Source organism: Euphorbia lathyris, chromosome 2 (genome assembly GCF_963576675.1).
Source record: "Euphorbia lathyris chromosome 2, ddEupLath1.1, whole genome shotgun sequence".
Lineage (NCBI taxonomy): Eukaryota > Viridiplantae > Streptophyta > Magnoliopsida > Malpighiales > Euphorbiaceae > Euphorbia > Euphorbia lathyris.
In genome coordinates, this window is record NC_088911.1 from 3,810,251 (window position 1) to 3,954,429 (window position 144,179).

Consider the following 144,179-nt stretch of genomic DNA (forward strand, 5'->3'; position numbering starts at 1 on the left):
AAATTATTATTAAAGGCGAAGGTAATTGTCACAAGATACAATAAGTCAAGTTCGGCAACTGTATCAAAGAGTACAAACATGGAAAGATAAAAGGAGATACAAAAATCCCTTTCAGGGAACCTGTTTACTCTGCAGCCGGCGACTTGATCTTAAGGACGGACCTTGATAATTCCTCGGTAGAAAGCTTTGAAGGAGCTTCAATGGAGGTTGAGGAAGATGGAGAAGATGAAGAGGAATTACAAGGGGAAAGCTAAAATAATTTACAAAAACGAAAGATGTCTAATTACAATGGAAAAATCCTATTTATAGACGCGTCTCGGGCCTCGTTTTGACCTATTTTCGTGTCCTAGTTGGTGTAGGAAGACGTGGGGCCGAACGTGGCTTCGTGGGGGCGGAATTGGTCTTTTTGACCAATTCCCGCAGGGCTGCTCGCCGAGCAGGGAAGGCTGCTCGGCGAGCAGGGCTGCTCACGCCGAGCAGACCTCTAGCGGCCTGCTCGGCGAGCAAAAATGGCCCGTGGGACCCTGCTCGCCGAGCATTTTCGCCCGAAGCGTGCTCGATTCAAGCTTGATGAATTCTATGCCCTTTTTCGCCCGAACTTACACCTGCACACGCATAAAAACTCCAGAAAACATTAGTCCAAAAGCCAAATTGATCCGTCAATCGCTTATTTTGAGCAAACGCTTCGTTTGGTGCGACTTTTGACGGACCAATTAGCTTCAAAAGATAACGGAATTCTAATATGCATGCTATTTCGGCCGTATTTGCCTCAATTGATCACAAAACGAGCCTAAACGACGAAAAGTAAATAGAACGTTTCCAATTCCTAACTAACTCACACAAAAGCATTTAAATGCGAGAATTGCTCGCTTATTAACCAAATAACTCTAAAACCCGTCCTAAAACCGTACCCAAAGATAGGGGTTTTTGACCCCTATCAGTTACTCTCGCGAAACCACAACCGCTTAATGATGAAGTCTGCACGAACGGTCATCCATTAGCATGTATGCATGATTTTATATGCATGATTCGTGGTGTGTGCGTTTATTTATTTACGGATATATAAGATAATAAGAACAAACATCAGTCTAATTACACGTATCACAACATCTCTCTTCCACCCTTATTCCTCCAGACACTCGATGGTCCAAGTCTCTTTCCTAGGATTTTGGTTCGGGGCTCACATGGCGATCCAGGGGACGCGTGATGCCGTCGATTATCGCGGAAAAGTAAATCATCCATCAGACAATACAGTTCGTTTTGACGTATCAACGTTCAGTGACTAAGATATTGACCAAGTTGGATTGTCCTTTCGGAATAACTCGTCTTTTGTCATTTTGCGAAACGCATTAGTTTGGGTTTTGAATCCCTTTGAGCGCATCTCGATTTTTAGACGTGGTACGAGTTATTCTTTTGGTTCAATCGTTCGTTATTGACAACGACTCGTTCCCTTTTATTTGCGTGGGTTCGAGTCTCGATTTTTGGATTTTTGGATCTATCGAGAGACGCAACCACATGTTTGTTTAGTGATGAAATCACTTTTCGGATTTTTTTCTTAGGGAACGGACTCATTGCGTAACGTGTTTGTTTCTAGCATACAGAATCCGTTTGCTCGTTTTGGCTACGTGAAAAAGACGGCGAGTCTTATTCGAGCGCACGATAATCCTTCGGCTATTAACAACTCTTTATTTCTTCCAATTTACGGGATATATCACCCTAGCGTGGTTATAGAAAGTCAACGTTTCGTTGAATCACATGCTTATTCGAAGCAGGGATATTACCGTTCTTTTTCATTGAGGCACGAGTCAAGCAAACACGCAGATCGGGCCATACTTCTTGTAGTTTTGGTAACAGTTGAAATGATCGAGCCATTAGTCAAACCCACAGTCTCGTCCATATGGCGCAATTATGCGGTTTTAGCTTAATTCGGCTTTATGATTTTAAACGGCGTATATACCGGCTCGAGGCACGTATTTAACGGCATTGGTTCATTTTCTTTAACTACTCTCGGGATTGACATATATCGTAGATACGGAATGATTTTGGTCGTTTTTATTTTTCTTTTTCTTTTATTTTCTTAGTCACTTTTGCGGATACGTCCATTTCTCTTTAGAACAACGCAAGGCATAACGTAAGAGCTCGTCTTTTATTCGGAAGGGACGGGCCACGTTTGCGAAACTCTTTACGTTACAACGGGGTCATTCGAAACAGAAATGTTCTTTGTTTTCGTTTTGTCATAATCTCGTTTTATCCCAACCTATTTAAAGAATGTGAATAACGGCTACTGTTAATATAGTCCTTTGAATCGATATATAACTATCCTTAATACCAAACCAATTCGTATTAATACGTGCTTACATCATAACGTATTTCCTGAACATGTGCCTTCTTCGGGACATGGAAAGGGACCAGGCGGGTCGCACAAGTTCATTCATACGAGATGATTAAGTCGTCTTTAGTTCAAATCGTTTCGACGTTTTGGGGTAGTTTGTATATCGGTTTAAGAGTATATATTAACGTATCGTTTCATTTTCTTTACATATTTTAGGATTAGACACGTATCATGGCAATTTGAAAACACGAACTGATTCATTTATCACATCAAAAATAGTAACGGGTAATCCTATGGCAACTTCTAAGGCTACTATATGCTGACACGGCTGATCGCGGGACCTCACAGGACCGCATAAATTCGCCCCTAACGAATGGATGGGGACCCTTTGGCGCCTTACTGTAAGGGGGAACTTACGCTAGCCTCTTTCGAGCGACGAATGGACTCTCGCTAGAGGTTTCGCTGAAATTACCCAAAAGGTTTGCAATAATGCTTATGAATGCATACGAAAAGAAATAATACGATCCGTCCCCGTTAAGGGCTTAATACACGCCTTCCAGAATCAAATTTCTCGCTTCCCCAGTAGAGTCGCCACTTGTTAGACAAGGTGCCGAACGGCCTCGCCCGGGCGGACCGGGGGGTGGACACCTCATGGCGACATAAGCGGTGATTGGCGCCGAAAGCAAACAATCGTGGAATCAAGCTGCTCGGCAGGACCAGAGCTCGGAGTATGGAAGATTCGCCACCCACGAATGGGAAAATGAACACCGATCCCTTGCGGGAGACCGGTGAGGGTTCGGGAAACTTAGGTATGAGCCGAGAAGGCTAGCTCCTTTCCGGAGAAAGGCTACTAGGCACCCCGACATCGCCCGGTTATGAACCACCGGCCTCCTACTCAGCGTGTTAGGCGATAACGGACTAATCGCATATTTCTTTAAGTTTAAAATTCATTTGAAACCTTTTCTTTCTCGCTTTGAAAACCGTTTTGAGCATGTCATTGAAAGCCACTTTAGTAAAGAATCACCCATTTTGCATGAATTTAAAGTATATAGGAGAGAGAGGGGGAGAAGAATTTGATTTATTCACAGTGCGATTTTATGCTTTAGACTATACACTAACTCTAAGCTAATCTCAATTCCCCAAAAACAAGTTTATTTACATGGTTCGTACCTTAATCGCCGTTGGAACGATTTAGGTACGTTTCAAAACCCCGTTAATTTACATGACATCGACTCGAATCGCCATTGGAACGACTCGAGCGTTTGAAAACGTTTGAACAAGAAGTCTTAATCGAAAACGTGATTAAGCATACAAGTTCATTTATTTTTGTACAAATCCATTTGAATAAGAAAACGATTCAAAACTCTATTATTTACAACAACACGATTTTAATTACAAGGTTCGCTTAATCCGTCGTTGGAACGAATTAAGGTTTCAACACGTGATATTTTGGAAATAGTTTAAAAATGACAAGAAAACGTTATTTACACTTTAGGAATATCTAGAAAAGCTTTAATTTAAACAAACAAATTAAACTCTCTTTTTGTGGTTTATTTTCCCCTTTTTCACTCAATTATCCTTTATGTAAATAAAATGACAACAAGTAATGAATTAAATCTCAAATTCACTCACATCAAATACATTTGAAAGAGTATATATATAAGTAGGAAAATAGAATAAATATACATAGATATACATATGTACAAAAAGTGAGTAATAATACCCACTAAAATAAAATAGGGAAAATAATACACATTAATAAGTAAAAAATAGTGATGAAAATACCACTAGGTATAATATGTTTTTATTCTAACTAAAAACATGTAAAGGAAATGAATAAGGTTCATAAACAAGAAAATAGAATTTAACCCCCAAAATGGTTTATGATGAATATGTATAGAAAATAACCCCTAATAACCCCAAAATAACAAATATGTATAGTTTAAATGAATTAAATGGCAAAATCTATATATATATATACATATAACTTTATTAAACCAAATTAAATGAAAACAATATACAAACACATTGAGTAATATATATACAAAATATTTAAAAATAGCTTGAAAGTAAATATTACATAACTATACCTATATATATAAAGGACCTAATGTCTAAAAGTTGAGAAAGGATGACCAAAACAACATTTTTTACATTCCAACAGCTTTACCGATGGAAAATCCGTCGGTAAACAGCCTTTAGTGACGGAAAACAGGAAATTACAGACTTAGTCCAACAGTTTCCAGATTTATTCCAAAGCTTTAGATTAGATCTATTCTATCGTTTTGGGTCCCCGAACTACCAAAATTGGATCATAGTCTATAACGGAGATCCCTAAAACGACGTTTTATTTTTAAAACATTATTTAGAAATATTTTCAAAAACTTATAATTACAACGTTTTTTTTATTCCCGAACTACCTTTGAATCGGATCACGGTTCGTATTGGGATATTAAAACGAGGTTTTATTTCAAAACAAAACCGTACGTTTATTTAACACGTGACGAAAATTAAATAAATACGGAATAATAAATAAAACGTGATAAATAAAAGACTAAATAAATAAAAAACTATAACATAAAAAATAAATAAAGAAAAATAAATAAAATAAAACGAGTCTAGTCCTCGGATAATACCTTAAGATCGGTATCTGACAGTCGAAGTCGTTTGATTCCACGAGTTATGATTTTCCGGCGTTTTTTCTGTTTTCGATAAAATATTCAACTTTGGAAAATTTGGATTTTTTTTGGGAAAAAAATATTTTCTCCAAAAAACTAACTTTCTCTCTCTAAAAATGTCTAGAGTGAGAAAGCTCCAAAAATCCTCCCCCTTTTAAATGCATGGGGATCCGTGCCTTATATAGGCACGGATCCCGGAGACTTTGGGCGACGCCCGATTAAGATTGGGCGTCGCCCAACGGACGTTGGGCGTCCGCCCAACGGTCGTCGGGCGCTCGCCCCACCTACGCTGGGCGTTTGCCCCACGTCGTTGGGCGCTCACCCAACGGCCGTCGGGCGCGGACGTCAAGCGTGCGCCCCGCGCCGCCGGGCGCGCGTCCAACTGTCGTCGAACGTGCGTCGGCTACCGCTAGGCGTTCGCACCACATCGCTGAGCACTCGCGAGCCGTCCACTCGACGACCGCGACTCCCACTAATTTCTTCCCTTTTTATTATATATTTTTGTTTTAAAACTTCCGGAACCAACCGCTTCGACCGTCTTGTTATAGGTTTTCGTCATAGGTCCTCCGACTCGGTGTCTACAGTTGCCCCTACTTTTCTATTTTGACAGTGATGTGTGTGCTTTGAAAACGTTTTTTTGCTAACGCAACACATGCAATGTAAATATATTAAAGTAAAAGACACGTAAAGAGTAGGAGGAAGAATACCTGATCTCTGCGCTGCGCGCTCCAGCATCGTCTTCGATCCTCTCCGTCCTTGCCTTTGAATCGGCTGCTGGCGGATGTTCTTCTTAAGGACCCTAGCCTAAATTGACTGTGGGTAAAAAGCTCTTTCTAGCGACCCTAGTCTATAAATCGATCACGGGTAAAAATGGCTCAAAACAACCCTAGTCCACGACCGCGGGTAAAATGGCTCAAAAGCGACCCTGGTCTACGACCGCGGGTAAAATGGCTCAACGGCAACCCTGGTCCACGACCGTGGGTAAAAGGGCTCAAAAGCCACCCTGGTCCACGACCGCGGGTAAGATGGCTCAAAAGCAACCCTGGTCCACGACCGCGGGTAAAATGGCTCAAAAGCAACCCTGGTCCACGACCGCGGGTAAAATGGCTCAAAAGCAACCCCGGTCCACGACCGCAGGTAAAATGGCTCAAAAGCAACCCCGGTCCACGACCGCGGGTAAAATGGCTCAAAAGCAACCCTGGTCCACGACCGCGGGTAAGATGGCTCAATAGCAAAAGGTTCTTTCTAACAATTCTGAATTCTAAAGCGCTGTCGTATGTATCTTTACTGGAGCTATCGTCTCGGGTATTTGAATTGCTTGATAAGAGCGTCCTTATCTTTTCGTCTGGAATGATTTAGACTAATAATTATTTTTCTGTTGACTGTTGTCTGTATTTTGACTGGCACCACTGTTCTGTAAAATTTGACTGTCATCTGGAGTCATATCTTGATGTTATCGGTCACCGCCTGGCAGAAACGTAGGCTGAAACGGACTACAGATCGGAGGTTTGTGCACCTGGTAATTAATTATTTACTTTTTACCTTTATGTCACATCGTACCTTTTTCGCTATTTACGGGAATGCCATTCCCTTTTCTTATATAAGGTGGTGGGGTTTCATTCCAACCCCACACCTTCTCTCTCTTCTCTCTCTCTCTAACTTCTAATTTGGAGCATTCCCGTGATGGATTTGGATAAATACGATGGCACGAAAGGCATGGATGTGGGTTTTGAGAACCTGACTACAGTGGCCCCTTTTCAGGATCTTGCTTCACATCTGAGCCGGACACACTCTAACCAGGTAAGTACTCTCCTATTCTCTCGTCCTTTGACTAGACTTCTAGGCTTTAGTAGCCCTACTTTGAACATGATTTGCATGCCAACCTCTAAGTCATTTAGAAGACTTTTAGCTAGAAAACACGAATTTCTACGCCCATAAGCAACGTTTTATTTATCTTTTGAAAGAATGTGAATTATATGCATGTGAATAGTAAAAACACGAACAATGCATATCAACAGTAGAAACGTGAATAGCACATGAATAGTGAAAACGTGAATAGTGCATGTGAATAGTAAAAACATGAATAGTGCACGTGAATAGTAAAAACATGAATAGTAAAAACGTGAATAGTGCATGTGAATAGTAGAAAAGCCTAAACGACCAAATTAAATGTTAAAATTGGATCAATCTCTTTGCCAACACGCGGGAGAGTGGAACACCAAATAATGAACTAGTCAAATCTTATACAAACGACCCTAAGAACAAAATTTCACCAAATGACGGTCCTAATTGACAAAGGGTCTCTAGGTTAGACTTAAGCATGACCGAAAGAACAACTAGGTTAACAAACCTTTATTAGACACAAGCCTAGGAGCGAGATTTAAACTTACCCGTTCTGTTCCTTCCAGGTCATTGGTATTTCCGGGACCACTGAGGAGATTCATGTCTGGTATGCCATGCTGAGCCCGGTGGCTAAAGCCCGGGTTCGAGAGTTGGGCTTTGAGCCTTTTATCCTGGCGTTGCCTCACGCCAACAGAGTGTGTGATCGATTCGGCCTTCGCGCCTTATGTGAGAGATGGGTAGACTCGACCCACACCTTCCACCTTTCGTTTGGGGAGATGACGATCTCGCCCCGTGACTTCTCCCTGCTGACCGGGTTGCGGGGGAGCGGTATCCCGGTTCCCCTCTTCTTTGACATGGTGCGTCCCTGGGTCGACCGCGACGAGTTAGCTGCTCTGATTGGACCAGGAGTCTATACGGGGGTCAAGTCCACCCCGGCGAAGTTTATTACCACATCCGGACTATTGAGTCGCAGGGACTCCTATGGGCTAGACGACACGGATCGGGCCGTCCGCAGCTTTCTTCTATATGCCTTGGGCGAGACGATCTTCCGCACCAAGAGCGGGATGATACACGCGGGTCTTATCCAGGCCTTCCGTGATTTGGACGCGGTGTCGTCTTATGATTGGGCAGGAGCCGACTTGGCTTTTCTGTACAAGTTTTTAGATCTGACTTGCTGGAAGCGCAAGGACTTCGGTGGTTACACCTTTGCTCTCTTGGTACGTCTTTCATCCTTAACTTGTTTCTTTATTCTTTTCACGATTTCTGTTAGTAACCTTCGTTCCTGCGAGCAGGTTTGGGCCTATGAGAGGCGGATTCTTCCATGCACGCGTCGGCGCAGGCTGCGGGTGGTTAGGCCTCCACTTATGGCTCGGTGGAGTGATTTTGATCTGGGCGCCGAGGAGGGGCGGACAGTGGCGCGATTCCTAGCGTGGATCGACTCGCGGACTTTGGGGCAGGTGAACATCTTCTGACTACGCTAGATCTTTGTTTGATCAGACCTGACTTTTCTTTTTTGTTTTCAGATTCGATTCGGATGGGATGACCTCGACTTTGGTCCTGACTACACGTATGTTACCCACATCCAGGGGCAGCGGTGTGTACTTACAGGCCCCTGCGTGCGGGCATGGTACTTGGGCGATCGGGGCATTACCGGGGTTAGCTCCTCGCACTGGACACCTGGCGAGATTCCAGTGTCTATGTTTGCAGTGAGGACCATGCCTCTGTCGGATATTCGTCGCGACCTGACCCGCCAGTTTGCCCCTCGAGACGTGTGGGACCACGCAGGGGGTCGTGCTCACTATTTATCGACCTTGTTGACCCCGGTGGACGCTCCCAAGATTGGAATTGAAGCATTCGGGACAATGTAAGCACGCATGTTATTGAGTCTTTCGTCTCAAGGCATTTCAAAGTACAAAATTTCCTTTCCCAAACCTAAACTAATATATGAGATATATTATTTTAAATAAGTACTTGGGTTAATTATTGCTTAGTTACGCCCGAGATAAGGGTGGTCTTGATCGTAACTTTATACGTATTTTATTGCTTTGTGTTTGCTTAAGAGGTACCGACCATGCCATGGGTGGACGCAATCGTTACTTTAAACTTATACACGCTTATTATTATTATTATTTTTTTTTGAACGTTCCTTCCATACCTTGATTGTGATAAGGGTGGTCGCAACCGTGGCCAAAAGTAAACGGTACTTAATTATTCTTTCCTTTCATACCTCGATTGTGATAAGGTTGGTCTCAATCGTGGCCAAAAGTTAAGAATTCAACTAATTGATTGATTAATATGAATTATAAAATTGTAACTTGGGAAAAAGAAAAATAGCACATTCATCCTATATTGACTTAAAATTCAACATGTATTATGGCTAAAGTTTCCTTAAAAACTTCAATTGGTGTTAATGTAAGACGAAATCAAACCGAGCTAAAATTGTTAGTTCAATTTAATGCCTATAAACCTAATTGAAAACTTAAAATAAGATTTATTGTATCATGAATTTCATGATATAAAAATAGAGATTGAATAAAGAATTTTTTATTTAAAATACATTCACTCGAGACAATTTTTACTTAAAATCGTATCGGAGATTCGTGAAATTTTTTGAAAAATATTACCCGTATAGAAATATAATTTCTAACGATAATGATAACCTAAAAATAATCATATTAACTTATGATTAATTTTTAAAAATATATGAAAATGTGAAGTTAATAAAAATAGCGTTTTAAACAAGTTTATGTTGCAAAATACGTTGCATTTGTTTGCATTTGTTATAAATGATTCGTTGCATTTGTTATTTGTGCTAGAAAAATGAAAATGATGTACATCTCCTCCCACACTTAAATTGGACCATGTCCTCATTGGTGCAAAAGCGAGATATCAAGAATAAAAGAACAAAAATTTAAGCATACGAAATAAAGATAGGAATGGTGCAAATGAAAAATTCAACATAAAATTAAAAATTGAAAATTGTACCAAACATATGAAAATGAAAATTGTACCAAATTATAACAAGATAATAAAATTAAAGAAAACAACCTAAGCTTGAGGTGGGGAATCGGGAGGTGTAGGTGACGTCTCCACATTGCGGCGTCGGAAAAAGGAAAGCATCCGATGCCGAGTCGATCGATGTTCACGCCTCAAAAGGTTGAGGTTGTCATTCATCACCATATTGTTTTCAACCAAATCATCAATTCTTAAATTCATTTGACGATTGTTGGAATTGATTTGGTTCAAAATCCTCCGCAAATCTACCGGATCATCCGCTGCTTGAGGTGCTTGGGGTTGTGCTTGAGCCGGTGGTTCATCCTCCTCGCCCTCCGCCTCTCCGCCGCCTTCGGTACCTACAAATTGAGAACTTGAAGCGCCACCACCCATAGTGCCACGAAGATGGGCAATTCAGGTAGCATATGAAATAAAGACGGGAGGTCCTTGTGGAAGCAATAAATGAGCTCGCTCAAGAGCCGAGATGTCCAAAAGCGGAACATACCCACGGTAGGTGGACATGTCATAATCGGCCAACTCACCCCGTGCTCCCAACACAATAGCGGTGATAAAATTACAAAGAGGGATCTGAATGGTACTAGCCCTCGAAGCACGGAACAAATTATCGAACAACATACCAATGCTATCAATCCTCAAGCCTTTAAGCAAACTATCCAAAACATACAAATCCCGAACCTGAACCTTAGAACTCTCAACACGACCAAACAAGGAGAAACTCAAATACTTATGAAAGAAGAACACACAATTGTCCTTAATCAACTTGCTTGAAGTGTTTTTTGAATTAAAATAGTCTTGGTCCGAAAGAGTTTGCCAAACCGCATCATTATCAAAATCCTTAGGCTTATCATAAAAATCAGAAGTAGGGAAACCAAACATATTGCCCATTGCTTCATAGTCAATGGTGTAAGGGATACCATTATTCCTAAAAGAAATTGAAGTTTTCTTCTTGTTCATGGTCAAAGTGACCAAAAATTCCACTACATATTCATTAATACGCGGGAAACGCATATTAACGAATTCTTGCCAACCCAAAGCTTCAATAAAGGCATCAATTCGAGTAGAGAAATTTAATGCTCTTAGCGAATGGAAGTCTAAGAAGTGCATATCCACAAATTGGCGGTCGGCTTGAGAAAAATGTTTGAAACGAGCGGCTTCTTCCTTCGAATAGATGTCAAAATAAGCTCCGCATTGAACCCGAAGGCGATTAGCTTCCGTAACAGCGGGCTTGTTACCAACACGCTTAGTTCTAACCATGGTGATGGTGTTTTGTGTTTTTAGGGTGTGAGAAGAAGAAGAAGAAGAAGAAGAAGAAGAAGAAGAAGAAGAAGAAGAATTTGAGAGAAAAAGTAAAGCTTGAAGATGAGGTTGGGGTTTTGAATTGGAAGTGATTGAAAGAGAAAAGAGGATAGAAATTGGAGTGAATAAATTGGGAAGAGTAAAAGTAGATTTTTGGGGAAGAGTTTAGAGTAAGGGATTGGGTAAAAATAGAGGTGATGTGAGGTTTGTGTAAGAGGTAGGTTTATATAGGGTTGTATAGGTAGGTGAATAGGTAGAATAGGAATAGGAATAGGCAAAATTTGGTGGCAAAATCGGATTGCAAAGGGCAATTTATACGCGTGTCGCGACCGCGAATGGCAAAGCCGCGGCCGCGGCACGCGATGTTCAGGCAATTTTCGCCCTGAAATTCTGCCAAAGTTGCTGCTCATACCGAGAATTAATAAATTCTCGGTAGAGAATTGGTAAAAATGGCCTATTTTGGTGCCTTTTGACATGGTTTGTGCAATTTTGTTGAGGAAATGGTTCCTGAACTTAATATTTAGTGTTCCTGCACTTAAAACTTAAATAAATGTCATTAATTCCAAAGAAAACCAAAGGTTGAAACTTAATAAATTGAATTAAAGTATAATAAATTGATTATGAAGAATTAATGAAACTTAAATGTTCATTTATGCATATAAGTTAAGAGAACCATATTAAATGAATAATAAGTGCATGGTAAAACATATTTAATACATGAATTGAATTGATTAAATGAAAACCTAATGCATTAAAAAGAAATTGAGTTATAAATAAAATGTAGATATACGTGTGGAAAAATAGAAAACCATATTAGTTCAAGTGAATCCTTTTTATCTTAATTTGAGTAAGAAAAATTAGAAATTACTCATATGAAATATGCTAAGTATAGATAATGGATCAAATGGATAAAAATTAAGAATTGAATGAAATAAGATCTTTATTATTTTAACATATGTACAAGTAATGAAAACAAACTAATAATTAATACAAAACAAAATATATACAAAAAATAAAATAAAAAACATAAACTATTCTACATATTCATCCCTATCTAACGGGATATTTCTAGCCTTAATACGATCAATTTGAAACTGCACGAAAGTTTCACGTTCCGGTGCAGACAAAAATTGAGGCCCTGCTCGAAAGACACGTTTCACAAGTCCTTCGTGCTCGAGAAATTCATAGTCAATTATCGGGAAGAATTCATCATCACTCCAGGGGATATCAATAGTACCCTTTGAACCAAGAATTATTCCACAGATTATATTGCCGAACCCAATCTTCTTATCTTTGGATCGAGAAGCGGCGACAAGACCTTCCATCAGAATTTTGGAAGAATCCACTGCATTTCCCTGGAATATATCTCCAATACAAATCTGTGTCACGGACCACACTACTGAATGTGCGCCCGAATAAACTGTGACACATAAATTTGTGTAAATACAGCATGAAGTTGGAGCGAAAAGAGTGATTATAGGCGAGTTTTGAATTGAATCACCAGAATCCAGTGAGCATTCTCCAAATGTCTGAGGATGTCATGTCTCGTCCAGGATGACGTTTGATTGTATCCCTCGGGGGAAAACCAAACCAAGCATGCAACTCAGGATAGCCGAAAGTGAAGATTTCGCCTTCTCGACGAAAACTGAGACGTACTCGTCGTTTATTAGTAAAACGCACGGTACAGAAGAATTCGAGTATCCAGTCGCCTATTATTGGAAATCGCATTTGGGCGAATTTTGTCCACCCTAGGCGCTCCATATAGCGGCTCATGTCATCACTAATGCCTAATTGGCTATTAAGAAATTCATCCATATACAACATTCCGGTGAAGAATTTGTAACGGTGATTCCAATAACGCCTACCTTCATCGTGACTGAAGATAGGAAAAGGCGCCCCATATCGCTTGGATAAGTCTGGGCGTTTGTTGATTGAGGCAGTATTGTGCCTAGATGGTTTGTTCTTGGTAGGCATGGTACAAAGTTTGTGTTACTTTAGTAAAGAACGGTGTTTGCGAAGAAAATCAGAGTTCTGACAAAGATGAAAAGAATTGTAACAGAACTTGAATCCTCTAGGATTAATTTATAAGAGTTTAAATGAAAAGAGGTATCGTTTTATTATGAAAAGGTATAAATTGCACCTTTCGGAAATGAAGAAACTTAATGTTTCGTTTGCCAAGAGGTTCGTCGAAAGGGTTAGAGTGTTGCAGACCTGATAGTGCAGGAAACACGCGTGTCGCGACCGCGAATGGTAAAGCCGCGGTCGCGACACGCTGATTTCCTTGCGGAAATCAGGCGTCTAAGCTACCTCCCGATTCACGGTAGAGAATTTAAAATTCTCGGTATGAACAGAGAAATCCTAACCTATTTGGACTGTTCTAAAAAAGAGGATTCTCGGTAGGGAATTCTAAATTCGCGGCAGAGAATTGCCTGAAACTTCAAATTCATCTTAATTTCCTAAAAATTAAATCTAAAATCATGAAATAGAAATATTTTATGCATTTAAATCATAACATAAAGTCATCTAATCATAAAAATGGCATTTTGAAAAAATAAAATAAAATAAAATAAAATATAACAAAATAAAATAAAATAAATGAACAAAAATATAAAAACAATAAAACAAAATAAACTGTGTAAGAAAAACTGAGTAATTTATACGTCAGACAATCTTGTTACGAACTCAATTCCTAGTTGGGAAATATTTTCGTAATAGATTTTACATCGATTACCATTAACTTTGAATCGAACTCCGGTAGGACCTTCCAGTTCTAAAGAACCATAATCGAATGTTTTGACGACTAAATATGGTCCTATCCATCTGGACTTAAGTTTTCCTGGAAATAAACGAAGTCGTGAATTAAATAACAGCACTTTATCCCCAACATTAAAGTGTTTAACTTTAATTTTGGCATCGTGCCATTTTTTCACTTTTTCTTTATAAATCTTTGCATTTTCATAAGATAGATGACGTAACTCATCGAACTCATTCAAATTGAGCAAACGTTTCTTACCTGCTTGTCGTAAATCAAAGTTTAGTTCTCTAATAGCCCAATATGCTTTGTGTTCTAATTCGACTGGCAAATGACATGCCTTCCCATACACTAAGCGGTACGGAGTCATTCCTATTGGTGTTTTAAATGCAGTACGGTATGCCCATAGCGCATTATTGAGTTTAGAAGACCAATCTTTTCTAGAAGATGAAACTGTTTTTTCGAGAATCCATTTGAGTTCTCTGTTTGATATCTCCGCCTGACCATTTGACTGAGGATGGTACGGCGTTGATACGCGGTGGCGTACTCCATATTTTTTCATAAGCGTTTCAAAACTCTTGTTTATAAAATGAGTACCGCCATCACTAATGATAACTCTTGGACAACCAAATCTACAGAATATATCGTCAAGAAAATTAACGACAACTTTAGAATCGTTCGTCGGGGTTGCAATTGCTTCAACCCACTTCGAAACATAATCGACGGCAACTAATATGTAAGTTTTTCCATTGGAAGGGGGAAAAGGTCCCATGAAATCTATTCCCCACATATCAAAGACTTCAACTTCTAATATGGTTGTGAGGGGCATCTCATCTTTCCTTCCTAGATTTCCTGTTCTTTGGCACTTATCACAACGAGTAATAAATGAACGGACGTCCTTAAACATCGTAGGCCAAAAGAAACCGCTTTCAAATATTCTAGCAGCTGTCTTGTTAACTCCATTATGTCCTCCATAAGAACTAGAATGGCATTCCGACATTATGGATTCGTATTCATTTTCACCAACGCATCTCCTAATTATCCCGTCACCACAAGTCTTGAACAAAAAGGGATCTTTCCAAAAATATTGTTTAATATCGAAGAAAAATTTCTTCTTTTGTTGGAAATCTAATCCTTCCGGAACAATATTGGCTGCAAGATAATTAGCAATATCTGCATACCATGGTGACATGGCACTTTTTATTTGATAGAGGTGTTCATCAGGGAAATCATCTCGTATACCGGTAGTTTCACCTATAGGACCGTTTTCATCTTCAAGTCTCGATAGATGATCGGCGACAAGGTTTTCAACTCCCTTTTTGTCTTTTATTTCTATATCAAATTCTTGCAACAATAAAACCCATCTAATTAGACGTGGTTTTGCATCCTTCTTAGAAAATAAATATCTTAATGCTGCATGATCAGTATAAATAATAACTTTTGAACCTAATAAATATGACCTAAACTTGTCACATGCAAAAACTACGGCTAACATTTCTTCTCAGTTGTGGTGTAGTTTAGTTGTGCACTAGACAGTGTGTGACTTGCATAGTAAATGACATGAAGTTTCTTATCTTTCCTTTGACCTAAAACACATCTGACAGCTAAATCACTTGCATCACACATAATTTCAAATGGTAGATCCCAATCGGGTTTAGCAATAACAGGTGCACTGACTAAAGCTGTTTTCAATGTTTCGAACGCTTTAACGCATTCTTCATTAAAATCAAAGGTTGAATCTTTCATGAGTAAATTAGTAAGTGGTTTGGAAATTAATTTTTTTTTTAATAAATCTTCTGTAAAAACCAGCATGTCCTAAGAATGATCTTACTCCCTTAACAGTAGTTGGAGGGGGTAATTTCTCTATTACTGAGATTTTTGCTCTATCTACTTCTAATCCTTTTTCAGATATTTTATGACCTAAAACAATTCCTTCGTCAACCATGAAATGACATTTTTCCCAGTTTAATACCAAATTTGTTTCTTCACACCTAGACAAAACTTTATCCAAATTTTCTAGGCACGAATCAAAAGAATCTCCATAAACTGAAAAATCGTCCATAAAAACTTCCATGATATCTTCAATGAAATCATTAAAAATTGCAGTCATACAACGTTGAAATGTTGCAGGTGCGTTACATAGACCAAAGGGCATTCTTCTATATGCAAATGTTCCGTAAGGAATGTGAAATTACAGACTTAGTCCAACAGTTTCCAGATTTATTCCAAAGCTTTAGATTAGATCTATTCTATCGTTTTGGGTCCCCGAACTACCAAAATTGGATCATAGTCTATAACGGAGATCCCTAAAACGACGTTTTATTTTTAAAACATTATTTAGAAATATTTTCAAAAACTTATAATTACAACGTTTTTTTTATTCCCGAACTACCTTTGAATCGGATCACGGTTCGTATTGGGATATTAAAACGAGGTTTTTATTTCAAAACAAAACCGTACGTTTATTTAACACGTGACGAAAATTAAATAAATACGGAATAATAAATAAAACGTGATAAATAAAAGACTAAATAAATAAAAAACTATAACATAAAAAATAAATAAAGAAAAATAAATAAAATAAAACGAGTCTAGTCCTCGGATAATACCTTAAGATCGGTATCTGACAGTCGAAGTCGTTTGATTCCACGAGTTATGATTTTCCGGCGTTTTTTGTGTTTTCGATAAAATATTCAACTTTGGAAATTTTGGATTTTTTTGGGAAAAAAATATTTTTTCCAAAAAATTAACTTTCTCTCTCTAAAAATGTCTAGAGTGAGAAAACTCCAAAAATCCTCCCCCATTTAAATGCATGGGGATCCGTGCCTTATATAGGCACGGATCCCGGAGACTTTGGGCGACGCTCGATTAAGATTGGGCGTCGCCCAATGCAGGTTGGGCGAACGCCCAACCTAGTTGGGCGGACGCCCAACTTATGTTGGGTGAACGCCCAACATTAGTTGGGCGAACGCCCAACCTGGTTGGGCGCACGCCCAACTTTCGTTGGGCGCGCGCCCAACAGGCGTTGGGCGTTCGCCCAACGCGGGTTGGGCTTTCGCCCAACGTCGTTGGGCGTTCGCCCAACGGCCGTCGGGCGCTCGCCCCACCTACGCTGGGCGTTTGCCCCACGTCGTTGGGCGCTCACCCAACGGCCGTCGGGCGCGCGCGCCCAGCGGACGTCAAGCGTGCGCCCCGCGCCGCCGGGCACGCGTCCAACTATCGTCGGCTGCCGCTAGGCGTTCGCACCACGTCGCTGAGCACTCGCGAGTCGTCCACTCGACGACCGCGACTCCCACTAACTTCTTCCCTTTTTATTATATATTTTTGTTTTAAAACTTCCGGAACCAACCGCTTCGACCGTCTTGTTACAGGTTTTCGTCACAGGTCCTCCGACTCGGTGTCTACAGTTGCCCCTACTTTCCTATTTTGACAGTATAAAATAATGATAACATATAAAATTCCCATCATTGCATTGATGGGGATAAGCTCTAATTTCCTAATTTTTGCACTCTAATTTTCCTAATTTGGTCCATCTCCGAACACATATAAATATAAACAAGAAATTGAATTAATACATATTTCTCTAAATTACGTTAGTATTCCTTTAAAAAAAAAGAAAAAATTGCACACAATACGCTTACATTAAAAAAGAAAAAAAAATCCCCACCAGTTCCGGATTTGATTCGAACTCATGACCTCCCTAATCATAAGTAAACTCCCAATCACTAGGCTAAGAGCTTCCTATTTAAAGAATATATTATAATGTTTTGTTAAAAAATTTGCAAAAAATACTCCTAAGGTGCACGTTATTCACGTCTATTAATTTGGTTCTAGTTTGTTATTAAATGACAAAATGACGTATACGTAAAGTGTAGATCGCACGATTTATAATTGAGAAAACAGTTTGATGAATTATTTCTCAAATTAATTAAACTTGTAAATAAATTTGCTCTTTACTGTCAATATGTAAAATTGTATCATTTTAAACGTCAGAGATAAAATTGCTTTTGACTGTCAATGTTAGAAATATCTTTGCAGTTTATTTTTTAAAATGTTAAGTTACTTGTATTTACATTATATCCAATCTTTAAACTCTCTAAGTTTTGACAAAAATAACTGTCCAATCTTTTTATCCATAAATTTTATATAAAATGACAAGTTTACCCTTCTATTACTAATTAATTTTAGGAAAAAGTACAAAAATAAACCATGTGGTTTAAACCATTTTCAAACATAAACTATGTGGTTTAAAAGTTAATAAACAAGTATCTTGTGGTTTATTCTATTAGCAACGGTGTTAAAAAAAATAAAATGATAGCTTACGTCAAAGGGCAAAGATTTATTTTGGTTCTTATATTTATTTATTTTATAAACTAACTCATTATTATCTAATTATCATTAACAAACCCCAAAACAAGAACCAAAATTCAAACTCATCATTTTCTCTTCCTCTCACATCTCTCTTCTTTCTCACATTTCTCACATCTCTATGTTCTTTCTCTCTCTTTCACTCTCACTCTAAATTAGAGGTAACAAAAGTATACACGACCCGATTATACGACACGCAGTTTTAGTGTTTGGGTTTAGCCTAGTAGGTAATGTGTCATTTTTGGGTTGACACGAAACTGACACGTAAATCTTTGGGTTGGGTTAGAGTTGACATGTGAACCCGAAAACGACACGAATATTGAAAATTATTGTTACATTCTCTCGTGTTTTTAAGTCACTTTATTAATAAAGATGGTAAAATTATAATTATTACTTGTAAATATTAATTCGAAGCTCCTAAATTGTTATAAACACATTATATGACCCTCTAACATGATATTAATGAACTTTTCAACGGTTAGTGTTAATATACGTGTAAAATCGACCATCTAACCAACCAATCATATATTCGTCGTGGTTTACAAATTCCACAATTTAAAGAAATTATGATAAAAAGGGAGGGTAAATTACACCCATGGCCACTAAACTTTACTCATTTTCACATTATGGCCACTGAACTTCATTTCTTCCGGGTATGGCCACTGAACTTTGCACTTTTTAACACCGGTGACCACTCAATTTTAACTAACTTCTCAAAATGACCTTTAACGATCGTTAACGACTTCAAAATGAAAATATTAAAAAATTAAAGTTGTTCAGAACGATATTTACCATGAAACCACATTTTTTATTTTCGAAAATCACATTTTTTGGATCTTTCTCTCTCTAAAAATTCACTTTCTCTCTCCTAACCAAACAACACCCAAATGACCTCAAAACGAAAATTTTCAAGAATTAAAGTTCCTTAGAATATCATTAACTCTTTGGATTTTTTATTTTTAGCCGTAAACGGTCGTTTTGAGACGTTAAGTGGCCACCGGTGTTAAAAAGTGTAAAGTTCAGTTGTCATACCAGGAAGAAATGAAGTTCAGTAGCCATAATGTGAAAATGGGTAAAATTCAGTGCCCATGAGTGTAATTTACCCTAAAAAGGGACAAAACATATAATTGTACTTTTTTTTAAAGATATAACATATAATTGTACTTAAAAACATAATCGCGTCCTGAGAAAATATTCTAAATATTCGTTTTTAAAAAATATAGCATTGACGAGATTCATATATAAAGAAAACGGTACAAGCTATTTAATTGATGAGAAATTTAAAGATAAAGACATGGTCCAATTTTGTGTTTCTTCGACTATTTGTTTAAAGTAAATGAAAAAAACTACGATTAATGTTTTCTTATGATTCTTCTTTGGAAGCATCCTCTTCATGGGTGTCCGCATCCTCTCCATACCATTTTTTCAACTCTTCTTCCGAATCTTCTTTTTCAACCTTCATTGCATCAGATCTCAGAAAGTCATATGTTTTTTTGGACGATTATCTGATTGCCTAAAGTCACCGCTATTCGTCCTTGAATGAAGATATGTAAGATCAAAAATATGAGGGAGATGATAGCTCGGGACTCCAATAGGAACGGACTATCCAATAATATATAACAAAAAAACACAAATTAAAATTTTATTTCAATTCAAGGAGGGATCCAATTGACAGTTCAATATAAATTTAGGACCTAACTAATGATTTTAAACGGTTAAAAATCTAATTGACTTTTAAGGTATAAATAAAGTATCTAATTGATGATTTTAGAAAGTTAAAATCCTAATTAATTTTTTAAATATGTTAGGAATCTAATTATATTTTAATCCTTTAAAATTTTATTTTTACAACACTTATTAATTTTCAATATTTTTATGAAACAACTGGTTTTTCCTAATAGAAAAATGAATCGAAACTAAATAATCACGGAGTTTTACTAGATGAAAATAAATAAAGACGTTTAAATATTGGAATACCAAATTGGAACTCACCTGATTAGGAAACACGAAATTGGAAGTCATCTGATCAGGAACCACAAAATTATCCCAATTCGTTGCAATCGAATCCAAACAGTAAGACAAGCTATTCTCAGACATATTTAGCATCAAATTGTTCATAATTTGATCTTGTTTCAAGATTTTCATCTTCTTATCAGCATTTCCAATTTTATAATCCAATCGAGCAGCAACTAATTTTAATTGATCTACTGAAAAATTATTCAGACAAACATCCCAGGACGGATACTTAACTTCACAGATCTTCTTCCTCAAATTTAAAATTTCCTTTCCAACCTTTTTGTTCTTCTCCCAGAAATAATCACAAACAGTATAAGGAGGTCTTAACTTCACAGATTTACTCATCTTGTACTTGTTGATGAGAAATCTGACATGATTTGGATTTTCTGGCCACACTGAATCTACCATGATAGGTTGATCTGTGAATTTCGGTCCATACATTATCAACAAAGCTTCAACATCACATAGAATCGATAACTCATTAACTTTCTTGACTAAGTTTTTCTTTCTCTTCTCTATCAATTTCAATTTGGTACTGTGAACCATCTAGAAATATTCAAAATAAAATAAATTAATCAATTATGAACAGAAAAAGAGTTTCAAAATTATGGAAAAATACATACCTTAGTTGCTGTATGATTTCAATGGAGTTTTATTAATTTTATGGTGTAAATCAAAGTTTTCTGGGCTTAGTTTATATAGGAAAACATATGCAATATATATTCCATAATTACATTCATGGAAATAAGCTCTAATTTCCTAAATTTTCGACTCTAAATTAATTTGGAGAGAAATTAAAAAAACAGAATAGGTAATTAATCAATTATGGTATAGTTCCTATTCCATTTTGCTTGTTCAGACTAGCTATATTTTAAAATGTTTAATTTATTTTCTTAATTTATAATGTTGTCTTTAATTTTTGGCTTAATACATACCCAGCCCTCTAAAGTTATCCATTTTATTAATTTAACCCCCTCAACTTAAGGGACATCCTTTTAACCCCCTAAACTCCAAAAAAACGCTACTTTTAACCCCATATCGTCCGACGTGGCATTGACCTAGTCAACGTTTGTGTCTCAAACACAGGAGGCGCGTGGGAGGATTTTGTTCTTGCCTCCAACGGGAAAAAAAATGCATACAGCCCCCTAAAGTTGTCCATTTTGTTCATTTAACCCCCTCACCTCACGGGACAACCCTTTAACCCCCTAAACTCCAAAAAAATCCTAGTTCCAACTCAAGTACGGGTATTGGAGATAAAGAAGATTTAATTGGTGTCTTTCTAATTTTTAATTGGTGCTTTTTTTGGTCTCAATCCACGTTGGAATTGTAAAAAATGTTTTAACTTTGTATGAATTATGACCACAGTGTATATAGATACAGTGGAAGGCAATACAAAGGAAGAGTTAAAATCTGATTTGACATGAAGTATAGAATACAGTGGAAGAGAAGTGATGAATAAATGATATTTATAGCAATTTTTCAATATTAAGGACTTTCAAAAGAAGAAAGTAGGAAAGAAAAGAGCAAATCAAGTTTATTTCATCATATTAAAAAAAAGTAGTCATTACACAATATAATGCATACAAGAAAGGTAGCTATTACACAAGATAATGCATAGACAATATAAGAACAACAGCAAAAAAGAAAGGTAGCCATTACACAATATAATGCATACAAGAAAGGTAGCCCTTGCTCGCCGAGCACATATGCTCTTGCTCGCCGAGTAGAAGTCCTAATTGAAGTTATACACACGGACAATATTATATCTCGGCAGTCTAAAATATGGGGTTAAAAGTAGCGTTTTTTTGGAGTTTAGGGGGTTAAAGGGTTGTCCCGTGAGGTGAGGGGGTTAAATGAACAAAATGGACAACTTTAGGGGGCTGGGTAATTCGGGATACACACGTGTCACGCGCGTGATACACACGGACAATATTATATCTCGGCAGTCTAAAATATGAGGTTAAAAGTAGCGTTTTTTTGGAGTTTAGGGGGTTAAAAGGATGTCCCTTAAGTTGAGGGGGTTAAATGAATAAAATGGACAACTTTAAGGGGCTGAGTATGTATTAAGCCTTAATTTTTCTGAAGCCACAAAATCTTAAAGATTCTCTTTATACAACAAGGAGAAAAGGAAAGAATATTGAGGTTAAACATCAATTTGGTGCTCTTTAAAAAATTTATTACTGAAATGGTACTGGTTAGGAAATATTTTCTTCAAATGGACTGTTTTTTTATACCTTAATTAAGGTTGTGTTTAGCAAATAGGTGTTAGCTGATTGCTGATTATATTAGTTGTTAGCTTTTTGGTTAGCTAATTTGACTAACTGATTGTGTAAATTTGTTTGGTAAAACTTAGCTGATTGTTAATAGTTGTTTGTGTAAAATGATAAATAAGAACACGGTAAACTCTTTATTTGGGGTTAGAGGGTGGTAAATAGGAGCAAAAATGTCATTCAAAATATATGGAGTAATAAGCTAATTTAGAAAGTTCATAAAATGAGCTTTTTCAAAATTAGTTTTTTTGGATCCAATAAGCTCTTTCAAACATCTCTCTACCAAACACCATTATTAGAGGTTTGACTAGTCAAAACCTATAAAACGGCTCAAATCTCTAATTTTGCCCAAAAAGTTTTTTTTACCAAACAAGGCCTAAGTAAAATTATGAAGAAAAAGCAAATGGACTCTACTGTTTATAGTATCCCTTAATTTGATGCTGCAGAATCCCACGGATTCCTGCAACTATTGAAGCCACTGTCCAACTCTCTTCCCTTGGAAAGGGAGAATAAAATTATTATTCTTTTTGTAAGAATAATAAGAAAATATAAAAGAATTATATTTAATTTTTTTTCTAAGTATAAATACTAATATAAAAAAAAATTATAGTAATAATAATATTTATTAGGATAAGGGTCAAATTTGATCTCGATATTTTTGGTAAAGTACAAATTACACGTATAAAATAGTCTAAATTTAACCTAACATTTACAAGCAATATCAATTTTAGCCTTGTATTATCGAAATTTAAAAAAAAAAACTGGTTTAATTGTTATTTAACTGTCACATCAGACTTTTCAAATATCAATTATGAAGATATTTAAATAAAAAAAATCTATTAAAATACTAATAATTAAGTCTGTCACATATGTATACGAAATTTTTTGAACAAGTTTGACATGAAAACAAATATATATTCGAATTTTTTGAACAAATTTGATTTCACAATTTTTTGTACGCATGCACATGTAAAATTGATTTACTAACTTCACAAAAAAAAAAAAAAAACAGAACCCTTATTTTGAAAGTGTTAAACCACGTGAACTATTTTGTAAATCAGCCAAACACAACTAAAATTTAAAACTAATAGATTATATAATTAAAATTGAATTATAAATTATATCATATTATCTTATTATATTTACGTGTTAATAATATTAATAACAATAATTAAGGATATAAATGGGACAGGTTTAACCTTATCAAAAATTTAACTCTAATGTTTCAAAATTTTGGTAGCTCAAGACTAAAATTAAACTTGTTTGGAAACGTTAGGTTAAATTTGAACTATTTTATATGTTAAATCAAATCTGTACTTCATCGAAAACATTAGAATCAAATTTGACTCTTATCCCAATAAATATTGTTATTACTAGAATTTTTATTTGATATTAGTATTTATACTTAATTGAAAAAAAATCATACGTAATTCTTTTATATCTTTTATTTATTTTTATTAAAAGAAATTCTCAAGTAATAATTGTTTTTAAATAAGGCATTACATCCATTTAGATATCAAACCTAAAAGTTTAAAGTCAATCAAAATCATCAATCAGGTCCTTGAATAAAGCAAAAATCATCAATTGAATTCTCATTTTAGTCCAAAATCAGAAACTGTAACTATTTTATATAAGCTGTAATAATCTTTGTGTTGGTTCAAAATGAGTTTGGGGAAGAGAGTCTGAAACTGTTCAACAGAATGATTTTCGATCAATTGGAGATTTTTGTTTAGAATGTGACTCAATTGTTGATTTTTGGTTAGTTCAGGGATCTGATTGATGATTTTGATAGTTTAAAATCCTAATTGATTTTGAAATCTTAGTTTAGAAAGCTAAATGGATACTATATTCATGCAAATTCTTTTTGAGTTTAATTATACTTTTTGTCTTTCAAGAAATGTTTAACTTTGTGCTTAATTGCTGATTTTTACTCACTTTAGGGAGCTCATTGCTGATTTTACCTTTTTTTTTTTTACTTACTGTTTGATGTTTGCTTTGTTACGGTTTGCTGTTTGCTATGAGAAAAAACTGATTTCCAAAAAATAGGGATTATCTGCTTTTGTAAAAAGCTAATTTTCATCTGTAAAATACAAACATGAGTATGGAAATGAGTAACCAAACACCCTCTTAGTTTAGGGACGTCGCTATTGATTTTGATAGTTTGGGTTTCTAATTGACTTGAGCGTTTGGTCTAGGGACCAAATAAATATTATGCCTAATTTAAATTAATTAAATATATCGAAATGCTTCTCATAAAAATATATATAAACTGGCCCTTGTTCTTAGGTACATTTACAAGCTTGAAAAAATACTATTTTTTTCGCCATAAGCTATATAAATTTAGTTTTTACATATAAACTGGCCCTTCTTCTAGGTACATTTACGAATAATGCTTCCTTATGCTTCTTCCTCTGAAGTATCTCTTCCTCAGTATATGCATCCTCTCCAAGCCATTCTTCTAAGTCTTCCTTTTCAACCACCGTTGCACCAAATCTCAGAAAGTCATGTGTGTTTCTTGGGTGACTATCTGATTATCTCAGAAAGTCATGTGTATTTTTTGGGCAATTATCTGATTGCCACGAGCCACTGATATTCATTGTTGAATGAAGATATGTAGAATCAAGAACATGAGGGAGATGATAGCTTCTAACTCCAATAGGAATAGTCTACCCAATAATATATAATAAAAAAAAACACAAATTAAATTTTTATTTTAATTCAATGAGGGATCCAATTGAGAGTGCAATATAAATTTAGGACCTAATTGATTATTTTAGAAGGTTAAAAATCTAATTGACTTTTAAGGTATAAATTAAACATATAATTGATGATTTTAGAAAGTTAAAATCCTAATTAATTTTTAAAATATATTAGGAATAATCTAATTATATTTTAATCCTTTAAATTTTATTTTAATTTCAGTATTTTATGAAACAACTAGTTTTTCCTAATAGAAAATCGAACCGAAACTAATTTAATCATGGAGCTCTAATAATTAAAAATAAATAAAGACATTTAAACATTAAAATACCAAATTGGAACTCACTTGATTAGGAAACACGAAATTGGAAGTCACATGATTAGGAACCACAAAATTATCCCAATTTGTTGCAATCGAATCCAAACAGTAAGACAAGCTATTCCTAGACATATTTTGCATCAAATTGTTCATAATTTGATCTTGTTTCAAGATTTTCATCTTCTTATCAGCATCTTCAATTTTATAATCCAATCGAGCAGCAACTAATTTTAATTGATCTACTGAAAAATTATTGAGACAACCATCCCAGGACGGATACTTAACTTCACAGATTTTTTTCCTTAGATTTGAAATTTCCTTTCCAAGCGCTCTATTCTTCTCCGAGAAATAATCACCAACAGTATAACGGGGTCTTAGCTTCACAGATCTACTCATCTTGTACTTGTTGATACGAAATCTGACATGATTTGAATTTTCTGGCCACACTGAATCTAACATGATTGGTTGATTTATGAATTTCGGTCCATATGTTATCAACAAAGCTTCAACATCACATAGAATAGACAATTCAGTAACTTTCTTGACCAAGTTTTTCTTTCTTGTCTGATAAGATAGGATTCGAAAACTCTCTTTCTCTATCAATTTCATTTTGTTACTATGATCCATCTACAAAAATTCAAAATAAAGATCGATTAAGTGATTATAAATAGAAGAAGAGTTTCAAAATTATAGAAAAATACATGATCTGCTGTATAATTTCGAAATAGATATCGATTAATTGATTATGAACAGAAGAAGAGTTTTGAAATTATCGTACCTTAGGTGTATGTCTTCAATGGAGTTTTGTTCTTGCTTATGTTGTAAATCAAAGGTTTATAGGGTTTGTTTATAAAGGAAAGCATATGAAATTTCCATAATTGCATTCATGGAAATAAGCTCTAATTATCCTAATTTTTCGGACTTTAATTTTCTTGATTTGGTAGATCTGCTAACAGAGTGAAATTTAAAAGTTTAAAAGTTTGTAAATTGGGCGCCTAAATTAGCTTAGCTTTAAAGTGATAATGTTCCACTACATAGACTTAAGGAGTTAAATAATGTCAATTTAGAAGGGATAAGGTATAAAATTATCCCTAACATTTGTAGCTAGGAGTAATTTTATCCTTAACGTATAAAATGATGCAATTTTATCCATAATGTTGGTAGTGAAAATCAGTTTTACCCCTAACGTAGACAAGTTGAGTCAATTTGAGAAATTATATATCAAACTGTCTTCTCAGCTATGAGTCTTTTATCATATACACTTCATATGTGTGTCATTTTATCACTAATTAGTAAGATCACAAACATATGATTACACGTGAAAAAAATGAAAAAGTATACTGTATTTTATATGAGTTTGACACAAAAAAATCAAATATTTCACCAAATTTAAAAATATGAAATCGTTTTTTTTATAACCAACAGATATGCAATTGATGTAGAATAAAGAATAAAATATCTATAATTGACTCAATTTGTTCATTTTATGGATAAAATTGCACAATTTTAAACATTAATAGTAAAATTGCTCAGGACTATAAAATTTGAGGGTGTTGTTACACCTTATCCTCGTTTAGAATGACTAAAAAGACACTTTATAAATTCAATGGGCAATCAACTTTTTGGAGGAAGTTCAGAAACCCTTAATAATGGAATACTAATGTTTACAAAATTTAATTTTTTAACATCAAAACCATTCAATTTTACATTTTAATTTCTAACCGAAAAAGAACATGTGGATACTAAGTCAGATTTTTTCTTGCTTCAGCAGAGTGGCTGGACCATTTTGAAAATTATCAGCTCAAATCATGTATGCCGGGTTACTCGGATCATCTTCCACTTACTCTTAATCTGGAAAGGGAGAGTAGTAGAAGCAAAGTCAACAGATTCTTCTTTGAGGAAGCGTGGCTCAAGGAGCAGGAGTTTAAGGTATTGGTATCAAGGCACTGGAGAGGGCAGGGTAATAAACCGATGCAAGAGAAACTGAAGGGCTGTGTACAGAAAATGGCAGAATGGGGGAAGGGGTTTAATACGAGGTTCAAAAGTCAGATCAGAAAATGGAGGACCCAAATGGAGAATTTACATGGTAGCAGTAATAGGGAATCTATTGCTTTATATTTCCTTGCCAAGAGAAAACTTAATGACACCCTGGAAGTTGAAGAAAGTTACTAGAGACAGAGGGCTAAGGCTTTTTGGCCGGATGGGGACAGAAACACACAATTCTTTCACGCTAATGTTAAAGCAAGAATACAACAGAATTCTATTGCATCTTTGACTGACGAGTTGGGGGGAGTGGCCGAGGGTCAGGCTGCGATGCTGGGGCTTGCGCATAATTATTTTCAGACCGTCTTTTCTGCTTCGAATGTGATAAGGGGTGAAACGGTTCAGGTAGTTGACACACTCATTGATGCTCCAACTAACGATCTTCTTATTGCTCCATTTGAATTGGAGGAATTCAAACAAGCCCTTTTTTCAATGAGTCCTAATAAATCCCCTGGTCCGGATGGGCTAAACCCTGGCTTCTTTCAAGCATTTTGGGACACATTGGGAGTGGAATTGGGCGCCGCTTGTGCTCAATGGCTTCAGGATGGAGAATTTCCTAATGGGATTAACGACACCACAATTGTCCTTATACCAAAGATTGACAATCCTCAATTGCTTAAGGATTTTCTCTATGCAATGTCATTTATAAGATAATTGTCAAATCCTTAGCTAATCGTCTGAAAAAGATCCTTCCTCAAATTATTGGAGATACTCAATCTGCTTTTGTCCCAGGCAGATCCATAATTGACAATGTTCAGGTGGCCTTTGAGAGTATACATTTCATGAAAAGATTGAATAGAGGGGAGAATGCTCAGGTTGCCCTAAAGATTGATATTAGCAAAGCTTATGATAGAGTTGATTGGGAATTTCTGAAAGAGGTTATGACTCGGATGGGCTTTCACGAAATCTGGATTCGTTGGATGATGTTATGCATTACAATAGTGAAGTATAAAGTTGCAGTGAATGGGGACAATTCTGATTAGATCATCCCAGGAAGGGGTCTAAGACAGGGAGATCCATTGTCACCTTACCTATTTATCCTGTGTGCTGGAGTCTTATCTAAACTAATAAGGAAAGCTGAAAGTGAAGGGCTTATCTCAGGATGTCGGATTTGCAGCAGGGCACCGACAATTACACACCTTTTCTTTGTAGACGACAGCTTCTTATTCTTTGGGGCATCCGTAACTGAGGCTAGAAAGGTGATGGAAATCTTGTCTGAATATGAAGTGGCGTCAGGGCAGGCTATGAATCTGAACAAATCAGGAATTTTTTTCAACTCAAATGCGCAAGAGGGAGTGAGAAACGAGATTAAAACGATTTTGGGGGTGTGTATTCCTCTAGACACGGGACAGTATCTGGGGCTGCCTTCTCTTATTGGACGTTCCAAACGTCGGATTTTCACCTTTCTGGTGGATAGGTTGCGAAAGAAATTTGGTGCGTGGGGCCTTAAATTCCTTTCCCAAGCGGGGAAAGAGGTATTACTAAAGTCTGTGGCTCAGGCCTTGCCAACTTTTTGTATGAGTACGTTCCTTTTATCCTTATCTATCTGTGATGAATTGCAAAAATTAATGAATTCCTTTTGGTGGGGATTGAAACCTGAGGGGAGGAAAAACATTCATTGGTTTGATTAGGGCAAATTATGTATGCCAAAAGATTCAGGTGGGATGGGCTTTAAGGATTTGCATATGTTTAATTTGGCAATGTTAGGTAAGCAGGGTTGGAAATTGCTAAAGTTCCCAAATACTATAGTAAGTAGAATGTTCAAAGCTAAATATTTTCCTAGGAAAGACTTACTTTCGTCTAAATTAGGCAATAATCCTAGTATGGTTTGGAGAATTATATGGGAGGGACTTAGCATACTGAGAAGAGGCATTAGATGGAGGGTGGAGAATGGGAGATCAATTAGAGTTTGGGAGGATGCTTGGGTACCTAATTTAGAGGGCTTTTGCATAAATTCCTTTTTAGTCCTTGGATTGGAAAACTTGACAGTTAAGGTCCTGTTATTGGAGAATGGGAGGGGGTGGGATATGGAGAGATTGATTGGGTGCTTCAGTGAAATAGAAGTGCAAGCCATCAGTGATATTATTTGGCCATACAATGTTGGGGAAGATGTGAGAATCTGGCATTGGTCTAAGGATGGGCACTATAATGTGCACTCAGGCTATCTGGCTGGTATGGGTTTGGGTGATGTTAATAGGGCTCAGGAAGGTTGGAAGAAATTATGGAGGTTGTTGATACCCCCTAAGCTGAAACAGTTTATTTGACGGATTTGTTCGAAATGTATACCAACTAGAGCTCGATTGGCTCAGAGAAGAGTCCCTATTACAACTGAATGCCCTGTTTGTGTGGAGCAGGAGGAGACGGATAACCATTTATTCACTAAGTGTTGTTTTGCAAGTGACATTTGGCGAATCGCAGGCGTTCCTTCTCCGATCGTGGGCAATTCGAATCTGGCAGAATGGCTCTTGCAAGCTTTATGTGGCTCAAACCAGGAGATAATTGTCAGAACATGCTGTGCTTTGAAAGCAATATGGGACCACAGAAACAGAGTTCTTTAGCACATGAGGTGGTGGCTGGCAGATACTAGCTGGGGTACCAGCTTGGAGGCGGTTCATGATTGGACAACATACCAACAACGAGAGCCACCCAGACAACCAGTAGCGGCATCAGGAGTTGAAACAAGGCGTCACCCGGCTTCGAGCAGCAACATTGCATCTGGGGCCCAAGAGAATTCGATCATCAGGTCTATGAGGCAATCGGTTCCGGTTCAGAAATGGAAGCCACCCAACCCAGGTTCTGTTAAATGTAACATCGACGGTGCAATCTTCAAAGAATTAAAGAGCAGCGGCATGGGCGCGGTAATCAGAGACGAAAAGGGTACTTTCTTACTCTGCAGCAGCAGTTTTATTCCAGGTATCAAAGAACCTTGCATTATTGAAGCTCTTGCTATTCGAACAAGTTTGATTTGGCTTGCTAATTTGGGTTATACATCTATTGAGTTCGAGTCTAATGCTAAACTTGTGGTCGATGCTATTCTAGCGGGAAAACAGGATATATCTGAGTTCGGAATGATTATACAGGACTGTCGAATGTTGTTGAGATCCAACCCACATTTTAAATTAGCTTTTATTCCTCGTTTAGCTAACAGTGCAGCTCATCTGGTAGCCAGGCTTACTTGTTCCAATGCTAGCGATTTCTTTTCAACTGTTGTGCCGGAATGGCTTGTGAACACTATTGAAATGGACGCGAGTCCATCATTTATATGATTTCCTATTTTCTGGTAAAAAAAAGTCAGATTTTTTCATGTGGATTAAAATAATAATAACAAATACTTAGTTTGGTGTAACGACTTGGTCGAGTAGGTTGTATTGGGGTAGTAGGCCCGAGAAAGGAACGAGTCTAAAGGATGATGATGTGGGCAGAACTGAACTGAAGCTTAAGAGTGAATGTGCTTATTAGTAAAGTGTGTATTCAATATCATGTAGATATATTTAAAAACCATGAGGTCCAAGGTATTGGATTTCGGCCAAAGCACACAATATTTACATGGTATTGAGTTAGACTGTTACAATTGGTATTAGAGTTAACTCTCCATGTACAATGTATGGTTCGGGACGAACCAGACAGAAGCTGGTAGGCCTGTAACAATCCGATCTAGAGTGGATGTCAATATGTGCAGAAATGAACTGAATCTCACATCGAAAATGGGGAAAGAGTGACTAAAACTTATTAGCAAGAGGCGTATTCAATATATGTAGACGTTTTAAAGTCGTGAGGTCCAAAATATTGAGATTTTGAAGCGGGTTGTTACATTTGGCCTTGCTAAATGTTAGCGTGAGAAATTGAAAATGATAGAGTAAAATTGATTGAATTGAGTTTAATGATATATATTTTATTAAAATATATTATTTTTTAAGTCATGTATTAAATTATAATTTACATGTGTCTACTATCTTTTTTCGGTGATTGTTATTATCAGAATTTGGATAAATTATAGGATAAATTAAATATAAAATTTAATGATTTACATGTTAAGAAATTAAATTTTATGAGATTGGTGTTTTATTTCTTATATTTAGAGGGCTATCCGTGTAATTAACCACAATAATAATAATAATAATACGGATCTGGCTGATTTTTTTTGATGACATAATCAGACAAATGATGGCGGCGCCTCTTCCCTGACCTACATCCATGGCGGCATCGTCTTCTCCGGCTAACGACAACTCGCCGTTTGCCATTGCTCACCTTTTTTATAGGAAATCTTTCGCACAGTACTCAGCTAGTCACTCGACCCCTAGACAAAAAACCTCCTTTGCCGATGCCGTTAGAGGAGGTAGTGGGAACACCTCGATTCCGACTCCATCGCAGCCGCTGATATCCGAGGAGGGGGGCTTCAAGTCTATTTGTATCCCTCAGGATATCTATGAGGAGAGAATTAAGACAGTTCAACACTCGGTTATTGGTTGTGTCACGCTAAATAAAGGAGAACGACCATGGAGGCATGCTGAGCTCAAGCAGAAACTGAATAGAATCTGGAATCGAAACCTCGACTGGCAACTGATATCCCTAGGGAAAGGATTTTATCAAATCATCATGCCAAATGAACATGCCCTGCAATCTATTTGGGGTCTAGGGGCCATTGCTCTGAAACCTGGCATCATTCGATTCTCTCCGTGGACTCCGGGATTCAGACCTGATCTGCACAAGAACACCTCTGCTCAGGTATGGGTTCGTATCTATAACTTGCCTTGGGAATTCTGGGATACCCGAATCATTGCTAGTATAGCAAGGGCGGTGGGAGTCCCAATTCGGTTTGATCAGAATACTGTAAACGGCGAATTTGGTCATTACGCCAGGGTTTTGGTTGATATTGATCTGTCTCCTGAAATTCAATCTGAGCTTCGACTTGACACTAATAATCATAAACCGTGGGTTTATGTTGATTATGAGAACCTTCCGGATGTATGCAGCTCGTGTTCCTCCATTGGTCACACACATGCTCAGTGTCGTCGCAATGGTAATGCTTTAAACCGTCCGAACTCAAAAAACAGTAAGCAGGGGAAATCTAAGGAAGGACTTAAATCTTCCTCGGATGGCTTGGCAAACGAAAAGCAAGCGACGGGTGATTCTCGTGGTACAGAGGTGTCGAATGAAGCTGAAAATAAGATGTCGGATAATCCACTACAGATGGTCCTGCACAATTCCGCTCATAAAGGGAAGGACGTGATGCAAGGGAAAGCTGACGCTAAGGTTTCGATAGAGATTAATGCACTGCAAGCTGGTGGTTCTGAACCAAATTGGACAGAAAACTCAAATGAGGTAAACTTCCTATCTGAATCTACTGAGTGGAATGAACACATGCTTAGATCAAATAATAGAAACAGCAGCTCTGAATTTGTCTACGCTGCTGAAGGAAGTCAATGGATCACCTCCAGAAAAAAATCAAAGGCTAAATCTGTCGACTCCCGTCTAAAGGGAAGGAATCGATTGAATAGCACATATACATGATCTGTTTGTATTGGAACTGTAGAGGGATCCAGAACTCGGGTACCCAAAGGGCGTTAAAGCTCTTATGTAATACCAATCACTCGGATTTTGTCTGTTTATCGAAACCTATGGTGGAATTTGACAGAATTTCTGGTCTTTTTTTGAGATCTCTGGGTCTTCAACTCATTGGCAAGAATGAATGCAATTCTATTTGGGTTTTCTGCAAATTTGGAATCATTAACAGCTGTGACATTCTTAACAACCATGAGCAACACATCACCCTGAGATGCAGACTGGGCTCCCAGAATTTTCAACTTTCCTTTGTCTATGGGAATAACAGGGCTGATAGGCGTCGACTTCTTTGGGACTCAGTTATTGAGATGGGAGATAATGCAAGCAGAGTTGTGATGGGTGACTTTAATGCTGTTAGAGGGGCTCATGAGAAAATTGGCAGACCTCCCTCACTCAGAAGCTGTCGGGAATTCAGAGATTTCATTGGAGCTGCAGGATTGACGGAGGCGGAAAGCACTGGTCTGCAATTTACCTGGTCAAATGGAAGAATGGGTTCTGAACATGTTGAATGTAAGCTAGACAGAGCTCTGGTCAGTGAAGGTTTCTTTGACAGTTGGGACAAAATACTTTGCTCGGTTCTACCTAGGGCTAAATCGGATCATTGTCCAATTCTTCTCTCCTGTTCTAACGGAGCTGCTGCTAGGGGAAGATTTCTATTTTATTCCATGTGGACCACTCATGAATCCCTGCGCAAACTTGTCTCTGATCACTGGTCTTCCTGCACTCTCTCGCTGCCTCCTGCTCAACTGCTCTGCCACAAACTCAAAACTCTTCATCCTAAGATCAAAGCTTGGAATATTGAAGTCTTTGGGGGAGTTGAAAATAACATTGCTGCTGCTTTAAAAAAGTTAGAGGAAGTCCAGGCTATCATCTCTAGTGACGGTCTTAGTGATATTCGTATTGCTCAGGAAGATGAAGCTCAGAGTGATCTTGAGCTGCAACTACTCAGACAAGAGATGCTCCTTAGAGACAAAAGCAGGGAAAAATGGTTAATTGCTGGGGATAGAAACTCTGCCTTCTTCCACCGGTCGGCAAAAATTAAAAAGGTGCACTCCTCGCTTGATAGCCTTCTAATTGACAGCGCTATTGTGAATGACAAAGATGTGATTGTGCAACATGTTGTCAATTACTATGAATCGCTCTTTACTGGCAGCATAAGACAGGTAAACTATGATGCGGTTAATGTTGTCATCCCATGCAATGTAACTGAAGCAGATAATGAGGACCTCACTAGACGTCCCAGTATTTCTGAGATTCATGATGCAGTGTTCAGCATGAATAGAGATAGTTCACCTGGGCCAAATGGTTTTGGAGGGATATTTTACCAACACTACTAGGATATTATGGGTCCCGATGTATGCAAGATGGTGCTCAGCTTCTTTGATACCGGCTACATGCTTCCTGGAATGAACTCGAGCATTATTTCTCTTATTCCGAAGATTGAAGGTGCTAATGAGATTCATCAATTCAGACCAGTCGCAATGGGAAATTTCAATTACAAGATTATCTCTAGAATTTTATCGAGCAGAATTGCGCCGATTGCAGCTAAAATTACATCCGATAATCAGTTTGGATTTATAACTGGCAGAAGCATTCATCAGTGCATCGCTGCGGCTTCTGAGGGAGTCAACTTGCTCAAAAAGAAATGCTTTGGGGGCAACATGACATTGAAAATTGACATCAGGAAGGCCTTTGACACCTTAGACTGGAACTTTTTGTTAGCTGTGCTTGATTCCTTTGGCTTCTCTCTAAGGTTCAGGAACTGGATATTGGAGATTCTTAGATCTTCTAGATTGTCAGTCTCGATTGGAGGTGGTATCAAAGGCTTATTTAGCTGCTCTTGTGGCGTCAGGCAGGGTGACCCTCTCTCCTCCACTCCCTTTGGACTGGCTGAGGATTTCCTGGGTAGATGGATCACCAAACTGTCAGAGGAAGGAAGATTTATCCCTATACGATATACCAAAAATGCGATCTTCCCCTCTGATCTCCTCTATGCTGACGACATGCTGTTATTCTGCAGGGCTTCGCTGAGGAATATGAGATGTATTAAAGAGATATTTGATTTCTATGAAGCAATGTCTGGTCAAGCGATTAATTAACTGGGATAAATCTCAGACGGTATCCCTTCCATTTAATTACCTCGGTGTGCCGCTATTCCAAGGAGCTCCCAGGGCCCGGTATTTACAACCGCTTATTGACAAATATCTCAATCGGTTCAGCCTTTGGAGAGGGCAGTCTCTTTCAATTGCAGGAAGGCTTACACTAATCAAGTCATATTTGACTGGTGCCCTGGTGCACTCATTTATGATATACAAATGGCCCCATGACTTAATTATGAGAATCAACAAGGCTATTCGTAACTTTTTGTGGACTGGGGATAGGGATAAACGAAAGTTTATCACGGTACCATGGAGCAGCTGCTGTATGAATACTGGACATGGTGGTCTTGGTATTAAGGATCTGAAGATGTTTAACTTAGCACTGATTGCTAAGCTCCGTTGGGAGTTAGTGCATGGGCATGGATTCATCATTAACTTGCTTAAAAGCAGATTCATGGAAGCCTCAGGCCTGGCGAAGCGTTTAATTAACAACTCTACAGTCTGGTGCTCATTAAGGGCTATGTATGACACCATCTCGAGAGATACGGTTTGGTGGTTTGGGAAGGGCTCAAGCTTGAATTTTTGGACTGCTCGTTGGATCTCTCCTGCCATCGCGGATCAGCTGAACATCCCGATGAAATTGCAACTTAAAATCTTCAAGCCTCTAAGCAAGTACCGAGATAATGGTAGCTGGATTAATTTAGATTCCCTTCCTGTTCACGTTCAGGAAAATATCAGGCAAGTCGAAAGCTTTGGTGCCGTGGACTGGTGCATTTGGCAACCTTCGAAATCTGGAAATCTCTCGACCAAGGAGGTTTACTGTAATCTGAATCAGGGGGAATCAGTTGACTGGAGTAGGTTGTTGTGGAACTCGTTCATCCCCCCTCGACGAGCTCTCACCTGCTGGTTGTTAATTCATGCTGGACTGGCGGTACAAAGTAAATTACAATCCCGAGGTTTCAATTTGGCGCAATGGTGCGAGCTGTGCAAGGAAAATGAAGAAACATTGGAGCATCTGTTCTTCAACTGCAAAATTTCTGCAACTCTATGGCGGCTTGTCTGTTGTGATAATTCGGTAAGGTGTTCGATTTTCTCCTTAGCGGATTTCTGCAATCAGATCAGAAATGCCCGAATAAGTAAAAGATGCAGAAATCGTTGGCTATTCTCGGCTGATACCTGCGTCTGGCATATATGGTTTATCAGAAACAGAGCAATATTTGAGCAAGACCTCCCTTCAATCCAAATGATTTGCTACAGGCTGCTGAAACTTACTCGGGAATCTGCTGTGTCCGAGGATGCTACTACACGCCCACCGCCTGCTCCTAATATCACAATTGTGCGCTGGATCCCTCCTTTGAGAAACTGGATAAAAATTAACACGGATGGTGCCTCAAACCCCAATGGTCGAGCTGGTGTTGGTGGGATTTTTAGAAACCATCGGGGATTTGTTATTAGTTGCTTTGCGGCTCCTCTGCAGAGTTCGTCGGCTCATATTGCGGAAATGCAGGCCATTATAATGGCGGTCAATGAAGCATCGAGCAGAAACTGGAGGTTGCTATGGATAGAATCGGACTCTAGTTATGCTGTTAATCTCCTCAACAATCTTTCCAGAGATGTCCCTTGGCGAATCAGAAGAGATTGGCAATCCTGTCTGCAAAAGCTCTCAGGTATGTCTTGGAAAGCATCTCACATTTTCAGAGAAGGTAATCAAGCTGCTGATCGGCTAGCAAGCATTGGGCTATTAGCTACTTCGAAGTTGTGGTGGGCATCTGCTCCGCCCCCCTGTCAGAGCTTCGTTTTTGATGATATATTTAATGTAGCTCACGTTCGCTTTAAGTGAACCTTCTTTGTTCTTTATCTCTTTTTCTTTTTCTTTCTCTCCCTATGTATTCTTTCTTCTTTTTATTAATAATACTCGGGTTGCAGGCTGTGCTGGGGGTGCCAGCCTAGTTGGGATATCCGGCCAGCCTGCGCGTCCCAACCTTCAATTAAAAAATAATACGGATCTGGCTGGCCACAAAAGTGAACAGTTTGAATAAACCGACAATTGAAAGAATAGAAATGGTGTTTTGGTCGTTATAGAGAGCACGTAATGTTTATGTTTGGGAACGAAAGACAGCCCCAAGTCGTATCATAAACGAAGCTCGACAGGAATTGGAAAGTTGGCGGAATGCGCAAACTAATCAAAGAGTATCAGTGAGATGTCCAACAGTAGCGAATACATCCTGGCAACGACCACCTGAGAATCAATGGTACTGTAATGTCGATATAGGTCTTCTTACTCAGAAATCATCAGGGGCAATGTGAATATGCAATGCATGGTGCAATTAAGGGGCATTTTGAACCAATTTTAGCTGAGGCTATGGCAATACGTGAAACATTGTCTTGGTTGAAATCAAATCCGCATAGACGAGTTACAATACAAACCGACTGTTTATCAGTTTTAGTAATCACACAACCATCGATGCAATTTTCTTATTTATCTGAAATTATTCATGATTATCTTTCTATTATGCAAGATTTAGATTTTATAGCTATCTCTTTTGTTAGACGTTCAGCGAACTAGGCCGCTCATACACTAGCTAGGGCAGTCAGGACTAAGTCTGTACGTAGTGAGTGGGACAGTCCTTCCGCTTTTCTGCTTGATATTTTTTATTCTGATTTAAGTTGATATAAAATTCTTTAGTTTCAAAAAAAAAAGAAGCACAGAGCCATAATTTATTTTTGTAATTTTTATAAAACAACAAAATCATAAAGATTCTCTATATAAAACAAGAAAAGGAAAAAACAAAGAGAAAAGGAAATATATCATTTATGCAAATCTTTTTTTTTTTTTTTGATAAATACAAATCCTTTTTAAATTTCTTGGTTTAAATTCATCAAAAAAAAAAAATCTTGGCTTAATACATAATCATCACTCTTGAATAGACCTATTCACGGTCCTAGGTAGCTACTCGGCCTATCCAGGTCCATGTCTCTTAAACCGGATTTGGACATGAAAATATTCTTTAGACCTAGCCCCATTAAAACCTGCTTATTTTTTGGACGGATTTGGAAATTACAAAAAAAGCATGGACCGGCTCAGTCCGATCCGCCTATTAATATTAATTAATAAATTTATACATTAATATTTATTTTTAAGCTGCTTAAATTAGTATACATTTCAATTTATCTAAATTCGATCATGTTCTGTCATATAGACTTAAGAAGTTTATCATATCATTTTAAGCAAAGTTTAGAGAAACTAACAATACACTTTATAAGTTGAGGTAAATCGGATTTTTAGGCGAAATTCAGGGGCTCTTAATACATTAAGCCAAATTTTTTTTTTGCTACTATATTATTGTGTTTGAGTTAATTTCATTCGTGGCTCTCTAAGTATTAGGAAATGGAACACTAACGTCACAAAACTTAAAATTTTTAATATCAAAATTATCCGATTTTACATTCAATTTCTCATGTTTTACCTACGTTTTACTATATACAATAAAACCTCTATAAATTAATAATATTGGCACCATGAAATTTTATTAATTTATAGAGATATTAATTTATCGAGTATACAATTAGTGATCTGGCCCAAGTCGGGAACAGAAGAAATTATTGTTTTAAAAAGGTTATTAATTTATCGAGTATTAATTTATGAAGGTTTTACTGTAGTAAAAAAAACAGTGGATAGCACCTTAGTAAAGTTTTTGCAATCTATATATATATATTAAAAGCAGGATACTAAGGTTGCTGATTTGGCAGAATTTTAGAGTTTAAAGCTGATGTGGCATTCTCTCCATTTTTTTTGAGTTTTATTTAGGATTACTGAAACTTTTTCCTCTCTCTTGCTTTCCTAAACTGCTTTCCCCACCACCGACGTGCTTCTCCTCCTCTCTCTTTCTTTCCTGACGTGCTTCTTCTCCTCCTCTCTCTTGCTTCTCTTTATCTGGTATTAACTCTAATAAAACTGTTTCTAAAACTGGTGATAGAAACCACTCCCAAACGTTCTATCTCTTAGGATTTCCTTTTAATCTCTAACAGAGGTAAGTGATTAACGTGCTTTTCTGCATTTGATTAATTCTACTGTTTTGAGTTAGGGTTCGTTAATAAAATGGATCGCAATGCGATTGTGTTCTAAGTTTAGGTTTTTTTTCTGTTCTGGGTTTCGATCCTTTGTTTATATTCTGGAGCTCATGTAGAATTAAATTACAGCTGTTTTGTGCATGGAGCTCTGGTTTTATTTTCCAATAAATGCATAAGTTGGTGACTAACTTGATGGATTAGTTTTTGTGGATGTGTGAATTACAGTGAATTTCTTTGAGGTCATTTGATAAGCAGTGGGTTGATTGTTCAGGTGGAAATAATTCAAAACTATTTATGAGAGAATTGAATAACTTTAATATATCAATTAGCCAAACCCACTATCATAATATATGTAATTACACAGAACAATATCAATCATGAACATATGTAACTATCAGTGGGTTGCTGTAATGGCTATTTTTCCTGGCTTCCATTTTTACCCAAATATTCTGTTCACAATATGTTTATCAGTGTGGAACACACTGACTAGGCCATTATTTTGCATCAGAATCTCAGAAAGATGTTTAACATAGTTTTCAAAATTAGCAGGAAGTTTAATTTAGGGAAATTTATAGGTTTTATAACATTAAGAAGGTGTTTGTTTTCCATATTTCTTCCTCAAGTTTGCTGTTTCTATGTTAACAGCAAATATATACATGTTTGGTTAAAATAAAAAACACTCTGGTTTGCTGTTTCTAAACAGCAGTAAAATATTGCTTTTTGCTAATTTCAGCTGCCAGTAGCTTTTCATTTGCCGTAAATATGCTTGAAAATTAAGGGTAAAAAAAATTATTTCTCATAAATGGCTACCAGTGTTACACTTTCATCCTTTACATGCTCTTTTAAGGTTTAGGTGGACCTATAATTGTTTTTGTTTTTTTTTATGGTTCATTATTTGGACTAATAAAAAATAAAAAATAACTTTATTGACTAGAGGAGAAAAAGTAAAAATTAAATATAGAAATCGATTTCCATTACGTTCTTTCAAGTTGGAAATTGATTTTGGAAATATATGCTAGAAATGGATTTTAGTGTTAGGGGTGAAATTTGATTTGACTTTCTAATACTGTCCGAACTCAACGACAAAGTTAAAAAAGGCCCAATCAATAGCAGAATCAGTGATCAATGATTTAATGTGAAAAAATAATTGATTAGATGTTTGATCCTTAAAACATATAAGGTTTAAGGGTTTAATTATAATTTTTGGCTAAAAATAATTATTTAATAATCTATAAAAATTATTTAACATTGTAAACTCAAAAAATGTTATTAGAATAGACTATTATTTAAATATTTCCTAATATTTTTATAGGATAGTTTTAATATTACAAAATTAATCGAATTCCGTGCATAGCACGGGTTTACAGCTAATTTTCTTATAAACATGTAATTTTAAAGAGTGTGACAGTTGTCATTTTTTCACCATCTATACACTTGTATAGTAAATTTTAATCATTTAATTTTTTTTCTACAACTTCTTAATCAAATATTTTTTACATATTGAATTTAAAACGTAATATTATTTTTATTATTTATTTTAATTGAAAAAGTGTTACGCCTGCGATTGATGGGGGTCGACCAAATTGTAGTCGAAGGCCCCAGCTATTTATACTAAGGGGATATTTGGTTCTTCATTTTCATATTTTCGTTTGTTTTTTCATTTCAAAATGAAGAGTGTTAGGTGTTTGGTTAGTGACTTACTGTTTGCATTTTACACGTGAAAAGTAGCATTTCACACAAAAAAAAAAAATCTCTGCTTTTTGCAGAAACAGCTTTTTCCAACAACAAACATCAAACAACAACAACAAATAGTAGGCAAAACAAACGTACCATACACAGTAATAGAATCCTAATTAATAAAAAACTCTACTTACACTAAATCACCTTACAATAATGGAATCCTAATCCTAACTAAGGGGGTGTTTGTTTGCTCATTTTCATGCTCTTTTTTCCTTTTCACTTCAAAAGGGAGAGTTTTAGGTATTTGGTTAGTGACATCATGTTTAACTTTTACATCTGAAAAGCAGTATTGAGTGTTTGGTTAGTGATCTCGTATTTTCCTTTTACACCCGAAAAGCATCCTTTTACAAAAGCAGAGAATCTCTACTTTTTGGAAAAGCAGTTTTTTCAAACAGCAAACCGTAACAGCAAATAACAAACAACTACAGCAAACAGTAAGTGAAACAAACGGGCCTTAAGAAAGACATGCACTAATAAAAAAATTTAACTAAGGGTCTGTTTGGCTACTTTCTGTTTGCTGGTTACTGTTACGGTTTGCTGTTTCCTTTTGGAAAAAGTTGCTTTTCTAAAAAGCAGAGATTCCCTACTTTTGTAAAAAGCTATTTTTCAGCTGTAAAATGCAAACATGACGTGTCTAACCAAACACCTAAAACTCTGCATTTTAAAATGAAAAGGCAAACATGAAATCAAAAGTAGGTAACCAAACACCTCCTAAATAAGAGATAACTTAATTATCCTTGTGCCACGTTAGGGCCCTTCGACTATGATTTGGTCGACCCCCATCAATCGCGTAACAATAAGCCCACGAAATTTGTATAAAACAACTAAAGTAAAAACATACCATTAAACCTCTTATATAATCAATTTGCATGTAAGTTTACTATTATAGACTAACCGTAATGTATACAAAATTAGTTTATTCACTAATAATAGGATTGTATAATGTACGTTCATTAAATGTATTGAGAATATGCTTTTAATAAATATTTTTTAAACCATCATTAAATTTTGATAATTAAAACCTCTTTTTATAAACTAACCGTAATGTACAAAAATAAAATTTTACATTTAAATTTAGAACTAAAGTATACATATTCCACAATTTAAACAAATTATGACGAGAAAGGGACAAAACATAAAATTGTACTTAAAAACATAATCTCAAAATATTCTAATAACAAAAAGTAGAAAACTCTGTTTTTTTCTTTAACAAATTGGAGTGATTATATCATTACATCTAAATATGATTTAATAAAACCATTTAATAAAACAATTTTTTTTTTTTTTCTTAACAAATTGGAGTGATTATATCAACTTTTGACCGTGTATTTTCTTATGGTTAGTCTTATTCGTTTTTCAAAAACATAACATTGACGAGATTCACATTTAAGTAAAACGGTGCAAGTTATTTAATTGATGAAAAATAAAGATAAAGATATGGTCCAACTTTGTTTTCTTCCACTATTTATCTAAAGTAGATGATAAAAACTACAAATAATAGGGTGGAATGGAATTTTTTGAGGGATGTTTTGGAGCAAATGAAATTCCCTGCTTATTTTGTTCAGCTCATAATGATGGCTATATCATCTGTCACCATGTCTATTTTGATCAACGGGCAGCCTCAAGGGCTTATTCACCCAAATCGGGGACTCAGTCAGGGTGATCCAATTTCCCCGTACTTATTTCTGATATGCGTTGAAGCCTTATCAACTAATATCAGGAAGGGAGTGGCAGCGAACTCACTACACGGGATCAGAATTAGTAGACAGAGTCCATGCATTTCTCACCTTTTCTTTGCAGATGATTCCATGATTTTTGGCAGGGCAAACGAACAGGAAGTTAGGGCAATCCAATTAAGTCTGCACCAATATGAGGTGGCTTCTGGACAGATGGTAAATTATGAAAAATCGGAATTGTTTTTTAGCTCCGGAGTATCTGAGGAAAACCGAAGAAACCTATGTGGTATCTTAGCTGTGAAGGAGACAGGGGCTTTCCCCAAGTACCTCGGTCTACCGACGATCATTGGCCAATCTAAGAAGGAGGTTTTTGCCAGTATCCGGGAGCGGGTCCAGAAGCGATTGCGGGGATGGCAAGAGAAGCTCCTATCGTCAGGGGGAAAAGATGTGCTAATTAAATCTGTGATACAGGCGATTCCGCAATACATTATGTCATGTTTCCTCCTCCCTGAGTCGTTTTGTATGGAAATCCAACAGTTAATTAGCAAGTTTTGGTGGGGTGGAGTGGAAGGGAAGCGCACATTGCACTAGTTATCTTGGGAGGCAGTCTGTCAGGCAAAGGACAGGGGGGCCTGGGATTCCGATGGCTGCGCTCTTTCAATTTAGCCCTTCTAGCCAAGCAAAGGTGGCGTCTAATGCATAAACCAGAATCCACGTGTGCCAGAGTATTGAGAGCTAAGTATTAGACGAATCTGAATCCAGAGAATTCCCGGGGATGCTCGAATCCGAGTTATTTTTGGAGAGGTATGTGCAAGGCAAAACTTATTGTGGATAACGGAACCATGTGGCACATTGGTAAAGGAGACTAGGTTAAAGTGCGGTCTGACAACTGGGTGCATGAATCTAATTGCAAAAACCTCTGATATGTATTAACGACTACCGCCCGAAGATGGTCCAGGAACTGATCAGTACGGATACATTGCAATGGAACGAAGAGGCCTTGCGAAGTTATTTCACACCAGGGGATATGTCTGATATTAAGAAAATAAAGCTCAGCTTCAGGTAGCCAAGCGATTCTAGATACTGGGGACCGACTAAACACGGCAACTTCACGGTTCGGAGTGCTTACTATTTGGCGGAAGCTCTTCGTAGGCAGGGAAATGACGAACCGGGAACGTCTGAAGGCAGAGCGGATCTGCAGAATAGAATCTGGAAAATTGACAGCCCTGCAAAAGTGTTGCATTTTATGTGGAAGCTCTCAAAAGATATCCTCCCAAGCTTTATGAAGTTGGCAGCGAGAGGGGTTAATACCCCGAGGTCGTGCCCGATTTGCCTAACTGATGATGAATCTATGTTACATATTTTTGTGTTTTGCAGGTCTGCGCGTTTTTTCTGGAAATTGGCGAAGCTGTCGATGCGAGTAAGTAAATTAGCAGCGTCGGACATTCAGACATGGCTACTGCGGTGTTTGGAGGCCCTGCCGATAGTCGAGCACAGTAGCTGGGCAACGATGCTTTGGAAACTATGGTACCACAGGAACAAGTGGGTGCATGACAGAATTTGGATCCCCAATGATATCATCCTACGCCAGGTCTAGGAACTGCTCCATGTTGAGGAATTCACCGAGTCTGGAGCCTTGATAATCAAGTCCATGCCGGAAAAGTCTCGGGCTACAAACCTTCACCCTACAAGAGTTTGGTATCCTCCCCCAAGCGGCATTGTCAAAATTAACGGCGATGCCAAATTTGGGGAAAACGACCTTGCGTGTAAGGTAGGTTTGATAGCTAGGGATTGTGCGGGACTAGTCATGGCTTCAGCAGGAATGCCTATTGAAAATTGCAGTTCAGTGGAAGAAGCGGAGTTGCAAGCTATTCTTGAGGGTCTTTACCTGGCCAGAGATTGTTGCTTCAATAATATTATTATTGAATCTGATGCCAAAATAGTAATAGATTGTCTCCAAGCCAGGAAATTACCCAATTCTCGACTCCTTTTTCTCTATGAGGATGTGATTCTGTGGAGCTCGATTTTCAGTACTTGTGTTTTTTCTTTTGTTCATACGGAAGACAATAAGGTAGCTCACTCACTAGCCAATTGGGCTACCCCTTTCACTAGCCCTATGGTGTTTATTGAGGATGTACCTCAACCAATTTAGAACTTAATTTGTAACGATTCTTTATTCAACTCTAATTAATAAGAGCAGTTCTTCATCAAAAAAAAAAAAAAAAAACTACAAATAATGTTTCCTTGTGATTCTTCTTTTAAAGTGTCCTCTTCATGTGTGTCGGCATCATCTCTAAACCATTCTTCCTAAATCTTCTTCCAAGTCTTCCTTTTCAACTACTGTTGCATCGGATATCAAAACGTCATGTGTTTTTTGGGCGAATATCAGATTGCCTAGAATCACTGCTATTCATCCTTGAATGAAGATATGTAAGAATGGCCTACTCAATAATATATAACAGAAAACACAAATTAAAATTTTATTTCATTCCAAGGAGGGATCTAATTGGTAGTTCCATATAAATTTAGGACCTAACTAACGATTTTAGAAGATTCAAATTTTAATTGTTTTTTAAGATACAACCAACAAACATTTAGAATGAAAATACCCTTATGCATAGTTGTTAAATCGAGATTCAAAATTTCAAAATTTTTCTAATTTTTTTAGGCCTATTATGCCTCTCTAAATCCAAATTTCTAATTTTTTTGGTCTCTTTAAATCCAATTTATTAATTTTTTTTTGGCATGGTAGGCCATCTGAAATCAATTTTTTAGATGTTCACCACTCCCTAAATCCATTTTTTTTACATGTTAGGACTATTAAACAAAATCTAACTTAATTTTGAGAAATTGTACATTAATAGTTAAAATTCGTTCTTGAGCATTCAAATTATAACACAAATATATATAAAAAAACAAAAAATTACGCAAGTTCGATTTAACAATTTTTTTCCCGAACGTACGTGTAAAATCGGCCCCCCAACCGAGTAATCCTGTATTCGCCACTGCGCTGCCCCGTATTTCCATATCAAGAGTTTTCTTAGTGAAACGTACACTGACACGGAGATGCGAGCTCTCTCAGTTTTGAACTTCGATCCCCCACTCCATCAAAATAATAGTTTGCTCTGATCTTGGAAGTTTGATAAGCCTGCCCTTACCCGAACATTTTGTAAATAATAATAATAATAATAATAATAATGAGTAGGCTGTCATTGAGACCAAGGGTAGTAGACAAACAGGACGATGAAACTCCTACTTGTACCTGCAAATCTCAACAAAGAAAGAAAGAAAGAAAGTAGCCAGCCAGGGGAGCTCGAGCTGGAGTTGGAGCTGGAGGAGAGTATGTTTGAGTATGATATAGACAATGGAGATAAAGACTGGCTTAAAGAATTCAACAAAGAAAGAAAGAAAGTTCTGTCGTAATGCCTTGAGATTCACGGGTACAAGTAGGAGTTTCATCGTCCTGTTTATGTCTAATGCCCTTGGTCCCAGTGACAGCCTACTCATTATTATTATCATTATTATTTTTTACAAAATGTTCGAGTAAGGGCAGGCTTATCCACTTCCAAGATCAGAGCAAACCATTATTTTGATGGAGTGGAGGATCGAAGTTAAAAACTGAGAGAGCTTGCATCTCCATGTCAGTGTACATTTCACTAAGAAAACTCTTCATATGGAAATACATGGCAGCCCTGATGTGATATCAAAAGCACAAGAGCATGGAACAAAGGAGCTTGGAGTTAAGGAGCCTAGTAGAAGCATGAGGGATCCATTGGAGCTGTCAATTGGACCTATGACGAAGAATCGTGCAAAGAAAGACCAACAAATGCTTAATGGACTCATCTTGAGCTTCTTTAAACAAGGAATGAATTCTAGCGAAGTCATTAAAGATGGTGTGTTTTTGTGTTGTATCCAAGTCCAAGCCCATAATAGTGATATGTAAAAAGGTTGATCATATTTTAAGAGAAGCTTTGGACTTGCATGTGTTTGGCATGTGCAAAACCCATTGGGACTCATTAAAATTAATGCTATAACCTTATAGGTTTGATTGGGCTTATTTCTAGCTAATTAAAAGGCCCAAATAATGTTAATTAGTGGGCTGAAATTGGGCTCTAAAGGACAAAAACGAATTTAATGTTTTTCCTTGTCTAATTAGGATTTCTTTTACCTTGGTGCACTAGGATTCAACTTCCTTTTTAGTTTAGGTTTAGGTTTATTTTGTAGCCTATATAAAGGCTTGTATTCTTCATTATTTTTATCAATCAGAAATCAATATTTTTATGAACAAAAGTTCTTCTTTTCCTTTGGGAATTATTTTCAATCCGGTATTGAATTCTTTATTGTGAGCTTGAGAGACCGGGTCATCATTCTTGCAATATTATCTTGATCGTGAACAAGTATTTTGGTAAGGTACTTGTGAATCGCCAAACACTCAGGTTCCAATTTAATTATTCGAAGGTGTAAGGTCAGATCTCCTTTCATTGTCTTTAATTCTTTGGGATTGGTTTGTTATCACCAATTTATGTTTGTTATTTGATTCTATTAATTCCTTAAGATAGATCGGGAAAACTTGTTGATTTGGTTATTATCTCTTTTTCATAACCAATATCACATCAATTGGTATCAGAGCTTTGGCTCTTAAGGAATTTGTTGTTTTTGTTTTGTTTGTCGAAATTAAAAAAAAAAAAAAAAATTACCCCAATCTAGAGTCTTTAATTATTGATCGAGTTCCTCATATCTTTTCATCTAGTTATTTAGGTTCTTAGTTGTAGCGAACTGATTATTTTTGGATTCTATTCTTACTAGCCAAACCCATTTATGTGTGTGAATTTCTTCAATTTTTTTTTGCATGCTAAATCATTAGTGCAAGTTTAATTTGTTAATCAATTCCAATCTAGTTTAAAAAAAAAGAAAAAAAAGGAAAAAAAAAAAAAAGGAAAAAAAAAAAATCGGCTCATTGTTTGTACTAAAGTTACAAGTTTTCTAGAATTTGCATGCTAAACACACATTCTTAAAATTTCTTTCAAACATTTGTCTCTTCTTCGAAAATCGTCTTTTATTCTATTCTTAGTGTGCTAAACTTTGGTTATCGTTACAATATTAGTCTTCTTTGCTTCTAGTTTCTGCTCTACTTTATTTTGTCATTCTTTTGCTTCATTGGCATTTATATTACCCGAGATAATCCTTGTGATCTATCAAGATAATATAAAAGAGTGATTGAACCGGTTGTGAGGTACTTCTTTTACTTTCTTTTTCTTCTTTTCTTGCTTTAGACTAGATTTCACTTTTCTTTCATTCTTTATATATTTTGTCATGTCTAACGAACCTAAAAAGGACAACGTTAACGATGTTGATTCTAAAGAATGGCAACAAGCTATTGTAGGTGAGATGAAGAGGTTAGGGGCTATTGTGGCTGATTTGGTTTCAAACCAAAAGAAATCAAGCCAAAAGAAAGGAGGGCGAGGGAGATTGAATTTTGATGATGAACTATCAGAGTCTGAAGAGGAGGAGCAGTTTGGATACCGGAAAAGGGGTAATGATCGAAAAGATAGTAATCTCAATGCTATCAAACTTAAAATGCCTACTTTTCGAGGAGCTAGTGACCCAGAGGCGTATCTTGATTGGGTACGAAAGGTTGAGACCATCTTTGACATACATGAGTATTCGGAGGAGAAAAAGGTGAAACTTGTAGTATCCGAACTAACTGAATATGCGGCTGTTTGGTGGGACCAATTAAAGCGCACAAGAAAAAGAGATGGTGATGAACCCATAAGAACATGGGGTGAATTGAAGAAGGTCATGAAAAAGAGATTTGTGCCGGCTCACTATCATAAGGAGCTGTTGAAAGAACTCCAATCTATGTCTCAAGGTAACCAATCTGTTGAAGATTATCACAAACAATTGGAGATGGCACTAATCCGAGCTGATATACAAGAAGATGAGGAAGCTACCATGGTTAGATTTCTCATGGGAATGAAGAGGGAGATTCGCAACCCTCTTGAGCTACAAACTTATTTCCACATGGACGAGATGCTCCATAAAGCGATAAAAATTGAGAGACAACTTCAAGAGGTTGAGAAAGGGAGATCAAAGTTCAAAGGCACTACTTCCACTCCATGGAAGTCAGATCCAAGAGGTAATTTCAAAACTAAATCTGAATTTAGCTCTAAAAGTGACCAAACGCCTCAGGTTGATTCAAAAGCATTTGGGAAGTTGCAAATTGGTGGAACTACTCCAAAATACAAAACTACTGAAAAACCCACAAGAACTCGTGAAATTGTGTGTTTTAAGTGCCAAGGGAGAGGGCACTATGCAAGAGAGTGTTCGAATCAAAAGGCGATGGTTATGAAGCATGGTGAGTTAATATCCGAAAGTGAGTCCGAACATGAATCAGATGATATGCCCACCTTAGAAGATTGTAGTGATATAGAAGAGGTGGATAGTAAAGGAGGACATGGAGTTAACTTAGTCACTCGTAGAACATTGAAGATGGGAGTGAGTGGTGACATTGAGCAACGAGAGCACATCTTTCATGCTCATTGCAACATACTTGGAAAAACATGCTTACTAATTATTGATGGAGGAAGTTGTTGCAACGTGGTAAGCAATGTGTTAGCAAGCCGATTAGGGATATCAACAATTCCACATCCCAATCCTTATCGGTTACAATGGTTGAATGATAGTAACGAACTCAAAGTTACTAAACAGGTGCTTCTGAACTTTTCTATTGGTTCTTTTTCTGATGAGGTATTATGTGATGTAGTACCTATGCAAGCATGTCATGTGTTATTGGGGAGGCCTTGGCAATTCGATCGATCAGCACTACATCATGGTCGAACAAATAAATTTACTATTGCTAAGGATGGGAAGAAGTATATTTTGCCACCTTTATCACATGCTGAAGTGTTTGAAGATCAGCTCTACATGCAAAGAATGTTACAAGAACAATCTGTGAGAAGGGAAAAGGTTAAGGCGAGAGAAAATAAGAGTGATAAAATCAGTGAGGGTGTGAAGAGAGAAGAGGTGAGTGAAAAGGCATTAGTGAGGTCGAGAAATGAGGGTGAGAGGAGAGAAAAAGAGAGGAGCATTAACAAAAGCCAAAATCTATCTTTATATGCTAAATTGAGGGATGTAAAGCAAGCTGATTTTGAAAACAAAAATTTATTATTATTTTATTGTAAGAGTTTTTGTTTATCTTCTGTAAGTCAGTCTAACCTTCCTTCTAGTATTTCCCCTCTTTTGCAGGAATTCAAGGATTTATTCCCCGAAGAGATGCCTAATAAGTTACCCCCGATTCGAGGAATTGAGCATCAAATTGACTTTGTTCCCGGAGCACAAATTCCAAATCGACCAGCCTATAGAAGTAACCCTGAGGAGACAAAAGAACTACAAAGGCAAGTCGAGGAACTAATGGCAAAAGGGTTGATTCGTGAATCTATGAGTCCGTGTGCTGTACCAGTCATCCTAGTACCAAAGAAAGATGGAACTTGGCGGATGTGCATCGATTGTAGAGCCGTCAATAAAATCACGGTAAAGTATCGTCATCCTATCCCTAGGTTAGATGATATGTTGGATGAATTAAATGGGGCTGTTATTTTCACTAAAATAGATCTTAAGAGTGGGTACCATCAGATTCGCATGTCATTAGGAGATGAATGGAAAACGGCTTTTAAGACTAAGCATGGTTTATATGAGTGGTTAGTTATGCCTTTCGGTTTAACAAATGCACCTAGTACTTTCATGAGATTAATGAATCATGTTTTGAGAGAGTTTATAGGTAAATTTGTTGTTGTTTATTTTGATGACATTCTTATCTATTCTAAATCTGAGGCAGAACACATAGAACATGTTAAGGTTGTATTAGATGTTTTGAGAGAACAGAAATTATACGCTAACCTTTCTAAGTGCTCATTTTGCATGGAGAAAGTTGTGTTTTTGGGTTTTATTGTTTCAGCACAAGGAGTTTCTGTTGATATTGAAAAGGTGAAAGCCATTCAAGAGTGGCCAACGCCAAATTCAGTTACCGAGGTGAGGAGCTTTCATGGCTTGGCGAGTTTCTATAGGAGGTTTGTGAAGAACTTCAGTACCATTGCCGCACCACTAACCGAGATAATAAAAAAGAATGTTGGCTTTAAGTGGGGCAAAGCACAAGAGGATGCTTTTGAGATGCTTAAGGCAAGACTAACTTCTGCCCCCGTTTTAGCACTTCCAAACTTTGATAAATCGTTTGAAATTGAGTGTGATGCGTCGGGAGTAGGGATTGGTGCTGTTTTAATGCAAGAGGGTCGACCTATAGCCTTCTTTAGTGAAAAACTTAGTGGTGCAACCTTAAACTATCCCACTTATGATAAAGAACTCTATGCATTAGTTAGGGCTTTGCAAATGTGGCAACATTATTTATGGCCTAAAGAGTTTGTGATCCACACCGATCATGAATCCTTGAAACATCTTAAGGGTCAACAAAAATTGAACCGAAGACATGCCAAGTGGGTGGAATTTATAGAGACGTTTCCTTATGTGATTAAGTATAAGCAAGGGAAGGAAAACGTAGTTGCTGATGCATTAAGTAGGAGAGTTAGCTTATTGAATGTGATGCATGCTAAGTGTTTAGGATTTGAGTATATCAAAGAATTATATGTTGATGATCTAGACTTTGCATCTATTTATAAAGCTTGTGAACTTACTGCTTTTGGAAAATTTTATAGACATGAGGGCTACTTATTTAGAGATAATCGATTATGCATGCCTAAATGTTCACATAGAGAATTTCTTGTGAGGGAAGCCCACGGTGGAGGCTTGATGGGGCATTTTGGGGTTGCTAAGACTTTGGACATGATTTCTGAACATTTCTTTTGGCCTCATATGAAACGTGATGTGGAAAGAATATGTGCTAGTTGTATTAATTGTAAGAAAGCTAAGTCTAGAGTTATGTCTCATGGTTTATACACTCCATTACCTGTGCCGAATGAACCTTGGACTGCTATATCCATGGATTTTGTGATGGCTTTACCTAGGTCTAAGAGAGGTAATGATTCCATATTTGTGGTTGTAGATCGCTTTTCTAAGATGGCACATTTCATACCATGCCATAAAACTGATGATGCTATTAATATTGCTAACTTGTTCTTTAGAGAGGTTGTTCGTCTGCATGGGATGCCAAAGAGTATAGTTAGTGATAGAGATCCTAAGTTTTTAAGCTATTTTTGGAAGACTTTGTGGAATAAATTGGGGACTAAACTGTTGTTTTCTACTTCTTGTCACCCTCAAACTGATGGTCAAACCGAAGTAGTAAATAGAACTTTAGGACAACTTCTTAGGGCAGTTATTCAAAAGAATCTTAAGTCATGGGAAGAATGCCTACCATTTATTGAGTTCGCTTATAATAGGGCTATACATTCATCTACTAACTTCTCACCATTTGAAATTGTTTATGGTTTTAATCCTTTGACACCATTAGACTTGATCCCTTTGCCTGTTGATGAAAGGAAAAGTTTAGATGGAAAGAAAAAGGCAGAAATGGTGCTTAAGTTACATGAACAAGTGAAACAACAACTGGAGAAGAAGAATGAGCATTATGCAAAGCAAGCTAACAAGGGTCGACAATGTGTTCTATGTGAACCCGGTGATTGGGTGTGGTTGCATATGCGCAAGGAAAGGTTCCCCGCTCAGAGAAAATCAAAGCTACATCCTAGAGGCGATGGTCCATTTCAAGTAGTCGCACGAATTGGGGATAATGCCTACAAGCTCGACTTGCCAGGTGAGTATAGTGTGCATGCAACTTTTAATGTGGCTGATTTATCTTTGTTTGACGTAGGAGATGAAGATTTGAGGACAAATCCTTTTCAAGAGAGAGGGAATGATGTGATATCAAAAGCACAAGAGCATGGAACAAAGGAGCTTGGAGTTAAGGAGCCTAGTAGAAGCATGAGGGATCCATTGGAGCTGTCAATTGGACCTATGACGAAGAATCGTGCAAAGAAAGACCAACAAATGCTTAATGGACTCATCTTGAGCTTCTTTAAACAAGGAATGAATTCTAGCGAAGTCATTAAAGATGGTGTGTTTTTGTGTTGTATCCAAGCCCAAGCCCATAATAGTGATATGTAAAAAGGTTGATCATATTTTAAGAGAAGCTTTGGACTTGCATGTGTTTGGCATGTGCAAAACCCATTGGGACTCATTAAAATTAATGCTATAACCTTATAGGTTTGATTGGGCTTATTTCTAGCTAATTAAAAGGCCCAAATAATGTTAATTAGTGGGCTGAAATTGGGCTCTAAAGGACAAAAACGAATTTAATGTTTTTCCTTGTCTAATTAGGATTGCTTTTACCTTGGTGCACTAGGATTCAACTTCCTTTTTAGTTTAGGTTTAGGTTTATTTTGTAGCCTATATAAAGGCTTGTATTCTTCATTATTTTTATCAATCAGAAATCAATATTTTTATGAACAAAAGTTCTTCTTTTCCTTTGGGAATTATTTTCAATCCGGTATTGAATTCTTTATTGTGAGCTTGAGAGACCGGGTCATCATTCTTGCAATATTATCTTGATCGTGAACAAGTATTTTGGTAAGGTACTTGTGAATCGCCAAACACTCAGGTTCCAATTTAATTATTCGAAGGTGTAAGGTCAGATCTCCTTTCATTGTCTTTAATTCTTTGGGATTGGTTTGTTATCACCAATTTATGTTTGTTATTTGATTCTATTAATTCCTTAAGATAGATCGGGAAAACTTGTTGATTTGGTTATTATCTCTTTTTCATAACCAATATCACATCAAGCCCAGTGGCGAATACAAGATTACTCGGTTGGGGGGTCGATTTTACACGTACGTTTGGGAAAAAAATTGCTAGGAACATGCTGCTGAGATTATCCTCGCACTTTCACTCAACCTAAATCCTATTTACGAGCTAGGGGTGCTCAAGCTGGAGTTGGAGCCGAGGGAGAGTATATGTTGAGTATGATGTAGACAATGAAGATGAAGATTGGCTTAAAGAATTCAACAAAGAAAGAAAGAATCTTCTGCCTGAAAGGCTTGAAACTTTTCTTTTTAAGCTGGAAATGTTGGATCATAAAGCATGAGAAAGAGCTGGTGGGCTCATAATAACTCGAACTCCCCCTATTCATGTATTCTTACAAATTGATGGTGCAATTGAGGCAATGCAACCTCAAGTTCAGTCATTCGTTTATAGTTACTGGAAGGAGAAGCGTCAAAGATGGGGAAAGCCTATTCTCTGGCCTCCTCCGCCAGTCAACGATACAAATTTAAACAATGTCTTCAGGCCAAGAGAGAAAGGTATCCATACAAGAACAAGGATGCAAAGGAGGGAAAATCATAATAATCTGCCGTCAAATTGTTCATAATTTTATCTTGTTTCAAGATTTTCATCCTTTTATCTGCATCTTCAATTTTATAATCCAATCGAGCCGCAATCAATTTTAATTGATCTATTGAAAAATTATTCAGACAACCATCCCAAGAAGGATACTTAACTTCACAGATATACGGAGGTCTTAACTTCTCCGAGAAATAATCACAAACAGTATACGGAGGTCTTAACTTCACAGATCTACTCATCTTGTACTTGTTAATGAGAAATCTGACATGATTTGGATTTTTCGGCCACACTGACTCTAACATGATCGGTTGATATTTGAATTTAGGTCCAGAGGTTATCAACAAAACTTCAATATCACATAGAATAGACAATTCAATAACTTTCTTGACCAAGTTTTTCTTTCTCTTAATGTAAGTTTGGATTCGAGAACTCTCTTTCTCTATCAATTATGAACCATCTAAAAAAATTCAAAATAAAATCGATTAATCAATTATGAACAGAAAAAAAGTTTCAAAATTATAGAAAATTACATACCTTAGCTGCTGAATGATTTCAATGGAGTTTTATGGTGTAAATCAAAGGTTTATGGCCTTTGTTTATATAGGAAAACATATGCAATTTCCATAATTACATTCATGGAAATAATCTCTAATTTATCCTAATTTTTCGACTCTAAATTAATTTGGAGAGAAATTAAAAAAACAGATTAAGTAATTAATCAATTATGGTTTAGTTCCTATTCCAGTTTGCTTGTTCAGACTAGGTATATTTTAAAATGTTTAATTTATTTCCTTAATTTATAATTTTGTGTTTAATTGTTCTGAAGGAACAAAATCTTAAAGATTCTCTTTATAAAACAAGGAGAAAATGAAAGAATATTCGGGTTAAACACTAAGGGGGCGTTTGGTTTGCAGATGGGTAACGGAATGGAATCAAGAAAGGGAAATAAGGAGAATGGAATGGAATGGAATGACCCTGAATTCCTTTGTGTGTTTGTTTCGGTTCCACAAAGGGAATGATATACTCATGATTCCCTTTGTGGCTGTTTGATTCAAATGAGGTAATAAACTAGAGTTGTGTTTTTAACAATAATTTCTATACATACATGTATTTATATTAATAAATTAATCACATGCAGAATGAAAATCAATTTATTCAACCATTAAAATCAAAAGACGATGAAACTGAAGAAATTGAAATAAAATAAATCAAAGAAAATACATAAATATTCTATTTTAAAATAATTAAAAATAAATACCAAAACCGAATAATATGATAAAAGAAAAATATTTATTTTTCAGGATAAAAAAGTAAAAACAAATAAGTATAAAGATCAAAAGTGAGATTAGTCTAGGGATAAATAAATATAAGGATCAAAATAAAAATCAAAAAGTAAAAATTAGTCAAAAATATTTTTTGAAAATAAATAAATAAATAATATATAAGTATAAGGATTAAAGTGAAATTAATCCAATGATTAAAAAAAAGTAAAAATAAATCAATATATGGACTAAAATAAAAATTAAAAACAAAATAGAGACTAAAATAAAATCTTATAAGGAGAGTATATGTTCAAATTAGTAAGATAGGGGGAAAGGGAATGGAAAACTTTAAGGGGCTTAGGGGAATGAGATTAGAGGAGTTAGGGGTAAACGCAAAACAAAAAGAGGGTAAAGGGAATGATTGAATTAATAAAACAAACACCAACAAAAAGGAATGAAACCTCCTATTTCTCTCACTCTTTCCTGAAACCCCAAAATAAACTCTCACTCTTTCCTGAAACCCCAAAATAAACGGTCCCTAACTTTAAAAAAAAAAATAGGCTTGATAAATCAAGAAGCCAATCTACTATTTTGGACAAGTTGAGGGAGCTGGTAATATCGGAGGCCAAACAATGATTACTAAAATGGTACTGATTAGGAAATATTATTTCCTTCAAATAGGCTGTTTTTATACTCTAATTAAGTAAAGTTACTATTACGGTGCTAAATGCACCGTAATGAAGAAAAAGTATTTGTAGAGTCTTAATTTAATGGTGCAGGAATCTCACGGATTCCTATAACTATTGAAACCACTATCCAACTCTCCTCTCTATAAAATTAGTGGATTGCTATTTATAGCTCCTTTTTACTTATCATCGCCATCCATTTGGCGTTTTTGCCATTTTCATTTTTTTCAACCAAAACTTTTCATTTTCTCTCTAATCACTACAAAAAACATAGGCTTTACCGACGGAATTTATCTTCTGTAGCAGCAGTTTTTTCTGTCGCTATAGACTTTAGCGACGGTTTTCAAAACCGTCGCAGAACCGCTGCTACAACAGGCGTTGCTACTGTAGCGACGGTTTTTATGAGGCGTCGGGGTAAGTTTCTATAGGAACGGTTAGGTATAGCAAGTAACTCTTAAAAAGTTCCACAAGTGACAGTTAACGTGTATCTACCTCCCCACTTTGCAGGATCCAACCAAAATGCTTCGAGTGCATGCTTCTGAAACAAGGTCTCTGCCATGTCAATATACCTGAAATGAAGCTATAAAAACAGGACTCTTGACAATAATTGTTTAAGCATTAATATTGCAGAAGAAATGAAGCTAAAACAAATATATACAAACAAAATGACTACAACAACCATTGGCAAGAAACTCAAAAAGTAAAATAAGAAAACATTCTTGTATAAACTATTTTGTTTACAGTAATTCTGCAACAGATCTTATATAATAGCACTCTCATAAAACCATTGTGTATAAGATAAGCATGACCACAACAGTATGCATCACAACCCTGTCCAAATGAATTGCAGCATTTTTTAATAGAATCATAGGAATATACTAACGGTTACATACTATAGTCCAAATGGCTCCTAGATGCTGACAACTACTAGGATAATGACAGACAAAGCATCTAGAGAGTAAATGAGTTTACATTACACACCTTTTCCATCTCGAATCCGACCCTTTATCAAAGACCCATCTCCAAGCATGTCCTCAAGACCTGTTTTAGGTGGCATTGCCAATCCTTTTCCATATCCAAGGCGTTGCAGAACTGGACGCCCACCCTCTAAAACCGGTAAAAAAAACCCATGCTTTTTTAAATTGTTTCACATCAATTAATATCAATTTCACTAACACATTATTTGAATTCAAATGCTAGACCCATTATCGGAATCAAGAAGCAGCATCGAGACTTACATGCCAAGGGATGAGGCATTTTTAGAGATAAAATATGCTTCATTTATAGGAAAGACAGTAAAACCTGTTCTTCATAGCCTAGTTCCACCAATTGCCATTAGATTACTTGACAAAACACTTGAATTCCCTTACTTCAAAAGTCAAAAAGAAAATAAAAAGGACATATATAAGACAATGGATGAATTTACCACATACTTCTGCTTAAAAGATTAAATACTCTCAATTAGTACACTATAGAAATAGATGATAGGTAACTAAACAATATTACTTACATACTTTGCGGGGAGATTGTAGCATCAGCTGTAGCACATCCTCCTCTCATTTCTTCATATGTCTCAACCTGATCATTCTCCACACCTATTCAGCACTTCACTACTACGGTAGGTATTAAAGAAACATTTTAACAATAAACAATACCTCTGAATGAGATGTAGAGGTATGGTCTTCGCTGGCTAACAACTCCAGGGGCACATCAATCCAGAGTGAGATTCCATATCTCAGGGAGATTCCATTGACACATTGCTTGAGTTGCTTGAGTTGCTTATTATCTTTATCTCCAAACCTGTGAATGTAATTGTGTTTATGGATAGATTCAATAGCTAAAACTGTTTCTGCAACATAAAATCTAGCTTCATCATATGTCAAGGTATCTTTTCTCATTAACAAAGTCATCATATCTCCACCAGGCAAGTATTTAATGATAAGGTACATAAACTCATCATCTTGAAAAGGACAATATAATGTTACAATGCAATTGTTGTCAACTTCAGCAAGCAGATTCCTTGCCGATACGTAATGGTAAAATTGTAGACTTAACATTTCTAAACATTTATCCCCACTTGATCAGTAGCATAGAAGCACAATTTATATCATGCATCACTGAAAATAAAAAGGAGAAAGGAATGTACCTCTCCAAATGCAGCCTTGACGATCATTGTCAATAATACACCTGAAAAAGTGAAGGGCCGTCATTTAGCTTTCTCAAAGAACTTCCTTGATTCAGATCAGAAACCAAAATCCGACTTCTTAAACCAATAAAATTGATGCACAATACAGAAATAAATCAATCTAATGCCACCAAAACACAAACAATTTCCTAATCGAAATTGAAAAACCTAAATCCGAGAATTCCAGCCACAAGCCGAAACAGCCAGTTTGACAAATGTAGGAAAAGAGAGGAACTAACCTATAGCTAATTTCCAGAACATCCAAACAGAGAGTAACAAATTCAAAAGTCTGAAGCCATAACCATACATAACCATACCAATTTAAGGAACTCATAATGTGAAAATACCTAGAGTGGCTGATTCACATTGCAGAGGAGATCGGAGGAATCCTGATGGAGAAGGCTGAGAAGAGCGCTGAGAGAAGACGGATGAGGGAGAAGGCTGAGACGAGGGCCGAGGAAGCCGCCAAACAGACAGAAATCGTATTGCCTTTTGATATCCGGCAATGGTAAGGAGGCATCTCAAGGTATTGAGTTGTAATGGGCCAACAAATGAGTAGCATAATTATAATGGGCCTTGTAATTACTCAGTTAATCCATTTAGTTTAAGGAAATAGTTGTAGAATGTAAAATTAAAGTAAATAAATACATATTTTATAGTGACACTTTTTTAAAGTGCATTTAAAAAAGTGTTGGTATAGGGTATTTTTTTTTTTTGTAGTGAATCTCTTCAAAAATTACAAACCTCTACACGAGAATCATGGCGGGAAATTACGGCTAATTTACTGGAAAGTTACGTTTTTTTGTTAAATTTTCATCGAAAACACAAGTTCCGTCTTGGAGATGGAACTCGTCATCCGCCTACTAGGCGGATGAATCTCTGGCCTGCCTAAAGGGCAGGCGAGATTTTCTCCCAGCGAAGCCAAATACGAGTATAATTTTTTTTTTTAAATCGTCTATTTTCGGAGTTCTCGGGTCCATTTTTTTTAGAATTTCGGTTTTACTCGGAAGAGAGAAAGAATTTTCAGTTTTTTATCAAAATAAAATGAGAAGGGAAAAATTGACAAATAGAGGGCGGTGATAAATAAAACGGGGACGGTGAATAGCAACACCCTAAAATTATTATTCTTTTTGTAAAAATAATAAAAAAGTATAAAAGAATTATGAATAATTTTTTTCTAAATATAAATACTAATATCAAACAAAATTCTAGTAATAATAATATTTATTAGGATAAGGGTTAAATTTGATCCTGATGTTTTTAGTGGAGTGCAAATTTAATTTAGGGTGCGTTTGGTACGCTGTAATGTAATGTAATGTAATCAAGATTGTAATGTAATCAATGTTGTAATGTAATGGAATGGAATAACCATTACATTACCATGTTTGATTAGTAAAATTTTACAATTGATGTAATGTAATTACCATTACATTATCATTAGGGGGTGTGCATCGGTGCAAAATTGAACCGAACCGAACTGAAAAAACCAAATACTAAAATGATCAAAATAATTCATACCGACACCGAACCGAATAATAGGTAAAACCAAATTAAAATCGAATCGAAATATGCGGTTCGGTTCGGTTTAAACCGAACAAACTGAATTAAGTTAAAAATAACAAATAACAAATAAAAATCGCTATATTTTCTCATTAAATTTACCTCAACAACAATAAAAATTGAAATATTTTCAAAATATATCTATATTGGGTTGTTATCTCAACAATAATAAAAAAAAAATTAAACTTGTATAATCAAATATATGTGTATATATATATATATAAATGTAAAATATGTGTAATTCGGTGCGGTTCAGTTTTTTTACATTTTCTGTCAAATCGAATCGAACCGAATACCGAAATAAACTTAAAATTAAAATCGATGTCGAACCGAATTGTTAAAAAAATCGAACCGATAAAACGAATTCACTCGGTTCGGTATGCGGTTTAAACCGAACTGATGCACACCCTTAATTATCATGTTTGTTTTGCTATCATAAATTTCTATTTACTCTTTTATATATATATATATATATATATATATATATATATATATATATAATAGTAATAATAAAAAATTAATTAATGTGATATAAAAAATGGAGGAAATGTTGAAGGAATTAGGAATACATATTGAAATGTAATGGAAATTCCTATTGATTTCTTTGGTAATCCTCATTACAAAACTTATTGAAGAAAATTGAAGTCATGGAATTTCCATTACATTCCAATAAAACTATAAAGAGCATCCAAACATAGTAATGGGCTTTTAATGTAATGAGCATTCCATTACAAAGCTCATTACGTTTTACCAAACGTACCCTTAATGTATAAAATAGTTTAAATTTAGTCCAGCGTTTACAACAAAATCAAAAAGTTCATGAAGGTTGTATAAATTTTTTATTCTATTCATTGCAATTTTAACCTTTATTACAATGTATGTCGCTGAGGCTAACATTTGCAACAATTTATATATATATATATTAACATTTGCTCACCTCTTCAGTCCGCTTCAGCTCACATTGCTGAGTTACGAGCAGTTGCTTTTGCCGTGGACATAGCTTGGGAAAGGGGATGGCTCAACATCTGGATCGAGTCTGATTCTAAATACGTGATTCAATTGCTGCAGGAAGAGTCGGATGCTGTCCCGTGGCGTGTTAGACAGCTCTGGCTGAAATGTTTGAAGCACTGCTCTGGCTTAAAGAGACTAACATCAGCAACCTTTCCATTTAAACATTCATCCAGTAGAATGTTGGTCGACTTAATATAAGTGTCACTTTTAACTCTCCTGATCCAATCCAATCCATCCTAATTCCTGACTTCCCTGCTTGGATTTTAAATAAATGAATATTTTTTTCCGGTCCCAAGGATATGAATTTATCGAGGTTTTACTGTATTTGAAAACGTTAGGTTAAATTTGAACTATTTTATACGTTAAATCGGGATCAAATTTGACCCTTATCTCAATAAATATTTTTATTACTAGAATTTTTATTTAATATTAATATTTATACTTAATTGAAAAAAAAATCATACATAATTTTTTTTATATCTTTTTATTAAAAAAATTCTCAAGTAATATTTTTTTTAAAGAGCACTAAATTGGTATTTAGCCCAGAATATTCATGCAAATTCTTTTTAAACAAGATACTGAAATTTCTTGGCTTAATACATAAACATCCCTGAATTTTGTCCAAAAAGCTGACTAGTCCTTAAATTTATAAAGTATTTCATCAGTGTCCATTGCCCTCTGAATTTACTTAAAATGACTTATTGGTTATCTTAATATATTTTAAGTGGCCCATTGCCCTCTGAATTTACTTATAACGGTCTATAGGCCCCTAAATTAGCTTAAAGTTAGTATACGTTTCAATTTATCCAAATTCAATCATGTTCTGCCTTGTAGATTTAGAGAATTAATCATGTCATTTTAGAAGATTAACAAGACATTTTATAAGTTTAGAATGTCAACCGGCTTTTGGGCGAAGTTTATGGGCTATTAATGCATTAAGCAAAATTTCTTTGTGCTACTATATTATCGTGTTTGAGTTTATTGCATTCGAGAGCTTCCAAGTATCAAGAATCGAATACTAACACCACAAAACTTAAAATTTTAATATCAAAATCATCTAACTTTTCATTTGATTTCTAACTGAAAATGATACGTGAATATGATGCTAGGTTTTTGCATGTGGATTAAAAAATAATAACAAATGCGTAGTTTAGTGTAACCACCCGGTCAAGTAGTTGGTGACGGGAGTAGAAGGTTTGAGCAAAGAGCTGTCCCAAAGGATGACAATGGAGGCAGGAAAAACTGAATCCCAGATTCAAAATGGAGACAGAGTGACTGAGCTTATTTGTAAGGTGTGTATTTAATACATGTAGACACGTTTTAAAACCGTGAAGTCCAAGGTGTTGAATTTGCGCGAAGCGGACAATATCCACATGTTATTTAGTCAAGTTGTTACAATTGATATCACATGTTATTTAGTCAAGTTGTTACAATTGATATCAGAGCCGATTCTTCACGTACGATGTGTGGTTCGTGACAAGCCAGATGGAAGTTGGTGGGCTTGAGTAAGGAGCGGCTCTAAAATTTACGAATATAATCAGTTTAGTTCAAATTGAATTTTATTTATCAACTCGGTTTTGAAATTGATAAAAATTGACAAATTAGTAAAAAAAAAAAATCAATTTTAATACCTAAAAATTTATTAAATTTGGACCGATTTATCAAAATTGCCAATTTTAGGATTAGATTGATACCTAAACTTCAATTTGAACTAAACTGACCTTAATTGCTAACTTCAAAAGCAATTTTGACCATTAATTAATTTTAGATCACATAAATTCAAACACGTGTTGGTGTTAGAAATTGACATATATAAAAAATTCATGAACAAGAGTAAAAGAATTTTTTTCAACGGGTCGGCCCTCAATTACATAATTGAGTTTGTTGTAGATAATGATCAACTTTCCTTTGTTAGTCATTACTCTTTATTCTATTAGGAATCTTCCATTAAAAGGAAAAAAAAAAGGTATTTTTCTTTTTCTTTTTGTTGCATGATTAATTGGAACCGTGTGGAAATGGATGAAATATCTAATTTTGAATGAATTTAATTTTTACTTTTTAATAATAAGATTTAGGGGGTGTTTGGTTGTTGCTTTTAATGTTTATATTTGCCTTTAAAAGAGGGAGTTTTAAGTATTTAGTTGGTGATCTCATATTTACCTTTTACACCTGAAAATTATTCTTTTATAAAAACAAGGAATCCATGCTTTTTAGAAAATCAATTTTTACCAACAGCAAACAGCAAATTGTAACAACAAACAGTAGGTAAAACAAACGAGCCCTTAGTTTTCAAAACTTAATTTGATGCTCAATTTTAATGTAGGGAAAATATTCATTTTTTAAATATAATTATATTTTTGTGGAGAAAAAAATATGATTTAAATTGATACAGATTGAAAGCGATAAATGACGGTTTTAATCGTAAACCAACAAAGAGGTTCTTCTCTAGCTAAACTAGAAGTAGTGAATCCCAATATAACAAGGTATAAACCTTTGGTTCTCTAAGAGAATGATTTTAGATTGATAAAAAGTTGCCCTATCCTTACAAAAGTGGGGTTTTAAATACATCCCCTAATGATAATAAAGACCAGGACTACCCCTACTAGGGTTACAACAAAGCGATAGACAAAAAGGGTAAAATAGGTAACACGCCCAGACAATTCGTACAGAGGTGCAGGTACGGAATGTCAGGGGGGTGATTTACTTCGTGAGGAAGTAAGCCTGGGGATCCGCCTAGGAATAGAAGTTGATACGCCCTCTCTTATAATCTGAGATCCGCCCCTCTCGTATGCGCCTGGATCCGCTCCACTTGTACATCCCTAGGATCCGCCCTGATAGGTGCTTGCGTTGCTTATGTGGTATGTGGCGTCGGAGGATCCGCCAGGGCGTGTTTGGGCGGCGGCCCTAGTTAGGATGTCCGCATCATAAATAGGGTAAATTTAACGGGTTAAATGTATAATTGGTTACTCAACTTACATGGTTGTCTTAAAATAGTCACTCAACTTCAATTTATCTCAATCACTCAATTTTGAATTTTTTTTCAATTAGGTTACTCCGGCGAATTCAGTGGTTAAAAGGCATCATTCTGATGCCATAGATGACATGTCAACTCAGATCTCTGACCAAAACGATACGTCATAACTATGTGTCAATTATTTTTTATGAAAAAACAAACGTAATTTTTTTCCATAAGAATAACAGACATATAGTAGCTAGTGATGCAACTGGGGCGGGAAATATCGGTACCCGTCGGGGCCCCGCCCCGTTTTTTGGCAGGGACGGGGACGGGGACCAATATGGTCCCCGTAGGCGGGGACGGGAAATGGTATCCCCGCCCCGCGGGGATTCCCGTACCCGTACCCATAATGCCCTGATGGGGATTTCCCGTTTAAACCCCGTTTAGATATGAAATTGAAAAATATATACTTAAAATGTGAATGAGGAGGATCAGACCTCTGACCAGTTGATGCGGTTTCTGCGAAACCTCACTAAGGGATAAGTGTACCCCGTCGTTATCAAGTAATAAATTTCTGGTTTAAGTCCAGGTTATCGTCCACAGGATTTATTTCTGCAAGTATCAAGCTACTCGGTCTCGGATGTTATCTAGGCTTAGGGGGTTTTGAGTTTGGTTTGTTTAATTAATCTACTCCTAGGTTGAATTATGCTAATCCTAGCTAAGTTATCTAATTCTTAACTAAGTTATCTAATCCTAGCTAAGTTATTCTACGCCTAACTAAGTTACTCTACCCTTAATTGATCTTTCATTAATGAAACTATTCGAAGGAACATGGTATGAACGATAATAATCAAGATAGATTATCAAGTCTATTGAATAAAAACCTAATCTGAGTCACTTGTATTCAAGGCGATTAACCCTACTTACCCTCCTGAGGTTCCTAGCGCGTGATTCCCTAAGGCCGAAACTAGGTCTAAGGCTCAGTAAATTGGCGCTTAATCAACTAAGAGGTTGTCAATCTCCTAGGCTCTGACTAGGTCAGATTCAGCTCGCAATATGTGCCTACTAGATTTTGGGGCTTTTGAATGAGTTAAACCAATTGAATAAAGCGTAAAACAGAGATTAGACAAATAATCATAGAACAAAACAAGAGCTAAATTGTTATTAAAGGCGAAGATAATTGTCACAAGATACAATAAGTCAAGTTCGGCAACTGTATCAAAGAGTACAAACATGGAAAGATAAAAGGAGATACAAAAATCCCTTTCAGGGAACCTGTTTACTCTGCAGCCGGCGACTTGATCTTAAGGACGGACCTTGGTAATTCCTCGGTAGAAAGCTTTGAAGGAGCTTCAATGGAGGTTGAGGAAGATGGAGAAGATGAAGAGGAATTACAAGGGGAAAGCTAAAATAATTTACAAAAACGAAAGATGTCTAATTTACATTGGAAAAACCCTATTTATAGACGCGGCTCGGCCCTCTTTTTGACCTATTTTTGTGTCCCCATTGATGTAGGAAGTCGTGGGGTCCATCGTGGCTTCGTGGGGGCGGAATTGGTCTTTTTGACCAATTCCCGCAGGTCTGCTCGGCGAGCAGGGCTACTCGCGACGAGCAGCGCCCTGCTCGGCGAGCAGGCCTCTGGTGGCCTGCTCGGCGAGTAGGCACAGTGCCTGGGCAGTACCTGGGCGGTGCCTGGGCAGTGCCTGGGTAGTGCCTGGGCAGTGCCTGGGCGGTGCCTGGGCAGTGCCTGGGCAATGCCTGGGCTACTCGCCGAGCAGCGCTCGGGCTGCGCGCCGATGCTCAATTTATCGAGCGACTACCGGGGGTCCCCGAGACTCGATTTTTGCCTGAAATTGATCATGTTTTAACCTGCACACGCACATAAACTCCAAACAACATTAGTCCAAGGGCTAAATTGACCCGCCAATCGCTTATTTGAGCAAACGCTTCGTTTGGTGCGACTTTTGACGGATCAATTAACTTCAAAAGATAACGGAATTATAATATGCATGTCATTTTGGCCGTATTTGCCTAAATTGATCATAAAACGAGCCTAAACAACGAAAAGTAAATAAAACGTTTCCAATTTCTAACTAACTCACATAAAAGCATTTAAATGCGAGAATTGCTCGCTTATTAACTAAATAACGCTAAAACCCGTCCTAAAACCGTACCCAAAGATAGGGGCTTTTGACCCCTATCAAACCTCCTCACACTTAAAACTTTACTTGTCCCCAAGTAAACTAAAAAAAACTAAACCCGCAATCACAAGCAAGCTAGAAAACCTCCCGGTTTGACTAGGTGCTTGACACAATTTCGAGCATCTGTAATTACATGCATTCGGAAATACAAAGTAGAGACACGGTATCCAAAAGCCGCATTTCAATTATCATAGGTCATAGTTTTAATCAAAAGGACACATGTTCAATTAAACGAGCTTGAGGGGATCGCTAAGTAAAACACCTCACCATAGGTAGTTCACTCATTTCACACAATTTTGGTGGCTAAAGTGTTTACTCTCGGCTTATGTTCTTGCTTAGGATTACGTTGATTTTGCACGTTCATCCGCGTTCCTCTACTATGCTATATGATTCCGATGATATCAAAAACAGCCTCTAATCGGGGTTGTAATGTGGTTAGAGGGTTAAAGGTACAACAAGGGTTAATAGTTCTAGTGCTACAAAAACTAAGTTTAAATGGCTTTAGCAAATATGAAGTGACTGAGCTTTTTATTCATCCCTTATTATTTTCTTTTTGGGATGTTTTCTTGAGACGTTTTTTATTTTTTTTTTAAGAACTGGGGAATGAAGTTCTTCCCTTTTGTTCGTCTCTTTGTTTTTTTTTTCTTTTTCTGTTTTTCTCTTTTTTTTTTTTTGATTTTTGGGATAGTGATGCTCATTCACTTCTTAGCCTTTTGGCTTGCTACTGTAATGCCATAAACAAAGATAAAGCGCTAGAAAACAAAAGCTCTAATTGAGCTTTGCAAAATATATTGGGTTAAATAGCAAACCAAGTTGTGGTTTGCAAAAACAGGTTAGAACGAAAGAAAAATCTATAAACTACAAAAATGTAGGCTCAAAGGGGCTTCCTAGAGTGGATAAAAAAGAAAAAATAAGGTAAAGAAAATGGTTAATTCTAATGAGGCTGATTCATCGTTTATCATCTCAAACCATTGCATGTAGGTTCAACACAGTATTAGGTGCAAAATCTGTAATCTTCCACAAGTCAAAGCATTCATACAAAAATGCCAAGAAAAAGAGTTTTTTGATGTTCGCTCTTAGGCTCAAATTCAACTCACAATTCTTTGGGTTTCAATTTTGTGTTCACTAGTTTTCCCCAAACTCAAGTTTAATGTCACATGCCTTCAATTCTTAAGTTATCTACCTAAGTAATGATTTTAGCATTTCTTCAAAAGTAGGGTCTAAATGCAAACTTTAGCTCATGCTTTTACAGATACAAGAGTTGTGTCCTACACCTAAACTAGTTGTCATGCAATCTTAGATTCGGTTCTCAGCCCTCAAGGACAAATAACGAAGTTTAGATTCGAAGGAGGTTCACGGTTTTAGATCCTAAACATGCAAAACCTAAATAAAACCCGGAAAACGCAAAACTAAACTAGACACGACGCAACAAAAATTTAAAAATTATACAATTTTTGTAAGTTTGTCTACCCCTCCTCCTCACACTAAAAATATGCAATAAGTTCCAACATTGCATCACAAACCATAAAGTACAAGTTCAAAAAGTTAGGGTGGAGAAGAAAACTTACGGATTTTATCGCAATCGCCAAAAGCTTAACGATTTGCGGTGGCAAATTTTTATTATTATTATTATTATTATTTATTTATTTCAGCTTCGTTGGAAAAACCCTATTTATAGACGCGGCTCGGCCCTCTTTTTGACCTATTTTCGTGTCCCCATTGATGTAGGAAGTCGTGGGGTCCATCGTGGCTTCGTGGGGGCGGAATTGGTCTTTTTGACCAATTCCCGCAGGTCTGCTCGCCGAGCAGGGCGAGCTGCTCGGCGAGCAGGGCTACTCGCGACGAGCAGCGCCCTGCTCGGCGAGCAGGCACAGTGCCTGGGCAGTACCTGGGCAGTGCCTGGGCAGTACCTGGGCAGTGCCTGTGCGGTGCCTGGGCAGTGCCTGGGCTGCTCGCCGAGCAGCGCCCGGGCTGCGCGCCGATGCTCAATTCGCCGAGCGACTACCGGGGGTCCCCGAGACTCGATTTTTACCTGAAATTGATCATATTTTAACCTGCACACGCACATAAACTCCAAACAACATTAGTCCAAGGGCTAAATTGACCCGCCAATCGCTTATTTGAGCAACCGCTTCGTTTGGTGCGACTTTTGACGGATCAATTAACTTCAAAAGATAACGGAATTATAATATGCATGCCATTTTGGCCGTATTTGCCTAAATTGATCATAAAACGAGCCTAAACAACGAAAAGTAAATAAAACGTTTCCAATTTCTAACTAACTCACACAAAAGCATTTAAATGCGAGAATTGCTCGCTTATTAACTAAATAACGCTAAAACCCGTCCTAAAACCGTACCCAAAGATAGGGGCTTTTGACCCCTATCACCAGTTGATACACAACCAAACGTCTTAACCATCTAAACCAATTCTATTTCTTATCAACCATTCACTAATTAATTAAAAAATATTAAAAATTTTAAATATTATAATTTTTTTTAAATTAATTATTTTCTTTTGTTAACCTAAAAACACTATTCTTAGATTATCTCCTGCTTTCTCTCTACCCATTATCTTCTCTGCTCTCCAGAAAATATAGGGTTTTATTTTATCTTCCACTCCATCGCCGCCGCCAACCTCCACCTCGCACACCGCACGGTGCCACCTCGACCTCGCACCACCACCCCGACCTCGCACCGCCGTTCGTATCTCTAGTGACTACACTTCTCACGGCACCGTAAATAGGAATCGGCTTCTCGACCGCCGCCTACACCTCTCGGCTTCTAATTTTGTTGGTATTTTTAGATGATTATGTGATTTGGTATTTTTTTTAAAATGGAATTATGAATATGGTATTGGTGCATTTCAATTTTTAGGTGATTTTGAATTTATAATTGATAATTTTGTACTAAATGGATAAACGGGGACGGAGATTCCCGTACACACGGGGATCCCCGTGGGGCGGGGACAGGGACAGTTTTTGTCCCCATTTAGTTAGATGGCGGGGACGGGGACGGGGATGGGAAACCAAATTCCCGCCCCGCCCCGCCCCGTTTACATCCCTAATAGTAGCCAGGTGGCGCATATGTGGATATAATGTGTCATTTCGGTCAGAGATCTGAGTTGATTCATGTTGACATGACAGTCATGATATCATTTCGATGCCTTTTAACTATTAAAATCGTCGGAATGATCTATATTGAGATAAAACTCAAAGTTAAGTGATTTAATTGAGACAAATTGTAGTTGAGTGTAGGGATGTAAACACGGCGGGACGGGAATGTATTCCCCATCCCCGTCCCCGACTAGTTGAGGATTCCTTATCTCTGTCCTCACGAGTTAGACGGGGATAAAGTTTTCCCCATCATCGTCCTGCGAGGATCCCCATTCACTGTTTACAGATGTTCCAAAACCTATTTCTCCATTCTCATTTCTCCTGGGAATTACCGTTTATGTTTTATAAAATTAATAAAGTCTAAAACTCTTAAGAAGCAGTAGCTAATTATATCAAGCATCAAGAATCATTCTCAAATTTTCCAAACTAAAAAAAATTAAAAATTAAAAACAATCAATCACCTAATTAAAATGTATTTAAATCATCCAAAAAAATCAATTACTGCGGGGAATAGTCGAGTATTAATGGGGTGGGGACGGGGATACCTACGGGACGAGGATAGCTTTCCTCATCCAAACCACGGGGGACAAACCTATCCACATCCCTATTCCATAGGATCCTTATCGGGGAGTTTCTGTTTCTATAGGGACGGGTCATCAATGGGGACGGGGAATCTTCGTTCCATTTACATCCTTAGCCGGGTGACCATTTTGAGACAACCATGTAAATTCAGTGACGAATGGCGCATTTAACCCATGGTCGTTGAACTTTGCTCATATTTTCATTATTATTATTGAACTTTAAAATCGAACTTTACTGTTCTCTAAACTTTACACTATACTAATATAATGGTCATTTTTAACATTGATCAAAATGATTACTCCAATAACAAATAACTCTTCATGTATAATTGATAGAAATGATATTCCAAACCACTTTAATTCTTGAACTTTTAATTTTGTCCATTAAAAGCTATATTTTAATTAACAACCGTCGTACCTTCCTTATTTTCTCTTCTTCTTCTTCAATATTTCATATCTCTGATCACTTCCAACCTATCTAATCGCTAAAGATACAAAAGTCACAGAGATACGAAGAGAATACGTCTTCCTCGCAATTGTGGAAAGCATTCTATCGACGTTAGTCATCTTCACTGAGCAACGAAGATCTTGCTTCTTGAAATCTATTGCATTTTTCCTTTTTGCGGGTGACAACAAATCTGTCGTTTTATCTAAACAAAAGTAACTATGGGAGGAGGGAAAGGAAGCTTGTCTTCCTTCTTCCTCATCTCATCTATGTGTCTATCCCCACACTTTTAGTATGTTTTTTCTTTTGTCAGTGTTTTCCTTTCAGTTGAAATCTATACATCTCATCGAATTCCGTTTGGTTTGTATTTGTCAGCAATAACTCTTTCATTTACATTTTTTTTTTGGATTTAGCAAGAGCGAAAACATATCACCTTATACATAGATCCATGGATCTATAGGTTGCACAAGGCCGATCCTGACATTTTATGGGCCCTAGATGAAATAAGAGATAAAAGACTCTTAATAAAATAAAAATTGTATTTAAAAGATTAAAACTAAAATTTGAGTCCATTTTAGGCTTGAAATATCATATTAGTTGGTCTCATTTTAGGTATGAAAAAAATATTATAACTACATTTATAATTAAAATAATAATAATATGTATATATAGTAAAAAAAAATAGGGTTCCATTCGGCCAGGGGTCTTAGAGCATCCCTAGTGGATGTAATTTTGTTGTTACTTTCAACAAAAAGATTGTAACCAACCACTATAGAGGATGTAACTTACTTATTTTGATAACAACCAATTTTCACTTTCTTCAATAAAATATTACTTTCTCTTTCCACCTTTAGTTTTATTTTTTTATTTGGCAAAGTAAAAACTCTCCAATTTAGTATGGTTGAAGGTATTTGATATTAATTATTTTTTTTTTATGAATTTGATATTAATTTATTATGGTTTTGCGAGAAATATCAATTTATGTTCTATGTACAAAATAATACCAATATAGATTTAACGTTTAAAAAATGGTACAAATTTAAACTTCGATAATGAAACATGATACATCATTCATATATCCGTTTTCCGTTAAGTTTTGTCAAATGTACATAGAGAGAAATCGGAACTTAACGGAGTAATATGAATGATGTGTCACATTTCGTTATCAAAACTTAAATTGGTACCATTTTTTAAACGTTAAGTCTATATTTGTACTATTTTGTACGTGGAGCCTAAATTAATACTTTCCCAAAAACTATAAGCCTATTTAATAGTTTAATAAATAATTAGTCATATAATAATTTTAATTTATTTCATAATAATTAATTAATTATTTATTTAATTTTATTAAAATAATAATGCATATTGAATTAATTATTATATTAGATAAATTTTTTTATTAATAATTAGTATTGAATTAATTATATTATTGAGTAAAAATTATTAATTGTATGTTAATTAAGTAAATGTAAAGTATTTTATGACAAGTGGGGTCTACTAAAAATTGAAGTAACAATATTTTCTAATGGTATGTAACTTTAGTGTGTTACTTTTGATGATGCGGAGATATAAAGTAACAAATTTTGTTTACTTTACACTAGGAATGCTGCGATCGTACTCCTAACCTATATCTAGGCTGGCTCTAAGATTACATCAGTAGAAAAAGACTCAAATCCAATTGATTAGAAAAACTAAATAATGATGACAGCTTTCTTACAGATTTCAATTTACGAAAAGTATACCATTTGCGTTTTTTTTTCTTCTTTTAGTTATATCTTTTATAACTTTCATTATCCTATATGTTTTTCTTTTATTTGATTCGTGGATCTTATACCGAATGTATATCTTATATTTGTCCATGATAAAAGAAATGGATTACTAAACCCAGCCATGAATTCCCACCCCTAGCCCCATGAAAAGATCAAACTACCCTTTACCCAAAATTTGAAAAAACACAAAACCTCTCAAATACCCTACACACTCTTTGATCAAATCCGGACTAATTTGTGAACCAAAACATGGAGTGTAACAACAACCATAAAGGGAAAGCGAAAATAATAAGATTTACCGTTTTTGTTTTTTGATTTAAGCTTAAAAATTGAATCTGTGGGTGATTTTTTAAAAACGCCGGAATCGCAGTCGGGCGTATGAACATCACGCCCGACCTACGGTTCCGGCGTATGAATATCACGCCCGACCTGTGGTTCGGGCGTGAGGCTATCATGCCCGACCTATGGTTCGGGCGTGATGGTCATACGCCCGCACCATGGTTCGGGCGTGATGTTCATACGTCCGAGGGGTTTTAATTAATTTAATTAATTTTTTGTAATTTTTAGTTTGTTTAATTTAGTTTAACTAAATTTTTATGTTGTAAATTTTAGTTGTTGTAAATTTTATTTTGTTTAATTTAGTTTAACTAAATCTTTATTTTGTTAATTTTAGTTAAATTTTTATTTTGTTAATTCAGGTATTTACGGGTTAAATTCAATAGCGGACTAATTTTTTTACGGGTTTAATTCAACAGCGGACTAATTTTTTTTACGTAACAGGTATTTACGGATTTAATTCAATAGCGGACTAGCTTTTTTTTTTGCTCTCCCGACACGCGGGCGTGTGCCTATCACGCCTCACCTTGTGGTCGGGCGTGATAGCCCCACGTCTCACCGTGTGGTCGGGCGTGTAGCGATCACGCCCGACCACACGGTGAGGCGTGGGGCTATCACGCTCGACCACAAGGTGAGGCGTGATAGGCACACGCCCGCGTGTCGGGAGAGAAAAAAAAATAGCTTTTTCCTCCCCAAAACCCATGAAAGGGTATTTTCGTCCTTTCACGGGGCTAGGGGTGGAAATTTGGGGCTGGGTTTAACAACACCCTAAAAGAAACCAGTTCACGGTGCATAGTTCTTATATACTTTATACGATGCGGCGGTGCTTACTTGTCATTTATTTCAATCAATTTATTTACGTGTGTCTTATTTATTTCTTATCATTCAAGTAAATATAATTGTGTTACTTTTTCTTTTTTCTTCTTTTTCACAAGATAATAATGCAGAAACGACCTGGAAACTACCTTTGGGATATTATTAAATATAAAATCTATTTTATATTTTCTCCATACCAAAAATAGAAAATTCAGTATTTTCTCTGTCTGATCCTAATTAACAAGCAATATGCCTGAAGGGATACTCCAAGTTCTTCTTGTTGCAGCAAAAGGCCTCAACACTTCTGATTTTCTCAGTAAGTTAATTAATTTAATTAATTGCATTGAAAATAGTTAATTTAATATGTTAAATTTTAATTTGTTCATAATCAGAAAAGATGGATCCTTATGTTACTATTATTTGCCGGACTCAGGAGCAGAAAAGCACTGTTGCTTCAGGTTTTATTTCCTTCTTTTTCTTCTACTCACAGCTTTTTAAATTACGGTAATTTCAAAATAATCCTTGTGGTTTTGTTAATATAGATGGTGCCGATACTTTTTTTTTTTTTTGTTGAAAAGAGAGTACTGAAGTTCTCACTCATTTATAAAATCAATGATTTTTAAATTGACATTGTGAGTTTGATCAATGATAACCTCAAAATAGATCATCAACGGTCAAATTGGCAATATCAATCTAAAACTTCTTGATTTTGTAAATGGGCGAACATACACCTATCTGTAAATCAGCGAAATTATAGAGGTTATTTTTAAAATTATGTGGGTTGCTAAATACGGCTCTCAAATTACTTATCAGTGCCCTCATTTGGACTTTTTTGCCATTCTTATAATTTTGATCAAAAACTGAAAATTCTCTTTCCAAAATCATAAACCCGAACAACAATAATTAAAATTATAAAAATAATTGATGTATAACAATCCGGACCCTGGAAATAGACGATTACAAGTCGGAAACATTAAAATTTACGTTTTTTTTTATCAAAGAACTCATGAAAATAATATATATTTTTAATGACGATTTTGCATTTTTCGTCACAAAAAAATTTACAATTTTGCACCGGCCAAAATTTGGCCTAAAACGGATGCCGCATCCGTTCGGCCCATAACAGGAATGGATGCCACATCCACCCCCGCCATGCGTCGAAACGATGTGACATCATCTTGGCCGATTCTCTTAAAAAAAATGCAATTTTGAAAAAAAAATATGAAATGTTCAAAATTATCCAAATGGGAGCGGTGGGGTGGTAAATAGTGAAACCCTAAATTATTCCTTTAAAAATTTTATAATCTCTTACTTTTCTTTGGGCAGAAAATTAAGTTTCATTCAGTATTTGAATCATTAAAAGCTATGTTAAATTACACTTATTGCCACTAAACTTTACTTATTTTTACATGTGGTCATTAAAGTTTAAGAAGTAACATAAAAAGCTACTCAACTTTATATTTTCTAATATTATAGCAACTAAATTTCAATAAATGCCTCAAAATGACCGCCGACGATATCAAAATAAACACTAAGCAACTTTAGTTCTTCAAAAATTTAGTGGTCATAAAGTTGAGTCGCTTTTATGTTACATTTTGAAGTGTAAAATCGAGTCACTTTTATGTTATATTTTGAAGTTTAGTGGTCATAAAGTAAAAATGAGTAAACTTTTGTGTCATGGGTGTAATTTACCCTTAAAAACTCACTTCTTTCTAGTAGCGTTTCCACGTTTTGTACCTATGTCTGTGTCTATTTCTTGTCTGTGAATTCAATTCATTTGAAAGCTGTTTTATATGAAAGTTATATTTTAAAAATAACGTATATCTGTATTTATTTCTCTGTCCATATCTGTACAAATGCAGAAAAAGGATGTGAAGCAGAATGGAATGAAACCTTTCTCTTTAGCATTTCGGAGGGTGCCACACAAATCATTCTCAAAATAATGGACAGTGACAGATTTACAGTTGACGATTTTGTCGGAGAAGCAACGTGAGTTCAATTCCTTGTGGAGTTTTTTTTTCGATTTTTACATATTGTGTCATATTATTTCGATTTGACACGTTGAGTTATCAATCCATTATAATCTCGCATATTTATACTTTCATTAACGAAACAGTTAACTATTCATATCAAAATCAGTTAAAAATTCATGATTTATTATTTATATATTAAAGGAATTTTACATTTTTTTACGCTATTAACTATATGTCACATTAACAGTGTCGGAGCCAGAACCAAGTACTCGAGAGTCAAATGGAAAAAATTTAATAAGAAAAACATATATCAAATTTGTCACCAAATCTACAAATAACGAAATTTTTCACGAAATTTTTATGTTTTCCAATAGGAAATTACGATGGCAAATATATGTTTTTGTTATTTTTTTCCTAGAATCCGTCGACCCCTATAGTTCTGCCCCTACACGTGAGACATACATAAATTTCTTTACACGTTCTCAACCGAATTTAATAGGTTCAATGTCGTCAATGATTTTTTTTAATAAGGTATAAAAATACTTAGGACAAAAGTAGGGGTCACATCTATTGAGAATAAAATGAGAGAAAACCGACTAAGGTGGTTTGGCCATGTGAGACGTAGAGCGCTTGATGCGCCGGTTAGGAGAACCGAAGAGTGGCAAAGGGATGTAGTGGTGAGGGGTAGGGGAAGACCTAAGCAAACTTGGAGGAGGGTAATCGAGAGTGATATGAGTTTATTGGGAATTGAGGAAAATATGGTAGTGGATAGGACGGAGTGGAGGGAGCGAATCTGTGTCGCTGACACGACTTGATTTTCACGGTTTTATATGATGGTTCATGTTAGCCGACCCCGAATCATTTCGGGACTAAGGCTTTGTTGTTGTTGTTGTTGTAAGGTATAAAAATACTCTTACGTTAACACTCATGATTAATTTCACTTTTAATGTCTAAAATGGTGTAATTTTATTCATAATATTGACAGTCAAAAGCATTAGGTCAACTTCAAGGGTAAAATTCCAATATTTTAAACGTTACATATAAAATTACTTTTGGTTTTCAACATCAGGAGCATTTTTTTTAAGAAAATTCCTATAATATGTAAAATTTTGCAATATTATGTAGGATTCCTTTAGCGACGGTATTCATTGAAGGCAGCGTTCCACCGACTACTTACAAGGTTGTGAAGGAGGAGGAATATTGCGGAGAGATCAAAGTCGCCCTCAATTTTACTCCTCGGGTATTCTACTAATTAATTAATTTTGATTAATTTCACTAATTATTTTGGATTAAGTACAAAAAAAAAAACTCTTATAGTTCCTAATGAAAAATAATTTTACATCTCTAAAATATTTCCCAAAAATAATAGGAATATATATTTTTTAAAGATATAATAGGAATATTTTTATACTTTATCCTAATTTTTTTTTAAATAATTCATGAATCTTTTTTATATATGCAATGGCAAAGGGAGACGGTGTTTAAAAACAAATCACTTGATAGAATAGGACTGTAAATGAACTAAGCAGCTCATCAACGGTTCAGTATTTGACTCAATAAAAACTCGATTGTATTTAACTCGATTTATAAACAGGCCGAGCTTGAGTACGGTGAAGCTTGTGATCAAGTTTGGTTCGATTATTTTTTTTACAAATAACTTTTCTATAAAGGAAAATGTAAAACAATGTAGATTTGAATAAAATTTAGTTTTATAGGTTTTAAAACTAAGTAGTTTTCTGTTAAAGAAATTTCAAATCAATATAATTAATGAGGCTTAGCGAGTGATGCCATGAACTGAATTAACGAGCTACTCACAAGCAAAGCTCGTGAACAAGCCCGTGAGCAGCTCACATACAGAATGTTGAGCTTGAGTCATCAATTTTCTGACAAGCCAAACCTGAACAGACCAAATCTCGGTCGGCTTGGTTTGATTACATCGCTACCCCTGGTCCGTCTAGAACCCGCTTAGTTCCTCAAAATTAAGAATTCGTTCCGATTTTTTTCGCTTAGGCCCCTTACTCGATTTTTTATCCATTGGTCGTTTCGGTTCGGTAGTGCCTAGGATCCACCTAGACGCCTCCTGGGTAGCAGTGAAAACAAAAAACATTTTTTTTACTTTATTATAATTCACTTTTAAAAATTGTTACGTGGTTTTTGGTAAATTGTGTTTATTATTTTTAGATATTTTTATTTAACTATACTCTCTATTTGGTTAAATGATATATTGTAATACTTTAAGGATATTGTTTCATAGTTTTCGGTGAATTATATTACTTATACACATTATATTTAACTTAAATTTAAGTTGTTTTAATGATATTATTGTTTAAATGTTATTGTTAACATCCTATTTATTCGATTAGCGTCTAACGTTTTTTACAACTTTGAAGGGAGGCCACGGGGTCGATATAGAGGACGAGGAGAAGTATGGTGGATGGAAGGAGTCCTCTCTCAGATTGATCTCTTGATTGGGTTTAGTAATTTGTTGTTTTATTGTTTTTTTTTTCTATTAATTGAATTTTCCAATTTTTTAAACTCTTTGTTTGAATATTATTGTATTTATTCATTTTTTAATTGTAACCTAAAGATACTGTGATGCTTGGAAATTGAAAAAATAATAAAAAATGAAAAGCGAAAACCGAGCATTGGAATTTTGTCCACGTGTTTAAACATCTTGGCAATCCTTCTTGATATCGACTTGTAAAACAGAACCGGAAGTTAGATGGGACCAGAGTCCAGCAAATCCGCTAGGGGTTAAAACATATGGACTAATTGTGAGAAAGTCTTTATTAATTAGGAATCTTTATGAGTTGAGGATGTTTGTATCGCTTAAAAAATTTGTATCCTATGAAAAATCATTTATCATGTAGATTCTAATGTATCTAGAGTGTTCCTTTACTTGAAGGAAGTCGAACACAGGTGGCAAAAGTACACACGATCCGATTACACGACACAAAATCAACACAATTTTAGTGTTTGGATTTAACTTATTAGTAGATAATGCGTCATTTTTGGATTAACATGAAACTGATATGCAGATTTTTGGATTGGGTTTGGGTTTACTCATTTTGACACGAACCCGAAATGACACAACACGAGCACAATAATTGCTAAGTCTACATATTACCATGTCATTTCTTTACAAATACGTATTACCAAATAACTACCCGAACTTAATTTGGACTAAAATAACTATATTAGCCAGCCTCAGAAACTAAATTGATCCTTGATCCAAAAATAAACCCAAAGAACAAAGCTAACAAATTATTATAGATAGATTTGCATTAAGATCAAAAGAAATTGTATGCTGGGAATAATGAATGAATTATCTGCAACATAAAAAATGTAAAATCCCCTTTCTGCAACAATTAAGGGCCCGTTTGTTTTACCTGGGGATCTCTGCTTTTGTAAAAGGCGTGTAAAAGGCAAACAGAAGATCACTAACCAAACACCTAGAACTATGCCTTTTAAAATGAAAAGGCAAAAAAGGCATGAAAAGGAGCAACCAAACACCCCCTAAATTATGTTAACAAAAAGAAAAACTCCATTTGGATTCTGTACATCATTAGCCGTGACGTTTCTGAATTTGATTTAGCTCGTTTCATAACGTTTCTAAATCTGCTCTCTTCCAATAACCAATCATAATATAATTCTACCTGCTCGGATCATCTTACATATTGTGTCTACTTCTCACTACTTCCGGTGCCACTCTGTGACTTCTCGATGAGCGACTCGAGTTTCTGATCAGAAAAATAAAAGGCACATTAAGTAGACAAAAAGTTACAAATCTTGAAAAACAATATCCATCAACAAATCTATTTGAACGAATGATTTAAAACGACAGGGAGCTGAAACTTTAGACACGAATATCGGAACGTCCACCTTCTATTTCAAGAACTAATGAACAATATTTTAAAATGAAATATAAATAGGCTTAAAGCACTTTTTGGCCCCTGGCCTATTCAAAATTTGTGCATTTGGCTGCTGACCTATTATTTGGTCACATATGACCCCTGACCTATCCAATTAGGTGACATTTCACCCATATTGGACGGAAAGTTAACTGTGTGGGAATCCATTAATGACATGGCAACAGTCACCAATAAAGAAATGACACATGGCACACAACTAAATTCTAATTTCCACATCAACAATAAGTTTTTAACTTGGTAATAATTAAAAACCTAAAAGCTTGCAGCAAATTGAAATCCAAAATTCCATGGATAACGATTTCTTTCGACTTGCTGTAGATTGAAACCCAAAATTCCATGGATAATGATTTCCTTCTACATTGGAGGATTCCTAAACTTGCTCGAGATTGAAACCCAAAATTCCATCTAATAACAATTTCCTTCTGACAGAGGGATTCCCAAACTTGCTGCAGATTGAAACCCAAACTTCGAACGATTCCCAAATTTCCTGTAGATTGAAACCCAAAATTCCATCGATTCCCAAAATTTGAACGGTTTCCTTCAACTTCCTTAACTTCCTGTAGATTGGTTTGTGCTTAATTTGTAAGGTTGCACTTGGCAGGACTATAAATGGCATGAAACTCTTGTGTTGCTTTGCAATTGGTAGGAATATAAATGGTATGAAACTCTTGTTTTTCCAAAATTATTTGTAAGGTTGCTACGAAAGGACTTGGGCCAAATGATATGTTCATTGACAGTAAAAAAAATACTTGGAATCGTAAGAAGGAAGTCGAAGGAAATCCTTTGAATAGCAGGAGGTAAGGAACATAAAGCTACAAGGACGATTTCCTTCCTTTGAAGTTAAGGAAATAGAAGGAAATCGTTTGAAGTTTGGAAATCTTGGGTTTCAATCTCCAGCAAGTTTAGGAATCCTCCAATGTAGAAGGAAATCGTTATCCATGGAATTTTGGGTTTCAATCTACAGCAAGTCGAAAGAAATCGTTATTATCCATGGAATTTTGGATTTCAATTTGCTGCAAGCTTTTAGGTTTTTAATTATTACTGAGTTAAAAACTTATTGTTGATGTGGAAATTAGAATTTAGTTGTGTGCCATGTGTCATTTTTTATTAATGACTATTGGCATGCCATTAATAAGATGTCGGTGGCGGAGATGCGTATGTTGAGATGGATGTGTGGTCATACGAGAAAAGATCGGGTGAGTAATGAAATAATTAGGAGAAAAGTAGGGGTTACATCTATTGAGAATAAAATGAGGGAAAACCGACTAAGGTGGTTTGGCCATGTAAGACGAAGAGCGCTTGATGTGCCGGTTAGGAGGACTGAAGAGTGGCAAAGGGATGTAGTGGTGAGGGGTAGGAGAAGACCTAAGCAAACTTGGAGGAGAGTGATCGAGAGTGATATGAGTTTATTGGGGATTGAGGAAAATATGGTAGTGGATAGAACAGAGTGGAGGGAGAGAATCTGTGTCGCTGACACGACTTGATTTCACGGTTTTATATGATGGTTCATGTTAGCCGACCCCGAATCATTTCGGGCTAAGGCTTTGTTGTTCTTGTTGTTGTTGTATTGGCATGTCATTATCGGATTCCAAGACAGTTAATTTTCCATCCAATATGGGTGAAATGTCATCTGATTGGATAGGCCAGGGCCAAATGTGACCAAATAATAGGTCAGGGGCCAAATGCACAAATTTTGGATAGGTCAGGGGCTAAAAAGTGCTTTAAGCCATATAAATAATAATAGTCATTATCTTCAGAATTATAGGCGGGTTAAATGCACCGTTGGCCACTGAACTTTGGAATTTGTTTCAAAATGGTCATTCCTGTGAACCTCAATTTGTCTTAATAAAATCATCCAACTTTGGTTTGGGTTTCAATAAAGTCACTCCGTTGACTTCACACGAAAAAAAACTATCGGAATTGCTCTTAGATTAACTGTATTTTTAATATGTTTGATTATTTGGGTAAGATTTCAAGAGGGCGAGCCTTGGCGCAACGGTAAACGTTGTTGTCGTGTGACCAAGAGGTCACGGGTTCGAGTCTTAGGAACGGTCTCTTGCCAAATAAATTGGCAGGGGAAGGCTTGCCCCCAGTACACCCTTGTGGTGGGACCCCTCCCCGGACCCTCGCTCAGCGGGGACGCGTAGTGCGACTGGGCCGCCCTTTTATTTGGGTAAGATTTCACTACTATGTTTGTTTGGGTGTTAACTACTGTGTTTGTTTTGCAAATTTCACCCACAATTTATTACAATTAGCAAACTTTTGTTGATAATGGATGCAATACACAAGGATTTGGTGTCTCTGAAATTCAATCACGGGTAAATTGTGTGTAATTATATATGTTTTTATATTATAAGCTTTAATCTAGTTGGTAAAATTTCTAATGTGAACGCCACGTCACGATTCCAGTAGTCCTTTTCGTCTCAAGTCACCTAAGTGACTTTATTGAAACAAAAACCAAAGTTAGGTTTTATCGAGACAAACCCCAAAGTTCAATGACAAGGTGCATTTAACCCAATTATAGGCATTATAGAACATTTTCAAAGCAAAATATACTTAAACACCAATTTTCTATATGCATTCATTAGAAATGCCATAAACAGATTAGAGATTCCACATCTTAACTGATTTTCTAAAAATCATAGCTAGGAAACAGAAAAGAAACTGAAATACGAAACGCAAAAACGCTAGTGAAAAAGAGTTCCATAAAACATTGGATTCCATACCTTAACTGATTTACTGACTTCGTCAAGCTTATTAAGGAAGACTTCGCCACGTATTGCACTTCTAGGCTCCAAAGACGCATAGCGCGGAGAACCTGTCATCTGCATAACATAGATAATATCCATGATGGATCCAAGACTAAGTGAGAAGGGGTGCTTATCGTGATTTAGGGTGCTAAATTAAAACCCCATTCACAGTTTCCATAGAATTTTCTATATTTTCCGGCAACCAGTGGGTACTCAAGTGCCCCCCAAAACCCCCTGAATCCGTCCCCATTAAGGGTGAGGAGAAGAGCAACACACCAACAAAAATAAAAAAAGAACCAGTGATCTTGACATATGTAACTACTATTAAGGGAAATCATAGGGAATTATTTAGCTATTAATTAGGAGTTAATTGTCTTATTATTTGCTTGTTATTGCTTATTTAGTGGTTATTTCCTACTAGGAGTTTGTTACACAAAAACTTCCTTTTATAGAATCACTTTAGGATGTTGTGCATAGAAATTAGATGCCTAGAAAACTAGGAAAAGCAGAAGGCTTGGAAGTAAAAATAAAAAATCAATTGATCTCAGCTAGCCATCTCAACAACAACACTAAGCCGTATATCCTCCGAACCGTTGTGCATCTCAAATTTCAACCATTACACAAGCACGCGTGCACTAAGCCCTGAGAAATCTGCGGTGATGTGAGAAAATAACAAATCTGGAGATATATTATCCCCACTACTCTCTGAACCCAATGTGTATCTCAATATTCAACCATAAGCTTAAATCCTGGATAAAGCAGCTGAAGTTTTGTTATAATAACACCGCACATATAGCGTCTTCTTTCTATAAGCTTGTTTATTTTATCTTTCTCAAATACATATTCTTCAATTCAATTGCTAAAACATATATGACTACACATCATTAAAATAAGGGGTAAATTACACCCATGGCCACTGAACTAACTTTACCCATTTTAACATTATAACTCTGAAACGTATCCCTGAAGTATCCTCACATATCCCCCGCGTATCCCCATAATTAAAATAAAAAATAAAAAGGGGATACTTGTTTTGCCGTATCCCGTACGTATCCCTGCGTATCCGTATCCCCAGAGTATCCGATAGGCGTATGTCAACCTCTTAGAAGTATCGGTGCTCACAGAATCATACAAAATAAAATTTCCGCAGTTACCTTCCAGCTTCTGGACGGTGATTTAAAAAGAGCTGGTCCCTCACTCAACAATCCTTTTCTAGGCGTATTAACTTCTTCCCCTGTGAGACCAGCAGGTTTCCAGCCTTTTCCAAGTCCAACATCCTGTATACTTTTTGCAGCCTCTGTTATTATAACCTATCAAAAAAGTTAACACTCGTTAAGTACAAATCGGCCATTTATCTTGCCAGAATGATAATCACATTAGAAGTACAATAAGAAAAATTAAGGCATCAACTTCAAATTACCTTCCTCAGAAGTGAAGGGTTAATAACACCATGGACTTGTAATTCATCTACTGGTGCAGCTCGTCCATGTGCTCTGCTTTCAACTCTAAATGTATGGATTCCATATACAGACTGTAAACAACCTATAAAGATGACAAATATACAAGTATATCACATGGTATGCCTAAACACAAAAAGTATTAGTTTGTGATTGGTGAAGCTATACATGCCCATCATTTGCCCCCTGAACTTGTCCAAAAAGTTGATTGGCCCTTGAACTTTCAAAGTGTCTCGATAACCCCCTCAACTTACTTAAAATGTAGCCAGTTAATCATTTGGTTGCATGGTGTGTTGCATACGCCTGGGAATGTTATAGATTAAAACATATTAAAAAGGAAGTTCTTACTTGCTCGACCGTAAAACATGTGCTCTCTAATATTAGAACCCCAATACCCGGAGCTTGGTCATTTGAATTTTTCAAGGCGCGTGAAACGTACCTTCCGCATGCAGCTTACATTTTTGCAACCGAGTGATTAATTGACTTTATTCTAAGCAAGTTGAGGGGGGCATCGGGACACTTTAATCAAGTTCAGGGGCTAAAGTTCAGGGACCAATCAAGCTTTTTGGACAAGTTCAGGGGCAAAGGGGGCAAATGATGTATTAAGCCAAAAAACAAAAAAATACTTTTAATTCATGCCATCTTTCATTCCAACAAGCAAAAGTTTCTAATCTACCAGCTCAAATTTTTATTTATGGAAGAATTGTAGCAACTAACAATGGTAAGTTAGGATCGCAGCTGTTTAATACACTCTAGGATGACAGAAACATGAGGAGAAAAGATGTACGACAATCATGTTTTCTTCTTCTGTATCAAATGTCTTTGCCAATGAAAACCGAAATTGCATCAATACCTTGTTCAACAATGATATCAATCACCAAAGAAAGAGGAACACGCTTCTCAAATGATATTACTCCCCAAAAGGGTATGAATGAAGGCCTTGAAACCTTGAGACAAAGAAAATAATAACAATAAACGAATTCAATACAGCATCCATCATGAGAAAGAGAGACAAGCTCACATGATAAGACAATGTACCTTATAGACTATTTCGTTAGGTGTGACATAGAGCTGTCTTGAAGAAATCTCCTTTTTTAGTACATGTCTTCGAATAGGCAAATATAGCAACATAAGGATACCAACTCCCCATGCTAAAACCAGCAACAATGATATAGAAACCCAAATAACAGTATCATACGTCAAGGTACTCTTTCCAAGTTCCTCAAACGAGGCTGTATATAATATCTGTTCAGAATTTAATTCCTCCTCCTCATCATCATCATTATTTAACTCAGGATCAGAATATATGAAATCCTTCGAAGATCCAAGATCTGATAAACCGTCTGTGTATCCCGTAAACATACTCGAAATTCAAAACTGAAATCGAATCTATATAAGTCTATAAGAAATGGAGATCACGAAGGCTTCAATTTCAAAAACCTAAAAAAAAGTAGAGTTTTCAGTGCTTACAAAACAAGACATTGATATATCTATATAAACATCAAAGTCTATAAGAAATGAAGATCACAATACAAAGGCTGAAATTTCAAAACCTAAGAAAATAGAGTTTCCAATGCTTACTGATATCACATCAAATAATAAGCTAAAGGAAGCCGGACACGTGGACCAATGAGAAGTCTTATGCGAAAAACATAACCGTCATGGACACGTGTCCAAATCACATGACTGGATTTGAAACATACATTGTAACTTACAGAAAGGGGAGACATGAATAAAAGTGTACAGATACATGGGCAAATCACGCATTGACACATAGTCACCTACACAACACTAGCTACTCTTCACTCATTTATATAAATAGTCATTCCCAAAGGAGCACAAGGTACACATTCATTCTTAATTCATGACTTTCTAAGTCACTTGCTTACTAATTCTCAGTAACTTCACCGACTTAAGTATCGGAGAAGGGACACCCTACACCGACCCCAACAGTTTGTTAATTGCATCTCAAGTGGATTAGATTCAGTCTATCAAGGCTACTGATTGAGAGATATCACTTACAAAACACAACATTGATATATCAACATATATCTATATAAACATCAAAGTCTATAAGAAATGGAGATCACAAAGGCTGAAATTTCAAAAACCTAAAGAAAATAGAGTTTCCAATGCTTACAAAACATGACATTGATATATCAACATATATCTATATAAACATCAAAGTCTATAAGAAATGGAGATCACAAATGCTGAAATTTCAAAAACCTAAAGAAAATAGAGTTTCCAATGCTTACAAAACATGACATTAATATATCTACATATATCTATATAAACATCAAAGTCTATAAGAAATGGAGATCACAAAGGGTGAAATTTAAAAAACCTAAAGAAAATAGAGTTTCCAATGCTTACAAAACATGACATTGATATATCAACATATAATCGAGACAGAGAGAATCGGAGACAAACTAATCAAACATGACATCCAATTTCTGAACAATCAGCAACCATTAATTTCAGTGGGCACCGAAATAGTTGAAAAGAACAAGGGTGAGTATAAATACCTAATTATGGAACCGGAACTCCGAGTAGTCAAATGTGAAAACTGTAGCTGAAAGATTGCCGACGGTGATGTTAGGGTTTTGGACAAAATAACTACCGGTCTATTCTTTCCGGTGGTCTTTTATTATTACTACTAGTTCGCAGTGGCAACCATTAATGATCAAACTAACAATCAACACTTCTCCTTTCCATTTTTCAATTTTTGGGAGGGAACCATATCGTGTGAACACTTACACACTAGGATCATTTCAACCAATGCTGCATTGCCGTTAGATTAATCGCAATGGATTGGTTACTGGTCCCACTTATAACTGCTACGTGGATAAGGTGAGCCGGGGAACAATTAAAACGGCATCGTTCAACCCAATGCAAATTGAGCCTTAATAACACCAAATTGGGGTAAATTACAACAATGGTACCTAAAATTTACCTAGCTCACACTTTGATACCTAACTTTAATAACACCAAATTGAGGTAAATTACACCAGTGGTCCCAAAATTATACCTGAAGTAACGATGACCGTAAAATTTAGCATATTTTACCGGTTAATGACAGGTCAACACGAGTTTCACAAATTAATTACATCAATGGTATCTGAACTTTATCATAATTCACACTTTGGTACCTTATTTTATCCTAAAAACATAACTCAAGTAAAGGTGACCAGTGGTGAATATAGGATTGCTCGGTTGGGAGGGCGATTTTACACGTGGTGTGTAATTTTTTATTTCTTTTGCTAAATCGGTGTCTAATAGAAAAAATTCAGATTTAGAAAAGGCCTAACAGGTGGAAAAAAAATATAAATTTAGATTTAAGAAAGGTCTAACAGTTAAAAAAAATTAAAAAATTGGATTTAATGATGACCTAACATGCCAAAAAAATTTGAAATTTGGACTTAGAGATGGTCTAACAGACCAAAAAAATTGAAATTTTGGATTTAGAGAGGACTTAACGGGACCTGGACCAATTTTAGGATACTAATATAGCATTCGAGCTAAATTTCTTGGAAATAGGGGAACCAGAATCACCATAACCTTTTAAATTTTGTAGAGACAGGGGGCCGAAACTACTCGTGGCTATGGTGTTTCCGGCGGTAGGAGGGGCCCGGGCCCCCTGTCTCCGCCCTTGAAGGTGACTGAAAAATTTAGTTCATTTAATCGGTTAGTTACCGGATAACATGAGTTTGACCATTTTGAACAGTATTGTAATTTTATGTTAATTGGGTGTATAATGAGTCTCAATTTTTAATTTAAAATGGTCAAACTCGCGTTGACCGATCACTGATTGGTCAAATATACTAAAATGTTGAGTCATCTTTACTTCAGATATCATCAAAACGATTTACTCGTAAAACTCGTATTGATCAACCATTGACCCGTGAAATATACTAAATTGTCATGTCTTTCTTACTTCAGATATTTTAGGATAAAAGGTAATTTAAATACCAAAATATGAACTAGTATAAAGTTCAGGTACCAATGGTGTAATTTACTCCACCAAATTGATACCGTTAGATTGTGTTAAACTCACACTAACCTAATTTCACCTTGTTGAAAAAGATAGAATCTGAACGGAGAGAGGGACCAATAGAATATTCCCGTCATAGATCAACAAAACGGCCCTCACCAAACTGTTCCTCGCCTTTTCTTTCGTATAACTTCCAGGCTACTTTTCTCTTTACGTCTACACTTTCCATATCCTTTCCTTCCAGCTCATTCTACCCAACTACACGACAACATAGAATCATATTCGAGAGAAAACCGATGTATGTTCTCATTAATCTTAATCTGCTCTTCTTTTACAGGTTTTTTATTCTTCTTTTATTTTTCTGTTTGCGTTTGTAATTCATGAGTTCTTGTTTGATTAATTTAGTTTTTCAGATTAGCGTAAGTTGTTTTTGCAATTGATAATTATTAGTTCTTAGAAGCTGTAGCTGGTATGGGTTGTTAATCTCTAGCTTCAATTGCTTTGATAATCGTTTTGCAAATCTTCATTTTCCTCCTAATTTTTTAATTTAGTTCTTCTAGCTAACTATCAACTGATATCAATTGTTTTTTGGGAGCCTAATCATGTACTAGTTACTAGGATGATGAAGTAGAATGAACATTCTGAATTGCTAATTGTGAAATATACAAAACACTACCAATACGCATTGGGTTTTCCAAATTAACTCTGGATAATGATTTAAATTGAAGCAATTGGTATTCTACCAAGATCTGGAACCTAGTGCACCAGCGGGAGGAAGTTCTAGTGGAAATCATGAACCTCTTAGAGGTGTATAGATGCCGAAAAAATTAGCCCTGGAGACACCAACATTTCTAGGTTTTCTCAGGAACAATGAATTTAGATCATGAATTGCAACGGAATTATATAGATTGGAGATAGGTGCAAATGACAGGTAGTGTTATTGTCTACTTGATGAAGTAGAATGAACATTTTGAATTGCTAAGTGTGAAATATACAAACCACTTCCATACCCATTGGGCTTTCCAAAATAACTCTGGATAATGATTTAAATTGAAGCAATTGGTATTCTACCAAGATTCGGAACCTAGTGCGCGAGTGGAAATCATGAACCTGTTAGAGGTGTGTAGATGCCGAAAAGATTAAGCTTGGAGACACCAACATTATGATGAATTTAGATCAGATCAGACATATGGAATTATATAGATTGGAGATAGGTTCAAATGGCTGGTAGTGTTATTTGCTTTCAATTTATCATTTGTGTCTCATCCCATCTCCCGAGGATGGATGAATCCAAGATTTACTAGCAGTACTAATTAGGTTATGAATCCTGTAGACTTTTGTTTTTCTGGTTCAGTTGATTAATTTCAACTTACAATCTTTTGTAGTTTAAGATGCTTCCTCGTGGACAACCTAGTGAGATTTGTGTTTCGTTGTTCACGTGGTGCATATGAGGGATCAGAAGTAAATGCAATTAAATTTATTACAGCTATTCTACCCTCCCCATGCTGCTATTTGATTTTCAATTTATACTTCTTAGAGAATATTTTGCTCAATACCTACTTGAATATCATCTTACTTGTATTTTATCATGTGCAGTTGAAGACATCAGCTTATCATATTATAGAGACCTAGTTCTCTAATTTTAAAACAGTGAACAATTTGAGTACTATGGGCAAATTTCCAGTTTCTGGCACTTAGACCTGATGACTAAATGGATAAGAAGCAGCGTATTGCCATTTTTACCACTGCAAGCCTTCCGTGGTTGACTGGAACAGCTGTCAACCCTCTATTTCGAGCTGCATATCTTGCAAAGGACGGAGATAGAAAGGTTACTTTGGTGATTCCTTGGTTGTCTTTGAAACATCAGAAGTTAGTGTATCCTAATAACATTACATTCAGCACACCTTCAGAGCAAGAAGCCTATGTCCGTGAGTGGCTTGAGGATAGAATTCCATTTTTATCGGGTTTCCATATTTGCTTTTACCCTGGGAAGGTAAATTAACTCATACATTACATTATTAATTTTACACGGTAGTGGTAGATTGGCAGCCATTCCTGACACCATTCATTTTGCAGTTTGCTGTAGACAAAAGAAGCATCCTTCCTGTTGGGGATATCTCTGAAGTTATCCCTGATGAAGAGGCTGATATTGCCATCCTTGAAGAGCCTGAGCATCTAACATGGTTTCATCATGGCAAGAAATGGAAAAGTAAGTTTTGCCTTGTTATTGGAATTGTTCACACCAATTATTTGGAATATGTGAAGAGAGAGAAGAATGGACGAATTAAAGCTTTTGTTCTTAAGCATCTCAATAGCTGGGTTGTTGGAATATATTGTCATAAGGTATTTGTTGATTTTTCAGTTTTTCTGGACTATATTTTACATTTGGACCGTTATATAGTTTATTTGTTTGTCTCGAACAATCTGACTTAAGAATTTTAGATTTTCTGTTTATTAGTTAAACTATTGTAAGATGTGAAATACTTGAAGATTAAAAAAATTTCATTAACATTTCTTGCACATAGCATCAATGAGACAAAAACTTTGGGGTTTTCACATTAATGCCCTTCAGGTTCCTTGAATCTACACATTAAGGGTCAGGGGAGGTAAGAGGAATTTATGTTTTTAGTCTTGCAAGTCTCTAGGTTGTTCGATACATTCTTGTAAGCAACATGTCATTTTCAGATGAGCCTTTTTCTTTTTATCAATAGTCTATGTTACTAACAAGAGGGATCCAGGATTCACTGACCTCCGTGGGCTTAGGGGCTTCCATTGGGCTGTCATCTTTCTAGTACGGCTATTTGAACTTTTTTTTTTTTTTTGATAAAAACTATTTGAACTAGTTGAAAAAGGCTTTCTTGCCCCCTCCTTTGTCGTTCCTAGAGTAAGCGCTGCAAGGTCACTGGTGAAGAGTGGGTGCTTGTGGTGGTTTCTTGTGATTCATGGGTGCTAAATTTATGTTTTTTGGGTGTTTTTATATAAGAAATTAAAGCTCCCTAGAATTTTCGGCGTTTTCCGGCGACCAGTGGGTCCTCAAGCCCCTCTGGATCCGTCCCTACTAACAGTAACACCTTCTCTAATAAACTAGTTCTTATTCTTATAACTTCATTCCTAAAAATTAAGAAAGCTTTCCTGACAAAATCAGTCTGGGGATGTAAAGTGCAGGTAATAAGATTGTCTGCAGCCACCCAAGATTATCCGAACTCCATCATATGCAATGTTCATGGAGTGAATCCTAAGTTCCTCGAGGTTGGCAAGAAAATCTTAGATCTTCAGAGATCCGGGCCTCAGGCCTTCAGTAGAGGTGCCTACTACATTGGGAAAATGGTGTGGAGCAAAGGTTACAAAGAGCTTCTTACGCTTCTGCATGATCACGAATCGGAGCTGGCTGGACTTGAAGTAGATCTATATGGAAGTGGAGAAGACTCGGATCAAATTCAGGAAGCTGCTAAAGCATTGGAACTAGTAATTCAAGTGAACCCTGGTCGTGATCATGCTGATCCTGTATTCCACGAGTAAGTTTCTTTCCTCTCATATCGCCTTTTAATCAGAGTATCACTGTTATTAGAATCTTACAATCCGTGATACGATTCAGCTTTATTTTGAGCGGTATCTACAGGGCGAATCCAAATTATAACAGAATCTTACTATTCGCGATTCGAATCATACGTTTCAATTCAGCTCTATTTTGATCTGGATCTTCATCACCGCTTCAATGACACTAACTACTAAACTCACTCTCTAATCGTTATTTATCAAGTGATCAACTCAAACTAGATCAATTCCATCATTATTAAGTTGACAGCGAGGCAATAAAACAGAGTCAGAAATTCAAACTCTTCATCTCCACTGAGTTTTTAAACAGAATCCGATTTGTGAATTAGTTTTATTAGGATTGCATTTGCATTGGATTTGAATTTTTAAGTACTTGGTTGATATGATTTCTTTTTTTGACTGGACTAACATTTGATAATGTTTTGAGTTTAACACCGTAAATATTTTACTTTTCTATAATATTATGAATTTGAACCGAATCTCACGATTCGAGTCACGAGTCACAAAATGAGTTCAGGAGTTGAATCTCGATTTGACAACTATGGAGAGTATACATTTGTTTATCCAATGTAAAAAGTCTCACAAGATTACAGTCCAATGATGCTATTTCCATCATGAGGAACAAACTAATGCCAACTGTTTGTGTCTGAAAACAACTCTGTAAAAGTGATTCCTACAATCATAGTTGTCAAATTGAGATTCGACTCGTGAATCATAAGATTCGTTTCAAATCCTTAATATTCTAAAAAAAATTAAAATTCCCCGAGTTTAGAACTTAGTAGAGTGGAGAGTTTGAATTTCAGAGTTTTGTTGTCTCTTTCTGATGATGATTAAAAACCATGAATAACTGTTTTTGGTTTTGAAATTTTGAATAAAGTTACACATGCACCCATAGTTGTCAAATCGAGATTCGACTCGTGACTCGTGAATCGAATCGAATTGTAAGATTCGGTTCAAATTCATAATATTGTAAAAAAGAAAACATTTTACCATATTATCAAATTATTAGTCTAGAATTTTAATGTCAAAAAAGAAATCATATCAACCAAGTACTTATAATTCAAGTCAAATTGCAAATGCAATCATAATAAAACTAGTTTACAAATCGGACTCTAGTTAATAGCTTAGTGGAGATGGAGAGCTTGAGTTTCTGATAACGATAACGATGGAGTGAAACTAGTTTGAGTTCATAACTTGATAAATAACAACCGGACTAGAGAAGAGTGAATTTAGTAGTTAGTGTTGTTGAAGTTTTTGACAAACGGTGATGAAGATCCGGCTCGAAATAGAGCTGAATCGAAGCTGCTTTACTGATTCTCCTTTAGAAGCTGCTTACTGATTCTCTTTTTTCCTTCTTCTGGATAATGTGAAAAATCTAGCAGTTGTGGAAAATCATTATCATCAGCTTTTGAGAGTTGAAGGTGAAACTCTGGAATAGTGTTTTCATCCTTCTTTTCGGTTGCCCCTTTCTTCACTTAATCAGTACTTGCTAACTATGTTGCAGAGACACTTCCCTTTAGTAGCGTTTATGTGATTCGTGTCTGTGTCTGAGTCTGTTCTGTATAGGTGTCTGTTTTTGTTTGAAGACTATTTTATGAAGGTTATGGTTTAGAAATAACATTTCCGGTGTCCGTTTTCGTGTCTGTATCTGTTTCAGTGTCCGTACAACATAGCTTGCTAGTTGCCTTAGAAAACCATCATCGTCAGCATTTAAGATTTAAGGGTGAAACTCTAGAATTTAGTAGAAATAATTGCATCCTTAACTTACTGACTTTCATATTCCTGCATCAGTTACAAAGTGTTCCTGAACCCGAGCACAACAGACGTAGTATGCACAACCACAGCTGAAGCATTAGCAATGGGGAAGATTGTCGTTTGCGCCAATCATCCCTCCAACGAATTCTTTAAGCAGTTTCCGAATTGCCGAACTTATAGTACGAGCATTGAGTTTGTTGAGGCGACATCTAAGGCATTGGCTGAACAGCCTAATGAGTTAACAGATGCACAGAGATATGCTCTATCATGGGAAGCTGCTACACAACGGTTTCTACACGTTGTTGAGTTGGACAAAGTATCTTCAAAGAAAGTCGTAAAAAATTCAGCAGCTAAAAAAACCTTCGCTTCGACATCTTTCAGTCTAAAAGCGAACTTGGAGGATGCGTCGGCGTATCTGCATTACGTGGCTTCTGGTTTCGAAGTATCAAGAACGGCATTTGGTGCAGTCCCAGGGAGCTTGCAACCAGATGAAGAGCTATGTGTTGATCTTGGGCTGCCATTTCCCGCGACCAAAACGAGTTCAAAATATTGATTCGGTAGCAGCTATTCGGATGATCAAGTAAAACAAGTGCAAATGTGTACAGGTCTGAGATTAGGGTCCATTTTTTACGCTCTTGATATACGTAAAAAAAATATCGGACAAAATCATAGAAAGCATGTTCTTAGAATATTTCATCATTTTATGATCCTCTCTGTAACAATTCTTTATTTGTTTTAGGATTGCTATTATATCTTGTGGTTTCTGTTATCCTTTTTGTGGTTTCAAGGATTGTTATGATTTGAGATTGTTAACAGTTAGTTGGTAGGGAAGTAACCGTGGCGATTCCACGTCCCCGTCGGGGTTCTATCCCGAGGGGGACGGGAAATCCCTGATTAGAATTCCTGTGAGACAGTATTGGTGATTGTTTGATCCCCCACAAGCAGGGACAGAGCGGGGATCGGGATAGGTGTCCCTGTCCCGTGGGGATTACCCGTTCTCGAAATGGCCCTACGGGGATCCGCGCAGATTCCCAGATTAATTTTTAGTTTAATATTTATTTTTTATATATTTTTTTTGGTGATTCTTTTTAGAGTTATTAGGTTAGGTTAATTTTATTCTTTGTTTCTGTCACTCAATTCAAATTTAATCTTATTATTTATTGTTATACTATGCGAAATGCAAAGAAATTGAGAAAAAAATAGAATAAAAGTTCTATATATATTGAAAAGAACATAATGAAATAGGGAATGTGGATCTCATGGGTGGGGACAAAACTATCCCCGTTTAGGTTTTGGAGATGGGGATGACGAATTTTCAATAGGCTGGGGAGCTAGGATAAGGAATGTAGTCTCCGCCTTGTTTGCATCACTTCATTTAGATCCCTAGTTGTTGGCAAAAAGCATATTGTATTCTGGATCTTTCAAAGTTTATTAAACTAATCATAATTTATTTATTTTTATCGCATTAAGCCATTATTTGCCCAATTAGTTAGTTGTAAACATTTAATTGAGTTAAAAAACGTTATTCATTTCATCTATCTTTTGCAATTTGAAGTAATGTTTTTGCGGTTTCTCTTTAACCACATTACACATTAAAAATTACTTTTAAACTCAAAAATATAAATGTTGGCCGCATGTGAAATTAATAATAATATGTTAAATGAGTTTTATGTTCAAACTTGATTTTTTTTATCATGCGATTAAAAAATAAATATCAGCAGTATGACCTTCTTCAACAAAATTTGGAGAAACAATAAGATGTTATCAGAATGGAGGAAAAGTATCCTAATCTCTTTGTATAAGAACAAAGGCGATGTCCAAAATTGTGCCAACTATCGAGGAATCAAATGAATGAGTCATACTATGAAACTATGGGAGCGAGTGATCGAACAAAGGCTAAGGAGGACGGTGAAGATCTCGGAAAACCAGTTTGGCTTTATGCCAGGAAGATCAACTATGAAAGTCATCCATCTAATGAGACAATTAATGGAGCACTGTTGAAATAAGAAGAAAGACTTGCATATGGTTTTCATTGACTTGGAGAAGGTATATGATAAGGTACCAAGGGAAGTACTTTGGTGGGCCTTAATAAGGAAAGACATTAATATATTGACATCATAAAGGACATGTATGAGGGAGCATGCACGAGTGTACGCACCAGTGTTGGGAACTGAAGAGTTCCCTATTACGATTGGAGTGCATCAAGGTTCTGCACTAAGCCCGTTTCTTTTTGTCATCGTTATGGATGAACTAACGAGTTCACTTCAAGATGGTATACCATGGTTCATGTTGTTTGCGGATGATATTGTGTTGGTTGATGAGACGAAAAAAGACATGGAGAGGAAGTTGGAACTATGGAGACAAACTTTAAAATCTATACGGTTTAAGTTGAGCCGAAGTAAGACAGAATATTTGGAGTGTAAGTTTAGCGGCGATAGGAGTAGGGAGGTAGGGCCAATCACCCTAGATGGGAGAGTTGTTCAGGCATCAGATTGCTTCGGTATTTAGGATCTATTATCCAAACGGATGATGAAGTAGATGGAGATGTTGCTCATAGGATTAGATCTGGTTGGGCGAAGTGGAAGAGTGCTATGGGTTTCCTTTGTGACCCCGGCATGCCTAATAGATTGAAGGGAAAATTCTACCGCACGCAATCAGACCAACACTGTTATATGGTACTGAGTGTTGGGCAGTGAAACACTGTCACACTCATAAGATGTCGATGGCGGAGATGCGTATGTTGAGATAGATGTGTGGTCATACGAGAAAGGATCGGGTGAGTAATGAAATAATTAGGACAAAAGTAGGGGTTACATCTTTGAGAATAAAATGAGAGAAAACCGACTAAGGTGGTTTGGCCATGTAAGACGAAGAGCGCTTGATGCGCCGGTTAGAAGGACTGAAGAGTGGCAAAGGGATGTAGTGGTGAGGGGTAGGGGAAGACCTAAGCAAACTTGGAGGAGGGTGATCGAGAGTGATATGAGTTTATTGGGGATTGAGGAAAATATGGTAGTGGATAGAACAGAGTGGATGGAGAGAATTTGTGTTGCTGACACGACTTGATTTCACGGTTTTATATGATGATTCATGTTAGCCAACTCCAAATCATTTCAGGACTAAGGCTTTGTTGTTGTTGTTGTTGTTGATAAAAAAAATATCAATAGCTTAATGTATACGATAAAAAAAAAATCAAAGACTTAATGAATAAAAAAAGGCAAAAAAAAAAACATAATTAAACTCCTGAACTTTGTATGTTTTAAGGATCAAGCCCCTCAATTATTTTTCCACATTGAATCCTTGATCTTTCATTTTGTTATGGATCCAGTTTTTATTTAGGTCTAATACATCACCAGCTCCTTGAACTTGTCCAAAATAGTAGATTGGCTCCCTGAACTTTGCAAGTGTCTCACCAACTCCCTAAACTTGCTTATTCTGTAACAACTAAATACAAAAACCATAATACTAACTTTTGATCTTTATCCATTCAATCTCTCAAACCTGCAACACTAACTCTTAGGGTCTGCTTGGATGAAAGTTTCACAAGGTTCATTAGAGGGAGGTTAATTAAAGGGAGGGGAAGGGAAAGGAGGGGAGGTTAGAGAACTTCCAGATCCTACCAATTTGGTGGGACTGAAATCGAAGGTTTTTGAACCTCAATTTAACATTCATTTAAACTTAAACTCCTTCCCAAGCAAGCATAGAAAAATAATCTCCCTTTAATTAACCTCCATTGACCCCAATCCAAGCAGACCCTTATAATAGGTTGAAAGGTAAGAGAATCGAAAGAATTACCTATCGAATAGATGAAGATGTATTTTTAGAATTTAGGTTTAATAAGTTTTTGTTTTTAGTTGTTATATTTAGTGAGACGCTTGCAAAGTTCAGGGAGGTAATCTATTTTTATGGACAAGTTTAGGGAGCTGGTGATACGAAATAAGCAAGTTTAGGGAACTGGTAAGACACTTGTAAAGTTCAGGGCGCCAATCTATTATTTTGGACAAGTTCGGGGAGCTGGTGATATATTACGCCATCTATATATCTTTTACTTTCTCTTCAAATTAATTCAGAGTAGAAAAATTAGGAAATTACAGCTTATTTTCTTTAATGCAATTCATGGAGTAAATTAAACATTTTAAAATATTATACAAATTAATTAGGCTGGTTTTAGAAATCATGTTTTTTTATTCATGGGCTTGTCCAGCGGGCTTTTATAAAAAGCTCAGCCTAATCCACTGTTAATTTAGGCTGATTCGGATTCGGATTAAAAATTAAATCTCAAGCTCAATCCATATAAGCACACTTAAATATTTATGTATAAACTTTTTTTTGAGCAAATTTATGTATAATTTTTAATAATAAAAAATAAAATTTATACTTTTTTTGAGAAAAATAAAATAAAATTTGTACTTAAAAATAAATATTAATATATAAATTTATTAATTAATTTTAATAGGCAGATCGGCCTAGGTCGGCTCATCCTATTTTTATAAATCACAAGCCCGCGCAAAATGTAAATGGGATTTAGTGGGATAGACCCCAAAAAATTTCACGTTAAAGCCCGGCCTAAGAAACATAGGCCTGGATGGATCGAGCGGCTACCTAGAGCCGTGAACAGATCTATTCAAGAGTGATGATTATGTATTAAGGTTCTGTTCTTTATCGCTGAAAAAAACTGAACTGAACTACTGAACTGAATGCTATTGAATTGAACTGAACTAAACTGAATGCTACCGAATACTGAACTGAACTGAACTGAATTTAACTGAATGCTACTGAACTTAACTGAATGCTATCGAACTTAACCGAACTTAACAATAATGATGATATTAGACTTTAAAATAATTTTAATGATAATATTGGACATTAATAAACTTATAATAATAATAATGGTTGTAATAAATTTAATTATATCAATAATAAATAAATATATTATTAAAGATAAAACTAAATTGAATATCAAATAAAAGCCCGTGTTGATAAAATCTTGGCTCGATAAAAGCCTATGAAATTAAATAAAAATGAGTCTAATTTAAATTAAAAATACAAATTACATACAAACACAAATTTACATATAATTTAAAGCCTATGAAAGTAAGGGTTAGGCTATGCTTACTTTGTTTTTTATAAAGTAAGTCTTACTTTGTTTTTACCACCATTGGATGAACTTAGGCCCTGTTCTTTTTTACTTAATTTCAGCATAAGTAAGTTCAGTTCAGTTCAGTTCAGCAACATTCAATTCAGTTAATTTAATTTTAGTAATTATCATTATTTATTATAATTATAATTATTTATATATAATTTATAATTTAGTATTATTTATAGATAATTCATCATTATTTATTAGGGTAATTAATTTATTAGTCCTTATATTTTGATAAAACACACTGTTTAGTCCCTATATTTTTAAAAACACACGGTAAAGTCCCTAACATTTTTCTCCACGAACTGTTTAGTCCCTAACGTTTTTCTCGATGAACTGTTTAGTCCATGTCGTTAGACTCTCATGAAAATTTTGTTAGTCAATTTGGATTTGCATTCTTCTTTTCCTTTATTTTCATTTCCTTTAAACTCTAATGCATTTGAAATCAACTTTGAGTGTTCTTCTTCTTGATTTTCTTCTTAATCGTTCAAATTCGTAAGCATTGAGTCTGTTCTTTTTCTTGTTCTCCATACAAATAGCTTCTTCTTTTAAATTGGATTTCCTCTTCTGAAGTTTGAAAGTAAATAGTAAAGGGTAATTTAGTCATTTCTGAAGTCATAAACGGTAAAAAATCTAACAAACAAACGGAAGGACTAAACAGTTAACTGAGAAAAAGGTTAAGGACCTTACCATGTGTTTTTGAAAATACAGGGACTAAACAGTGTGTTTTGTTAAAATATAGGGACTAATAAATTAATTACCCTATTTATTATAATTATAACTACTTATATATAATTTATTATTATTTATTATAATTTATAATTTAATATTATTTATATTTATCATTATTTGTTGTAATTATCAGTATTTATATATAATTTAATATAATTTAGTATTATTTATATATAGTTCATCATTATTTATAAATAATGTATTATTATTTATTATAATTGATATATAATTTATAATTTAATATAATTTTTATATAATTCATCATTATTTATTATAGTTATAATTATTTATATATAATGTATTATTATTCATTATAATTTTATATAATTCATCATTATTTATTATAATTATAATTACTTATATATAATTTATAATTTATTATATATATAATTTATTATTTTTTATTATAATTATAATGTTTTATATATAATTTATCATTATTTATTCTAATTATAATTATTTTTATATAAAATATATCATTATATATAATTTATTATAATTATAATTATTTAGTGCAGTTAAGTTAAGTTAAGTTAAGTTCAGTTAAGTTAAGTTCAGTTCAGTAGCACTCAGTTCAGTTCAGTTCAGTTAATTTCAGTTAAGTTAATTTAATTTAATTTCAGTCAAAAAGAACAGGGCCTTACTTTGTTAAAGTCCAACATCATCCAATGGTGAAAAAGTCAAAGTAAGCTTAACCATAATACAAATCTTCATATGAATACAAACTCTTAACTTTTTATTTTAATTAAGGGTTAAAGTGCAAAAATAATGTTTTGGGTCAGGAGTAATTTTACCTCTAACGTCTAAAATGATGCAATTTTATCTCTAACATTGATAAATTCGGTAAATTTGAGAAATAATTCATAATATAGATGCAATTCCTAATTTTTAAATATGGATGCATATTTTAGTTTTAATTTTTTTACTAAACGATATATACTTTAATAAACTATCATTTCTTGATTTTTATCTAATTTATAGATAATGATAAACTATAAATAATAATAATAATAATAAATTATGATAAATTATATATAAATAATTATAATATAATAAATAATGATAAATTACTGAATACTGAAACTGAATGCTGAACTGAACTGAAATTAAGTGATAAACAACAGGGTATAAGTCAAGATTTTTTTTTATGAATTTAAGCCAAGAATTTTTAGTATCAATTTAAAAAGGATTTGCATAAATGGTATCTTTCCTTTTCTCTTTGTTTTTTCCTTTTCTTGTTTTATATATAGAATCTTTATGATTTTGTTGCTTTTATTATTATTATTATTATTATTATTATTATTGCGGTTAATTACACAGATAGCCCTCTAAATATAAGAAATAAAACACCAATCTCATAAAATTTTATTTCTTAACATGCAAATCATTAAATTTTATATTTAATTTCTCCTATCGTTTACCCAAATTCCGATAATAACAACAACTGAAATCACCGAAAAAGATAGTAGACACGTAAATCACAATTTAATACATGGCTTAAAAAATAAAGGCAAAACCCATAATTAAATCCCTGAATTTTACCTATTTTAAGGATTAAACCCTTAATCAATTATTTTTTTCTATTGAGTCTCTAATCATTGATTCTATTATGAATTTAGCCATTATTTAACTATTCTATAGAGTTTGGGCCAGCACGTATTATTAGGGCGATTCGGTTTATTGACGTGGACAAATAAAAATAAGAGTTTATTGACTAGGATAGATAAAAAGTAAAAAGTAACAAGAAATTAATTTCCAGTAGATTCTTCCAAACTCGATCTTCTCCTCTCCCATTTTGTGATTTTCAGCATTAGAATCGCCAAATGGATATTCTCCTCTCCCAAACTTGACGGAAAAGTTAAATAAGGACCAAATCCAGGATGAATTACATACGTGATGTACAACTTTTGTCCTATTTCTCACTTTGGTGTACTGATGGGTAGGCGTACAGGTAGAGTTCTTAAACGACGAAATGTATGTTATGATGAGTGCGTTACGACTATGGATATGATCTTCCTAAATGCTCTATCTCTACTAGACGCCACTACTTAAGGGCAAGTGTACCCCGTCGTATCAAGTAATAATTCGGTTAAGACCGGGTATCGAATCCGCGGGATTTATAACTACAAGTATTAAACGACTCGGTTTTATATGTTATCCAAGCGGTGAATACTTTGAGTTGATTCGGGGAACAACTACAAAATACTCCTAACTACGGGTGAGACAAATTTATATAACAAAAACTCTACGAAATGATGCGGATTGCGATAAGTTATAAATATGACAAACAATGACTCCAAATATATATACGGTTAATGATTTACTCTTGCAATGACGACTACGTGTAGTGTGACCGACCCGTGAAGTACTTAGACTACGTGGTTCCTAGTAAAGGCGTGTCTAATGCTTGGGACCAGAAATTAGGGCCCGTAAGTTCCGTGGTTTGTCAATTCCTACGGTTTCCGGAGCGTCACTTCCGGTAAGGCAACACCTATATGAATCCCTAAAGATAGCCCGAATGGCGGCGGAAATCGCGTTCTCCTACACAATAATCAATTACGAGTATCAAAACAAGTAGCAAACATCAACACATATATAGAAAAAGAGATTATGAATCATAAATTATAAATATGGAGAATGTAAATATGAAATACAACCAAGTCTAGTACATAGGAAGAGTACAAGCTAATTAGCAAGTGAAAAGGGAAGAATCCACCCTCGGAACTAGCTAACCGGACTCAAGGTCGTCTCTTAGGACTTGGAGGTGGAGCTTTCGAGCTTGGTGAATGGAGATGGAACGGAACTTTGACGGGATGCCGGAATCAACGAACAAGCTCTCAAGGTGATAGAGTTCTAGCTATATAAAGCCTAAAAACAAAATCTAAAACTATGAAACAAGAATTTAATCTAAAGCAAGAATTGTATATCAAAAGGTGTGTTTTCAAGCTGTGTTCAAAAGATCTCTAAATGAGTGCTAGTCACTCCTATTTATACACATCAAGCTAGGGTAGATTTGTAGTTTCACAAGATACAAGTATGGAGGAACATGATTTTCTGCAGATTTCCCATGACACGCCTCGCGTATGGTGGTGTACGCCCCGCGTATTTTCCCATTCCGTCAGAAATCTCCTGCATGTGGACCAACTCCAGATCTTGTTGTCTCAACCACGCCTCGCGTAGACTGGGGTGCGCCTCGCGTGGTTGAGTCTCTGAGATTTTATTGCTTGAATTGGGTCTTTTACGCCACGCGTAGTTGAAGCACACCTCGCGTAAATAAGTCTCTAAGTCTTTTATGATGAGTGCGTTACGACTATGGATATGATCAAGTAATAATCCGGTTAAGGCCGGGTATCGAATCTGCGGGATTTATAACTACAAGTATTAAACGACTCGGTTTTATATGTTATCCAAGCGGTGAATACTTTGAGTTGATTCGGGGAACAACTACAAAATACTCCTAACTACGGGTGAGACAAATTTATATAACAAAAACTCTACGAAATGATGCGGATTGCGATAAGTTATAAATATGACAAACAATGACTCCAAATATATATACGGTTAATGATTTACTCTTGCAATGACGACTACGTGTAGTGTGACCGACCCGTGAAGTACTTAGACTACGTGGTTCCTAGTATAGGCGTGTCTAATGCTTGGGACCAGAAATTAGGGCCCGTAAGTTCCGTGGTTTGTCAATTCCTACGGTTTCCGGAGCGTCACTTCCGGTAAGGCAACACCTATATGAATCCCTAAAGATAGCCCGAATGGCGGCGGAAATCTCGTTCTCCTACACAATAATCAATTACGAGTATCAAAACAAGTAGCAAACATCAACACATATATAGAAAAAGAGATTATGAATCATAAATTATAAATATGGAGAATGTAAATATGAAATACAACCAAGCCTAGTACATAGAAAGAGTACAAGCTAATTAGCAAGTGAAAAGGGAAGAATCCACCCTCGGAGCTAGCTAACCGGACTCAAGGCCGTCTCTTAGGACTTGGAGGTGGAGCTTTCGAGCTGGTGAATGGAGATGGAACGGAACTTTGACGGGATGCCGGAATCAACGAACAAGCTCTCAAGGTGATAGAGTTCTAGCTATATAAAGCCTAAAAACTAAATCTAAAACTATGAAACAAGAATTTAATCTAAAGCAAGAATTGTATATCAAAAGGTGTGTTTTCAAGATGTGTTCAAAAGATCTCTAAATGAGTGCTAGTCACTCCTATTTATACACATCAAGTTAGGGTAGATTTGTAATTTCACAAGATACAAGTATGGAGGAACATGATTTTCTACAGATTTCCCATGACACGCCTCGTGTATGGTGGTGTACGCCCCGCGTATTTGCCCATTCTGTCAGAAATCTCCTGCATGTGGACCAACTCCAGATCTTGTTGTCTTAACCACGCCTCGCATAGACTGGGGTGCGCCTCGCGTGGTTGAGTCTCTGAGATTTTATTGCTTGAATTGGGTCTTTTACGCCACGCGTAGTTGAAGCACGCCTCGCGTAAATAAGTCTCTGAGTCTTTTAGGTCGAAGAACTTCCTTACACGCCCCGCGTGTAAGGTGGGACGCCCCGCGTAGGAGCAGTTGACTCTGGGAGACCATGCAGTGTTGACTTTCAGGATTAGGCTTATCATTTCTGATATATGTCGCATGCCTCGCGTGGTGGTTGATACGCCCCGCGTATCGGTGACTAGATCCCACGTGGTGCCTGTGGATTGAACAATTATTTCTGACCAAGTGTTCCACGCCCCGCGTGAAGGGTGATACGCCCCGCGTATGTCGGTGGATTTTCGCTCCTTGCTCGTACTTGAAATACAATTCTCGAGAGCCGAGTTAGCTTGCCGTTTTGTTTTCTAATTTAATCAAAAATAAGGAAAATTAACCGAAAGTATGGAATTTATTTTTATTTCGTTATTTTATTAAAACACTCTATTTTTGCAATTAAACTTATTTATTTCATCTAAAATTAAACCGTAAATCACGCTAAAAGATAGGGACGAAACGCCCCTATCAAACCTCCTCGGACTTTAAAGTTTTACTTGTCCTCAAGTAAAAGAAATCGAAAGACAAAGGATTGAGATTATTAAGAAACAAACCGTCGGTTGGTTTTACCAAGTGCGTGATTCCGAAGCTAAAGTTTTATGCAATGTTTTCGGCAAGTACCTACGCAAACAAATGAGTGACCAAAACTTGTTTGAAACCTTCATGATCAAATTTAATAGGCAATATTAACGGGGGTCGATTATCTTTTGAGAATCCGATAGCACCTCACCAAGGGATTTCACTCTTACGCTCAAATTTTGGTGGGTTGGTGTTTTTGCACTCTCCTTTGCACTTACTCGAAGTCACTTTGAGTTTGCATTTTCATCCGGGTTTTTCCTCCTATGTTATGGTCTAGGCAATATTAAAAATAAACCCGGAGGGGGGTTGTAATGTGGGTGGCTTTTTATTGGTTAATTTTTAAGAACTCGAGTTTAAACACCATTTTTATGATCGCACCGTGTTTTTATTTTGGCCTTGGCGAGTTCGTAAAATATGACTCGAAATTGCTCGAGTGGAGCTTGAGAATGCCTTTTGCTCTTTATTGTGTTTTTCTTTTTCTTTTTGTTTTGAGAGCGGCACAAAAACGATTTCGAAAACTTATGGTACTTACTCATTAAGGCCTTGGCTTATTTCGGGTGCGATTTGATTTTGTTGGTATTTAACCAAGAGGAAAAATGGTTAAATGTTAAAAGGGTATTAATAAAAAAAGTCGGTTAATAGGCTCGCGGGGGTTTCCTAGATGTCAATGAAAACGAGAAAAATAAGTTAAGAAAATAATTAGCCTAAGTGGGCTCATTTTATCATCTATTGCCATTTTAACCAAAATAAGTGTACTTAACCCGGTATTAGGTGCAAACTCTATGAATCGAGTGAAGTCAAAGCTCTTGAAAAATTGTGAAAGAAATAGACTTCTCGTACGAACTCTTTTAGGCTCAAAAATATCTCATAAAATTTCGGGTTAAATTGTGTACGTTCAAGTTCTCGTCAGATTTTCAACTATTCCGTTTTTATTGCCTTTTTAAATTTTATTATAGAGATGACCTTTGGGTTAGGACTCGATGCTTTTGTTTAGTACGAACCTAGGCTTTGCATAAATTCTATAACTTCAGAATTAAGACTAAAATTTCTTACTAAAACCGATCCTTTGTGTTAACGTCTTTACATTTAAGAACAAATAACAGAACTTTTAATTAATTTCCGAGGGGGGTAGTGTGTCGGAAAAATTTAAGAACCAATAAATTAGTTTAATTATTTTGTTGTTTATTTGATTTTTATTTTTGTTTTTGTTAGTGCAAAACAAACGGTAGGTGCGGGGTTGCACGGCCCTCCGCGTTATTAAAATGACGTCTATTCCAAGGACGTCGCAAAAGAAGAGAAAAACAAAAACAAAAATAAAGATGGAAGTAGAAAGGACCCCTGAAGGTCAGGTCCTACGCGAGGCGTGCCCAGGGGGGCGCCTCGCGTAGGAGGTGCGTTTTAAACCGATTTTGGCCAGAGACTCAGATACGCGGGACGCACTAAGAGGGGCGCCCCGCGTGTTTGAGTTTCTGAGATTTTTATACAAGAAAAATGACGAGCACGCGGGGCGTAAAATGGAGTACGCCCTGCGTGAAGGTTATTAATGGTGCATAAACAGAGAAAAATGAACAAGAAAACAAAACGAAACATAAAGAGAAATCATAAATATATTAAAATAAAAAGGAAAGTACAATAGAAACACAAAAAGATAACAACAAAAGAAACACATAAAACAAAACGAACTAAAATAAACACGAAAAGAGAAAACACAAAATAAAGGAAAACATAAAATAAAGAAAGGGAAACTAAGGTTGAGGCGGAGGAGGATTGTTGTGGATGTTGAAATGTGTGAAGAAGGTGTTGGCGAAGGCGTCGAAGCTGGCCCTATCCGCTTGCGTTTGAGCCTCGGCGGCGTCGAAGCGAGCATCAAGGGCGTCGAAGCGCGAGTCGAAGTGGGCCCGATCACGTCGTTGGTTGTCCTCCAAAATATCCAACCGGGCGTAGATGGCGTTGAAGTCGTGGTTGGGGGGTGGACTAAAGTTGAGGCCCATGTCCGAGTCCTCGACCTCGTCATCTTGGGGTTGGGCTGCCCCCGAACTCTCACCCGGGCCGGAGGTAGGGCGATTGAGTGATTTGAAGGCATTTTTCTCCAAGGGCCGCGGCTCCAAGCTGGGGAGGCGGTCAAGAGCAGATTCGCCAAGAGCGGAGGTGGCGAAGATGGTGATGAGATGGCCCAACCCGATTCTGCCACATTTTTGGGTGGGCATGTGGTGGAGTTGGACGGCCACGAGGTAGGAAAGGTCGTAGGTGAGGCCGTTTGCACAACAATAAAGGGCCAAAAGCTCGTGCTTATTGACCTTGGTTGACTCGGACTTCCCCAAGAAGTAGAAGGAGATGAAGTGGTGGAGAAGTTGGAGGATTGGATCGCGGATGCAGGCCGGGCGGAGGTTGGAGATATCGTAATTGTCGGACCCGGTGATGGAGGTCCAAAAATCACGAGGGGAGACACCCTCGGGCCAATGTGTTATGCCCGCCTCCGCTTGACGGGTGAAATGGTTGCGGAGCCATTGTGTGTCAATGGAGAAAGGGTGGTTGTGAAGGCGGAAGTTGAAGAGGGCGGCTCCGGGAACATTATTGGATTCTAGGGAGGTGTAGAACTCCACGACCAATGAAGAATAAACGTGGTGGCGTGCCCGATAGTGATCGAGCCAATTTAGAGCACGGAGGCGGTCCTCGAAAGCACCTCCAACATTGTAGCGATCAAGAACGCTACGTTCAATGTACGAGAGTTCCATTACGTGGGCAGCGGAGCGTGTTTGGTAGGATTGGGCTTCTTCTTCGGTGAGAAGATGGAAAGGAGCCCGGTATTGGCGGGTTAGTGGTGGTGTTTCTTCTCGTTCGGGGGGTGGTGGTGATTGGCGTGGTTGTGAACGAGAAGTACGGGCCCGAGTGGACCGCGGGGGGCGCATGTCGGTAACGCGTTTTTGTCTTTCCATGGTGTTAGTGAGGGATTGAGAGAGAGTGTAGGAATAGTGTGGGAAGTTAGAGTGAGTTGTGAGGAAGAAGAAGGGGAAAAGGGGAAGTATTTATAGGGGAGGAGTGGGGAATCCAAGTAAAACTCGGATTCCCAGAGGGGTACGCGAGGCGTGAAGAGGCCACGCCACGCGTATCCCACCTCCTGCCCATTAGTTGATGCAAAAACGGCACGGTAAGCGGGGCGTGCAGGGAAGCACGCCTCGCGTATCACACCTCCTGGTCTTAATTTGGTGGGAGAAAGGTGAGGACGCGGGGCGTAAATGGAGGTACGCCTCGCGTGGAAAGAACAAATTTCGATTTTAAGGAGTTTTTTTGAATTTTTATGGGTTTTAATTGCTTATTGAATGTTTTTATGATTTTTTATTTCTTTTTAATGTTTTTATGGTTTTTAAATTATCATTAAGAGGGTGGTTAAGACAAAATTTATGATGGAGGGAGGTTGAAGAAATTTGAATTTGAAAAGGTGGGATGTGATTGGAGGGAAAGAGAGGTGGAGTGGAGAAGTGGGAAAGATTTTTGGGGAAGAGGAGAGAGTGATGGGAAGGGTGGAAGAGGAAAAGGCTGCCATGGGGAGTTGTAATTCGCAACTCCCCTAGGATATGCGGGGCGTGCCCTGTGGGGCGCCCCGCGTGTCCAATACGTGGCGTTTATTTGTGAGGGGGCTAATTGCCGAAGGTTACGCGGGGCGTGGTAGGAGGGGCGCCCCGCGTAACGCGTCTTTTATTGCAGAAAAGGGACAGACATACAACTGCGTGGGGCGTACTGGTGTATACGCCCCACGTGGCTTATATATTTTTTTTGGATTAAACATGGGATTTGTTTTTCTTTTAATTTATGAGACGGAAGAAAATAAAAATAATTAAAAAGAAAAATAAAAAAAAACAAGAATAACATAAAGGAAAGAAAAGTACAAATAAATAAAAAGTATGATACATATAAACAAGAGGTTTGAGAAATTCAAACCGATGCTACGTTTAGAGTCGAAGTAGCTCGACTTTCTCTTGCGGCGGCTTACTGCAGGTTGTCCGAGTTGGAACTTGATGGGTTCGAACTTCTATTGTTTAGGAGCGTTATCGCCTGTCCGGACTCTCTATTTTTGCCCTGCGGGTTCTGCTCGGTGTTTGCCGGGAGGGTTCCTAATGGCCTCTCCTGTTGCTGACGATTCAAGTGAGCTACTTGGCGGCTAAGGTCCCTGCAAAACACCTCACTATCGGCAAGACGGGTTAAGATATCCTTTAACAAGGACGTTACTGACTGGCCATGCACATTATCGGGAGGTGGAGCGTTCCGATTACCGGGCATGGCTTGTGATTGACCTAGCCCATTTTCCCGATATTCTTGATCAAAGTCGGATGGAGGCCTCAATACATTATTATTATTGCCATATGACAAGTTAGAGTGTTGGTACCGAGGCCTCCATCCGCTGTTATTATTATTGTGGTGGTGTGAATATGAGTTCGGGTTAGGATTGTAACTTTGATTGCCTCCTATGTAACTTACATTTTCGGTGTCGGCGACGAAAGGGCTACCGGCTTGGCAATTAAGTCCGTCATGGTCTCCACCACAATGATTGCACATCAGGACCTGTGCAACTTTGTTAAGGCTCAACTGGGCTATTAAAGCATCAAGTTTTTTATTCATTTCCGCCATGGAACTTTTCGGAGCCTCTTTCTCCACGGCGAACGTTTGATGTCGCGAAGGTCCGGCGAGCCGATCTTCTTGCCACTGTACGCTTTTCCTTGCGAGCTCGTGAATGAGCTCATATGCTTCACTGGCCGACTTCCTAAACAGGTCCCCACCTGCTGCGGAATCCACGGAGGCACGATTAGTAGGTGTTAATCTGTGATAAAAAGTTCTTACCAAATCGTGCTTGGGGATATCGTGGTGCGGGCAGCTTCGAAGCAACTTTCGGAATCTTGCCCAAGCCGCATGAAGGGCTTCGTGTTCGAGCTGCCGAAAGGTAGTGATGTCGTTCCTCAACTTAACCGTTTTGGAGGGCGGGAAGTAGTAAGAAAGGAACTCCTTCTCAAGTTCCACCCATGATGTAATCGAACCCGCCTCCAACGAGTGCAACCACTCCAACGCTTGTCCTGTCAAAGAGAAAGGAAACAACTTTAGTCGGACGGCCTCAACCGGTACACCGTTTTGCCGAAAAGTTTCGGCACACATAAGAAATTTATCTAAATGTTCATTAGGGTTTTCATGAGGTTCTCCTCCGAACTGGCCAAGTTGTTGGTTGAGTTGGATCATGCTAGTCTTGATTTCATATGTGTTGGCCGGGATGGTGGGGGAAACGATTCCGTTGCGGTTTTGAGGACGATGCGGAGCAAGAATCTCCATCATCGAGCGCATATCTCCACCATTGCGGTTGTTGTTCACGGGTTGCACCGGCGGCCTTTGGTTGACCTCGGGTTGGTTAGCTTCATTGTTGAGGTTTGCCATTTTCTCTCTCCGAATCCTACAAAGAGTACGTTCAATTTCAAGATCAATAGGAATGAGAGTATCACTCCGGGATCGGGTGTGCATAAAATAAATAAATAAAATAGATTATGAACAAGAAAGAATGTTGTTAGTGAAAAGTATATATAAACAATTTATACAAAAATAATGCTTAGACTAACAATAAAACGTTTTTGTCTAATATTGCAAGAAATTATAAATCCCCGGCAACGGCGCCAAAAACTTGATGGGTAGGCGTACAGGTAGAGTTCTTAAACGACGAAATGTATGTTATGATGAGTGCGTTACGACTATGGATATGATCTTCCTAAATGCTCTATCTCTACTAGACGCCACTACTTAGGGGCAAGTGTACCCCGTCGTATCAAGTAATAATCCGATTAAGACCGGGTATCGAATCCGCGGGATTTATAACTACAAGTATTAAACGACTCGATTTTATATGTTATCCGAGCGGTGAATACTTTGAGTTGATTCGGGGAACAACTACAAACTACTCCTAACTACGGGTGAGACAAATTTATATAACAAAAACTCTACGAAATGATGCGGATGGCGATAAGTTATAAATATGACAAACAATGACTCCAAATATATATACGGTTAATGATTTACTCTTGCAATGACGACTACGTGTAGTGTGACCGACCCGTGAAGTACTTAGACTACGTGGTTCCTAGTAAAGGCGTGTCTAATGCTTGGGACCAGAAATTAGGGCCCGTAAGTTCCGTGGTTTGTCAATTCCTACGGTTTCCGGAGCGTCAGTTCCGGTAAGGCAACACCTATATGAATCCCTAAAGATAGCCTGAATGGCGGCGGAAATCGCGTTCTCCTACACAATAATCAATTACGAGTATCAAAACAAGTAGCAAACATCAACACATATATAGAAAAAGAGATTATGAATCATAAATTATAAATATGGAGAATGTAAATATGAAATACAACCAAGCCTAGTACATAGGAAGAGTACAAGCTAATTAGCAAGTGAAAAGGGAAGAATCCACCCTCGGAACTAGCTAACCGGACTCAATGCCGTCTCTTAGGACTTGGAGGTGGAGCTTTCGAGCTTGGTGAATGGAGATGGAACGGAACTTTGACGGGATGCCGGAATCAACGAACAAGCTCTCAAGGTGATAGAGTTCTAGCTATATAAAGCCTAAAAACTAAATCTAAAACTATGAAACAAGAATTTAATCTAAAGCAAGAATTGTATATCAAAAGGTGTGTTTTCAAGCTGTGTTCAAAAGATCTCTAAATGAGTGCTAGTCACTCCTATTTATACACATCAAGCTAGGGTAGATTTGTAATTTCACAATATACAAGTATGGAGGAACATGATTTTCTGCAGATTTCCCATGACACGCCTCGCGTATGGTGGTGTACGCCCCGCGTATTTCCCAATTCCGTCAGAAATCTCCTGGACCAACTCCAGATCTTGTTGTCTCAACCACGCCTCGCGTAGACTGGGGTGCGCCTCGCGTGGTTGAGTCTCTGAGATTTTATTGCTTGAATTGGATCTTTTACGCCACGTGTAGTTGAAGCACGCCTCGCGTAAATAAGTCTCTGAGTCTTTTAGGTCGAAGAACTTCCTTACATGCCCCGTGTGTAAGGTGGGACGCCCCGCGTAGGAGCAGTTGACTCTGGGAGACCATGCAGTCTGACTTTCAGGATTAGGCTTATCATTTCTGACATATGTCGCATGCCTCGCGTGGTGGTTGATACGCCCCGCGTATCGGTGACTAGATCCCACGTGGTGCATGTGGATTGAACAATTATTTCTGACCAAGTGTTCCATGCCCCGCGTGAAGGGTGATACGCCCCGCGTATGTCGGTGGATTTTCGCTCCTTGCTCGTAACTGAAATACAATTCTCGAGAGCCGAGTTAGCTTGACGTTTTATTTTCTAATTTAATCAAAAATAAGGAAAATTAACCGAAAGTATGGAATTTATTTTTATTTCATTATTTTATTAAAACACTCTATTTTTGCAATTAAACTTATTTATTTTATCTAAAATTAAACCGTAAATCACGCTAAAAGATAGGGACGAAACGCCCCTATCATGTACAACCTTCAATTTTGCACACAAAAGTGTACAACCTTTTGCCAAACTCTCACTAAAGTGTATAGACGGTAATTATAACAGGTCAACGCGAAGTCAACATGCCACATACTGAATTTAACCTCCATAAAAGTCAAAATTACCGATGTGTCATATTGAGTTTGTGTTGACCGGTCAACTTTTGACTTTTAAAGATATCTGCCCACCAGCTTTAGTGGAAGGTCACCAAAAGGTTCTACACTTTCGTGTGCAGAATTGAAAGTTGTACACGAAAATGTGAAATAGGACAAATGTTGTACACCACGTATATAATTTACCCGCTAAATCCATAACAAAATCAATGATCAAGAGGTCAATGTGGAAAAATAATTGATCAGGAGATTAATCCTTAAAACATGTAAAATTCAGAAACTTAATTATTCTTTTTGCCAAAAATAAATAATAAAATACATGCCATTAAACTCAATTCAATCAATTTTATTCTATCATTTTCAAATTCTCACACTAACAAAATTTAGCAAGGTCAAATGTAACAATCCGGTTCAATATCACGTAGATAAGTCTTGATCCAAATTCAAAATCTTGGGCCGCACGACTTTAAAATACGTCTATGTATTTATTTTGAATACACATCTTACTAATAAGCCTTAGTCACTCTCTCCTTATTTCCGATGTGAGATTCAATTCATTTCTGCACATATCATCATCCCTTAGGACCGCTCCTTGCTCAGGTCTTTTATCCCGACCTCACTCACTCTAGACCGGGTTGTTACCGGCCCACCAGCTTCCATCTGGTTCGTCCCGAACCATACATTGCACGTGGTGCGCTTTGGCCTAAATCCAATATTTTGGACCTCTAAAACGTATCTACATGGTATTGAATACACACCTTACTAATAAACACAGTCACTCTGTCTCCATTTCCGATGTGAGATTCAGTTCATTCCTGCACACATCGTCATCCTTTAGACCCGCTCCTTTCTCAGGCCTTCTATCCCAACGCAACCTACTCGACCGAGTCGTTACACCAAACTACACATTTGTTATTATTATTTTAATCCACGTGAAAAAATCTGATCTGGTATCTACATGTCCTTTTTCGTTTAGTATTATTGTCAAAATCTAGTTAAAATGACTGTAAGAGAAATCAAATGTAAAATTGAATAGTTTTGATGTTAAAAATTAAATTGTGTAAACATTAGTATTCCATTCCTTATAATGGAGGACCACGAATGCAATTAAGAGTTCCTGAACTTCGTCCAAAAAGCTGATTGCCCCTAAATTTATAAAGTGTCTTCTTAGTCATTGAAAACTGGGATAAGGTGTAAAAATACCCTTAACTTTTACAGCAATGAGTAATTTTACCATTAACGTTCAAAATGGTACAATTTTAACAATAACGTTGCCAAATTGAGTCAATTTCAGACATCATTATAACATACATATATTTTATTTTTTATTCTGCATCAATTGCATATCCATTGGTTATAAAAAAAAGTGATTTCATATTTTTAAGTTTAGTGAAATATTTGAATTTTTTTTGTCAAACTCATACAAAATACAGTATATATTTTTCACGTGTAATCAAATGTTTGTGATCTGTTACACATTAGTGATAAAATGACACATATATGAAGTGTATATGACAAAAGATGCATGGCAGAGAAGACATTTTGATGAATTATTTCTTAAATTGATCCAACTTGTCTAAAGTTAGGAGTAAAACTGCTCTTGATTGCCAGAGTTCGAGGTAAAATTACATCATTTTAGACATTAGGGATAAACGTTAGGAGTATTTTTATACCTTTATCCCTTTTAACTACGGAACATCATCACTTTAAGCTAAGCTAATTTAGGCGCCCAATTTACAAACTTTTAAAGTTTTAAATTTCACTCTGTTAGAAGATCTACCAAATCAAGAAAATTAAAGTCCGAAAAATTAGGAAAGTAGAGCTTATTTCCATGAATGCAATTATGGAAATTTCGTATGCTTTCCTTTATAATCAAAGTCCATAAAGCTTTGATTTACACCATAAGCAAGAACAAAACTCCATTGAAGACATACACCTAAGGTACGATAATTTCAAAACTCTTCTTCTCTTCATAATCAATTAATCGATATCTATTTCGAAATTATACAGCAGATCATGTATTTTTCTGTAATTTTGAAACTCTTCTTCTATTTATAATCAATTAACCGATCTTTATTTTGAATTTTTGTAGATGGTTCACAGTAACAAAATGAAATTGATAGAGAAAGAGAGTTATCGAATCCTATCTTACCAGCAGGGAAAGAAAAACTTGGTCAAGAAAGTTTCAGAGTTGTCTATTCTATGTGATGTTGAAGCTTTGTTGATAACATATGGACCGAAATTCATAAATCAACCAATCATGTTAGGTTCGGTGTGGCCGGAAAATCCAAATCATGTCAAATTTCTCATCAACAACTACAAGATGAGTAGATCTGTGAAGCTAAGACCCCGTTATACTATTTGTGATTATTTCTCGGAGAAAAACAGAGCGCTTAGAAAGGAAATTTCAAATATGAGGAAGAAAATCTGTGAAGTTAAATATCCGTCCTGGGATGGTTGTCTCAATAATTTTTCAGTGGATCAATTAAAATTAGTCGCTGCTCGATTGGATTATAAAATTGAAGATGTAGATAAGAAGGTGAAAATCTTGAAACAAGATCAAATTATGAACAATTTGATGCTAAATATGTCTGAGAATAGCTTGTCTTAGTGTTTGGATTCGATTGCAACGAATTGGGATAATTTTGTGGTTCCTGATCAGATGATTTCCAATTTCGTGTTTTCTAATCAGGTGAGTTTCAATTTAGTATTTCAATGTTTAAATGTCTTTATTTATTTTCAATTATTAGAGCTCCATGATTCACTAGTTTCGATTCAATTTTCTATTAGGAAAATTAATAACTGTGGTAAAAATAAAATTTAACGGTTTAAAACATAATTAGATCAAAAATTAATTAGGATTTTAACTTTTAAAATCATCAATTACATCCTTAATTTAAACCTTAAAAGTCAATTAGATTTTTAATCTTCTAAAATAGTCAATTAGGTCCTAAATTTATATTGCACCGTCAATTGGATCCCTCATTGAATTAAAATAAAAATTTAATTTGTGTTTTTTTTTGTTATATGTTCTTGGGTAGATTATTCCTATTGGAGTTCGAAGCTATCATCTCCCTCATGTTCTTGATTCTACACATCTTCATTCAACGATGAATATCAGTGGCTTGTGGCAATCAGATAATCGCCCAAGAAATACACATGACTTTCTGAGATCTGGTGCAACGGAGGTTGAAAAGGAAGACTCGGAAGAATGGCTTGGAGAGGATGCATATACTGAGGAAGAGATACTTCAGAGGAAGAAGCATAAGGAAGCATTATTTCGTAAATGTACCTAGAACAAGGGCCAGTTTATATGTAAAAACTAAATTTATATAGCTTATGGCGAAAAAATAGTATTTTTTCAAGCTTGTAAATGTACCTAAGAACAAGGGCCAGTTTATATATATTTTTATGAGAAGCATTTCGATATATTTAATTAATTTAAATTAGGCATAATATTTATTTGGTCCCTAGACCAAACGCTCAAGTCAATTAGAAACCCAAACTACCAAAATCAATAGCGACGTCCCTAAACTAAGAGGGTGTTTGGTTACTCATTTCCATGCTCCTGTTTGTATTTTACAGATGAAAATTAGTTTTTTACAAAAGCAGATAATCTCTATTTTTTGGAAATCAGTTTTTTCTCATAGCAAACAGCAAACCATAACAAAGCAAACATTAAACAGTAAGTAAAAAAAAAAAAGGCCCTAAGTAAAATCAGCAATGAGCACAAAGTTAAACATTTCTGGAAAGACAAAAAGTATAATTAAACTCAAAAAGAATTTGCATGAATATTGTGGGCTAAATACCAAAGTGTTCTTATAGTACCCATTTGGCATCCTAAACTAAGATTTCAAAATCAATTAGGATCTTAAACTATCAAAATCATCAATAGATTCTTGAACTAACCAAAAATTAACAATTGAGTCACATTCTAAAAAAAAATCTCCAATTGATCGAAAATTATTCGGTTGAACAGTTTCAGACTCTTTTCCCCAAACTCATTTTGAACCAACACAAAGATTATTACAGCTTATATAAAATAGTTACAGTTTCTGATTTTGGACTAAAATGAGAATTCAATTGATGATTTTTGCTTTATTCAAGGACCTGATTGATGATTTTGATTGACTTTAAACTTTTAGTTTTGAGATCTAAATGGATGTAATGCCTTATTTAAAAACAATTATTACTTGAGAATTTCTTTTAATAAAAATAAATAAAAGATATAAAAGAATTACGTATGATTTTTTTTCAATTAAGTATAAATACTAATATCAAATAAAAATTCTAGTAATAACAATATTTATTGGGATAAGAGTCAAATTTGATTCTAATGTTTTCGATGAAGTACAGATTTGATTTAACGTATAAAATAGTTCAAATTTAACCTAACGTTTCCAAACAAGTTTAATTTTAATCTTGAGTTACCCAAATTTTGAAACATTAGAGTTAAATTTTTGATAAGATTAAACCTGTCCCATTTATATCCCTAATTATTGTTATTAATATTATTAACACGTAAATATAATAAGATAATATGATATAATTTATAATTCAATTTTAATTATATAATCCCTATTACTTTTAAATTTTAGTTGTGTTTGGCTGATTTACAAAATAGCTCATGTGGTTTAACACTTCCAAAATAAGGGTTCTGTTTTTTTTTTTTTTGGTGAAGTTAGTAACTCAGTTAGTGGCGACTACATTATTGGCCCGTTGGGACAATCAATTTTACAAAAAATTTATTCAAAAAATTCGTATATATATTTGTTTTCATGTCAAACTTGCTCAAAAAAATTTCATATACATATGTGACAGACTTAATTGTTAGCATTTTAATAGATTTTTTTTATTTAAATGTCTTCATAATTGATATTTAAAAAGTCTGATGTGATAGTTAAATAACAATTAAACCAGTTTTTTTAAAATTTCGATAACACAAGGCTAAAATTGATATTGCTTGTAAACGTTAGGTTAAATTTAGACTATTTTATACGTGTAATCTGTACTTTACCAAAAACATCAAGATCAAATTTGACCCTTATCCTAATAAATATTATTATTACTATAATTTTTTTTATATTAGTATTTATACTTAGAAAAAAAATTAAATATAATTCTTTTATATTTTCTTATTATTCTTACAAAAAGAATAATAATTTTATTCTCCCTTTCCAAGGGAAGAGAGTTGGACAGTGGCTTCAATAGTTGCAGGAATCCGTAGGATTCTGCAACATCAAATTAAGGGATACTACAAACAGTAGAGTCCATTTGCTTTTTCTTCATAATTTTACTTAGGCCTTGTTTGGTAAAAAAACTTTTTGGGCAAAATTAGAGATTTGAGCCGCTTTATAGGTTTTGACTAGTCAAACCTCTAATAGTGGTGTTTGGTAGAGAGATGTTTGAAAGAGCTTATTGGATCCAAAAAACTAATTTTGAAAAAGCTCATTTTAGGAGCTTTCTAAATTAGCTTATTACTCCATATCTTTTGAATGACATTTTTACCCCTATTTACCACCCTCTAACCCCAAATAAAGAGTTTACCGTGTTCTTATTTGTCATTTTACACAAACAACTATTAACAATCAGCTAAGTTTTACCAAACAAGTTTCCACAATCAGTTAGTCAAATCAGCTAACCAAAAAGCTAACAACTAATATAATCAGCAATCAGCCAACACCTATTTGCTAAACACAACCTTAATTAGGGTATAAAAAAACAGTCCATTTGAAGAAAATATTTCCTAACCAGTACCATTTCAGGAATAAATTTTTTAAAGAGCACCAAATTGGTGTTTAACCCCAATATTCTTTCCTTTTCTCCTTGTTGTATAAAGAGAATCTTTAAGATTTTGTGGCTTCAGAAAAAATTAGTGGATTGCTATTTGTCGTCCCTATTTTCCTTACCGTCACCTCCTGTTTGACATTTTTGCCCTTTTCATTTTTCATTCAAAAAAGTGAAATTCTCTCAACCACGAAGAACAAAACGAAGAAAAATCATGCCTCCAAAACAAGGAAAAATAATTGAACATTTAAGTTTCGTATTTACCAATAATCTGAAATTTAACGAATTTAACTTGAAACGGAATTTTTTTTCCATTGAATTTGCACTAAACGGGTAGCCCATACGGTCCGGTCCATGGACCGATAGCATGAACTACCCTATTTCACCTAGGCAAAATAGGGTAGCCTACCCGTTTTGCTTTAGAAAAAATGGGTTTATTTATTTATTTATTTTAATTATAATAAATATTAATTATAGATAAATTATGTATTGATTGGAAATAAAAAATACGTATTGAAGTGTCCAATTAATTTTTATTTGGTAAATTATATTTATTTACCTTTTAGAACGTAAATTTAATTATACGTAAATTATGTATTGACTGGATAGAAAAAACGTATATATAAATTATTGATTGGAAATAAAAAATACATAAATTATGTATTGCACGCGTTAATACGTAATTTATCTATAATTAATATTTATTATAATTAAAATAAATAAATAAATAAATCTATTTTTCCTAAAGGAAAACGGGTAGCCTACCCGTTTTCACCTAGGCAAAACGGGTAGGCTACCCTATTTTGCCTAGGCAAAACGGGTAGCCCACCCGTTTTGCCTAGGTGAAATAGGGTAGTTCATGCTATCGGTCCATGGACCGGACGGTATGGGCTACCCGTTTAGTGCAAATTCAACGAAAAAAAATTCCATTTTAAGTTAAATTCGTTAAATTTCAGATTATTGGTAAATACGAAACTTAGATGTTCAATTATTTTTTCTTGTTTTGGAGGCATGATTTTTCTTCGTTTTGTTCTTCGTGGTTGAGAGAATTTCACTTTTTTGAATGAAAAATGAAAAGGGCAAAAATGTCAAACAGGAGGCGACGGTAAGGAAAATAGGGGCGACGAATAAGACAACATTATAAATTAAGAAAATAAATTAAACATTTTAAAATATAGCTAGTCTGAACAAGCAAAATGGAATAGGAACTAAACCATAATTGATTAATTACCTATTCTGTTTTTTTACTTTCCCTCCAAATTAATTTAGAGTCGAAAATTTAGGATAATTAGAGATTATTTCCATGAATGTAATTATGGAAATTGCATATGTTTTCCTATATAAACAAAGCCCATAAACCTTTGATTTACACCACAAGCAAGAAGATAACTCCATTGAAATCATATAGCAGCTAAGGTATGTTTTTTCTATAATTTTGAAACTCTTCTTCTATTCATAATTGATTAATCCATCTCTATTTTGAATTTTTTACCAGCAAAGAGAGTTCTCGAATCCTATCTTACCAGCAAAGAAAGAAAAACTTGGTCAAGAAAGTTTCAGAGTTGTCTATTCTATGTGATGTTGAAGCTTTGTTGATAACATATGGACCTAAATTCATAAATCAATCGATCATGTTAGATTCAGTGTGGCCGGAAAATCCAAATCATGTCAGATTTCTCATCAACAAGTACAAGATGAGTAGATCTGTGAAGCTAAGACCTCGTTATACTGTTTGTGATTATTTCTTGGAGAAGAATAGAGCGCTTGGAAAGGAAATTTCAAATCTGAGGAAGAAAATCTGTGAAGTTAAGTATCCGTCCTAGGATGGTTGTCTCAATAATTTTTCAGTAGATCAATTAAAATTAGTTGCTGCTCGATTGGATTATAAAATTGAAGATGCAGATAAGAAGATGAAAATCTTGAAACAAGATCAAATTATGAAGAATTTGATGCTAAATATGTCTGGAAATAGTTTGTCTTACTGTTTCGATTCAATTGCAACGAATTGGGATAATTTTGTGGTTCCTGATCAGGTGACTTCCAATTTCGTGTTTCCTAATCAAGTGAGTTCCAATTTGATATTTCAGTGTTTAAATGTGTTTATTTATTTTCAATTATTAGAGCTCCATGATTAATTAGTTTCAATTCAATTTTCTATTGAGAAAACCAGTTGTTTCGTAAAATACTAAAAATTAATAAGTGTTGTAAAAATAAAATTTAAAGAATTAAAACATTATTAGATTTGTTAAAAAAACATAATTAGCTTCCTAACATAAATAAAAAAAAGTTTTTTTTTAATTGTGCGATGGCGAAGGCGAAGGAGAGTGCGATCTCGACGATGGCGAAGGCGAAGGAGCGTGCGATCTCTACGATGGCGAAGGTGGGCGGCCGATCTGCGCAGGGATCGGTGGTTCTGACGACGAGGAGAGGGCTGGACGCGGATCCAGCGCCGGAGGGGTTGATGGCGGAGGGCGATGGGAGATCCGAGGGTTCTCCTCGTGGTAGGCGGCGGAGCGGTGATAGATTTAGGGATAGGTCGAGGGAGTGGGTCCGACCTCTGTGGTATGAGGGTGGGGAGCCGGATCCGGCTGCGGTTCTGGTTGGCGCAGGGGCTCTTGTGCCGGAGCGAGGTCGGGACAGGAGAGCTTCTCCTGCGGAGCTCGGTTTGGTAGGAAGCGGGTTGGCTGGCGCGGATCTCTGCGGGGTGCCGGCTGCCGTTGCGGATGGCCAGGCGAGGGGCGCCGCTTCTGCGATGATTGAAGCACGGTTCCCTGGCCCTGGAGCAGATGTGGCTTGCGCTGCCGGGGATTCTGTTCTGGTTGGGGAGTGTGGCCGTGAGCGGCCTGGCGTTATAGTGCAAGGGGGCAGCAATGCCACGGGTGTGATGGATGTGATGGAGGCTGCCCAGGTTAGGGCTCCGGCGATGACAGTAGACGCTAGGGAAATTAGGGATTTTGTGGTAGGCCCGTTGGGCGGGGAGTTGGCCCTGGGGGCTGCGGGTAATATCATCCCTTTTGCTATGGCTAACCCGATTAATAATGTCAATTCTGAAAAAGGCATGGGGAAATTTTCCTGGAGAGATAAGGTGTTGGGGGTGTCCGAGGAGGAACCCATGATGGAGGATGACATTATCGAGGAGGAGTTAGAGGAAGTCTTTTCCGACTCTGATATTGAGGATGGTGAACAAGAGGACCCGCTGTGTCCTGTGATCCGACTTTCTTCTAAAGAGAAGCGTGTCCTCAGGTCCAAATGGAAACTTGCTTTAATTGTCACTGTGCTTGGGAAAAGGATAAGCTTTAATTACTTTTCCCAGAGGATCCAGGCACAATGGGCGAAGAAAGGGAAGGTTACCATTACGGACCTGGAGAATGACTACTATGTCATTAAGTTCACAAGGGCAGAAGATTTTAATGCAGTAGTTAATGGTGGCCCCTATATCATATCCAATCATGTATTGGCTTTGAGGCCATGGGTCCCAAATTTTAATCTTCATGACTGCTCTGTGAATAGGATCCTTACTTGGGTTAGATTCCCAGGCTTACCCATTGAATACTATAACGAAAGATTCCTTAATAAAATTGGAGGCCTGGTTGGAAAAGTCCACCATGTGGACAAAACTACTGTTGGGGCAGTGAGAGGCAAATTTGCCAGGGTTTGTATCGACATTGATCTTGCTAAGCCTCTTCTGTCTAAATTCTGTGTTCAGAATTCGGTCTATCATATTGAATACGAAGGCATCCACAATATTTGCTATGAATGTGGCATGTTTGGCCATACTTTTGATGGATGTCCTAAGAGAAGGAAGGTGGTTGAGGAGGTGTCGGTGACTAATAAGACTAGAGCTGAGGAGGGTCAAAAAGAAGGGAGGAATTTTGGACCCTGGATCCTGGCTAAAAGGCCGGCTAGAAGAAAGCCTCGGGCTAATGTTGCCCGTATTCAACCCCTGGACATCAGCAAGGTTATGAATTCTCTCCAGATTGCTCCTGAGATCAAGGTCAGGCCCCCCGACATCAAGATTGATGCTGGTGTTGTTTCTATCTCCGATTTAGGTTCAAGATTTGGGGTCATGTCTACTGTGGAGGGACATGATTCAGATTTATCTAATGAGCAGTTGGAGTTAAGTATGCCAGGCCTTGAGTCTGCTGAACCAACTACTATCCTAGGTGAATCTATTAACCCCCTTTTCGACTCTAAAGTTGTTACCATTGGAAGCTCCCAAAATAATGGCTCAACTAGAAACTTGAAGACTATTGAGGTTAGTAATTCGAAATCCTATGTTGACACCTCTAATGGTAAGACCATGGGAGTCAATAAGCTGAATATGAAGAAACCTAAGGCTAATCCTAAAAAGAACCATGGTTCTTTGGATTCCTGGGATAAGAGAGGGCCTGCTGGTACCTCTTCAAGGCTCTCAGGAGCCCCGAATAAATACCTGGTATAGGGTTTGGGCCTGTGGTCAGTAGTCTTCTTTTCTGATGGACTTTTTTGTTTGGAATGTTAGAGGTGCGGCTAGCAAGGCTACCCGCATCCATGTCAAAGATCTAATTAAACAGTTTAATCCCTCTTGTTTTGCGTTGCTTGAAACCAAGATTAGTGGTTGCAAAGCAGATGAGGTGGTTAGAAAGTTTAAGAATTGGAGTTGTGTCAGATCTGAGGCTACTGGTCGGGCCGGGGGGATTTGGATTTTCTGGAAACCAGATCGTGTTAAGATTGATATTTTAAGTATGGATAAACAATTTATTCATAGTAAGGTTTGTTACCCTGGTAACAAACCCGTATTTCTCACCTTTGTTTATGCCGATCCTGTTATGGCTAACTGCAAAAGGCTTTGGGAGATCCTGCATTCTATTAGTACAAGCATGGTGGATGCTTGGATGGTGGCTGGGGACTTTAATGATATTGCCCTTATGAGTGATCAGAGGGGGGAGGGGATAATCATTATGTGAACCGGTGCCTCAATCACAATCAGAATATGGATTTATGCGGTTGTTAGACGAGGTGCCGCGGCCTAATCTCCCGGGCGGACCGGGGGGTGGACAACCTCATGGCGACGTAAGCGGTGATTGGCGCCGAAAGCAACCAATCGTGGAATCAAGCTGCTCGGCAGGACCGGAGCTCGGAGATATGGAAGAGTCGCCACCCACGAATGGGAAAATGAACACCGATCCCTTGCGGGAGACCGGTGTGGGTTCGGGAAACTTAGGTACGAGCCGAGAAGGCTAGCTCCTTTCCGGAGAAAGGCTACTAGGCACCCCAACATCGCCCGGTTATGAACCACCGGCCTCCTACTCAGCATGTTAGGCGATAACGGACTAATCGTACACTTCTTTAAGTTTAAAATTCATTTGAAACCTTTTCTTTCTCATTTTGGAAACCGTTTTGAGCATATATTATTGAAAAGCCACATTAGTAAAGAATCACCCATTTACATCAATTTAATATACATACAAAGAGAGGGGGGAAGAAAGAAGTGATTTAGTTACAACGTGATTTACATTTCGTGTTGCGAGTTAATTCTACGCTAACTTATTTCCCCAAAACGAATTTATTTACATGGTTCGCACCTTAATCGCCGTTGGAACGATTTAGGTGCGTTTTAAAACCCCGTTTGATGAAGTTCACCCGAATCGCCGTTGGAACGACTCGAGTGCTTAAAAACGTTGAGATAAAAACCTTTAATAAGAAAACGTGGTTAAACATGCAAGTCAATTTTATTTTTATACAAATCTTTTAAGAAAACGATTCAAAACTTCATTATTTACAACGAAAACGATTTTAATTACAATGTTCGCTTAATCCGTCGTTGGAACGAACTAAGGTTTTAAAACGTGGCGTTTGTGAGAAACGATTTGAAATATTAACAAAAATAACTCCATTTATTTACATTAGGAACCCCTAAAAATTCATTAGTTTAAATGATTAAGTTGAAAAACCCTCTTTTTGTGATTTATTTTCCCCTTTTATTTAATGGACTCTTTACCTATTATAATTACAATAATAAACCCATTTAAACCAAGATTCACACTCAAATAAAGCCCATTTGAAACATGGACCCATGAATAGTCCAAAAGAATAAAGAAAATAACTTAAGCATATATATATATACCTTTAAATCAAAAAGAGAATATGAAAATAAAAGTTAATAAAAAGAAACTATATAATACATATATGAAAATACTAGATATAATACATTTATACTTTAAAGATGTTAAAATAGTAAATAAATCTCATAAATGAAAGAAATAACATTTACCTAAAATAGTTCCATTTAATAATCAATAACATAACCCAAATATCCCAAAACTATATATATACGTAACTAATATAATTTTAAATGTCAAAAATACTATATATTTATCTACTAATATCTATTAATTATCTCCCAAAATGCCCAAGTAAATAACATTTAAAATAAAACCTAATATAACTCAAATGAATGAAAAAGAGCATATATATATACATATACTTATGTTTAAAAATAAAATAAAAAGTGATATACAAACATCACGTTGGGCGAGCGCCCAACGCGCGGTTGGGCGCGCGCGTCCAACTGCCGTTGGGCGTCCGCCCGACGCGGTTGGGCGCTCGCGCCCCCTACCTTTGGGCTTCCGCCCAACGCGATAGGGCACTCGCCCAACGGCCGCCGGGACGCGCCTCGCGCCGTCGGGCATGCACGCCCCGCGGCCGTCGAACTCGCGTTCCGCGTCGTCGGGCGTTCACGCGTCGTGACCGCCGAACGCGTGTTCCGCACTGTCGGTTGCACACGTTCCGTGGCCGACGAACGCGCGTCCCGTGTCGCCAAGCTCGTGCCTTGCTCGGACACCGAGCGCGTACTATTCAGGGTTGGGTGCGTGCATCCGGCAGACGTCGAGCGCGTGCTTCGCGTCGTCGAGCATGCGTCCGACTATCATCGAATGCGCGCCGGCCGCCGCTAAGCACTCGCACCGTGCCGTTAAGCATTCGCGAGCTATCCGATCGACGACAGCGACCGACTGTAACTTATTTATTTTATTATTTTTGAAACTTTCGGAATCAATCGCTTCAACCGTCTTGTTTTCAGGTTTTCGTCACAGGTCCTCCGACTCGGTGTCTACAGTTGCCCCTACTTTTCTATTTTGACAGTGATGTGTGTGTTTTGAAAACGTTTTTTTTCTAACATAACACATGCAATGTAAAACATATAAAAGTAAAAGACACGTAAAGAGTAGGAGGGAGCATACCTGACCTTCGCGCTGCGCACTCCGGTGTCGTTCTCTGATTCCTTCCATCGTCACCTTTGGAGTGGCCGTCGATGAATGTTCTTTTCTCGGAGTCTAGGGTACGTTGGTTATGGGTAAGAATGGCTCAAAAGTAATTTCGGTCTACGACCGTTAATGAAATGGCTCAAAAGCAGCTCCGGTCTGCAACCGTAAATAAGATGGCTCAAAAGCGACCCTTGTCCACGACCGCGGGTAAAATGGCTCAAAAGCAACTCAGGTCTACGACCGTGAGTAAGATGGCTCCAAAGCGACCTTGGTCCACGACTGCGGGTAAAATGGCTCAAAAGCAACTCCGGTCTGCGACCGCGAATCAGATGGCTCAAAAGCGACCCTGGTCCACGACCGCGGGTAAAATGTCTCAAAAGCAACTCCGGTCTGCGACCGCGAGTCAGATGGCTCAAAAGCAACTCTGGTCTGCGATCGGGAGTCAAATGGCTCAAAAGTGACCCTGGTCCACGACCGCGGGTAGTATGGCTCAAAAGCGACCCTTGTCCACGACCGCGGGTAATATGGCTCAAAAGCAACTCAGGTCTGCGATCATGAGTCAGATGGCTCAAAAGCAACTCCGATCTGCGACCATGAGTAATATGGCTCAAAAGCAACTCGGGTCTGCGACCATGAGTCAGATGGCTCAAAAGCAACTCCGGCCTGCGACCATAAGTAATATGGCTCAAAAGCGGGGATTGTTTCTGGATTTTCTTATGACACTGTTGTCTGTATTTTCTCACTGGAGCTATCGTCTCGGGGGTTTAATGGGAACATGTTTTAGTCTGAAATGATATAGACTAACGATTGTTTTTCTGTTGACTGTCGTCTGTATTTTGACTGGTGTCACTGTTCTGTAAAAATTGATTGTTGTCTGGAGTTCATATCTTGACAATATTGGCTGCTGTCTGGGAGAAATGCAGGCTGAAACGGACTGCAAATCGGAGGTCTGTGCACCTAGTAATTAATTATTTACTTTTTACCTTTATGTCAAATCGTACCTTTTTCACTATTTACGGGAATGTCATTCCCTCTTCCTATATAAGGTGGTGGGGTTTCATTTCAACCCCACACCTTCTCTCTCTTCTTTCTCTCTCTAGACTTTGATTTGGATTATTCTCGGGATGGATTTGGATGAATGGGATGGCACGAGAGGCATGGACGAGGTTTACGTAAACCTAGATAGAGTGGATTCCTTTCACGACCCTACAACGCATCTGAGCCGGACACGCTGCAACGAGGTAAGTAATTTCTCACTTTTATTTGATTCAAACTCTAGGCTTTAGCATTCCTATCCGAACATGATTTGCATGCTAACCTTTAGACTGCCTTAGAGGACTTTAGCTAGAAAACATGAATTTCTTCACTTACAAGCGACACTTGTTTATTTTTATGTGAGAATGCGTGCTATATGCATGTGAATAGTGACACTACAAATTTATGCGTGAATAGTAAAAACGTGAATAGTGCACGTGAATAGTAAAAACGTGAATAGCGTACGTGAATAGTAAAAACTTAACTGATGCATGTGAATAGTGAAAACTTAACTAATGCATGTGGATAGCAAAACTTAACTAATGCACGTGAATAGTAAAACGTGAATGGTGCACGTGAATAGTAAAAACTTAACTAATACACGTGAATAGTAAAAACATGAATAGTAAAAACTTAACTAATGCACGTGAATAGTAAAAACGTAAATAGTGAAAACTTAACTAATGCACGTGAACAGTAAAAAAACGTGAATAGTAAAAACTTAACTAATGCACGTGAATAGTAAAAACTTAACTAATGCACGTGGATAGTAAAAAACGTGAATGGTGCAAACTTAACTAATGCATGTGAGTGTAAACCTAATCTATGGCCCTCGTCAATGCAGACGAGAGTGGGTTAAAGAATTGACTAAACCTTACATGAACGACCCTAAAGGAGAGATTTTTACAGAAAGTTGGTCCTAACTGACCGGATGTCTCTAGGTTAGATAGTGAAAGAATGCCTAGTCTTAACGCGTTCTCATTAATTGCGTGCTTTAGGAACTGTATTCAAATTTTCTTGTCTTGTTCTTTTTAGTTTATCGAGATCTCCGGGACCACCGCCGAGGTTCACTCGTGGTATGCTAGGCTGGGTGCCGCGGCGAGAGCCCGCGTGCGCGAGTTGGGCTTCGAGCCTTTTATTGCAGCGTTGCCCCGCAGCAACGGGGTATGTGACCGTTTTGGCCTACGCGCCCTATATGAGCGGTGGGTTGACTCGACCCACACATTCCACCTTTCTTTCGGGGAGATGACCATCTCGCCCAGAGATTTTTCATTGCTGACAGGGTTGCGAGGGAGCAGCACTCCCGTTCCCTTTTATTTCGATATGATGCGACCACGGGTCGACCTTGCTAGGCTCGCTGCCTTGATTGGACCGGGGGTTCGCCCATGCGCCAAGTCTACTCCGGCGAAGTTTATTTCCACCGCGAGCCTTTTGAGTCGGCGAGATTTCTGCGAGACCGACGACACCGATGACACCGACTTGGCGGTTCGTAGTTTCTTGGTATATGCTCTGAGTGAGATGATTTTCCGCACGAAGGGCGGGAAGGTACACGCAGGTCTCATTTAGGCCCTCAGCGATTTGGATGCGGCGGCTTCCTATGATTGGGCGGGGGCAGGCTTAGCCTTTCTCTACAAGTTTTTAGATCTGACTTGCCGGAAGCGCAAGGATTTCGGTGGTTACACCTTTGCTTTGCTGGTACGTGACGCCTTCTTGACTTGCCCGTCTTATCTTCTTCGCGTTTTTCACACTCCTAATCCTTGTTTTTACCGCAGGTGTGGGCGTATGAGAGGCGGATTCTTCCCAGCCAGTCTCGGCCTCGGCCACGAGTACCGAGGCTCCCTCTCATGACCCGATGGAGAGATTTCGACCTAGGCGTCGAGAGGAGACGGACTGTGGCGCGGCTCCTAGATTGGATTGACTCGCGGACCCTGGGACAGGTAGGTGTCGTCTAGTCGTGCTAGATTTTTGTTTGAGTCTTTCTGACTTTCTCTTTGTGCATTTTTTAGATTAAGTTCAGGTGGGACGACCTCGACTTCGGTCCCGATTATACGTATGTATCTATGATCTAGGAGCAGCAGTGTGTGCTCACCGGCCCCTGCGTGCGGGCATGGTATTTGGGGGACCGAGGCATCACCGGAGTTAGTGACGCCCCACTGGACACCGGGTGAGATTCCCGTTTCTATGTTCACGGTGCGGATCATGCCCCTATCGACCATTCGTCAGGACCTGACCCGTCGGTTTGTTGGTAGAGCGGTGTGGATTCACGCCGGGGGCCGCGAGCTTTACTTATCTACTCTGCTGAGCGCGAGGGATGCCCCGACGGCAGTGATGGAGGTGGATCCGGTGGCAGATGTATTTTCGAGGGAGGCTGTCGCGGCCGTCTTTGGTCAGGAGGAGGTCCCGGTAAGTGGTTCCGCCCCCTTCTCATTTCACCATTTCATTCATGAGATGTTTAGAGGTTTTTATTGTGTGTTTTTTTGCAGGAGGGATCCTGGAGGAGTGCCCATTTATCCGATTTCTTTGACGGCACTCGAGCTCAGACGCCTGTGTGCGAGCAGCCCTACTATGTCAGCGAGTCCTCCAGCGCTGCCCGACCGGAGAGGTCTTCCCTAGGTGTGCCCCTACCAGACTACGGGAGAGACTTTGCCACGATTTGTCATGACGAGTTCGGGGCCGCTTATGCGGGATTCGAGGTGGCTCCTCCCATCTTCTCCTCGAGGGTCCCATTTGATCCCTCAGACGCTTCGCTGACTACGAGGGAGACTTGTACGGATTACGTGGGGCTGTCTGGTTATCTCCGAGACTGCCTCAGCTTGCGCTGCGCCGATCACCTGGTATGTATCATTACTTTACTTTAGTGTAGTGGAATGTATGCATGTATGTATGATTTATGTTCTTGCCTATGCCGTTTCTTATTTTTATCTGTTTTTCCCTTCTTTTTCTTTAGAGCGATCTGCATGCCCATGAGCGGAGACAGAGTGAGTTGGTGCGGGAGGCCGATGCCCGGGTTGGTCAAGTGTACCAAGAGCGGAACGACCACTGGTCGGGGGTGATGCGGCGGGAGACTGAGGGTTGCCTTGCTGCCGAGGAGAGAGCGCGTGATGAGTCGATTGGACGCCTCGCTGCCGAGGAGAGAGCCCGAGTTGCCGAGGAGAGAGCACGAGTTGCCGATGAGAGAGCGCGAGCTGCCGAGGAGACACTATCTGCGGAGCGGGCATCGCATTTGAGGGAGTTTGAGGCCTATTGGGACTTCCCTCCGTATTAGGCTTATTATGTATTGCTTTGTAGTTTTTTTATTAGAGTTACCCCGATGTATAGCTGATGTATAGGGAGTGGGGTGGATAGCAGGTAGGCTTTTTTTTTTGTGAAAAGTAAGATAGGAAATGTATAACTCATGATTCATATTACCATGCCTTCAGTAGATTATGATGATTCCAATCATTCTCGTCAAATATATTCATGCCTTTATTTATTTACAAACAACAGAAATACTTAGTCGTTTATACATTGTTTTTGTAATTGCTCAAGTTATAACTATTGTTACCAGGACCAGCCTTTCGGTTTTCGGATCCTGGCGATTTTTCTCCTCTCCTTTTACTATCCTGGAATTTTCAAATGAGTGCCCTTTCGGGTTTTCACTCATTGGGATGTCCCTGACTGTTGCATAGGTCGCCCTTTGCGGGTTTTCAACCTATCGGGAATTTTTCTTTCTTTTTTTTTTCTTTTTTTTTTTACGAAAAGTATTTCTTAAGCCTATCCAGGTTGGTAGGTTCGGAGAATTCCATGCCATCCATAGTAGTTAACTTCACCGCTCTTTGCTTAGTATCTTCTTCACGATGAATGGCCCTTCCCAGTTAGGCTTGAACTTGCCCCTAGGGTCGGTATGCGTCACGCGGATCTGCTTTAGCACCATATCCCCTTCTTTGATAGGGCTGGCCTTGACCTTTTTGTTGAAGGCTCGGGCCATCCTCCTCTGATACAGCTGCACATGGTAAAGGGCTTCCATCCTTTTCTCGTCTACCAGTGCCAACTGTTCATATCGCTTCTTCACCCATTCCGTCTCGGGAATCTCTGCTTCCACTGCGATTCTCAACGATCGCTTTTCAATCTCAATCGGGAGAACGGCTTCTGCACCATATACAAAGGAGAACGGCGTTGCCCCAGTCGAGGTTCTAACTGTCGTGCGATAAGCCCATAATGCGAGTGGGAGCTGCTCGTGCCAATTCCGATGTGATTCTACCGTTTTTACGAGAATTCTCTTAAGGTTCTTATTAGCTGCTTCTACTGCCCCATTAGCTTGTGGACGGTACGGAGAAGACCTGTGATGTTCAATGCCATATTCTCGGAAGAGATTTCTTACTTCCCCCTGAAACTGGACCCCATTATCCGTAATCGTGTGATGAGGTACTCCGAACCTGGTGATCAAGTGTTTCTCAATGAACTTTCTCATCTGCTTGGATCCCAATTTGCTAAACGACTCTGCCTCTACCCACTTGGTGAAATAATCGATGGCGACTGCGATAAACTTGTGCCCATTCGAAGCATTAGGCCTTACCTCACCAATGATGTCAATGCCCCAAGCAGCGAATGGCCAAGTAGGTGCTAACACATGTAATTCCATGGCTGGCAGATGACTACAATCACCGTAGATTTGACAATCGTGGCATTTCCTCGCATACTCGTTACAATCTCTTTCCATAGTGAGCCAATAGAAGCCTTGTCTGATGATTTTCTTAGCTAACACTGCTCCTCCCATATGGGCCCCACAAATTCCCGAGTGTACAGATTCCATCGCCTCGCGGGCTTCTCCCGCATCCAAACACCTTAGCTGTAACCCATCGATGTGCCTTTTGTAAAGCAAATCATTGTGGATGACGAACTGCTGAGCCAATCTTCTAATCACAGCTTGATCTCTAGGTTCTGACTCTGCCGGATATGTTCTACTTTTCATGAAGTTCACGATGTTGAAATACCATGGCTTTTCACCTGCCCCTAATAGCATTACGTCTTCGTAGCATGGTTTGTGAGATCTCCTCAATACCAACGGTTTCGAGGCGAGGTTCCGGGGATTGTCCCAAACTGACACCAAAGTGGCCAAAGCATCCGCTGCCTGGTTCTGTGCTCGAGGGATATGATGAAAATGACATTCCTTGAATCTTTGTGCCAACCCATCTAGTTGGTCTAGGTATGGACGTAGCCTTTCTTCCCTTACTTCCCAGTTTCCATGTGCCTGTTCGATGATCAGCTTCGAATCATCCCAAATTTCGACATACGATGCTCCTAGTGCTGCTAATGACTCTAAACCATAAATGCACGCTTCATATTCGGCCATATTATTGGTGAGAGGGAAGGATAACTTTTTGGCCATCGGGATCCTTTCTCCTTCCGGTGAAATAATTAGCACTCCGACTCCGGCTCCATTCGAATTAACTGCTCCGTCGAAGAACATTTTCCAGGGTATGATTTCTATTGCGTTCAAGTGTTCATCGGGGAAATCATAGCTTATCTCTTCCTCTTCTGCATTCAGGGGTTGGTTGGCCAGAAACTCTGCCACGGCCCTCCCTTTGACAACCTTCTTCGTTATATATTCAATGTCAAACTCGGATAAAAGTAGTAACCATCGGGCTAACTTCCCTGTCAAAGACGGAGTTCGGTACAGATACTTCACGGGGTCCATCCGAGAAATAATGATCACTTTATATGATTGAAAATAATGCCGTAGTTTCTTCGTTAGCCATACTACTGCCACACACATCTTTTCGATCATGTTGTACTTGAGCTCGTACTCCAGGAACTTCTTACTCAGATAATACACCGCGTGCTCCACACCGGTGTCTCCCTCTTGGGCCAGCATTGCCCCAATAGATCGCTCTTCAATCGCTACGTAGAGGAGAAGCGGTTTTCCTAGTTTACGCGGTCTCAGCACTGGCGGATTAGACAAATAGTTCCGGACGCTCTCCAAAGCTTGCTGACACTTATCATTCCAGATTGTGGGTTGGTCTTTCCTTAACAACTTAAAGATTGGCTCGCAGATTGCGGTGAGTCTTGCTATGAACCGACTGATATACTGAACCTGCCCCAGAAACCCTCTCACTTCTTTCTCATTCCTTGGTGCCGGCATTTCCTGTATAGCCTTCACTTTATCGGGATCTACTTCGATTCCTTTATTTCCGATTACGTAGCCTAAGATTTTCCCTGATGAAACGCCGAAAAAACACTTCTTCGGATTTAACCTTAGTTTGAATTCCGCAATTCGGGCCAAAAACTTCTCGAGTGCGACAAAGTGCCCTTCTCTTGTCTCTGACTTGACCATCATGTCATCCACATAAACTTCTACCTCCTTGTGTATCATATCATGGAACAATGCTGTGGCCATTCGCTGGTAAGTTGCCCCGGCATTTTTCAAACCAAATGGCATCACTCTGTAACAGTATGTCCCCCACTCAGTTGTGAACGAGGTTTTTGCTTTGTGTTTTTCGGCCATCTGAACTTGCATGTAGCCCATAAAACCGTCCATATTCGTGTGTAAGACGCTTGAAGCTGCACTGTCGATCAACACGTCAATATAAGGTAATGCGAATTCATCTTTCGGGCACGCTTTGTTAAGATCTCTATAATCAACGCACATTCTCACTTTGCCGTTTTTCTTTGCGATGGGCACCACATTTGCGACCCAAGGGGGATAGTCGATTACTTCGATGAACCCTGCTTCTAACTGCTTCTTCACTTCCTCTCTGATCTTATCTGCCCATTCTGGTCTCATGCGTCGGAGCTTCTGTTTTACGGGCTTCGCCTCGGGATATGTTGGAATGCGGTGAGTTACAATTGATTGATCAATTCCTGGCATGTCTTCGTATGTCCAAGCGAACACAATTTCGTATTTTTTAATTATTCTCTCGAATTCTTTCCTCTCTTCAATAGTTAAATCTTGAGCAATTTGTATAAGTTTAGGATTTTCATTCGTACCAAGATTGAAAGTTGACATTTCTATTGTATTGCTTTCAAATGTAGGCATGTTATATGAATGAGAATGCATGGTATGATCACGATCAACATCAAGCAAGTAAGCAAAATCAGAATTCATTTCATTGATAGTATTGGCGATTACATCATCTGATTCAAACAAAGCAGTAATACAATTTTCATCATCAAGGATCTCGGGTTTCTCATATGCTTTGGAGGTACTGGGTTCATTCGCCGCTCCTGCAGTTGCTTCAATGGTGATGACTTGCTCCTCGGCATTCAAGTCTAACATCATAATCTCCTCGACAACGCAACTCGCCTTTCCTTTGTCCTAGTCGGTCACATCATTGAAAATTTCAAACCCTGGCAGAATCTTCCCTTCGGTGCTAGTCCACGACTCGGGGGTTCCTGAATACACCTTTCCATGCCCCTCCTTCACGAAGTATTTTCTTAGGCCCACTTTTCCTTCACTACTTGCATTGGACGGACCTCCTTGCTCATATCCCAAACCCCTCCGGGTTTTCTGACTCTTAAAGTCTGGAAAGTCTGGCAACCCCTGATGGTGTGCTCCTAAGCCCATTCCTGGGATGAAACCTCCCTTCATCATTCTCACCACATCGGTGGTCATGCTAGACTCGTAGATCCCAGAAACTTGGAATCCGGAGAAAAGCTGAGGCTCGATCCCCAATGCCGCCACTGAGCTCAATTTTTCTGCTCTGATTGTCACTATCTCTTCCCCGAAGGGAAACTTGATCATTTGATGGAGTGTGGAGGGCACACCTCCCAACTTGTGGAACCATGGGCGTCCTAACAATACGGCAAAGGTTACCGGGATATCCAGCACTGTGAACTCAGTTTCTTCTTTGTGCGGCCCCACTTTCAACTTGGCCTTAAAGACTCCTTCAATATGCCTACGACTATCATCATAAGCCCTAATCACAGTTTCCGAGGCCGTCAAGTCTCCTCTTTCCACTCCCAGTTTAGACAAGAGTTTCAACGGGCAAACATTAATAGCCGATCCATCATCGACCATCACACAGCTAGTCTTCTTCCCGTTAATCTCAGCTCGAATGTACAAAGGCTTGTTGTGAGCTTTTCCCTCCTCTGGGAGATCCTCGTCAGTAAACGTGATCTCGGTTTTCTTTCGAGCCATAATTGCCCCTACTAGCGCTGCCGGCTCAGTATCGGTAGAAATGACCAAACTCTGCAGCCCTTTCATCAGGTTCTCACGATGATACTTAGAATGGCATAAAACTTCCCACACTGTGGATTTAGCTTGTGTCTTCTTCAACTGCTCGAGAACTTGGTCGTCGGGCTTAGGGGTCGACCCTTCCCCTATCTCAGTTTCTACCATAGGTACCTTTCCTTTGGCCACTCGACCTGATCTTGTCATGACGGCAATTTCCGGCTCATCATCCGATTCGTCCCAAATGTTAATAGGAATCCTCCGATTAGGATCTTCCTCGTCCGAAGAGCTCTCCCAAATGTCTACAATCATTAAATCCATAACATGAGGAACGTTCGGATTCAAATAAAGAGGATCCGCCGATCCATACAATGCCCAGCCTATCAGATCATCATAATCCCGGAGGGACACTCTACTCATCCTTCTAGCTGCTAACGGAATAGCTCCTCTCTGTATGCACATAAGCTGCACCTTATCGCTCATTGTTTCGTGACACTGCTCATAACGGTGCCTCCACCTTCTAGCATAATCTACAAATGGTTCCTCGGGGAATTGTCTGATCCTATCCAGATCCTCCGGGGATCCCGTCCATGGAACATACATCTCATATCTTGCAACAAAGGCTCTCCTAAGCGGTACCCAATGACCCATTTCCTCCTTTGATAGGCCCTGGTGCCACAACAAGGCCTCTCCCATTAAAGTTTCCAGGAAATGTTTATGTAATTCACATTGCGGGAATCCGGCGTCATACACATGGTTGCGGAATAACCTCGCATGCTCCACAGGATCCTGGTATCCACCATACCTAGGCATTGCTAACACCGCGTCGGGTGTTTGATAAGAGGGGGAATCCGGGGTTTGCTCTGCCAGCATCCATACCGTATACTCTTTGATAAACCTCTTCGTCATTGCCGCCCAATCGGTCTTAACATACATTGGAAGTGACATATACCACATTAACGGCTCACCCATCAGTGAATTACAGAACAAGCTGGTGATCTCTTCTTCCTTAAAACCCAAAGGCGCCATGGCCGATAAGTAGAAGTGAAGGTGTTCCATAGGATCTTTGTTGCCATTATACTTGCTAACCCTCGGTAACGGACGCTTGATAGGTCCAATCTGCATTGCGAAGCGCTCTGCGGTCCTGTCCTCGGCTCTTTGGTACTTTTCTAAGAATAAATCTGATAATTGATCCCAATCATGCTTGCAAGAGTCGGGTAACGAGTGGAATCACCCCAAAGGCTCGCCTACCAGCGAATGGTGAAACCACTGAGCAATCTCGTCCACCCCGAAGGATTCAACAAACATGCCGCGCATATATTCACGCAAGTGCACCTCGGGATTACCTCCACCACTAAACAGACCCAATTCTGGCACAATAGTCCGAGACGACCCTTCTCCGGTCTCTTCAGCACTATCTTCATCATACGGTGCTCCACTGTCCAACCCTTCATCCATCAGTTCACCCTCCTGTTCCTCACCAAGGGCGGACACATATATACCATTTCCTACATTGCTCTTTTCGTCGGAGTCCAACAACTCCTCTACATTCTCCTCGAAGGATTCCATCACGACACCTTCTGCCAGACCAACTCCGATCATGCTCACCCTATGATTAGGCAATGGATTACGCCTAACGGAAGGGTTCGCTGACGAAGGATCAACTATCTTCTTCTCCTCGATTAAATCTTGGATTTCGTGTTTCAGCCTCTCGCAATTCTCAATTGTATGCCCATAACTGCTATGGAATTCACAATACCCTCTAGCCTGTATCTGCGGAGTAGGTGGAGCTTTGTTATATGGGGTAAGGGCTTTCAACAATCCCTTTTTCTGCAAACGTTCGAAAACTTTTGCGTAGGTTTGATCAAACTTGGCGAACCGCCTCTTTTCAATAGCATTTAGATCAAGCACTTTCACTGCTGCGGATTCCGTACTCGCACTTGGCCCTCCGGCACTATATCCAGACTTTGTCCATTTGGTATAAGCTTTCTTTGGTTCTCCATCTCCCTCAACTGTCAAGGCACAACTGTACATCTGGTTAAAATCGGTAAAAGGCATATACCGCAGCTCATTCTTGATATACGGCAACGTGTTGCCGACTACCATTCGGATCTGATCCTGCTCAAGCGGCTTCTGCTTCATAACCGCGGCCTTGGCCCTCCATCTTTTCACAAAATCGGAGAAAGATTCCCCAGTCTGCTGCTTAGTGTTCTCAAGCTCCTTCAAAGTGACCTCAAGCATGGTGTTGAAGCTATACTGTGCAATGAATGACTTCGCTAACTCTTTCCAATCCCTCTTCGTCACCATAGGCAATGCATGAAACCATGTGAGGGCAGCCCCCTCTAGATAAGTGTTAAACAGCCCCAGGACTTGATCCTCGGTCAGGATCGTGTGCTTCATCACAGCAACATACTGATTCATGTGGGCAGTGGGATCCCCAGTTCCATCGAACTTTTTCATGTCAGGGAGTCGGAATTTCAAAGGCAGAGCAGTTGCCGATAAACAATTCTTCAAGTTATAAAAGTCCTGACTCCCGGAACTTCCCCCACGTAAGTCCTGCACCTCCTGCGTGATGTGCTGTTTCCACTCCTCTTCCTTAGCTTTCTCTTTCTCAAGCTGTTTTCGGATGTAATCCTGATAATCATCCTCGTTCCCAAAGCGAGGGCCATCGTTCACCTCATTCTCAGCGTGCTTGCTGCCACTCTTGTCCTCCTTCATGGCCAACTTAGCTATCTGGGCCACTATCGCAGCCAACTGCTCATTAATGTTGTTCACAGAGTTTTCCAATCCGGCCACTTTTTCGTCGGTTGCAGACATACTGACGGAAGAATGAGAATACTCGGACGAAGATGAATTAGAAGCCACAATTGCTGATTTGGGACTGTCAATCTGTAGCTGATCAAACTGCCTAACTAGCCGACTGCTCTCTCGGTACCACAACCGCTTAATGATGACGTCTGCGCGAACGGTATCCATTAGTATGTATGCATGATTTTATATGCATGATTCGTGGTGTGTGCGTTTATTATTTACGGATATATAAGATAAGAAGAACAAACGTTAGTCTAATTACACGTATCACAACATCTCTCTTCCACCCTTATTCCTCCACACACTCGATGGTCCAAGTCTCTTTCCTAGGATTTTGGTTTGGGGCTCACATTGCGGTCCAGGGGACGCGTGATGCCGTCGATTATTGCGGAAAAGGTAAATCATCCATCAGACAACACAGTTCGTTTTGACGTATCAACGTTCAGTGGCTAAGAAATCGACCAAGTTGGATTGTCTTTTCGGAATAACTCGTCTTTTGTCCTTTCGCGAGACGCATTAGTTCGGGTTTTGACTCCCTTTGAGCGCATCTCGGTTTTTAGACGTGGTACAAGTTATTCTTTTAGTCCAATCGCTCGTTATTGTCAATGACTCGTTCCCTTTTATTCGCGTGGGTTCGTGTCTCGATTTTTGGATTACAACGGGATCTTTTGGATCTATCGAGAGACGTAACCACGTGTTTATTTAGTGATAGGATCACTTTTGAATTTAGGGAATGGATTCATCGCGTAACGCGTTTGTTTTTAGCGTTAAGACTCCGTTTGCTCGTTTTGGCTACGTGAAAAGACGGCGAGTCTTATTTGAGCGTACGGTAATCTTTCGGCTAATTACAACTCTTTATTCCTTCCAATCTACGGGATATATCATCCTAGCGTGGTTATAGAAAATCAACATTTCGTTGAATCGCGTGCTTATTCGAAGCAGGGATATTACCGTTCTTTTTCATTTAGGCACGAGTTTAAGCAAACGTGCATATCGGGCCATATTTCTTGTAGTTTTGGTAACGGTCGAAATGATCGAGCCCTTAGTCAAATCCACAGTCTCGTCCACATGGTGCGATAGTGCGGTTTAGCTTAATTCGGCTTTGTGATTTTAAACGGCGTATATACCAGTTCGAGGCCCGTATTTAACGGCATTGGTTTATTTTCTTTAACTACTCTCGGGATTGACATATATCGTAGATACAGAAGGATTTTGGTCGTTCATTTATTTTTTTTCTTTTATTTTCTTAGTCACTTTTGCGGATACGTCCACTTCTCTTAAGAACGACACAAGACATAACGCAAGAGCTCGTCTTTTATTCGGAAAGGGACGGGTCACGTTTGTGAAACTCTTTACGTTACAGCAGGGTCATTCGAAACAGAAATGTTCTTCGTTTTCGTTTCGTCATAATTTCGTTTTATCCCAACCTATTTAAAGAATGTGAATAACGGCTACCGTTAATATAGTCTTTTGAATCGAAATATAACTATCCTTAATATCAAACCGATCCAGACTAATACATGCTTACGTCATAACGTATCTCCTGAACATGTGCCTTCTTCGGGACACGGAAAGGGACCAGGTGGGTCGCACAGGTTCATTCATACGAGATGACTAAGTCGTCTTTAGTTCGAATCGTTTCGATGTTTTGGGGTAGTTTGTATATCGGTTTAAGAGTATATATTAACGTATCGTCTCATTTTCTTTACATATTTTAGGATTAGACCGTATCATGGCAATTTGAAAACACGAACTGATTCATTTATCACATCAAAAACGGTAACGGGTAATCCTATGGCAACTTCTAAGGCTATTATATGCTGACACGGCTGATCGCGGGACCTCACAGGACCGCACAAATTCGCCCCTAACGAATGGATGGGGACCCTTTGGCGCCTTACTGTAAGGGGGAACTTACACTAGCCTCTTTCGAGCGAAGAATGGACTCTCGCTAGAGGTTTCGCGGAAATTACCCAAAAGGTTTGCAATAATGCTTATGAATGCATACGAAAAGAAATAATACGATCCGTCCCCGTTAAGGGCTTAATACACGCCTTCCGGAATCAAATTTCTCGCTTCCCTAGCAGAGTCGCCACTTGTTAGAAGAGGTGCCGCGGCCTAATCTCCCGGGCGGACCGGGGGGTGGACAACCTCATGGCGACGTAAGCGGTGATTAGCGCCGAAAGCAACCAATCGTGGAATCAAGCTGCTCGGCAGGACCGGAGCTTGGAGATATGGAAGAGTCGCCACCCACGAATGGGAAAATGAACACCGATCCCTTGCGGGAGACCGGTGTGGGTTCGGGAAACTTAGGTACGAGCCGAGAAGGCTAGCTCCTTTCCGGAGAAAGGCTACTAGGCACCCCGACATCACCCGGTTATGAACCACCGGCCTCCTACTCAGCATGTTAGGCGATAACGGACTAATCGTACACTTCTTTAAGTTTAAAATTCATTTGAAACCTTTTCTTTCTCATTTTGGAAACCGTTTTGAGCATATATTATTGAAAAGCCACATTAGTAAAGAATCACCCATTTACATCAATTTAATATACATACAAAGAGAGGGGGGAAGAAAGAAGTGATTTAGTTACAACGTAATTTACATGTCGTGTTGCGAGTTAATTCTACGCTAACTTATTTCCCCAAAACGAATTTATTTACATGGTTCGCACCTTAATCGCCGTTGGAACGATTTAGGTGCGTTTTAAAACCCCGTTTGATGAAGTTCACCCGAATCGCCGTTGGAACGACTCGAGTGCTTAAAAACGTTGAGATAAAAACCTTTAATAAGAAAACGTGGTTAAACATGCAAGTCAATTTTATTTTTATACAAATCTTTTAAGAAAACGATTCAAAACTTCATTATTTACAACGAAAACGATTTTAATTACAATGTTCGCTTAATCCGTCGTTGGAACGAACTAAGGTTTTAAAACGTGGCGTTTGTGAGAAACGATTTGAAATATTAACAAAAATAACTCCATTTATTTACATTAGGAACCCCTAAAAATTCATTAGTTTAAATGATTAAGTTGAAAAACCCTCTTTTTGTGATTTATTTTCCCCTTTTATTTAATGGACTCTTTACCTATTATAATTACAATAATAAACCCATTTAAACCAAGATTCACACTCAAATAAAGCCCATTTGAAACATGGACCCATGAATAGTCCAAAAGAATAAAGAAAATAACTTAAACATATATATATACCTTTAAATCAAAAAGAGAATATGAAAATAAAAGTTAATAAAAAGAAACTATATAATACATATATGAAAATACTAGATATAATACATTTATACTTTAAAGATGTTAAAATAGTAAATAAATCTCATAAATGAAAGAAATAACATTTACCCAAAATAGTTCCATTTAATAATCAATAACATAACCCAAATATCCCAAAACTATATATATACGTAACTAATATAATTTTAAATGTCAAAAATACTATATATTTATCTACTAATATCTATTAATTATCTCCCAAAATGCCCAAGTAAATAACATTTAAAATAAAACCTAATATAACTCAAATGAATGAAAAAGAGCATATATATATACATATACTTATGTTTAAAAATAAAATAAAAAGTGATATACAAACATCTTAAATAAGCATATATACCAAATGGCAAAAAAAATAATTTGAAAATACATATTACATAACTATACATATATATATATATAAAGGATTAAAAACTTAAAAGTTAAGAAACAAGGACCAAAATAGCATTTTTTACATTTTGGCAGATTTACCGATGGAAAATCCGTCGGTAAACCGCAATTAGTGACAGAAACGGAAAATTACAGCAGCACTCCAATTATTTCCAGATTTATTCAAAGGCTTTAAATTAAGTCTAATTCAATCGTTTTGGATTTCCGAACTACCAAAAATGGATCATAGTCAATAACGGAAATTTCTAAAACGACGTTTTTATTTTAAAACATTATTTGAAAATTCCTTTTAAATTAAAAACTTATAATTACAACGTTTTTTATACCCGAACTACCTTTTTATCGGATCACGGTTCATATTGGGATATCAAAACGAGGTTTTTTATTTTAAAACAAAACCAAATTTTATTCAACACGAGACAAAAATTAAATAAATACGCTAATAAAACGTGATAAAATAAATGAATAACTAAATAAATAAAAACTATAACATAAAAAAATAAATAGAAGAAGGAAATAAATTAAATAAAATAAAAGAGTCTAGTCCTCGGATAATACCTTAAATTCGGTATCTGACAGTCGAAGCCGATTGATTCCACGAGTCGTGATTTTCTGTTTTTTTTTTTTTGTATTTTTTTAGTAAAAATTTAACTTTGGGAAATTCGGAATTTTTGAGAAAAAAAATATTTTTCTCAAAAAAAATCACTTTCTCTCTCTAAAAATGTCTAGAGTGAGAAAGGCTCCAAAAATCTTCCCCCTCTGCATTGGGATCGTGCCCCTTATGTAGGGAAACGGGTCCCAGAAACTTTGGGCGACGCCCGAGAAAAATTGGGCGTCGCCCAAAGCTGTTGGGCGGCCGCCCAAGGCTTGTTGGGCGGCCGCCCAACATCACGTTGGGCTACCGCCCAACATTGTTGGGCGATCGCCGAACAATTGTTGGGCGCGCGCCCAACTGCCGTTGGGCGTCCGCCCGACGCGGTTGGGCGCTCGCGCCCCCCCTACCTTTGGGCTTCCGCCCAACGCGATAGGGCACTCGCCCAATAGCCGCCGGGGCGCGCCTCGCGCCGTTGGGCGTGCACGCCCCGCGGCCGTCGAACTCGCGTTCCGCGTCGTCGAGCGTTCACGCGTCGTGACCGTCGAACGCGTGTTCCGCGCTGCCGGTTGCACACATCCCGTGACCGACGAGCGCGCGTCCCGTGCCGCCAAGCTCGTGCCTTGCTCGGACACCGAGCGTGTACTATTCAGGGTTGGGTGCGTGCGTCCGGCAGACATCGAGCGCGTGCTTCGCGTCGTCGAGCATGCGTCCGACTGTCATCGAATGCGCGCCGGCCGCCGCTAAGCACTCGCACCGTGCCGTTAAGCATTCGCGAGTTATCCGATCGACGACAGCGACCGACTGTAACTTATTTATTTTATTATTTTTGAAACTTTCAGAATCAATCGCTTCAACCGTCTTGTTTTCAGGTTTTTGTCACAGGTCCTCCGACTCGGTGTCTACAGCGGTCTGTCTGACCTGGGAGCTGCTGGGCATAAGTTTACTTGGAAACAGAATAGCGTGTTTATTCGGTTGGATAAAGTGTATGCAAATGTTGCTGCAATTTATAGATTTCCCGAAGTGAATGTGCTGAATCTTCCTTTCCGCCACTCTGACCACTGCCCTATCCTTGTTAAGCTTGTTAAAAGTCACCGGCTTAAGGGGAATAGACCTTTTAGATACCAGGTTGCCTGGGATTCCCATCCAGAGTTTAAAAATTTTGTCAAAGACAATTGGCAGCCTCATTCCAATGTTCTTCTGGCTGCGGAAGGGTTTAGGAAGAATGTGGTGGGATGGAATAAAAACATCTTTGGCCACATTATCAGAAGGAAGAATAAACTTTTAAGAAGAATCGAAGGCATTCAGCGCTGTTTGGAGATCCGTTTTGATCACAGTCTGAACTGTCATCTTAGATCTCTTCAGAATGAGTTGGAAGCTGTGCTAAGACAGGAAGAGCTTCTCTGGTTTCAAAAATCTAGAAAGGCTTGGATTAAGGACGGAGATCGGAACACCAGGTTTTTTCACCTTTCTACTATTATTAGAAGGCAGAGGAATCGGATCGATGCTATTAAAGATTCTAATGGGGATTGGGTCTATGAGGATGTAGATATTCGTCGCTTGGCCCTTGACTTTTATAAAGACTTATTTAAAGAGGAGGTTGTGGATCTGGATAAAGCTCTTTCTGGAATTTCCTTTCCTAGGTTGGAGGAGGGAACTATCAAGGAGGCTTTCCACCCTATTGACCAGAAAGAGATTGATCTGGCTTTCTCTAGTATCGGAGCTACTAAGGCTCCAGGGGTCGATGGTATTCCTGCTAGCTTTTATCACAAACATTGGGATACTGTGAAGGAAGGAATTTACAGTTTTGTTAAAGGTATTCTCGGCGGATCCAACGATATTAAGCTGGTAAACAAAACCCTTCTGGTTCTGATCCCAAAAGTTGAAAAACCTTCCTCCTTTTTACAAATGAGGCCGATTAGTCTCTGCAATGTGTTGTACAAAGCTATTACCAAAATCGTGGCAAATAGACTCTGACGTATTCTTCCTGAGATCATCAGCCAGAATCATGGCAGTTTTGTTCCTGGCAGACAGATGATGGATAATGTGGTTATTGCCCAAGAGATGGTTCACTCCATGAAGATGAAGAAGGGTAAAAAAGGTATTATGGCTCTCAAACTGGATCTGGAGAAAGCTTATGACCGTTTAAACTGGAGTTTTCTTATGGATAGTTTAATGCGAGCTGGTATCCCAGAAAGCTGGAGGAGATTAATTGAGGATTGTATTTCTTCTCTTGCTTTTCAGGTTTTGATCAATGGAGATATGTATGAAGAGTTCTCTCCCTCCAAGGGGATCCGTCAAGGGGATCCTATGAGCCTCTTTCTTTTTGTTATTGCTATGGAAAGGTTATCACACCTGATCCAAGAAGCTGTGAGCAATGGGAATTTCCACCATGTGTCCATCAACAAATTCTGCCCTCCTATTACCATTTGTTCTTCGCTGACAATGTGATGATATTTGTGGAAGGGAACGAGGAGCAAGTTGGCGTGGTTACGAATATTCTCAACTACTTCTGCGCTGCTTCTGGCAAGAAGATCAACATCCAGAAATCTCGAATGCTTTGCTCCATAAACATGGATAAAGGTGTTTGTAAAAGGCTTAGTGATTTGTCTGGTATCCCTTGATGGAAATTAAGGCTAAGGTATAGCAGCGGAAATATAAAATTTTAGCCTACTTCCTTTTAACCATAGGATCCGTTAATCGTTATTTCATATAAAGAGGGATAAGAAGAAATACCTTTCGATGATCAATCTACCGTTGCAAACGAAGTGCCCACAACTTCAAAGGAGATGTAAACTGTATACCAATCTGCCACTATCCGAAACAGACCTTCCAGACCTCCGAACGACAATCCCTTCGGTGGAAACATGGAAGAATATGTCTAGAAGTTACTGTCCAAAAATCGCGACGATCCGACGGTTCAATCTTCGGAAATCCTTGAAATAGTGAACTGACCTGATGTAGGCGAAGAAAAACGAATTTCTCCCTTTTGATTGTTTTTCCTTCTTTCGTGAACACGGTGAGATTAAGTTAGAATCAACCCTTATGAGATGTAACCAAAATAGATTGCCTCTAATAAACCAACACAAGATCAAAGAGAAAGAGGGATGAATAAGATTAATCAATCGATGGAATGTCGTATGAATTCTTGTTCACGAACTTGGGAATAGAATTCTTTTCTCACTCTCTTAATTAAGCAATTTTGAAAATCACTTAAGGGGAGGGATATAGGCTTAGCTTGATCGAAATTCTCATAGGGAGGGGGTATATATAGTCGCTTGTATCTAAACCCTAGTTAGATAGGAATAGGTTACTTAATAGGAATTCCATTCGGAATAGGATTCCTAATTATTATCTTATAATATATCAAATACATTTAGGATAATAATAAATAACCTAATTGGATAATAATAGGAGTATATTAATCTAATTAAAACTCCTAACTTAATTATCTCTTAATTAATTTAATTCACAAACCTAATCAAATTAGGATTAATGGAATTAAAATAATTCCTTATTTACTATATATAAATTTCGGCCCCCTCTATATAAATGGGCCTTACTGGGCTCAATTGGGCTTCCATCTATTAATCATATCCATCTCTCTTTTGGTTCCAAGTCTTATGTGTGATCCATTAGGTTCTTACTACTTCTGGCCGTATGCAACCTATTAAATTAATTTCTTCAAGAATTATATTTAATCCCTTGCATAACGGAATGATGTACAGAGTATGTTATTGGCAAGTCCGTAATCATTCCCCCAGAGTCCGTTAAGAAGACA

General features: G+C 37.5%; 4 protein-coding genes across 8 annotated transcripts; 2 read left to right on the top strand and 2 right to left on the bottom strand.

Moving 5' to 3' along the window:
* Nucleotides 1-19,646: 19,646 nt before the first annotated feature.
* On the bottom strand, nucleotides 19,647-58,738 carry LOC136216621 (uncharacterized). Its single transcript, XM_066003176.1, has 10 exons — nucleotides 58,600-58,738; nucleotides 58,214-58,254; nucleotides 57,723-57,867; nucleotides 57,582-57,645; nucleotides 57,306-57,436; nucleotides 57,049-57,174; nucleotides 56,560-56,636; nucleotides 25,616-26,215; nucleotides 20,276-20,845; nucleotides 19,647-19,739 (listed from the first exon to the last, which is right to left on the bottom strand). The coding sequence occupies exons 6-10, from the start codon at nucleotides 57,122-57,124 to the stop codon at nucleotides 19,647-19,649; spliced, it is 1,416 nt and encodes a 471-aa protein (XP_065859248.1). The 5' UTR covers nucleotides 57,125-57,174; nucleotides 57,306-57,436; nucleotides 57,582-57,645; nucleotides 57,723-57,867; nucleotides 58,214-58,254; nucleotides 58,600-58,738.
* Nucleotides 58,739-60,718: 1,980 nt separating this feature from the next.
* On the bottom strand, nucleotides 60,719-85,875 carry LOC136220837 (uncharacterized). Of its 3 annotated transcripts, none has more exons than XM_066008651.1 (7): nucleotides 85,683-85,873; nucleotides 84,193-84,594; nucleotides 84,008-84,101; nucleotides 83,118-83,239; nucleotides 82,852-83,007; nucleotides 81,674-81,772; nucleotides 60,719-61,075 (listed from the first exon to the last, which is right to left on the bottom strand). In XM_066008651.1, exons 2-7 carry the CDS (start codon nucleotides 84,514-84,516, stop codon nucleotides 61,031-61,033), a joined length of 840 nt encoding a protein of 279 aa, XP_065864723.1. In that variant the 5' UTR covers nucleotides 84,517-84,594; nucleotides 85,683-85,873; the 3' UTR covers nucleotides 60,719-61,030. The 3 variants fall into 3 exon arrangements, with proteins under 3 accessions (XP_065864723.1, XP_065864720.1, XP_065864721.1); XM_066008648.1 differs by lacking the exon at nucleotides 60,719-61,075 and adding an exon at nucleotides 63,408-63,727 and having other exon boundaries at nucleotides 85,683-85,875; XM_066008649.1 differs by lacking the exon at nucleotides 60,719-61,075 and adding an exon at nucleotides 78,273-78,755 and having other exon boundaries at nucleotides 85,683-85,870.
* Nucleotides 73,220-77,669, top strand: LOC136220289 (elicitor-responsive protein 3-like). The gene is made up of 5 exons (XM_066008095.1): nucleotides 73,220-73,358; nucleotides 73,435-73,500; nucleotides 74,905-75,031; nucleotides 76,141-76,255; nucleotides 77,406-77,669. Exons 1-5 carry the CDS (start codon nucleotides 73,292-73,294, stop codon nucleotides 77,481-77,483), a joined length of 453 nt encoding a protein of 150 aa, XP_065864167.1. The 5' UTR covers nucleotides 73,220-73,291; the 3' UTR covers nucleotides 77,484-77,669.
* A 1,405-nt stretch (nucleotides 85,876-87,280) lies between the features above and the next one.
* LOC136220836 (digalactosyldiacylglycerol synthase 2, chloroplastic) lies at nucleotides 87,281-93,208 on the top strand. 3 transcript variants are annotated; one of them, XM_066008647.1, is made up of 5 exons: nucleotides 87,281-87,446; nucleotides 88,745-89,141; nucleotides 89,225-89,357; nucleotides 90,309-90,663; nucleotides 92,495-93,208. In XM_066008647.1, the coding sequence occupies exons 2-5, from the start codon at nucleotides 88,860-88,862 to the stop codon at nucleotides 93,009-93,011; spliced, it is 1,287 nt and encodes a 428-aa protein (XP_065864719.1). In that variant the 5' UTR covers nucleotides 87,281-87,446; nucleotides 88,745-88,859; the 3' UTR covers nucleotides 93,012-93,208. The 3 variants fall into 3 exon arrangements, with proteins under 3 accessions (XP_065864719.1, XP_065864718.1, XP_065864717.1); XM_066008646.1 differs by having other exon boundaries at nucleotides 87,283-87,485; nucleotides 89,225-89,491; nucleotides 90,314-90,663; XM_066008645.1 differs by having other exon boundaries at nucleotides 87,283-87,446; nucleotides 89,225-89,491; nucleotides 90,314-90,663.
* The last annotated feature ends 50,971 nt before the right edge of the window (nucleotides 93,209-144,179 follow it).

Coding starts and splice junctions, on each gene's coding strand:
- LOC136216621 (XM_066003176.1), bottom strand. CDS start 57,124: ATGCCACCTAAAACAGGTCTTGAGGACATGCTTGGAGATGGGTCTTTG. Junction 26,216..56,559: donor GGATCCTGCAAAGTGGGGAG/GTAGATACACGT, acceptor GAATTTTTGTAG/ATGGATCATAGTAACAAAAT. Junction 19,740..20,275: donor ATTTCGTGTTTCCTAATCAG/GTGAGTTCCAAT, acceptor GATGCAATGAAG/GTTGAAAAAGAAGATTCGGA.
- LOC136220289 (XM_066008095.1), top strand. CDS start 73,292: ATGCCTGAAGGGATACTCCAAGTTCTTCTTGTTGCAGCAAAAGGCCTC. Junction 73,359..73,434: donor CAACACTTCTGATTTTCTCA/GTAAGTTAATTA, acceptor GTTCATAATCAG/AAAAGATGGATCCTTATGTT. Junction 75,032..76,140: donor GATTTTGTCGGAGAAGCAAC/GTGAGTTCAATT, acceptor AATATTATGTAG/GATTCCTTTAGCGACGGTAT.
- LOC136220837 (XM_066008648.1), bottom strand. CDS start 84,516: ATGTTTACGGGATACACAGACGGTTTATCAGATCTTGGATCTTCGAAG. Junction 83,240..84,007: donor TGATATCATTGTTGAACAAG/GTATTGATGCAA, acceptor TCATCTTTATAG/GTTGTTTACAGTCTGTATAT. Junction 81,773..82,851: donor CACCGTCCAGAAGCTGGAAG/GTAACTGCGGAA, acceptor TATGTTATGCAG/ATGACAGGTTCTCCGCGCTA.
- LOC136220836 (XM_066008646.1), top strand. CDS start 88,860: ATGGATAAGAAGCAGCGTATTGCCATTTTTACCACTGCAAGCCTTCCG. Junction 89,492..90,313: donor TTGGAATATATTGTCATAAG/GTATTTGTTGAT, acceptor TGTAAAGTGCAG/GTAATAAGATTGTCTGCAGC. Junction 90,664..92,494: donor GCTGATCCTGTATTCCACGA/GTAAGTTTCTTT, acceptor TTCCTGCATCAG/TTACAAAGTGTTCCTGAACC.